Source organism: Ochotona curzoniae, unplaced genomic scaffold (assembly GCF_017591425.1).
Source record: "Ochotona curzoniae isolate NIBS_2020 unplaced genomic scaffold, NIBS_Ocur_1.0 scaffold_2587, whole genome shotgun sequence".
Taxonomy (NCBI): domain Eukaryota; kingdom Metazoa; phylum Chordata; class Mammalia; order Lagomorpha; family Ochotonidae; genus Ochotona; species Ochotona curzoniae.
This window is the reverse complement of record NW_024467096.1, coordinates 17,714,165-17,858,343: the sequence shown is the minus strand read 5'-3', so window position 1 is coordinate 17,858,343 and position 144,179 is coordinate 17,714,165. Positions and strand designations below refer to the sequence as shown.

Sequence of the window (144,179 nt, the reverse complement as noted above, 5' to 3'; positions counted from 1 at the left end):
TACCTGGAGACTGACAGACACAGGGAAGCAGCAGAGACAACAGTCTGGTGTTACAGTGGCCGATACTCCAGTGGCATTCAGCGAGTAGCAATCAGAATTGCAGCAGCAGCCAGAGCTCCACCAGCAACAAGGTGGGAAGGGATGTTCACCAGAAGCTCAGGAGGTGAACCCAGACAGAAAACTGCCCATCCTGCTGGTATGTGTGATTTGACCAGGAACAGACAGAGCAGCAGGTCCCAGATGAGCAGTGCAGAAACAGGGTGGATTTCACAGCCCAGTCAGCCCCCTAGAGCTGAATCCAGGGCCTATGGAACTGTCCCATAAACTGATGATGATGATAATAATACTAAATCATGATATAAAGAAAAAATCACTAGAGGCCAGAATGGTGGCCTGTCAGGAGCCGTGTACTATAGCCACACTGAAGCCATTTTGAATATAGAACTATGGGCCAGTTGAAAACCCCCTGTTGGCTTGATGCTTGGGAAAGAGGTTATGAAACTGACCACATGCCTAGTTTCAATTGTTTCTAGCAACTGTTTCAGAATGTGATTTATGCTGTACCTGCCGACTCTTGTTACTGATTATCTATACTATTGTTGATATATTGGTTGCTATTGTTGATATGGTGGCTGCTCAAGAACAATTGGTCTTGAGACCATGGCTTGCATCCCAGTTTCTCCTTCCCTCCCTGAGCCTTAGTTACTGAAGAATATAAAAACCTTCAGTTGAAATCAATAAACTGACAGCTTGATCAGACATACTGTCTTGCTGTCCATTCTTCGTGTCTCTTGTCCCTTTATTCTCTCCTAGGTTGGTTGCAACCCCCGTTGACTGTCCCGCTGGATGAGACAATTGGCACCCAAGGTGGGGCATGCAGACCACCAACAGAGAGAACGCTGTGCATCATTTTGGAGAGGCCTCTCGTGGTGTTGAACTGAACACCAGGTGAGAAGTTTCACAGCTGACCCGCTGGAATTCGTGCTCATGGAAACTATTCATGGCGAAAATCTTATGGAGTCAAGGTAAGATGGGACAAGAATTATCACAGCAAGAACTAACTATTCTTGCAAGGTATTATAGACTCATTCAAGACACGAGGAATTCAGGTGAAAAAGAAAGACCTCAAAAACCTTTTTGGATTTTGTTGGTCAGATTTGTCCCTGGTATCCCCAGGAAGATTCTTTTGAAGGTTTTTTATTAAAAAAAAAAAAAAAGGAAATGTGTTCTGAACTTGATTTAACAAAAGTAATCTGATAGAGAGTGGTCCAAATCCACTATTAAATTAACCTAAAGCATGAAATGAACCTATGTGTGCTTGTTTTACAAAATATCTTCAGGTTAAAGTATGTTGAAGAAGAAGTTGGAAGTTGCAAAAGGTTTGAGAGTTATATGTCTCTGTTCCGACATGTTTGGTGTTTGTGCTTATGTTTGTTTTGTCAATATTGTTGGTGTTTTATTATTTTTGTTTGGACAAAAACTAGATTTTGTTTTAATACTCTTTCTCCAGTTGTGTCTTTGTCTTGAATTGCTAACTTGTTCTTGTTCTGAATTGGGTGTGTGTGTGACTGACAGACAGATGAGATGGGATGGACCATGACTAACCCCCTTTCTCTCTCCTGGTAAATAATTTTAGAGAGATCTAACAAATTTAACAGGACCTGGCCAGAACAGACTCCCCACCTCCACTGGGGAAAGGTTCATGTGTCATTTTCTTGCTGTTTGATCTTCAGCTTACAGTGTTGTCCTGGCATTGATTAAGTTTAACATACAGTATTCAACATGTTCAATTAAATGCTAAAGGTATGTTTTGTTTAACTCATTTAGACCTCTAAATTCTTCAGAGTTCTAAACCAATTCTTATGACTTTGAGGATTCTAGTAGGATCCCTGGAATTCTCAAAGATTGAGACAAAATTTGAATAATGTAATTGTCATTTAAAATAATTTGGATTATAATCTCACAATATTATAAAATTATGCTAAATTTATTGCATCATATATGCTATTAAAGAGTATTTATGATCATTGGCCAAAATGTTTCCTATTCATGAAATTGATCCAGATTATAAATTACTTGTGTTCTTATTTATAAGGAAGTATGTGAGATTTTGCCTTGCAGGAGAACAACGAATTCTTTAAAGATGCGTAGTAAAATTGGTGATAATGTGTATATTTTCTGGATGTTTGCCTTTAAAACAATGGAATTGAAGTCTGATTCCTTGTGAAAAACAACAGTGTTAACATCTTTTAAGTTATTTTCATTTTATTGATAACTAAACCTGTTAACTAACTTCAGTAAATTCCAAGGTAGTCTTTCAAGACAACAGCAAATTTGAGGTTTTTTTGGCTCTCTTGACTTCAGTAAAACAGAAGCTAAGGAGAAGCTCCAGGCCCATCAGCCATAAAACAAGGAGGGGCATGCTTGGAGTCTGCCCTTGGAAGAATTTGGGACTTTGACTTTGTCCCTGTTGTGGTGATTCTTATCTGCCTTCATTTTAAAAGAGGGAAATTCCCAAATCAGCTAGAAGAAAGTTGTTTCATTTAAAGTGTGCATACATAAAAATGCTAGTAAATGTCTAAAAATAAAAATATCTCCAATTTTGAAAGCTGTTAAAAAATTGAAGCATTGAACTTTAGATAGTCTCTGTTTAATTGGTGACTTTGTCAATTGTCTATCCAGCTTCAGTAAGCTCTATTCTTATTCCAACCTTTGAATTTGTTAAAGTTCTTAAAAGGTTATGAGATGATTTTATGCATTAATTCCTGTGTTTAAGATTATATTTTCCTTTTGGTGACTGACTAAGGAAATATACATTTTGACTTTCGGTTAGGTAATCCCTTGTGTTCTGTATATTGTCTTTGTTAAATTCTCATGATCTAAAAGAACTGTGTTTGCAAGGGTATTTTCTGATATGTATTTACTTTGAACTGTTTGGGTGATCATTTATAAGTGATAAAAAATTTTTTTTGATCTGTTGCTGTTTGGATCAGTCTGACTAAATGGATGGATATTATAGTGAGGAATCTTTGATCAGATACTTTAAGGCCTCTTGGCATATTTAAGAGGCTTAACTCTTTTGGTTCTGGGATTTCTAGATAGGCACCTGGCAGTCTCAGAGTCAGAAGAATGTGTTTCAAAGGTTGTATCTTTCTGCTAGTGAAGTTCATTGTAGGACAGATGATTGATTAGATCTGTAGAAGAAAGAAAAAAATTGAGGCGGGAGTGGGGGTGGGGACGGGGGTTGCAGAAAAGACATTGGGAAACCTTGCCAGTGGGCAACCTTGCCAGTGGGGAAGCAGGACTAGATACAATCCTGCCGGGAAGGCTCCAGGAATAGTTGATATGAAAATTTACAGGGAAATAACAACCTAGTCCTCAGGTTTGAATAACAGATCAACAAGAGGTGCTTTCTCCCCAAGGCACGGGAACAAGAACTAACAGACCTAGAAAAGGCATCTGCTAGAAGAACAAACTGTTTATTGGTATACTCCCTCTTATTGTTTAATCCCTAAGTGACCATCTGTGGTGTCATCAGTCATAATGGCTAGGCCCCTAGGTCTAAAAAGTACAAGAGTGTGTAAAATCCTACAGGTGGTATCACAGCGCTAAACATAGATACTTTATTTTCTAGGGTTCCAGCAGACCTATTGTATCCATTAAAGCTAAAGTTTAATTGTAAACTATAGGTATGGTTTATTTAGATTACTAAGAGCAAAATGTAATTCTAAACAATTGGTAATTTTAACATACTTAAGAAAATTCTCAAGTAGCTCTTAAAAAAAGCTGTTGTTTTATGTGTGTTATCTGATATGCATGTGCATATTTATGAATGAGAATTGCTAAGCTAAATCCTTTTTGAAAATAATGTATAGATGCATAATAAGGCTCTTAGAGAGTCATATCTATTACTGTTTTCTCAGGACCTACAAGATCTGTTCAGCTCAATAGTTCTACATGATCTCAAATGGACTTACTGCTAGGGTACAGTTTCAAGACTGGCCATGGGAGCCCAAATCCCCATAAGCTAAATGGAAAATATATGGGCATATGTATGTAAGTGTTCAATGATAACTCAGATCTCAGAGAATGTTAAAATGCTCCAATGTGGGAAGTAGCTCTTACAGCAGACTCATAGACTGACAATCTTGAGTAGCACTCAGTGGCCTCAGAATCAGCCCAAAAGGCATTCTGGTCTGACAGGAGAGCCAGCAAGAGAGCAAACATATCAGGTGTAGAATGCCAGGACACTGCTGCTAAGAGTATCCCTCCGTGAAGGACCCTCAGTTAGATCAACCATAGTGAAAACTCACAGGATCATGGAGTGCATGTGTCAAAACTGGGTCTCCATGGTTGCTGAGGCCAGTGCAATGAACAGCATGTCCAGATGTTCAGGGGAGACATGATAACCTGTTCACTGGGGTGTGCAGAAAACATCTAGTATCATCGAGGGCACAAATTGGACAGCTCTCCCGATCAAATTTGACAGTGTGTATCTGGGCAAATCACAACGCTAAGGTACACTATGCCAGCCAATGGAACTTGGAAGAATTTCCTCAACCTTGGAACAATGAAATCCAACAGCATCTCAGAATTATTGAAACCACTGAAGCAGTGTGCTCAGAACATGCTCCATGTCAGGGATTTTTCTGGACTGATGAAGTTGGGTTGCTGGGAGCAGCCCTCTCACCTTTCTCCATTTTCCCCAGAAACTAGAAGGAAAAAGGAGATTGGAAGTATTGTTTCATCCACTTTCCCCATTCCTCAACCCTTCCCACAATAATTGGTGGTCCACATGGGCATGCATCACTCTCAACTATGTAAACATCATCAAAAAAAACAAATGAATCATTATTATTTTAAAGGGCATATAACTCTTCAATTGGCTAGCTTATGACATTAAGCCTTGTCCAATCAGTGGGGCATGGAAATACATATTTTTTATTGGTTCATGCAGTTAGGGGTCAATAGCCACTCAAGGAGACACTTGGGAAACACTCAGGGATAAAGACTGGCACCAATGAGCAGGTAGGGATAACAATCAGGGAATCAGGGAGTCATGGACTTACTGTCCAGGGGCCTGGCGCAGTGGCCTAGTGACTAAAGTCCTTGCCTTAAATGTGCTGGGATCCCATATGGGCGCTGGTTCTAATCCTGCCAGCCCTGCTTCCCATCCAGCACCCTGTTTATGGCCTGGAAAAACAGTCGAGGACTGCCCAAAGCCTTGGGACTCTGCACCCAGGTGGGAGACCCAGAAGAAGTTCCTGGCTCCTGGCTTTGGATAGGTACAGCACCGGCCATTGCAGTCACTTAGGGAGTAAATCATCAGACACAAGATCTTTCTCTCTGTCTCTCCTCTTCTCTATGTATGTGACTTTGTGATAAAAATAAAATAAATCTTTTTTAAAAAAGGAACTTACTGTCCAGTCAACTAGCAGTGAGTCTCATTGCTAATTGCTGGAGTCAGGGAGGCACACTGGGCTATTCTTCGCAAATTCTTGGGTTTTAAGATGAAGCTATGTGTAACTAGAGGCCACGCCCAGCAGGGAGCATTTTCTTTTCACTTCTAAAGGGACCTCATCCCTTTTTTCCATTCTAACAGGAATCTTACCTATCTGCTTAACCCATCTAATGCCTCATCAAATATTGTGACACAGCCAATAACTAGAGGGTTGTATGCTTGGGAAGATAGCTTAACTTGATGTCAAACTGACGTTGCTAGGAAGGAGACAAAGAAAAATAGAAAGTGAGGAATTATAGGACCGACACAGTCACATGCCAAGTAGAAACAGCTCCCAGCACCAAGTGACATTAGATGTAACACGCAGGATCAAAGCCCACGGCTCCTCCCAATAGTCCTTCTCCTGTATTTCTTTCCTTTTTTTTTATTGATTACATTGCATATGTGACACAGTTTTATAGGCACTGGGATTGCCCTCCCTCCCCGAACTGCCCCCGCATGGTGGATTCCTCCACCTTGTTGCATTACCACAGTTCAAATTCAGTTGAGATTCTTTCATTGCAAACATCTACCAAGCATAAAGTCCAGCATCTTATTGTCCAGATAAGTTCAACGGTTTCTTGGGGAGACCATCTCTGCTCTGAAGGTAGAGCTGGCAGAGTATCATCCCGATCAATTAAAAGCCCCGACATAACATCAGTAACAATTTATAACGTTATGGAATTAGTTGACATGGTACCAATATTTTAAAAGAGAAAAAAATGTAAATGTAAGTTCTGAACCACATCCTGTGACTTCTACATTGACATTTCAATTATTAGTTTATATACAACCAGGTTCTAAACATCTTAAAAAGGGTAAAGATTACTATTCAACTGTCTCATGTCTATTTTAGTTTTAGTATTTAGCAGTTTATAGTGGTGAAGCATGATTTTGCTGAACCTGGCTGTTTTTCGGATAATCTAACTCTATAACTCTAACAAGCCATATGTCAGCAGTTTTAGGTGAACAGTTTTAGGAGGGGTGTGCAGAGAAATCTTCAATACCCCAGTGAGGAGTAACTAATCTTTGTGGCCGACCCAGTGAGTTAGAAGTGCATCCCTGCTGACCGTTTCCTGGTTGTTTCTAAGCTTTCCTTGTTGTTCTCCGTCTATCTATGAATCAACAATCAATGGGAGTCAGACTGCTTATGATCTACATCAAAGAACTGTAAAACCTAATATACTTTTAATATCCTATGTTATTCCGTAATGGGGAGGGAGAACAGAGAAATCTTACACCACCGTAGAAGGAGTGAGGAAGATGGGAAGTATAACCTATGAGGTAACTCATAGACAACAGACTCAAATCAGCATTAGACAATAGTAAAACTACAAAGGCATATGGGGGGAATCAGGAGTGATCCTAACAACCTCTTAACAGGAGGTCAGATGCACAGAGCAGGGAGGGACCCCAGAGTGGAGCAGGCAGACAGGAGGAGGCTTGTATCCCAACCCTGAAGACTTCCAGATCCTCACCTAGGACTATCAGTATGAACACCAAGGGCTATATCCCAACTGCCAAGGAGATCACAGGGAATTGGAGTGCCCTCATAGGCCAAGAACTCTGAGGTCACCCACCCCCATTTGGATCTACCACATGGAATGGAAGAAGCCCAAATCCTGCCTTGCAGGATCCAAGGTCATCGGAACAACAGCCAGAAGCCCAGAGCGGTCCTCAGAAACAGAAGGACAGTAAACTTCCTTCAGGACTAGAGAGAGGGGCTTTCTCTGGTCCTTGCCTGGTTCCGACTTTGGATCCCCACCCTCTCTTGTAATGACCATCAGGATCGCTCCAGAAACCCCTCAAAATAAACTCCTGTATTTCTTAAATCAGCCTGGGAACTCTTCTTCACAGAGCACCTCCTTTCCAAAGGAACTGGCCTCAAAGTCTAAGCTATTGTTCCTTGGAGTAAGAGTGATGTCAAGATAAGACAGCAATCTCCTAAGTGACCAAATGACATTCTCCCAACAATTATTGCTGCGTTTCAGGCTGGAGTGGCAGCTGCCACCAGCAGCTCTGTTCTTGAACAACCAAGGCACTGATTCTTTCCCATCCCCTTTAACTGAAGCAAGAGAAGGTACAGGTTTTTAAGATGAATTTTAACCTGTGAAACTTAAAGTGAAACTGGGTTTTTAGTGGCTTTCCATGTGAGTTGAAACTCAGCATTTTGAATGCCTTTCTCCAGGATAGCTCTTCATGTGTGTAAGACATGGACCCCAAAGAACTCTGCAGAGAAAGCCTGGCCCAGAATGACCTGAAGCTTTCCAAAAATGGCAGATTTCCATCCTCGATACTTGATTACTCATTTGAATGGCTTTACAGACTAATGATGTATGGTTAATAAGAAACTGGGACAAACAGTCCATCAGGAGCCAAAAGTTTCCTAAGATATATCCAACTTTGGTGAAATGCAAAAGAGAAAAAGGATAAATGTAGAACACCATAATTCAAAAATCTCCAAATTTTTATACCTAATACATTAACATTTACTGATGGTAACATTTATTGAATGTCTGATTCTATTATAAATCCTTTACTTGTGCTCATATCCCAGGAGAGTTGACTTTAAAGGTTGTGTAAGTATTAGCTATCTTTGCCCCCACCTGCTGAGGCTGTAAGGATTAGATGAGATGTGCAAATAATGCTTAGCAGTCTAACACATAATAGGTCCTCAACAAATGGTGGTTACTCCTACTTATAAAGAGTGCTCGAAAGAACTTATCACCCTCAGTATACAGTGGCAAAGGTCAGAATTGCTCCAGTTAGTTGTAGGAGAGAATGAATTTGTTTTGTATGGTCCTGAAGGAAGAATTTAAAGAAATTAGTAGATGTTATAAGAATCTGGTAAACAAAGAGAAAGGCAAGATAGAGGGGAGAAAATAGAAGAAGGAAGTCAGGGGACGCCCTAAGGAGAAGCAACAAGTCCCATTTGTCTGTGGGGCTCTTATCAACTTCTGGTAAGGATGATTCTAAGTCAAAGAATGGGAAATATTTGACCCCTGGCCTACTACTCCGTTCCATGTCAGACTGAGCTGGTGGCTTGTGAGATGAAAGTGAATAACACGGAGACTTTTCATTGGTATCCAGCTTTGCAAGACAGTTTCATAAAAGTGGAATTCTGATCATGAAGCCATGGCTAAGTGTTATGCCTGTGTAAACCAATACATTAAGTCCACACCATGCACTTTTAAAAGCTCTTTGCAATTTACAGGAGAGCAAACTTTCCCCTATCAATCCAACATTCCTAAGGCCACTAACTTGCTAATGTTTTTCTCCCTACTGCTGCCAGAAGACAATGGATAATTCCTGGAAAGTTTTAGAGAGTTTATTAGTTAAATGACTGTGATTAAGAACTTCTAAGAAAAAGATCTGTTTTGCAAAGAATCACCTCTCCTGTAACAGAGGATTCTCTATGTATAAAATTTTGGAAATAAAACTATAATTATGATAATCTTATTATTTTCATTTTCATTCAACATATTGTTGCTAAAGTGAACTTCATTATAGATTGTTTCTTTACATAAAAATAAATCTTTTTAAAAATAGTTTGGGCTAATTCTTTGCAACTGTTTGCTTAGTAACCTGCCCCAGTTCCCAGGCATGTTGATGGTGCTTGATTAAGCACCAGTTATAGCTGATACAGGATTTTCGAGGAGACTGATTAGTATAGGCTCAGTGGAACTTCTGGGGAAGGACACAGGGAGAAGTTTCTGGCCTAGATACCTGCTTACTCTGGAGGTGGAGAGAAGACAAGAGGTCTTCATTAACATCATGCATCTGAATGATCTAAGCCTGATGGAAGGGGACATTGGTTGGACTCCAAAGACTGTGGAGGAATGGAAGCTGCTTCTCCACCTTACAGAACAGGGGCACAAGAACAACCTCCAAGGAGTCACTCAACCAGAGCCTCAGCGACAGGCCTTCCCCCATCACTGTGGAGAATGTGGCACTCCTATTAGCCAAGGCTGTGGGCCCAGATCGCACCTGAACACTGCTGCAGGAATGTGGGCTGGCCCTTGAGTTGTCAGAAAAGTTTACCAGAACTTGTAATATCCTGAGGATTGCCGAGAAATGACAGAAAGCCTTGATACAAAACATGCTTGAGAAATGTGAATGGTACTCTGGTCTCAGCAGGCCTAGAGGAAGAGGATCTTACAGGATTTCCTGACATTTCAAGTAAAATGGAACTGTGCTCCTACACCTTCTGGATGTACTTGCTTCTCAAGGAAACCCCTACCATCTTGTTAGGGTTCCCTTTGTCAGTGTCTATAACCTTGCCCTTTGTCACTGTGACCTCAGCATGAATCAGCCAAAGTTGGATTGTGCAAGGAGTCAATCCTTATTTGCTGGAACCAGAGTGTGACTGTTCACAGCTTATAATTTATCCTGAACTGCAGTATTACTTTCTGTAACTCATGCTATGGGGCATTCTTGTCCCACCATACTCCTGTATTAGTCAATATGAAGGCAGGTGATGCTGTTGACTCGAGTTTAATTCTTTTTATATCTTGTTTGGGACCACAAAGAAATTACGAAAATAGGACATGGTATAATGAAATTAACATGTCAAATAAGTGAAGCACTGAAGTTTCATGTTATATTTAAACAATATGGCCATATTTAAATTGAACTAATTGACTCTTTTCTCACAGTACTTACTAGACCTTTTCTCATCTGAAATAATTCAGAATTAGCAGGAATGTTATCTCTAATAATTCTCAAAAAAAAAATCATGCATCTACTCCATGGAATACTACTCAGCTATTTAAAAAAATGAAGTGCAGTTCTTCGTGGCCAAATGGGCCCAACTGGAAACCATTATGCTAAGGGAAATGAGCCAATCCCAAAAGGCTAGATAACACATGTTTGCCTTAATTTAAGATGAAATGATGTCAATATGAAAAATAGTACCTGTAAATTATATTATTTCAACCTCAAACAGCCTGTATCGCATGGAATAAGATATTGTGATATAATCAATGAATCAACAGACTGCTTATAATCTACATCAAAGAACTGTAAAACCTAATATATTTCTCTGAAAGATTTATTTATTTTTATTGGAAAATCAGATACACAGAGAGGAGAGACAGTGAGGAAGATCTTCCACCCAATGATTCACTCCCCAAGTGAGCACAATGGCCGGTGCTGTGCCGATCCAAAGTCAGGAGCCAGGAACCTCCTCCAGGTCTCCCACATGGGTGCAGAGTCCCAAGGCTTTGGGCAGTCCTCCACTGTTTTTCCAGGCCATAAGCAGGGAACTGGATGGGAAGCAGGGCTGGCAGGATTAGAACCAGCACCCATATGGGATCCCAGCACATCCAAGGTGAGGACTTTAGCCGCCGAGCCACCACGCTGGCCCCTAATATGCTTTTTTATAATTATTATTGATTATGTGACACTGTTTTATAGGCACTGGGATTCCCCCCACCCCTCCCTAAACTCTCCCCCATGGTGGATTCCTCCACCTTGTTGTATTGCCACAGTTCAAATTCAGTTGAGATTCTTTCATTGCATATGCTTTATCCTATGTTATTCCATATGGGTCAGGAGAACAGAGAAATCTTCCACCATCTTAAAATGCATGAGGAAGATGATAAGTATAACCTATCAAGAATATAACAGGTAACTCATAGACAACAGACTTGAATCAGAATTAGACATTAGCAAAACTATAAAGACAGTGGGATTCAAGAGTGATCCTCACAGCCTCTTAACAGGAAGTCAGATGCACAGAGCAGGGAGGGACCCCAGAGTGGAGCAGGCAGACAGGAGGAGGCTTGTATCCCAACCCTGGAGACTCCCAGATCCTCACCTAGGACTATCAGTATGAACACCAAGGGCTATATCCCAACTGCCAAGAGACCACAGGGAATTGGAGTGCCCTCATAGGCCAAGAACTCTGAGGTCACCAACCCCATCTGGATCTACCACATGGGATGGAAGAAGCCCAAATCCTGCCTTGCAGGATCCAAGGTCATCGGAACAACAGCCAGAAGCCCTGAGTGATCCTCAGAAACAGAAGAACAGTAAACTTCCTTCAGGACTAGGGAGAGGGGCTTTCTCTGGTCCTTGCCTGGTTCCGACTTTGGATCCCCACCCTCTCTTGCAATGACCAGCAGGGTTGCTCTGAAACAACCAAAAAAATTGGATTAGATAGATAGAGACCAATAAGGAAAGCTTAGGACAGGAAACAGCTTGGACTCACATTTACCTTATTAGGCAGGACACAAAGATCAGTTACTCCTCACTAAGGTATTGAAGATTTCTCTGCACACCCCTCCTAAAACTATTCTGTGCCTCAATTGTTAACATATGATTTGTTAGAATTATAAGCTTGTTTGGACTATCCTAAAATTTGCCAACCTCAGTAAAAAACATGCTTCAATACCATAAGCTGCTAAATATAAAAATGAAAATAGACAAAAGACAGCTGAGTAGTGCCCTATAACCATTTTAACATGTATAGCAGCCGGTTGTGTATAACCTAAAATTGAAATGTCAATGAGGTAGTCACAGGATGTGGTTAAGAACCTGCATTTTCTAACATATTGGTCACTCAACACCATGTCAATTAACTCCATAATGTTGTAAATTGTTGTTGATGTTATGTTGCGGCTTTTCATTGGAGGGGATGACATTCTGCCAGCTCTACTTTCAGGCCAGGGATGGTCTCCCAAGGAAAGCACTGAATTTATCTGGACAATCAGAGGCTGGACTCTATAGATGGTGCATGCCTGCAATGAAGGAATCATGACTGGATATGAACTGTACTACTACAGCAATGTGAAGGAATCCACCATGGGGGAGAGCATGGGGAGGGGTTGGGGGAATCCCAGAGCCTATGAAACTGTCATAAAACAAAACAAAACAAAACAAAAAAAAAGCAATAATAAAGCTGAGTTCTAATAAAGAAAAAAAATACTTTGGAGGACCCAATACAGTAGCCTAGCGGCTGAAGTCCTCACCTTGCACACTCCAGGATACCATATGGCCTCTGTTTCTAGTCCAAGTGGCCCCACTTCCCATCCAGCTCCCTGCTTGTGACCTGGGAAAGCAGTTGAGGATGGCTCATGATCCTGGGACCCTGGACCTATGCAGGAGACTGGAAGAAGCTCCTGGCTCCTGGCTTCGGATCAGCACAGCTCCGGCTGTTATGGCCACCTAAGGAGTGAATCAATGGATGAAAGATCTTCCTCTCTGTCTGTCCTCTTCTCTGTATGTCTGACTTTCCAATAAAAATTAAAAAAAAATCTTAAAAAATTTAAAATAGTTTGGAACTTAAAATAGATTTTACTTTAACTGGTTAAAGTATATTTTTATATAAAATATCTTACAGACATGTTATCAATGTTCACTGTAATATAGCCATGTGTATGATTTTCACTTGATTTCAACCCAACCCTATGAAAATACAAAATTAAGGCATTTGGTAGAACAGAATATGAGTTTATTCCACTCACCCACAGGGATTGTAGTATACAAGGACTTCAAAAGGTTATGGAAAAGGTGTTTTATTGCCAAATCTTTTAAAATCTGTGGTAGATTTTTTCATAATACACATTTTACACATAATGCACATTTTCCATGAAACTTTTGAAGACCTCTCACACTGTATGGTATAGAGGTAGAGCGAGTTGGTGCTAGAACCAGACTTTCTGGTTCACGTTCTGGTTCCACCAGGCACCAGCTATTAGCCTTAGGGAAATTACTCAAAGTTTTATGCCTCGGCCTGGCGCGGTGGCGCAAGTGGTTAAAGGTCCTCGCTTTGCACGCCCGGGATCCCATATGGGCGCCAGTTCTAATCCCAGCAGCCCCACTTCCCTTCCAGCTCCCTGCTTGTGGCCTGGGAAAGCAGCCGAGGACGGCCCAAAACTTTGGGACCCTGCACCCACGTGGGAGACCCGGAAGAGGCTCCTGGCTTCAGATCGGCATAGTATCGGCCCGTTGCGCTCACTTGGGGAGTGAATCATTGGACGGAAGATCTTCCTCTCTGTCTCTCCTCTCTGTATATCCGCCTTTCCAATGAAAAAATAATAAAAATAAATCTTTAAAAAAAAAAAAAGTTTTATGCCTCACTTCCAAAATGGAAATAATGGATATTCACTTCATAGAGCCGCCGTGAGTTACTACAATAAAAGGACAGGTATAAAGTAACTGGTCAACAACTTTTAGGAACCACTGTTATTGGGCTTAATATAAGAGACGGCAAGAGACCCATCACATTTCAGAAATACTGATTGATGCTAACATCAAGTACAGTATCACAAACCTGCAATATACTAAATGATATTCTCCAAATAAAAGTATCTATGTTCTTATGAAAAGTTAACATAGGTATTTTCTTGTTTGCTGCTTAGCTTGCAGTGAAGCAAGCAGTACCTTTTGCTACAAACATAGGAACCTGTGAGTGTTGTTTAAGGGGTGGTGAGTCTCATTGGGATGTCCACATGATTTCATGGAAAGGTTCTTCCAGTCTGATGAGTAAGATCATCATCAACAATTCTTAAAGACAATCTGATCTGATGGCACTTGCTGAGCTTCCTGACACTTTCATGTTAAAAGAAGCAAATATGTCAAATATATCCATAAAGAAAAACAATTGGTGAGATCAATTATATAGCATGAGCAATTTTAGCAATTCTGCAAAAAAAAAACCTGCTAATAAGCCAACATTTATTAAATATTTGTCAATCATAGCTAATTGCTTCATGTGCATATTTCCATATTATGAAATATTTAAAACCCCGTGAAAGTGATATATCTCTTAGTTTGAATAAAGAATCTATGATGATTAGTTTCATTTTAGATCAAGAGAAGTTTTTCACATGAATAGTTTGTCTTTCACACTAATTTCTACACCTTAAGTTTTTTTCTTAACTAAAATAAACTCCCCAATTCTGACTTTTGAAATTAGAAAAGCATGGAAATATTTGGGGAAGCCAAATGTTTTAATTTGAAGTACAAGGTATTTTCAAAGTTAATGGGAAAAAATAAGAATTAAAGGAAAACTTTTTTTGAAATCTACACTATTTTTTTTTCATAACCATGAACTTTTCCATCAACTTTTTAAAACAGTTATTTCCAATGTGAATTTCAACAAATTCACCAGTGATTCTATGTGGGTCAAAATAAGTAAAATATACTAATTGGCCCTGTGGAATATACCTTACTCTCCTAGAACATAGTCAATCAGCAAGGTGGATGCTAGAATCATGAACTGATGCTTAAGCCTTTGGAGAAATCTTAGACATTTATGCACTTCAAAAAGTTCTTGGGAAAGTAGAATTAAAAGAATTATTGTGGTGCAAAAAACTTTGATATGTGTACATGGTTTCTTTCATAATATGCATTCCCATGACCTTTTGAAGATCTCTTACATTTTACCTTGATAACATTCTTAAAATATGATTTTCATTCCAAATGGATTAAAGGTATTAATAATTTGAAGTGAAATTTCATTACCCACTCTGAAATATAAATATTGGTGAGTCTTTTCCACTTGTCACTATAAAATCAGATAGAACAAAGGAAGGAAAGAGAAAGCAGAAAAGGCCTTTCTTCCCTTAACAATCTTAGTATCTAATTGAGAGAAACACCATACCAGGAAAACTCACAAAATCACATGCTGGATTAGATGCCACTATCAACTAACACATCATTTCACTACAGAGCTCAAAATTCAGCAACTGCTTTGTGCATAGGAAATATCTTATTATCCATTATTAAGTGCCAAAATGTATATCAATATCCAACGCAGGGCAAAAAATAGAATGAGGGAGCGATGGAATGAGACTTTAAAAACATGGTTCTCTTCCTCTCTGAATATCTGACTTTCTAATAATAAATAAATAAAATTTTTAAAATATTGTATGCATTCATCTTTTGGGAGGATTTTTGGTTTTAATTTTCTATTTTCCCCTCACTTCTATCTTCTCCACTGAGGAAAACAAAGCCTGCATGCTCAGGTGGTTTGAGAGAAGATAGTAGAATGTTCCTTGGGCAATGAGACATGGCGTTTGATTCTAATCTGTATCATTCCTTCTTAATCTTGGGCTAAGAAGTTAACTCTCCTAGTTTCCATTTCTCTGTAGGTTAAGAAAAGAAAACAGGACCAAGCTCTTGGCATGAAGAAGAGGGGAATGGCAATCTAGAAACTAGCCTCTGGCACAAGTAGGTCTTAATCAATGGTGGCCATCCCTTCTCACTGGTCAAAAAAGAGGTAAAAAGCACAGGACATGTTTATTTCAGAGCAGTGCTTTTCACATAAATAAAATTCTGGAATGTTAAGATGCAGGTTCTTACTCAAGAGGTCTAGGGACAGGGCCTGAGATGCAGCATTTCTGCTGTTGCTGGTCCAGGCACTACATTTTGAGGAGTAGAATTTTAGAGGTTAAAAAATGAACAACAGAAAATGGAAGTGGTCAGAGGAGTAAGATTAACACAGAATAATAATCAACAATAGAATGCCTAGTGTATAACTAGAAAGGTAATAATAAACACTTTATTTTATCCTCAAAAGAACTCTGTGAGTAGGTTTTATTTCCATTACACACAACAGGAAATTGGGAATCAAATGCCCCAGCTCATAGGAGATTTAATTCCAAAGCCTGCAGTCTTTTCGGCCCCAGGGATAAGACTTGGAGACAGCCAGGTCAACAGACGTAGAAAAGGAAAAGCAAGTCTAAGCAGGAAATGCTGTAAGGATGGGTGTCAGGGACTTGCATGGGGAAACCGCAAGAGAAGGGGGATTTGACAGTGCAGAAATAACAGCTGAGAAGCTGTTGATCTTTTTCCCGATCTCCCTTTAAAGGACAGATGAATTGTTGTTCAAGGTTCAACTGTTCATTTTTGTGTCAAATCCAGGTTGCTTTCCATGCAGGGAAGAAGTGGATCTGATCCAGCCTCACCTCTCCAAGTTGTTTCTATGGTTACAAAGATAAGACAGCAAATGCAAAGGGAAGGTCAACAGCAAAACAATCAAGTACTGCCATTCTAAGGAAACATTTTCAACCACTGATCATGGAAGTAGGCTTAGATCTAATCTAAGTTTAGCATTAAGGTAGCAAACAAGAGCCAGAGCCAAAGGTATGAGCCCATGACCGTGAAGTCTAACAGGTGACCACTGCATTGACAAGAGGAAAGCACTACCAGAAATGTCTTCTCTAAGGCACCAAATATTTCAGTGTGTCAGTTCCCTCACCTATGAATTTCACTTAAGGCGCGCGCACACACACACACACACACACACACACACACACACATATTTTTTTAGAATAAATTACAGCCCCACTTATTTCCAACATAAAGTACTTGGCTGTTTTTAAGGCACTGTTTAGGACTATACCAGTTTGGCTCCGAATTAGTAAATGTTTTCAAAAGTTGCCATGAAACCTATAATTGTTTTTTTTAAGATTTATTTTTTTATTATTTTGTTTATTTGAAAGGCGGATATACAGAGAGGAGAGACAGACAGGAAGATCTTCCATCCAATGATTCACTCCCCAAGTGAGCGCAACGGCCGATACTATGCCAATCCAAAGCCAGGAGCCTCTTCCGGGTCTCCCACGCGGGTGCAGGGTCCCAAAGCTTTGGGCCGTCCTCGACTGCCTTCCTGGGTCACAAGCAGGGAGCTGGATGGGAAGTGGAGCTGCCGGGATTAGAACCAGCGCCCATATGGGATCCCGGGCGTGCTAAGCGAGGACCTTAACCACTTGCGCCACCGCGCTGGGCCCAGAAACCTATAATTGTTAAATGCCAAGAACTCCTGTAATGCTTTGCCGTACTACCAGCTGCTTTGAAGAGGTTGCACTAAAGACACATTGAATTGAATGAGTTTTCCTACTAGTTTGCTTGGGTAAGATCTAGATAGGATGCTCTCCCTGGTAATCTTCATCAAGGAATCAAAATAATAACCGGAAAACGATAAATGAAAATGGCTAAAGGAGTGGCACCTTGGCAACAAGTGAAGCCAACATCTGCAACAAGACATCCCATATCGGAGTAGATGGTCAAGTCCTGGCTGCTCTGCTTCCAATTTAGCTCACTGCTAATGGAAGATGGCCCAAGTGCTTGGTCCCTGCCACCTATGGGAGACCCAGATGAAGCTTCTTGCTTTGGGCTGGTTCAGCCCTGGCTATTATAGTCATCTGGGGAGTGAAGCAGTAGATGGAAGATTAATCTCTGTCTCTGCCTCTCTCACTGTAACTCTGCCTTTCAAATGAATAAATACATAAATAAATACTCTTTTTAAAAAATTTTAAAATAATAAATAAAGGTGCCTGGAATAATGCTTCTTACTTTATTCAAAAAGAAGCCCTTTGTTTAGGGGCAGCATTGTGGTACAGAGCTAGGCTGCCACCTACCTAATAGCAGGATCCTATATAGCACCAGTTGGAGCTGTGACTACTCCATTTTCAATCCCGCTCCCTACTAATGCACCTGGGAAAGCAACAGAATACAGTCCAAATGCTTGGATCCCTGTCACCCTGTTACCCACATGGGAGATTCAGATGGAGTTTGGGCCCCTCGCTTCAGCCTGGACCAGCTCAACTACTGTGGCCATCTGGGCGATGAACCAGTTGATAGAAGAATTTTTTTCCTTCTGTTTCAGCTTCCCACATCCTGCCAACTTTGCCTTTCAAATAAATGAATTTAAAAGCAAAAGAAGGGAAAAAGAAAGAAGAAAGGAAGGAAAGAAAGAGGAGAGGAGAGCAGAGCAGAGGAAAGAAGAAGAGAAGAGGAGAGGAGAGGAGAGGAGGGGAGGAGAGGGGAGGGAAGGGAAGGGAAGGGAAGGGAAGGGAAAGGAAGGGAAGAGAAGAGAAAAATAAAAAGGGGGAAGGAAGATAGAAAGAGGAAAGAAGAGGAAAGGGAAGGGAATGGAGAGGCGAGACAAGGCAAGACAAGAAGAGGCAAGGGAAGAAGGAAAAGGAGGAAGGAGGAAGAGAAAGAAATGAAAGGAAAAGAGAGGAGAGGAGAGGAGAGGAGAGGAGAGAAAAGAAGAGGAAAGAAGAGGAGAGGAGAGTGGAGGAGCCAAAAGAAAGCAGAGCCAGCTTTTTGACAAGGGAAATCAACATGTATTTAGTATTCCTGCATACACTAATGCTACATAATGTTTACAGACCTGTGAGCTAGCTAGTGATATGCCCCTTTGATAAATGCTAGGACTAAGACTCAGACAAATGAATTTACCTACACCTAATCATACTCGTGGAAAGCAGCAGTGAGGATTTGGTAAGAACCACCACTGTTCTTACAGAGGACAAGGGCGACTCTGGAACAAAATGTTGCCTCTCTTTACCAGTTCTCCTGCTTGTCCTTCAGAGAATCTCAATTTTATCTGCACAAGCTGTCATTTGACATAAAAGACTAATATCCCAGCCCTTCCCTGCTGCTAGTTTTGGCCATGTGCCTATATTCTGGGCAATGTGACATTAAGTGAAGACATTTTATGGGATTCTGGTGAGAGTGGGTAGCAACCTCTACTGTTTGTGATCAGCCTGCACCACCCATCTTCTGGTTCTTAATTCTCAGGCCATTCCCAACTTGGACTGGCCTCCAACCATGAACGTTGACATAATCGGCCGGAGCCTTTACCCTGCCCCAGGCTCAGCTTAATTCCTACCTGCTTCTCCAAAGGAAAAGATGCCCATCTGCTCACCTGAGCACTCCATGATAAAGAGTAAGCCCTGGATACTCAGGAGAGAACCAAGGAGCCACTATCGCCATCTTGTCTCAGTAAAGCTGACAAGCAGGTTCATAGCTGGTCCACAGCACCAGGCTGCTCTCTGTGAGATGGGAGCCAGGTCTAAGCTGAAGCAAGCTGGCTGCGTTCCTCACTGTTCCTTAGCTATTGTTGGGCTCAATTCCAGGTTAGTCCATGGTTTGCTTCATCTCCTCACAGACACACTTCTGTGATTCACAATGCAGTCCTCAAAAGGCTCAGAAATGGTGTTTACTGCTCTGTCCTCTCAAGTCATTTAAATTATATATGTGTTATAGGTATCTATAAAAGTTTCCAGTTTCAAATCATTGAACTCTGCCTAAAACCTGACCATTATCATCTCTTTTTGCCAACAGATGTGAAAATGTTTTCTAATAAAAAATCTGACTTAGGAGTAGCATTTGGCCTACTGGTTAAGACACTGTGTTACTTATCAGAGTGCCTGGATCTGATTATCTGCTCTGGCTCCTGATTCTCACCTCCTGCTAATGCAGTCTCTGGGAGGCAGCAGGTGACAATCCAGGAAATCTGGTCCCTACCATGCATGTGGGAGACCTAGATAAAGCTCAGGGTCACTGTACACATTTGGGAAATGAACCAATGAATGGGAGCCTCCTATCCTCTGCCCTCTCTCTCATCTAATTAGATCAAGAAAGTTGCTAGGAGAGACAACTTGGCAAGGAGTTCAATTTAAGCACACTAGATTTCAGCATTCATTGCAGTGATTAAATGTGGCTTTCATTGAGCCAGTTGGTATAAAGGGACTGCTTAACACCTTTAAACCTCATCAATGTCAGTGAAGATGAAGCTCTTACATATTACCTCCTAGGAATAGCACACACGGAAATCTAATCCAAGGAGGAGAGAGTTAATTATTTTAACTCTCGTTGTTAATTATTTTAAACAATTTTGAAATCTTTAATTGCATTTGAGTATGGAAAAAAAAACAGAGAAATCAATCATTTTTTAGGTGTAGGATTGCTACAGGAGCCAGAGGCAGGTCTAGAATTGATAAGAGATAAAGGGAGCTAATGCTTTCATGATGCATGATTTCATTTAGTAAAATATTCTGAAACACCCTTTCGAGATTCTGTAATAGATGTAAAAAAGGGAAAAAAACAAATCATTTAGAAAAAAAATGATATTAATATGTGGGCATTAAGGTAGAATCCTTATTAAATCTAGAAGCAGATAAAGGCCACACAACTAGAAAAACACATTATCAGGACTTTTTGTGTTGATGCAACATGAAATTTGCCTTAAGTGAAAGTCTAAAAAGAAAACCAGCCCTTGATGACCCACTGAAACACATCTTTGTACTAAAATTTGTTTTTAAGATGTGTTTCTGGGGCCCGGCGCGGTGGCGCAAGTGGTTAAAGGTCCTCGCCTTGCACGCCCCGGGATCCCATATGGGCGCCGGTTCTAATCCCAGCAGCCCCGCTTCCCTTCCAGCTCCCTGCCTGTGGCCTGGGAAAGCAGTCGAGGATGGTCCAAAGCTTTGGGACCCTGCACCCGCGTGGGAGACCCGGAAGAGGCTCCTGGCTTCGGATCGGCATAGTATCGGCCGTTGCGCTCACTTGGGGAGTGAATCATTGGATGGAAGATCTTCCTCTCTGTCTCTCCTCTCTGTATATCCGCCTTTCCAATAAAAAAAATAATAAAAATAAATCTTTAAAAAAAAAAAAAGATGTGTTTCTGGTGCTCCTGTATATTTGGATACCTTTTTTTTTTTTTTTTCACTCACTGCACTTGGGATGTTCCCCCAACACAGTAGCTATTGTATCACAAAGGTTTAAGCGTGTCTGACTCTCAGTTCAGATAGGTGGGGTCAGAGACAGTTTGCAATGTCTAACATTGGGCTTGCCAATATGTACTGAGTTAATAAATAATTCTGATCATGAAGTAGTAGCATTAGACCAACAGAAGATTTGCATTTCTACCAATGGAACCATACGAGGAAAAAAAAAATAACTGGTGATGACAAAATCTGTTTCTTTTAGTCATTTCTCCAAGACAAAATCAAATATAGCAGGTAAGACCATCTGTTCATGATTTTTTAGAAGCACATTATTTCAGGAATATGATTCAGGGGAAGGAAAAGCCGCTTTCATAAAAAATGACTGTGTCAGTATTCCAAAATTTAGGAGTAATTTTAATTTTAAAAAATAGGGGTAATTTAAACACAACTTGTTTCCATTTTGGCTTTTCAAAATACATTTGTATTAGGATTGTCTAGAGAAATAGACCAATAGAACCTATATTTCTATCTGTCTAGAGAGATTTATTACATGGGGTTGGCTCATGCATTTATGGTGAGTGGCAAGTCCAACACTGCAGTGAGCCAGCAGGCAGAGAGCCAAGGGAAGCCAAGGGGGCAAATGAAGACCCAATCTGGTCTGCTTGAGAGTACCCATTTACCTGGGAGAAGAGGGTCAGGCTGTTGTTCTATTCTGGCCTTGAACTGACTGAACAAGGCCCATCCACACTTGCTTTATTATACCAATTAAAATGTCAATCACAGTGGGCATTTGGCACAGCAATGAAGATACCAGTTGAGACACCCATATCCACATGACACTGCCTGGGTTGTAGTCCTGCTTCTGCTCCCAATTCCAGCTTCCAGTGATGTGAACTCTGATCGGCAGCAGGTGACGGCCCAAGTAGATGGGTCCCTGCCGCCTGCCTGGGATACCTGGGTTGATTCTCTAGCGCTTGGCTTCAACCTGATCAACTCAGCACCAGCTGATGCAGGCATCTAAATTTTTTCCTAATCTCACACAAAAACATCCCTTTCAAGAAACATCCAGAATAAGGTTAGATTAGTTGATGCATTCAGGATTCTCAGGGACAAGCAACTGAGTTGGCTGTAGCTGCTTGAAGACTGACAGGCATTTTTGCTCATCCATTCAGAAGAGATTGCTGACTTTAGCAATCTTCTTGACCCACAGAGACACAATTACAGAGAGAAAGCCCAGGTGACAGTGATTTTATAGAACATTCTTTATCTCCCAAGGATTTTACTTCCAGGAAATTTAATCAATTGGTTTCCCTAGTATGTAAAGCTTTTCTTCTTTTAATTGGCACCTTAGTGCCCAATTAAATAATCAGTATGCTAATTAGAATAACAATAACAATAGGGAATCAACTTCTGAAAACCAGTGGACTTATTAAAGGGTTAGACAATAGACAACCCTAATTCTGAACCTTGTCTTCAACTGATTCACCACTCTATACCTGTACTTCCTATTTCTTCCACTTTTGAAACTAATATTGAGAATTACATCCAAATAATCCATAGCTAAACTGCAATAATCATTCTGTGAACACTACTTGGAAGATATTTGAAGAAGGAGAAATTAGATTGGCTAAAGTCAACACTGAGATGCACAAAGTGACCTTAAAAAAAAAAAAAAGCTGCCTACCATATGGAAGTGAATAATGGTAAGATCTGCTCACCCACAGGCCTCTTCATCACACTGCTGGCTGGCAGAGCCCAATGAATTTGTCTCTTGTGGAAAATGAACCCAGCCAGCTTTTGCCAAGCATCTGTGCGTCCTTAGAACAGAAACATACCATGTATTTGGTTCTCTCAACATAATCCTATTTTTTTAAAAGATTCATTATTTATTTTTATTGCAAAGTCAGATACACAGAGAGGAGGAGAGACAGAGAGGAAAATCTTCCATCTGATGATTCACTCGTCAAGTGACCACAACAACCAGAGTTGAGCCGATCTAAAGCCAGGAACTTCTTCTGGGTCTCCCACGTAGGTGTAGGGTCCCAAGGCATTAGGCCATCCTTGACTGCTTTCCCAGGCCACAAGCAGGGAGCTGGATGGGAAGTGGAGCTGCCAGGATTAAAACTGGCACCCATTTGGGATCCCGGCGTGTTCAAGAAGAGGACTTCAGCCACTTAGGCCACTGCGCTGGGCCCAAAATGCTATTTTTTTAAATAGATTTTTATTTTGAATTTTGAATTATGTGGTACAATTTCATATAGGTTGGGATTCTCCCCCAAACTCCCACTCCCAAACAAATTTTCCCCATTTTACTACAATGATGTAGTCCTTCATCAGGAACCATAATTCTATCAGTCTCTTATTTAAGTGTGCCTCAACATTGTTGGTACAATGTCAGACAGTCCAGAATCCCATTGTCTACACATGTCCAAAAGCTTCATTGGGAATCCATCTTTAATCTGAAAGCAGGGATGCATGTTCCATTGTACCCCCACATCTGTATATGATAGACTCCAGTACTCTATCACTATACGTTTCCATAATTGAGAAGCCATGAAACAAGGTAACAACTGGTATGAGTTAGAACAGCCACAACAACAACAACAACATCAACAACAAATTACAGCACCATGAAAAAACGTTTCATTGAATAACCAGCACATGAGTGACAAAAAGGAAACACAAAATTCCCTTGGGAAAAATGATGTCACTGTGTAATCCATGAGCCAGTGATGAATTCGACAAGACAAAATAAGTTATTTGGAATAAACAAAACTGAAATAAGAAACATTAAAACACATGGGATACAGCCAAAAATCAAAAAACAGTATGGATTGGATTACTGAAATTATGTTTTCTATGCTGATTTTCTTATATAAGAGAGAACATATGGTATTTGTTCTTTTGTGATTGACTCATTCCACTGAGCATAATGGTCTCTAGTCGGGACCACCTAGTTGCAAATGGTATAATTTAATTCTTCTTAATAGCTGAATGATATTCCATAGAGTAGATGTCTCACGGTTTCTTTAACCACTCTTCTTCGGATGCATATCTGGATTGTTCCCATGTCTTCACTATTATGGATTGTGCTGCTACAAATATAGAATTACAGATCCCCTTCTCATATGCAGATTTCACTTCCATTGGGGATATTCCTAGGAGAGGGATAGCTGGGTCATATGGCAGGGTTTTTTTGCAGTTCTCTAAGCACTCTCCATACTGATTTCCACAGTGGTTGCACTAGCCTAGACTCCCACCAGCAGTGAAGGAGGTTGCCTTTCTCCCCACATCCACGCCAGCAGGTGTTGTTAGTTGAGTGGTGAATATAGGCCAGTCTCACTGGAGTTAGGTGGTACCTCTACGTGGTTTTCATTTGTATCTCTCTTATGGCTAGGGAGCCTGAGCATCTTTTCATTTGTCTGTTAGCCATTTGAATCTGTTCTTTTGAAAAATGTCTGTTCATTTCCTTTGCCCATTTTGTTACAGGGGTTGTGTGTTTGTTTGTTTGTTTGTTGCTGTCCCTGAGTTTCTGGAGCTCTTTGTAAATCCTGGATATTAGTCCCCTATCACTTGTGTAGTGTGCAAAATTTTTCTCCCATTCTGTTGGTTGCTTCTTCGCTTTGTTAATTGTTTGCTTTGCTGTACAAAAGCTTTTCAGTTTGATGTAATCCTATTTGTTCATTTTGAATTTGAGTGACTTTGCTTTTGGCATCTTTTCTAAGAAGTCTTTCCCTGTTCTTATATCTTGGAGTGTGTTTCCTATGTTTGATGGTTTCTGGGTGTAGATTTAGGTCCTTGATCCATTTAGAGCTAATTTTCATATACTGTGACAGGTGTGGGTCTTGCTTCTTAAATCTGCAAGTTGCTATCCAATTGTCCCAACAGCATTAGTTGAATAGACCAGCACTTTTGCCTGGATTGTTTTCAATTTTCTTGACTATATAGGTATGGGCTCCCTTCTGGTGTTTCTATTCTGTTCCATTGATCTTCTCTCTTTCTGTACCAGTACCAGACTATTTTAATAACCGCTGCTCTGTAGTATATCTTGAGGTCTGGAATTGTGATTCCTCCAGCTTGATTTCTATTTTTCATGACAGCTTTAGCTATTCATGGTCTTCTGTGATTCTAGATGAACTTTTGTATCATCTTTTCTATTTCTGAGAAGAATGTTGTTGGGATGTAGATTGGGATTGCATTGAATCTGTATATTGCTTTTTGTAATGTGGTCATTTTGATAATGTTGATCCTGCCAATCCAGGAACACCAACATGCTATTAAATATAAGACTCTGGGGGCAATCACTGTAGATTACACTTCTGCTTGCAACACCAAGATCCAAGATGGGTGCTGATTCAAGTCCCTGCTGCTCCAACTCCAATCCATCTCTGTGTTGATGGATTGGGAAAGCAGTGAAAAATGGCCCAACTCCTTGAGATCCTGCACCCACGCTGGAGACCAGGAAGAGGCTCCTATCTGTTAGACTTAGGCCCAGCTCCAGACGTGGTGGTCATTTAGGGAATGAACCAGCAGATGAAAGATTCTCTTTCCCTCTCTCTCTCTCTCTCTCTCTCTCTCTCTCTCTCCTTGCTCCTTCCCTGTATCTCTGCCTTTCAAATATAAATAAATCTTCAATAATTAAATAAATCAGGGCTGATGCCATGACTCAACAGGCTAATCCACCTTTAAGTGTCAACATCCCATATGGGCACTGGCTCATGTTCCACTGATTCACTTCCCATCCAGCTTCCTATTTGTGGCCTGGGAAAGCAGAGAAGGACAGCCCAAAGCCTTGGGACCCTGAACCTGTGTGGGAGACATGGGAGATTCTCTTGGGTTCTAGCTTCAGATTGCCTTAGCTCCTGCTATTGTGGCCATTTGGGAAATGAACCAATAGATGGAAGATCTTTCCAATAAAGCTAAATTTTAAAATATATATATTCAAAATTTTTTTACAAATACCTCTCCTTCGAAAGGTTGTGCACCTCAACGTAGCCTCTGAAAGTTTGGGTGCTTAGCAGGTTTTTATTTAAAGAAAATGAGAGGAAGAGTACTTAAACAATGAACTCCCCCTCATCAGTGGATTTTCTGATTTCATACGTTAGTGTTTTGAGAGGTTACTGAACTGAACCTGCTAAATCTGATCAACTTCAAATATTGGTAGGACAGATTTTCTAATCTTGTGATGTTGAGACCAAATTCTATGAAAGAATGATTTTTCCCAGTTTTCCCTGTGAAATCCCCTTTGCATAAAGGAATGTCAAGCAAAGCTGTTCTATTCCAAATTAGAGAGGCATGCTCTGGGTCACACTGCAGCTACAGAAAGGGACCCTAACACAGCCACACTGGGATGACACGTAGAAGTACAGTCTTCTCCAGAGGGTGCTGTACCCACCTTTTCCATGCCCCTAGAATTACGTGGCAGCAAATGGAGCTCCTGGTACACAGAGGGTACTCAATAAATACAGATGAAACGATGGCTCACTTGCACAATCATGGTGGCCTCTTGAGAAAAGGAGGCAGCTGGCCACCCTGGAACTACTTCCCTACTACTACAAAATGACCAGGCTAGGAGCTCTCAGAATGTGGTTGTCAACGGAACAGGACCCACCACACTCGGGGTTGAGTTTTGTTGTTTTTCTGGTTTTTTTTTCCCTAAAAATGTGCGCTCTCCAAGTTTCCAAGAGGTTATATGCAAAGAAATGAAGACAACACAATCCTTCCAGGTCCCACAGTCCCCAAGCATATATGCTAGAGATCCAGTCCTCCCCTTCCAGGTCCCTTCTGCCATCCATGAGGCCCCAGAGCACTCCATACCTGGCTTGCTCCAGTCCTGAGTGACCACAACAGCTTTTATCTTCCCCTACCTCCCTGTACTCCCAGTGATTCTGATGCTCTTAGAAGGAATAAAAAAGGAAAAACCACAGCATTACTTGTGTTCCTTTAACTTTGTGAGCTCAGATCCCTTCTGCAGCCACTTTGAAGCTGTGGAAAGGTGATACAGGGGTAGGCTGAATCCCTTCCTAAATGCTACTGAAAGTTCCAGGAGTAAATGTCACCAGTGTGGTGGCAACCCTGGAGCCGCAGGTGTTGCCCAGGGCCCAGGGGAACTAGCAGGTGAGAAGCTCATTCTGGCTGCCGCCTTTGGTGAGGTTGCTTGGCACAGCCACTAGCTGAATCGTCTGTTGATCTCAGGAGCCTCCGTGAGAGCCCAAACTTGATGGGAAAAATGAGTCTAAGGATAGAGAAGTTTCTCTTACAATATTATCCCAACTAAATCCGCTTCCGTGTGTCTCCTACACACAGAAAACAATTCTGCAGTAGATTCTCAAGTGAACACCAATGGGCTGTCTTCTAATTCAGTTCAGTGTTATCTACCTGGATATGGTATCAAATTCCATAGGATAGGGGCTCAGTCCCAACAGACTACTCCCTACTACCACCACTTCCTGTGCAAGAACAGGTTATGGCCTGTGATAGAGTGGTTATAAATAAAGGCTCCTATGACCTCTGCTTGTGATTCATTAATTCGTCAGTGAAGCCACTGCAGGTGTGATTAAATCACTGAATCAGACTACTCAAATTTTAGATTATCTTCCGTCCCACTCAACCTTCAGCTCCTCTTCACTTTCCTAGGTATAGAAGTGGTGAACCTGAAAGCTCCACTTCTGTAAGCCAGGTTGGTTCCCATGACAGCCAGCCCCTACCCTGAGGTTATCTAGTGGCCTGCAATCCTATTGGCATACAAAAGACACTTTCATCACCCCAGACATTCCAAGGATTCCATTAAATACCTATTTTGCAAGAGATAGGCAATGCTGTCCCAGAGGAAAAAAAAATCAGGCTCCTTTTAAATTTTTATTTATTTATTTTATTTTTATTTATTTATTTTCATTTTATTTGAACAGGCACTTCTACCACACACTCCCATATGGGATGCTACTGCCCAAGTAGCATCTTACCCACTATGCCAAACATCTGCCCTGTCCCACTGCCTGGCCTTGTCCCTGCTGCCACACATAGCTTCCAGGGGTCTTACCAGCACTTCTCTTTCCAAACACCACCTAGAGATAACATGTTCTGTTTTTTCCTACCTTGTCCTTCTCCCCCTCATCAATATTTTCCCGCTCTGTCACAAGCATGTGGTACACAGTTCCAGGAATCCTGCTGCATTGTGCATGTTTGTGGGCAGTAAACTTGTTGATTCCTATGTAGGTCTACGTAAGTGCCTTTAAAAGACACACAGTACTGTAATAATATCATAATTTCATCAACTATAGAGGATGCTGTTATATGAGTGTAAATGTCTTGGACATTATATACATTAAATTGGAGGTTAACAGCTTATCAGAAATGCAAAGAGAGACTCGGTAGACAAGGCAGTAGAAAAAATATAATGCCAAGTGAGTTTAGTCTTCAGGGTTTGGATTTTGTATATTAATATTACATGTAGGTACATATAACAAAAAGGCATATAAAATACCATTTTTGTATTCTTAGCACATTTAATGGTTAGAGTGAATACCAAGGGTATTGATCTGGGGGATAGTTACAAAATAAATATGTTAATTACTACACAAAGATCATTGTAAAATATTTCAGGGGTTAAATTAGTGAATCTAGAACACTGGGAAAATAATATAAAGTGTTGGGCCCGGCAGGATAGTATAGCAGCTAAAGTCTTCTCCTTGGACATGCTGGGATTCCATATGTGCACCAGTTCTAATCCAGATCCCAGCTTGTGGCCTGGGAAAGCAGTCAAGGATGGCCCAAAGCCTTGGGACCCTGCACCCATGTGGGAGACCCAGATGAAGCTTCAGGCTCCTGGCTTCGGAATGGAGCAGCTCCAGCCATTACAGTCACTTGGTGAGCGAACAAGCGAATGGAAGATCTTTCTCTCTGTCTCTCCTCCTCTCTGTATATCTGACTTTGCAATAAAAATAGATCTTTAAAAAAAACCTGCCAAAATAAATAAATCTTTTAAAAAAATCTGCCTTCCCAATAAAAAATAAATCTTAAACAAATATGTGTTCCCCACAATCAGGTTCTGAGCAAAATCCAAAACTCTTTAAAAAAAAATGTGAGACAAAATTCATACACACAATGATGTAAACAGACCATAAACATAATATTCATATGAATTTTGGTAAATAACTTCATAACCATCACCCAGTCAAGGTATTTTCAACATTTCAGTAAAGCCTTGGGACCCTGCACCCACTTGGGACACCTGGAAGAAGCTCCTGGCTTCTGCTTCAGATTAGCTCAGCTACAACTGTTGCAGCCTCTTGGGCAATGAATCATCTTACGCAAGACTTTCCTCTTTGTCTCTCCTCCTCTCTGCATGTATCTACCTTTCCAATAAAAATAAATAAATCTTAAAAAATAACATAAAGTGTTATCCATCATCAACCTGCATGCAATTATTAAGGCTAGGGATCGATTAGGAGAAGAATGGCCTTACAGCTATGAGATTACCGTAAGTACAGGTGTGAAATTGGAGAGTCTATGTAAGTAGTCAGTATAGCATACACGGTTTCAACACTGTGCTCATTGGGTCTGGGAAGGCTACATCAAAGGCTGGTTTTTTCTACTTTCTGGTACCTTAGACTGGTTAAGCACAAGGAGAGACACAGGTTTGAGTCCTCACTCTCACACATACTAGGTGGGTGAGAGTGGTCAAGCTGCTTATGGGCTTTCTCCCTCTGTAAAAGGGAAACCATCAGTCAACACCTGCATCCTCTAGTGAAAATATTTAACAATGGGTACTGTCAGAGCAGCAGCCAATCAGAAACGACTCAGGACAAGCCCACAGAGTTAACCTTGTAGATTCTGGATTTGAAGAAGACAAGACTGAGGGGTCACCAGCAGAACAGGTGAACAACTGGAGAAACAGGGAGTACAGAAGGCAGTTGGGGAATTCAGGGCAGCAGCTCTTCATTGGCCACTACAGAAGAATTTCAAATGTTAGCAGCCATTTTGGTTATAAAGCTAACCTAACCTTGCCTAAAATAAAGAGCAGCTGTGAGGATTAAATGATGTAATATTTATAAGTCCACAGTTCCTGCAAAGCTCGACATATGGTAGCTCTAGCAATAATAGTAATAGTGTCATGACAGGAAAAAACAGATACAATTCTGAGAAAAAGCAGAGAATTAAATAAGCTACTGTGTTAGATATTTAGTTCAGGGCTCGACTCCTAGTAAGTGCTGCATAAGTAGTAGGCATCATTACTGATTCTGCCCCTGTTGTTATTTAATGCCTAGAAAGTGGGTCAGAATGGATGTAGCGGAATATCAAACCCACCAAGGCTAAGCAAAATGTGTTGAATTTACGTTTTCTAGCTACTAAGATATGACAACACCCGTGCATATAAGAACAAATGAGATCATGGGAAATAATGTGAAAAAAATCAGTGAATAATTTTAAGGAAAATAAAGAATAACTACTACATACCACTGTATAACCTCGGAAAATACCTCGTTTGTCATTCAGTACAAAAGCAAATTAAATTTATAAACACAATTACATCTGACACACTACACTCAGAAAAGGCACAATACAAAGGAATTGATAAAATAAGATTCATTCTAGCATCCCTGAAACAACTTGAATTTTGACTGGTACTGATCATTGAGATTTTTTTTAACTTTGGAGTCTATACTAGAGATAAATAATACTGTCAGCTCAAATAGCAAACAGGTAATGATTTTTCTTTAATGAAATATATCAGCTCAATTTTTTAAATTTTAAATTTGAGAGGCAGTGAGACACAGAGAAAGAGAGCTCCCACAGGTTGGTTCATTGCCCAAATTGCCCACAAGCCAGAGGCTGGAGCATAATCCAGGTCCCCCTGGAAGTTAACAGGAGCCCCAATCTCTTGAGCTTCTCACTGTTGTGCTTCTCAGTCCACACAAACAGGATGCTGGGGTCAGGAGCCACAGCCGGGCCTTGAACCCAGGTCCTCCAATGTAGGAGACAGACATCTCAACTCACCATGCCAAATGCCCCCTTCTTTTTTGCTCACAGTTTTGGAGGTTCAAGTTCCGCATCAGGTTTGTCCTCTGGTGACTGCAGCATCAGATGGCAGCAGCAAGGCCCTGCCGGGGAACAGTCACAGGGTGAGCCAGGGAGCAGACAGCCCTCTGCCCAAATCTGGAGTCTCCTAAAGGCTTTCTTCTCCTACACAATTCAGTTCCTCAGACTAGGAGAATGTAACCCAAAACGAAAGGGCTATTTTTAAAACCACCTACTTATTTTTGAAGCATTCAAAACATGGCAACTTAATGGATTTGGGGTTTGAGCTTCAATTGTTTCTTGTCACTCATGTTAAATCAATTCATTACAAAACTGCTAATTCAATTTATCATGGTCTTAGAATCTTACGTGGACATTTAGTGGTCTAGCGGTTTGGAAAATGTGGTTGAGATGAAGTGAAGCTCCATTGAATTCAGCTACCACTAAAAACTAACAGCATTTGCCTTTTTGGGACTTTATTCCAAAATGATAGGAAAGGTCAAAGATTATGTTTTGATTCCATAAGCTCCATCTTCACCTCCATGGTAAGGGAGTTTCTCTGAGGGGAACAGTCACCCAAGGAAACAGAAGCCAGAATTGATTCAAATATATCTTCCTGCATTTTGGTAGTAAGCTCAAAGTTGATTTGTGTTAGTAATGAATCAATATTGTACCCAAAGTGCTGATATAGGCTCAAAGGACTTTTTTTTCCCCCCACTCAAGTAAGCCAGAGAGGACAGGAGTTGCTATTCACATAAATTCTACTTGAGGAGAATTTTTTTTTAAATTATATTCCCATTAACCAGATGGCACATGATTATTACACCTACACTGCGCATCTATCAGTTCTGGCTTCTGCCAATTCATCGGTTCTCAAAAGGCTCAGTCTTAATGAGTGATGAAAAGACGCTTGCAGCAGGACAGGCTCCTTGCTTGCATCCAATATGACACTGGGCTAGAGTGCTGCAGCTGACGGCCCTGTGCTGCAGGGCCAGGCGCTTGGGGTTCTATCTGCAGAGTCACTTCTCCAGCCTCTCCAGGCACACGCAGTAACAGTGCTTAGCGTTCCAATTCTTAAAAATAGTAATAGTCTAAGAAACAACAATCTAGTGCCAACGTTAATGGTAAATACAGGAGATTAGAGCAGCTTTGAAAAATGCCGGTGGTTTCTGTCACTTTCCCAGGTTAGAAAGTGGAGTGCAGGGGCACTGGAGTGACAGAGGTTAGCAGCTGGGATTCGGGAACAAGGCAGGAAGGGGAGAAAGGAAATTCAGGAAGAAGAGACTTCCAAGTTTCAACTAGAGACAAAAGCCATTGATATACTCTGGGGAAAGCCTTAACAAAAACTAATAGAACCTAGGTGACAATGAGCTAGTCTCAAGCCTGACTGATTCTGGTATTTGATAACACCTCTACCCTAGATGCTGAATCACTGTAGGGGATCTAGTAGGGCAGAGTATCAGAGTACCTAGTATCAGAATTTAAATAGTAATTTGATAAAACACAACTACCCAGAGTTAAAAACAAAAATGATGGGTGCAACCTACACATGGGCATCTCTCCCTATCTAGTCTTAAATCATTAACGTAAGAGAAAGACTGGGCCCAGCGCAGTAGCCTAGTGGCTAAAGTCCTCTCCTTGAACACAGCAGGATCCCATATGGGCATCAGTTCATGTCCTGGCTGCTCCACTTCCCATCCAGCTCCGTACCTGTGGCCTGGGAAAGAAGTAGAGGACGGCCCAAAGCCTTGGGACCCTGTGGAAAACACAAAAGAAGCTCCTGGCTCCTGGCTTTGAATCAGTTCACTCTGGCCGTTGCGGTGACTTGGTGGGTAAATCAGCAAATGGAAGATCTTTCTCTCTCTCTCTGTAAAATCTGACATTCCAGTAAAATAAATACATCTTTAAAAAAAAAAAAAAAGACTGCATATTCTTGTCTGATGCATCAAAACAATTTAAAAACAACTTTTTAAAAGTATTTTTTATTTTTGAAATGATCTTATTTATATTTCCTTAAAGATTTATTTTTATTAGAAAGGTAGATTTAGAGAGAGAAGGTATTCCTTCTACTGATTTACACCCCAAATGTCCACAACGGCCAGAGCTGGGCTGATTGAAGCCAGGAACCAGGAGCCTCTTCCAGGTTTTCCACATGAGGGCAGGGGCACAAGGACTTGGACCATCTTCCACTGCTTTCTCAGGCCATTAGCAGAGAGCTGGCTCGGATGTGAAGCAGCCAGGACATAAACCGAACCTGCACCCACATGGGATGCCAGCACTTACAGGTAGAGGATTAGCCAACTACGCCTCTGTGCCGGTCCCCAATTTAACACACTATTCAGAATTCTAATTTAAGCTTATATAAGTCACATAATGAATTTATCATTTCTTACTCAGTGAAACTAAAGCCTGTTCATTAGAAGTCACATGTAGTATTAATTATCTAAGGTTAAATAACACAACTTTCTGTACAAACATTTAAATTAAAAAGAATGTATGCCGAAGAATGCAGAAGAAAACATGATATATTTGCATACATTTTAAAAGTTGCTTATTTTTCCTATTGAAATTTTCTTTTCTTTTCTCAAGTGATCCATCTGAATTATAACAATATTTATAATGACTGTATTTATCTTTTACTAATATCGAAATATTCTCTTCCTTATTGATGATAATATTTATCCACTACCAGATGACTGACAGGAAGCACAAACAATGGTCATGAGAGAGAGATTTTGTTCTATGTGTAAAGCTAACAACCTCCCCTGGGGCTTGAGGCTACCATTTTACAGGGATAAAAATCAAGTGAACTAAGTAACAAAACAAGCACACACTTCTCCCCATCTTCCCTTCCCAGCATAAGCATGTACGTGCTTGTGCATCAGTGTGTGCCTTCACACACACACACACACACACACACACACACACACACACTCTGACATCATCACTGTCCTTTCTACAGACAGAATGTTTCACTAGGTGTGTATGTGATCAGCAAGCACCGTTGCTTCATCCAAAATGTTACCACATCCTAGCAGAATAAAAGAAGAACTGCTCAGTAAACAAACAGGTCTCAATTTCCAAATCAGGGCAATAGATCTAAGCATTTCTAAATCTTTCTGTAGATTTTCTCTATAAACCTGTGGTTTCCTACATAGGTGTAGCTAGTACTTTTCTGATTATTTTTATCTGTAATATTTGCTGTTGATCATAGGCTGGCAGACATAAAGTTACATTATGATCAATTTTTCCCCATGTCTTAGAATTTGAACTTTTTCAAGGCAAGGTCTGCTGGACTATCCACTTAGATCCCTAGCACAAGGCTAGTATTTGCTAAACACTTGACACATATTTGTTGAATAACTGAATGGTGGCAAAACTGGTGACAGTGGGAGGCAGGGAGCCAGAGTTTAGTATCTGGGCACCTGAAACGTAAAGTGCTTAGTACAATTTTATGACTAGATTTTGTAAAACTGTCAATAATAGACTCACTATAATGACAAACTTTATTTGCACAGGAATTACCTAGAGAAAACACCCTTACCAGAATAGCAAAATTAAACAGTCTGTGAAATCTTAAACAAGAATATTTCCTGATTTTCCCATTGGTCCCTTAGAAGTTGCTTACCTTTTATAGGATAGTCAAGCAAATACATATTTTAGTTCTTTTTTTTTTTAAGAAAACATTTATTTATTTTATTTGAAAGTCAGAGAGAGTGACAGATTGTTCATGCACTGATTCACTCCCCAGATGGCCACAATGGCCAGCCATGGGTCAGGCCAAAGCCAGCAGACAGGAGCTACATCTGAGTCTCCCACGTGAGTGGCAGAGGTCACGGGACAGGAACAAGGACCACAGTGGATGAGGGTGTCACAGGTGGCAGTTTTACCTGCCGACCTACATTTGAGCTCTTGATGAATTCAACAAGCTGAGTCTCTGCCCTCTGGAAGAATAGTTTTATGAAGAAGACATACGGATATTAATAAGATTACAGCAAGCACATGACTGCCAGTGTGCAAAGCACTTGGAGAAGTAGGATGCACTCCTGGATAGGCTACTGGGGAGACAGTGCAGAGTGATCTGGCTGGGAGGCTCAGCACAGGTCTGGGATGCCAGTAAAAGCTCAAAAATCAGAAGACAGAAAGAACATAGAACAACACATATAAAAAAAGAGAGAAAGAAGAGCTATACAAAATACACATTTTACTGCATGCTATTTTTAAAAAATAATGTTTTATGTTTCTATTTTACTTTTTATTGAGGGGGAGCAGTCACCAAAATCTTTTATGTACTTAAGATTTATAAATTTCTTAGTCTAACTCTGCAAGGGGACATAACCTTCTCTGAAAGAGCAAACGTTTTTGCTTTTTAAATTTGTTTGACAGGCCGAGGGACATGTATATATATATATATGTATATGTATATATATATATATATATAGAGAGAGAGAGAGAGAATGAATCAGACAGAGAGAGCAACTGTTCTTTAGTGCATCCTCCCACTGTCTGCAAGAGCTGGGGCGGGATTAGTGAGCCAAAACTGGGAGCACAATCCAAGTCTCCCACCTGAGTAGCAGAAGTCCAACCATGTGTGCCATCACTGCTGCCTCCCGTGGTCTACACTGTTTCGGGGTCTAGCTTCTAGGCTTTGAATCCAGTTTCCTGAGACACCTTGGGGGGCAGTAGGTGATAGCTCAGGTACTTCTAGATTCCCGGCTTTGGCCTGGCCAAGTGCTGCACGTCGTGGGCCTTTGGGGAGTGAACAGGCAGATGGATGACCATTCTCTGTCATGTGTCTGTTTTCCTAACATTCAAATAAGTAAAAATACATTAACATTTCATACATGAACATAAGAGGGACTTGCAGAACATATCTATATTTAACATCCTTCTCACCTTTCAAGAAAGAGATTACTTTTACAGACTCTAATTCTCAGTCGTTTTGAGTTTCACTTCTGTGTAAGCATAAATAGCCAAATGAAAAAACACAGTTCATGTAACTTAGCCCACACTGACATCTGTTCGAGGAATTTCTAAGAAAAGATGCAAATATGTAATGTGATACTGTTGCTAATGAAATTCTTCACAAGATGATATAATACATAGTCTTGTTCAGTACTAGAAAAAGCTCAAAGTTTGGTCTAGAAATCCTGGGATTATCATTTTTCTTAGTTTGCATTTCTGTAAGACTTACGTATTTATTTACTTGAAATACAGAGTGACAAATACATACAGAAAGTATACGTGACGTGTGTGTATGTGTGAGAGAGATCTTCCTTCTGCTGTTTACTTCCCAATCAAAAGGCTGCAGTGGCTAGGGCTGACCCAGGCCAAAGCCAGGACCCCAAAACTCCATCTTAGCTTTCTACATGGGTGGCAAGGGTTCACGCAGTTGGGACATCTGCTGCTACCCCAGGTCCATCATCAGGGGAGCTGGATTGAGTGCAGAAGCTGGGACTCAACCCAGTGCTCTGATCAATGGAATGCTGGCACCACAAGCAGCAGCTTAACTCACTGATCCCTGGAATTACAGTGGAACAGTTTGCAACCTACTAGATTTATGACTTTTGAGGAAGTAAAAGTTGCCCTTTAAAGACTGAGATCAGGCAGTGTCTGGGGCCATTCTGAGAGCTCTGTTGCTGTAGAAACGTGTTGCAAAGCAAGAGATTGCCAAGTTTCTGTGTCCTCCAAGCGGAGAGGCCCTTGCAAGACCTGAGGGTCACTCAGCAGGAGTCCCAGGATCTCAGAATGGTGACCACCAGGCTCTTAACTGCCTGGTCTACCAGTCATCCGGTATGCTTTGCTCTGCATTACTCTTATGTTCCTAACTAGACAATTTTTCTTCTAACTGCTCATTTTTTGGTCCCGACTTCCTCACTCACTTTACACTTACTAAGTACTCTTTAGACACTGAATGAACTAGGAATCCAGATCTTAACAAGTTACCATCTGCACTTTTTATTGTTGGACTAAGATGTTCTGATCAAGAAAAGTAACACCCTCTCTTTTGCTGTTATATCTGAGAATCACTATTACACTAAACCAAGAGATATTCTCCACCCCCCGTGGGAATGAATATGCCTCACAAGTTTAACTAGCACAAACTTGTATCAACAGGTTCACTCATGAAAACAATCGCTCTTACCACAAAGTGGCTGTTATACAATTCCAGTAAACCTACTGTCTTCACCTTTAGAATAGCTTAAGTTTCGGTTCCATTGTCACCACTTTCTATTCCTAGAACATACAGTCACTTCTGGATCTTTGCCACTCTGGTACTTTTTTTTTAAGAATCTTTTTTTTTTTTTTATTGGAAAGGCATATCTAAAGAGGAGATACAGAGAGATCTTCCAACTGCTGGTTCACTCCCCAAGTGGCTGCAACAGCTGGACTGAGTTGGTTCGAAGCCAAGAGCCAGGAGCTTCTTCTGGGTCTCCCACACAGGGTCCAAAGGCATTGGGCTGTCCTTGATTGCTTTCCCAGGCCACAAGCAGGGAGCTGGATGGGAAGCAGAGCAACCAGGAGACAAACTGGTGTCTACATGGGATCTCGGTGGATGCAAGGCAAGGATTTAGGCACTAACTCATTTCTCCAGGCATGCCACTTCTTAACTCATATGTCACTGTAGCAACATTCCCTCCAGGACCTTCTTTCTCCCCAACCCTATCACAATGTCTGTGTATTATGAACCTGGTTTCATCCTGCCATTTCCTCGTTGAGAAAATTCCAGAAATTCCTAATTCCTGTAAATCCCCTATTTAGAAATGTTGCCCTTACTATATCTTCTCTTCCATCTCCAATTCCATCTGTCATTACTCTAAATCTGTTGGGCCTCAAACACCTATTTGCTCTTCCCATCAGAAAGTCTTTCCTTCCTCCCTTCCTCCTCCCCCATGAAGCTCAGCCTTCTAAAGCCTTTCCCAATTGCTATTGCCACAGAAGTTTTCTATAATGAGTGACTACTGGTGGTAGTTCAGGACTTAATCTTATACTCTACTGGATTGTACTGGGTGCGGTTTAAATTCTTTTTGTAGGCAGTTGTACAACTTTTTTTATGCTGAAAACATCGAAGACATAACAGGGAACGAACAAACTGATTTCACTTGACTGCTTTTCCCCTTCCTTTTTCCACCGGCTGCTCTATCTAACGTGTCTGTTGGTAAAGGGAGCTTTAATTCAGTGAAAGCACTGCACACAGTACTCATACATAACAGGAAGTATTTATGGAGCTGGTTTTGAACAAAGCCAGAAGACCTTCAAAGCTTTGTTCCAGTTCCTTTGATATTCTTTCTTATCTCATACATACACTTAGCCAGGTCAAGCTACTTCTTAAGGTGTTTTTGATTTCAGGGGTTCGGCAGTTAGTGACAAAGTATCTTCTAACCTGCCCAAGTTACCTGGCAAGGTGGAAAAACCCCTGTCGTTTCTCTGACAAACACCGGCCGGTCCAGACGGAACCAGGCTCAAAGGATTTGCAAGCCTTCTCGTCGCTCGTTAAAGAAATGAGCTGAGTTCAGCGCTGACACCACCTACGGCTTAGATAATGTAATTGGACCCAAACGGGGATTTCTGGGGCTTAACCTTCAGTCGCATACACTCTAGACGGTGCATCTGCGTGTTGGGGGACGCGTGGACCGAAAAGAGGGCGCGGAGCCAGCACCAGACCTGCAACAGGAGCTGCGGACTCCGTAGACAGGAGGACCCACAGACGCCACCAGAGTTCCCCTCACACGGCCGCAACGGAGGACCCACTCCTCTGCACTGTCCCGGCCCGCACGGCCGGCCCGGCATCAGGACCGCGGCGGACGGTCCCGGCCCAGCTCGGCCCGCGCCGCCCTCCCCCGGCTCCCGTTCGTCACGTCCGGGGACGGGCCGGGGCGCCGGGGGCGGGCCCGGGTGGGGCCGGGGCGCCGGGCAGGGCGGGGGTGCTCCTGGTGACAACGGTCAATAATGAAGGTGGCTGCGGCGGGGCGGCAGACTCAGCTGCTCCGGGTGGGGGCGGCGCCGGGACCGCGCCTGTAGGACCTCGGGGCCGGCGCAGCGGGATGGGGACCCGGCGCGGGGAGTGAGGCGGCGGCGGCGAGCGGCACGTCAGCAGGAGGGGCTCGCCGGCTTCCCCACCTCTGGCTCGTCCGTCTCCACCTGCAGCCCCGTGGCCCCCCGCGTCCCGAGGGACCCGGTCGGCGACGGCGGGGGCATGTGGCGCTGGGTCCGGCAGCAGCTGGTAAGTGCCTCCGCGCCCCTCCACCTCCGGCCGGGCGACCCTGCGCGGCTTCTCGGCTGCGGGTGGCTGGGAAAGGCCGGGGCGCGAGCGCTGGGTTAGGCCGCGGCCGAGGCGGGCGTGGGGCCCGGAGCCGGAGGAGCCCCCGCACAGCCTCCGAGCCCGGGCGGCGGCCACCAGCCTTGGGTAACCGCTTCCTGCCGCCGCTTCTCGGTTACTTCCTCCTTCTTCACCTCTTCACAGCAACTGGGCGGCTGCAGCCAGAAGCAGGGATTCCCGAGGGGTCGGGGAGCCCCTCGAGGAGGCTGGCTGAGGGGGAGTCGGCGAGAGAGGCTTATGTTTCTTACCTCAAGGCTTGGGACGCGCCTGGGTGAAGGGGACAGGAGGAGGGGGAGGAGGCTGGCTTCAGCCCCTCTTCACTGCCTTTTAAGTGTCACGATTCAGAGGGGTGGCCGTGATCGCCGAGCGGCGTGCCCTGTCTAGGCTGATAGCTCTCGGAGGAAGGGATTTTTTTTTTTTTTAAACCCAAGATCTGCATTGGGATGGGGGTAGGGATCTTGGAACTTCCCGTGGAATTTGGGAAGAGGTGTGAGCGATCGTGGGACTGCGGTTTGTTGGCCGCCCCGTCCGTCCTCAGCCCACTCCACCGCCGGGAAACTTTGGGAATGTGGAACTGCACATTGCAGCCGTTCCACTCGGGTTAGTTTGAGCGAGACAGGTTTGGAACCAGGGGTGAACTCTTCATTATTGCTGGAATACATGGAGGCAGAAAGAGGAATCTGAGGAAGGGATTAAGGTGACCACAAGTACTACTTTAACTCGGAGGGAAGAGGGAAGATCTCTCCCTGCCTCCCGGCAACTCCTGCCCAAGAAAACAGCGCTGAGGCAATGATGACAGTGAGCACAGAAATTGCTTCTGGCGCAAGAAGCCTAACTTGATCGGTGTGGTGAGGTCTAGCTGCTGTTTTAATTTCCGAATCGCATTAATTAAATGCTCCTGCTGCATCCAGTGTTTCGGCTTACTGCTTCTGGAGGCAGCCGGTCTTAATGAAGCAGAAATGTTTTGGTAATTGAAGCACCGCTTGTCCCTTGTTCTAGAAGTGCGTTGTTGTGTTGCAGAACTAGCTTTCTGTTACTTCATTTTGCAGTGGATATCATTCTTTTAAAAAAAAAAAAAACCTTGTAAAAAAAATTAGAGTAGTTGCCACTTCCTCATACACAAATGTTGGCTATTTTTAGCCAGTTGTAAATTCGGATATTCCTGAAAACAAAACTAATGATGTCATTATAATAGCATACTGTAATACTTTGGCTGTATTGCAGCAAGCAGTAGAAGTGTAATTTGACTCTACAAGTTAATTATTACACATCTAAACTCATGGTTTTGATTTGTTGGGCCTTCACATGTGGGAAGGCAGCTCACCTGCTGCTGTTTGTGTTGGTAGGAAGACCATTCTAAATTGGTTCTCTTAAAGCTTTTCCTAGTAGATTAAGACATTGCTTTTCAGTGTTAGGTAATTTTGGTAGCCTGAATAAAGTCCTGGTTGTATAACCACTCTCATTGCCAAGGCACAAAGTCTGGCAATGTTTTCAAAAATGGCTTCAAATAGAAGAAAGCTGAAAGGAAGAACCGGAAGTTGTGTGGCTAAGTAACAAGGCAGTTGTCTTACAGGGATGGTTAACAAGTTGAACAAGTGGTTGTGCATAAAAAATGCTATCTGACATTTACTTGCTCACCTCACTGGGTTCGCTTTTAAGTTATCAGATCTTCTAAGTATGTAATCAGAGTGGTAGGACTTTGTATCTCAGGTTAAGTTGTGTAGTCATTTAAATTATGTATTAAGGATAGTGGATACACAGAGTAATGACAATATATTTTACTATCTCAGTTATAAGCAGCCATTCTAGTTATTAAACCAATAGTTATTCAACTCAAAATCTAGTTTAAACAGTTACATTTGCTCAGTGGTTGTAATCACCATGTCTTTTGGTTTTGGGCTTATCTGAAAATTCCATTAAATGGGACAAATTTGGAAAATTAATCAACAAGTTATAAGGACAACTTGTTTGGAATTTTAAGCATCTATCCCTCATTATATGAATCTCGATTTTTCAACTACTTATATTGTCTCACCAAAAAAAAAAAGTTATGACAGAAATAACTCCTTTGCTCTGGTAATCTCTTTAAGAAGAAATGTTTGCTTTCTTATTGTGACAGAATATTTCCTCTGCTTTGCCAGATGACAAAAATCAGTTTGGTGTTATATTTATTTTGGTAAAGTGAGATGAAAAAGAAATGAAAGAGATCTTCCATCTGCCGGTTCACTCCCTCAGATAACTGCAACAGGTGGAACTAGGCTTGTCTGAATGCAGGAGCCAGGAGCTCCTTCCAGGTCTCCCACGTGGGTGAAAGTACCCAAAGATGTAGGCTAGCCTCTTCTGCTTTCCCGGGTGTGTTAGCAGGGAGCTGGTTAGGAAGGAGCAGCTGGGATGGGAACCAGGGCCGGTGGAGGTGGAGTACTGGTGTCAAAGAGGGAAGCTGCCTACTGGCCCGGGGCGTTAGCCCCTTCACCTGTGAACACGTTCAGTGCCCCCTACCCTGCATTACATTGCCGTCTTTTAGCACTTGAAATTGAGCTAAGATATTCTGAGGTGTAAACTAAAATTTGATTTAAAAATATTTAAAGTGTAATTTTTATGTTTATTTACATGCTGAAATTATATTTTGGTCATATTAGGTAAGCTTCGTTACACTTTTATGTGTTTATTTGAAGGTGGTTAGTAGAAAATTTTAATTTCCTTTATGATTTGCACCTATGGCTTATGTTATATTTCTGTTAGTGCTGATATAACATTACAAGTGAGCCTGTGTTTTGGTAATGCACATCATTCATCTGAGCCTCCATGTCTCATAAGATTACCTGGCAAATTTCTTAGTGCAAGAACTCTACCTTGTCTTGATAGCCTGTGCTCAAGACAACAGGTGACCCATTGCAGGTTCCCATCCACCAAATGTTGGTCGCATAAATGAATGTCAGAATTAATTCAGCATCAGTTGTAAATTGTCTATGTTCATTGCCTCTCTCTCTCTAAAGATTTATTTATTTTTATTGCAAAGTCATATATGCAGAGAGGAGGAGAGACAGAGAGGAAGATCTTCCGTCCATTGATTCACTCCCCAAGCGGCTGCAACAGCTGGAGCTGCGCCAATGTGAAGCCAGGAGCATGGAGCTTCATTCGTGTCTCCCACGCAGGTGCAGAGTCCCAAGGCTTTGGGCTGTCCTCTACTGCTTTCCCCGGGCCACAGCAGGGAGCTGGATGGGAAGTGGGGCTGCTGGGGCATGAACCAGCACCCATGTCGGATCCCAGCACATGTAAGGCGAGGACTTTAGTTGCTAGGCTATCATCGCTCCAGGCCCCATCGCCTTGCTCTTTAGCTCTTTAGGAAGAAATGGAAGAATTGCAAAAAGGGAGCAATGACGTATGACCTTTTTATTTTTGTGTGGCTAAGTTTAAACCTCAAAAGCTAATGTTTACCCCAGCTGTAGACAGCTTGCTAGGTTGCCTTGTACCTAGACAGGTGCTGCATTATTGGGAAAAAAGCAATCAATAGCTGGCAGGCATTCTGGAGTTGGTTAATGACAAATTTGTTTTCACTATACCAGTGTGCCAACTATGTAATGCATAGTTGCCTTATCTTTTTTTTTTTTTAAGATATATGGGGAAAATGAGGAATGCCAAGCTGGAACATGGCATCCCAGCCTCAGGCAATGGAGCTGCAGATTGCCTGCAGAGGGAGGTCTGAGGATATAGTGAAATGGGAGTAGCTGAGGGCATATTTAACAGGGCAGGAATGACTTCTGAGGTCTTCCACGGACTGGGCCTCTGCACTCCCAGGTATGCAAGGCAGCTGAGATCAGGTGGTTGGGGTTGGGGGTGGGGGTGGGGGGGTCGGGAGGGCGGTTGGAAACAGGGCATGTCTGGGTCAGGCCAAATTATTCACGTGGGAGACCTGAGCTGGAGTAAAGAGCATAGTCTGTGGCCCACTGGTGCACAAAAGCTGTGGCTGGGGCATGCCTGGCCTGTGGGTATTGGAGCAAGGAGTGTGCCAAGTCAGGCTGGGCTGCAGCACCCACCAGAACTTGAGAGAACTGGACCTGGAGCAGATTCTGGAAGGGACTTGTGGGCTCACCTCTGTGGGACTGCAGCACTGGCTGGTTTATGGGGAGAGCTGAGGGTGGTGAAAGGCTGAGACAGGTTGAACTATGGAATTCACCTGATAGTCATAGGGGCTGGGGACGGGAGGGAATTGAGCTGGGCTAAGCTGCAGCACCTGCTGGCACGTGCAAAGGCTAAGACTAAGAGCAGACCATGGTAAACACTTGTCAGCACATGTGAGGCCAGGGCTGCAAATGGGCCTGGTAGGGAAACTTGGGAGAATTCCCTTTGCAAACTAGCTCCCCTGGGGAGCACAATAGCCAGGGCTGGGGGCAGTTCAGATCAGGCAAGATTGCAGCACTCAGTATTGGTGTGGGCTGAGTGTGGGTGTGAGCTGGGCTGGGCTTGCCACAGCACTTGCTGGCAAGTGCAGGACTAGATACAAATCATGTCAAACTGCACTCTGCAGTATTCCCTGGCTGGCACTGGATCCAAATCTGATAGCAGGCCTGGTAGAGGAACTGTGACCACTCGCCTGCAGGGCTGCAGCTCCCACTGGTAAATATGAGAGCCAGGGCTGAGGGTGGGCCAGGTTGGTCAGGGAGCATCATTGTCGGCATATGTGGGCTGGGTCTGGGGTTGGGGTGGGTTGAACTGAGCTGCAACACCCATGGGTATGCATGAGAACCAGATGGGATGCAGGATGGACTGGCTAGGCCATCGCACATGCTGGCACACACAAAAACCAGGACTGGGAGCGGGCTTAGTAAAGATGACTGGGGATCAGCCCAACTGTGGCTCCCACTGGTGTGTGTGAGGACTGGGCCTGTGGCAGGCTGGGCTGCACTAGGCTATAGCACCCATCACTTTGTGTGAGAGGTGGGGCTGGGGGTGGATCTGACCAGGCATCCACCCAAATGTGCATTAGCTGGTTCAGGTGACAGTCTGCACCTGGCGCTTGATTGGCTGGTCCTACAAGAATCAAGTCTGAGATTACTCCAGGTGAGGTTTCTTGGGGTCTCCCCAGCTAGATCACTGAACTCAAACCCCAGTCATAGGGAAAATCACAATATAAGTGGTCTGACCTTGGAGTACATGTATCAGGACTGGGTCTACTCAGTTGCTAATACCTGTGCAGTAGACAGCATGCTCAGATGCACACAGGGGATATGACAGCTAGCTCATCTAAGCCAGTAGGGATACCAAGTGCTTCATCAGAGGATGGAAAGCAGTACAGGTTGGACCAGTCTCCTGGCCAAGCTTTGTAGCAAGTGTCTGGATCTGTCCATTAAGTTATTCCCCTTGCCAGAGTTAAGAAGTAAAACAAAAAACAGATGTTGTACATAGATAACTAACTCTCGTGAAGCTGGTATCCTTTCTTATGACAAATTTCAAGCATATGAAAGTAGAGGGCAGACTTTTAACCAAGTGGTTTGGATGCCTGTTCCCTGTATCAGTAGGTGGGTGCAGCTTCTGACTCCAGCTGCCAGCCATTGCAGACCAAGGGAAAGAGTGAATCATGGGTCAAGTGGTTAGGTTCCTGCCACCCACCTGGACTGAGCCCTGTGCATTGCAGGCTTTTGGGATGTGAACTAGCTAATGGGAGCTCTGTGTTTCTTCCACACAGAAAAAATAAAAAGTAGACAATAAAGAGCCCGCATTTTCCCCTTTACTCAGTTTCAACAGTTGGCAGTATGTGTCCTATAGTGTTTTCCCACTGCTTAGTTTTTTCAGATTATTTTGAAGCATACCCCAGCCATTCTATAATTTCATCCATAATTTTTGGAGATACTTGTCTCTAAAAGATAACTTTTTTAAAAAGTGTATAATAACTGTATATACTTATTAACTCACCTTGTGTATCTGGCTTCTGCATTGTCTTTGTGTCCCATTTCCTCCCATTCTTACGTTATAACCATAAAATTCTTTAAAAGCTGTCTGGATACATATGTGAGGGAAAGAAATCAGAGGGGACACACAAATCAACGAAACAAACACAAAAAACTTTTGCTTTGAAATATCATGTTATATATAATAAACATGTAATTTTCATTTGTCAGTTAAAATGTCTAAAATGGGAGAATGAGTCAAGTTTTAAATATTTGGGGAGCAAAGGATGCCTGTTGCTAAAAAATGATTTATTCAGATCATTGATGTCCCTTCTTCTCCCACAGCCTCAGACTGACCGCCCGTGTTTCTTACCTAGGTCATCACAAAAGCTTCCTTGTCCATCTCACTGTTTCTCCTCTTTTACCCTTGCAGTCTGTTTTCAGTAGAGCACCCAAAGTGATCTTAACACAATGCATGATGTAATTGTACTTTGTGAAATCTCCCAAGACCTTGCCCTCTTGTTCAAAGTAAAAACCCATGTATGCACTTGATCTAGATTCTGACCTCCCATTCCTCCCCTGATCCACCCGTCCCCAAACCACTTAACATTGTTCACCATTCTTTAGTTATCCTACTTGATCCACACTGACCACCTTGGTGTATGTGCTGTCGAAGCGAGCACACACTGACCTCCTTGGGATACTGAAGTCCTCATTTTGTTTTTCATTTCAATTTGTGTTAAGTCAGAGGGACACACAGAGTGTGTGTTCGGGATGGCCAGCGCTGGGCCAGACCGAAGAGCGGTACAGTGGTCTCTACACTAAACACCTGCTCCGACCTGTCCTTGCTGTTACTTCTGGCTGGGATAGATAACTGCTTTTTCCTTCATTCTTCTACAAGCTTTAATTTAAATATTGCTTTATCATTGAAGGAGGCATTTTTGTGGCCATTCAGTATAAGATGCTAACACTCGTGAGTACTGCGCTAACTTCCCTGGCCTGCCTTATTTCTTGTACTGCTTACCACTGTTGAACACACTCCTGATTACTCACTTTTGTTTGTCTCATAAAGTGGGGATTTTTGTCTGTTTTAGTTTGCCAGCCAACCAAATCAGTATTCCTCTACTCTGCACCCGTTTTTGGTTATGGCCGTTTCTCCCCATTACCCATTTACTCATAATATGAGCTGTGCCGTGGTCTCATTTTTGCTAGGCTGTGGAACTACCAAGGTGAAGAAATGGCTGCTCCTGTCAAGTCTTCCAGGAGGTTCTTCCCTAATGGATATTTGAATTATTGCTAGTTTTCTTTCTGTTACAAAAAATTTTTGCTGTGACCATTCTTGATTATTTATTTATCTATTTACTTTTTAAGTAGACTACCTAGAAGTGGAATTGCTAGATCATGAGTCACACACTGTGACTCTAGATATTACTAAGTTATTTTCCAAATTATAAGAGGACCTCTTTTCCTACATCTTGAGCAATACTTTTACTGTCAGAGCTGAAAAAAGAGCTTTATCCATTTACTGATGGATATGAAATAGGATCTTCTTCTAATTTGCATTTTCCTGATTGCTATTCAGATTCAGGTGTCCTTTATTCCATTCAGATGAATAAATTGTCCATGTTTCTATGGATTAGTTTGTATTTTTTTATTTTCTCAATATTACAGATTGATTCTTTGTTATGCATATGAAGAACCTCCTAAAATTTGGCCCTTTTACTTGCTTTTTCATACAGAATTTTAGAATTTGTATGTCAGTAATGTGTTAGGAAAATGATTTCTGGTTTCTATTATTTGTTTAGAAACTCCTTTTCTGTACTGAAACCGTTTTGGGCCCAACACAGTAGCCTAGCGGCTAAAGTCCTCCTCTTGAACATGCCGGGATCCCACATGGATCTAACCCCCGTGGCCCCACTTCCCATCCAGCTCCCTGCTTGTGGCCTAGGAAAGCAGTTGAGGGCAGCCCAAAGCCTTGGGACCCTGCACTCGTGTGGGAGACCCAGAGAGGCTCCAGGCTCCTGGCTCCTGGCTTGGGATCGGCGCAGCACTGGCCCTTGTGGTCACTTGGGGAGTGAATCATCAGATGAAAGATATTCTTCCCTGTCTCTCCTCCTCTCTGTATATCTGCCTTTCCAATAAAAATAAAAAATAAACCTTTAAAAAAAAGTCTTTTTCTAATGTTTTCTTCAAATTATTTTAAAATTTATATTAGGGTTTTTTTTTAAGATTTATCTTATTTTTGTAATGCAAAGTCAGAAATACAGAGAGGAGGAGAGAGAGAGGAAGATATTCCATCCGATGATTCACTCCACAAGTGAGCACAATAACCAAAGCTGAGCCGATCCGATGCCAGGAGCCAGGAGCCTCTTCCAGGTCTCCCATGCTGGTGCAGGGTCCCAAGGCTTTGGGCCGTCCTTGACTGCTTTCCCAGGCCACAAGCATGGAGCTGGATGGGAAGTAGAGCTGCCAGGATTAGAACCAGCCCCCATATATGGAATCCTGGCGCGTTCAAGGCGAGGACTTTAGCCGCTACGTTATTACACCGGGCCCTATATTAGGTTTTTAATGTATGTATCTGTAGTTGACTTACATATATGGAATATATATGAAGAGTTTTGTTTTCCCTTCCTGGGAAATTGTGTCAGTGCTGTTTGTCAGAAGGGGCTGTCTTTTTCCTCACTAATCTGTGTCGTTTGCCTTTTCCATCCTAATGACAGTGCTCTGTCACCACCCGCATCCTCTTTCATGTGTCTTAGTTTTTTTCTAGATTCGGTGCCCCGATTCATTCTGATGTACCATTGTCATAATAATAGTGTTTTTTGGTAAGTATTGGCATCTAGCAAGACAGAATCGTTTCCTCTTTTTTTCTTTTCCCGCCCTTCCCACACCAGAATATCTCTGGACCTTTACTTTCCTCAGTGGGGCATATCAGGTTGTCTAATTTCAGATTTTGTAAATCTAGCTCTATTAACTTAAAAGAAATGGAGGCTGTGCCTCTCTGCCAATGTTCAGCTGGGCTTTTTCTTTTTCCTTTTTTTTTTGTGGCATAAATTTGCAGAATTAAATTGAAAATGATGGGAAAACTGAAGCAGTCTTGGGAATTATTATGGGACAGTTGAAGTCAGAATAGCCAAATATGCCTTAAATTTTTGCTTATTTATTTTCATTGTATTTGAAAGAAGTCTTCCATTGATTGGTTCATACCCAGATGCTATCAGTCGCCAGGGCCAGGAGCCCAGAACTCAATTTGGATGTGTGTGGCAAGGATCCAAGCACTTAAGTCCAAGCACTACAGTTCTTCAACGGTACACCTTAGCAGGAAGCTGGGATCAAGTGGAACCAGGAGTTAACCAGTCATTTCAATATGTGATGGTGTCATTAGCAGCATTAAAAAAAAAGATTTATTTGTTTTGGAAGACGTAGTTACAGAGATCTGCCATCTGCTGGTTCATTTCCCAGATGCTCACGGTAGAAGCCAGGAGTGAGGAGCTTCATCTGGATCTCCCACGTGGATGGCAAGGGCCTAGACTCCAGCTGTCTGCCAGTGTTACAAGAGGATTGTCTTCTTCCACTAGGCCACAGTAGCATTCCCCATCTTCCCCCTCCCAAGCCAAATCTGTGTCCTGATCAGATATACTGTATTTTTATTGGGCCCAGCGTGATAAAGTCCTCACCTTGCATTCGTCGGGGATCCTATATGGGTGCTGGTTCATATTTCTGCAGCCCCGTTTCCTATCCAGCTCCCTGCTTGTGGCCTGGGAAAGCGGTTGAGGCTGGCCCAAAGCCTTAGGACCCTGCACCCCTGTGGGAGACACGGAGGAAGCTCCTGGCTTCAGATTGGCTCAACTCTGGCCGTTCTGGCCACTTGGGGAGTGAACCAACGGATGGAAGATCTTTCTTCTCGCCTTCTGTCTGTAAATCTGCCTTTCCAAGTAAAATAAATTTTTTAAAAGATGTATTTATTTATTGGAAAGTCAGATATACAGAGAGGAGGAGAGACAGAGAGGAAGATCTTCCGTCCAATGATTCACTCCCCAAGTAAGCGCAATGGCCGATGCTATGCCAATCCAAAGCCAGGACCCAGGAACTTCTTCCGGGTATCCCACATGGGTGCAGGGTCCCAAAGCTTTGGGCTGTCCTCAACTGCCTTCCCAGGCCACAAGCAGGGAGCTGGATGGGAAGTGGAGCTGCCAGGATTAGAACTGGCGCCCATATGGGATCCGGGGTGTTCAAGGTGAGGACTTTAGCCACTAGGCCACGCTGCCCACATCTTTTTTTTTTTTAAAGAAAGATCTTCCACCAGCTGGTTCAGTCCCCAAATTGCCACTACAACGGGGGCTGAGCCATTTCAGAGCCAGGACCCAGGAGCTTCTTTGGATCTTCCATGCAGGTGCAGGGTCCCAAGGCCTTGGGCTGTCCTCTAATTGCTTTCCCAGGCCACAAGTAGGGAGCTGGATGAGGTGGAGCAGGTGGAACGTGAACCAGCACCCACCTGGGTTGCCAGTGTTGCAGTAGGGGTATCTTTATCCACCAGGCTGGGGCGCTGGGGTGCAATCAGACACACTTTTTTTTTAAATTGGGGTGTTGCAAATTTATTTGTAAAAATAAGCATAAGCATATTTATTTATTTGTATTGGCAAACATAATTTATCATGTGCTATGTTGTCTTCTATAATATGTATGTTTATAAATAGCTAAATTTAACTAAATAGCATATGCATTGCCTCACATATTTTTGGTAGTATCAGAGCAGATATACTCTTAATGATCTTTTTTAATCTGTAGTCTCCTTGATCACAAATTCTCTAAAGGTGTTTTATATAAATTGAGGTAAACTTTTCAGTGATCTTTAACAAAATGAGAGAAATTTACTCAGTGTAATGTGTATGTTTGCATATATAGATGTTCTTGGTCCTGAGGGATGTCTTATGTAAAATTTTTTAGATACAAATCTTAATTTTACTTTTTGAATTAAGAAAGATAGTACAAGGAAATCTTGTATAATTCTGTCCCATCTGCCTTTTATTGTTAATATTTTACCTATATCCTGTGTTGCATTCAGTGCATCGGTACCAATACAGTGTTATTAATCTTCTGCTTTTTTTGGATTTTATTCGTTTTCCACTTTAGAATCCCCTCTGGAATACCACATTTCAGTTGTTTAGTGTATTAACTTCCTTTTGCCAATGATAGTTTCTCATATCTTTGAGAACAAGGTTTTTTTTGTTTTATTTTGTTTGTTTGTTTGTTTGTTTTGGAAAGGCAGAGTGAAAGATCTTATATCTGCTGATTGACTCCCTAATTGGCCACAATGGCCAGAGCTGAGCCAATCCAAAGCCACGAGCTTCCTCCGGGTATCCCACACAGGTGCAGGGGCCCAAGGCTTTTGGCCATCCTCCACTGCTTTCCCAGGCCACAAGCAGGGAGCTGGATGGGAAGCGGGGAGCAGCCAGGACACGAACTGGTGCCCATATAGGATCCCAGTGGATACAAGGCAAAAATTTAGCCACTAGGTTATCGAGCTGGGCTCCAAGAACAAATTTAAGAATATATAAATTTAGGTTGTATAAATCTTCATTTCTTCCACACCAATATCTTTGATCTTTAAATTTAAACTAAAAGAGCCTCACGTATTTTTATTTTAAATATCTCTTGGTTTTCATACGTGGAAACTACCGGTTTTCCACTTAAGAGCTATTTATTGTCAGAATTTAATTATGCATAAATGGGACATGTCCAATCCAGCAAATCTATGCAAAAGTCTCAAATGAATGAAACTGACTTTTCATATTGTACTAAAATACGCATATTATAAAATTTGGGACTGTAAAAATTTTTAGGTTTATAGTTTGATGTATTCACTTTGTTAAACAGTTACCATCATCTGTCTCTTGAATAGTTTTCATATTCTCAAACTCATATTCTGTATCCAGTAAGCACTGAGTTGGTTTTCTGCCCTTTCTCAGCCACTGGCAACTACCTGCTGGTTTTCTGTCTCATTTAAATACTGTTACTCTTTATATAAGAGGAATTATGCATCATTTATTTCGCTTAATATAATGTCCTCATTTTGATATGTGTGGGGAGCTGCTTTCTCTTATCAGTAACTTGTTGCTCAGTGTTGAAATATGGAAGGAAGCCCAAGAGAGTGCCACGAGGAGAAAACAAGTTTGTGTGCAGTAAGCTGCAGAAGCTGCTCGGCTCTCAGATAGAGGCCCCAGAGCTGAGACTCCCCTGCGCCATGGGGCTGAGCTGTGTTATTTCTGTGTCCCTCCTCCCTTGTCTGTGACAGCCCCTCACCTAGTGCCTGCTGTAGGTCTCACGTTTGGATTGGCTGCCCTTCCTCTGTCTAAGGGCCTGGAATTGTATCTCCTCTACTCTGTCCATGTGCAAAGGTTGGTAGCTGGTTAATATTTCCTGTAGCCTTATCTTAGGGGCCATATCGCCTCCCTTCTTCCCTTTGGTCTATTCTAAATTGTGTTTGTTACATTTTATTCTCCCATGCCCACCCTGGGAATGGAATTTTTCCAGAGTTTTCCCAAAGTCCACTCCTTTCTTTTAGCCCTACCTCAGGTGTCCTCTTTCCCTACCAAATTGCAGCGTGTACCAAAGTTCAGTCATTTTTAAGGTGGATTAATGTGGTTGGGGTGTGTGTATGTGTGTGTGTGTAGTTCACATCCAACCTTGGATGGAAAATATTTTTTTGAAATTGGCAACTTGTGCCTGGCAGCATGGCCTAGCAGCTAAAGTCCTCGCCTTGAACGCTCCGGGGTCCCATATGGGCACCGGTTCTAATCCTGGCAGCTCCATTTCCCATTCAGCTCCCTGCTTGTGGCCTGGGAAGGCAGTTGAGGACAGCCCAAAGCTTTGGGACCCTGCACCCGTGTGGGATACCCGGAAGAAGTTCCTGGGTCCTGACTTTGGATTGGCATAGCATCGGCCATTGCGCTCACTTGGGGAGTGAATCATTGGACGGAAGATCTTCCTCTCTGTCTCTCCTCCTCTCTGTATATCTGACTTTCCAATAAATAAATACATCTTTAAAAAAAAAAAAGGAAATTGGCAACTAGACTAAACACGTATGGACTTTTTTTAATTCTTCAGTAACATGGAGTATCAACTGTTTATATAGCATTCACATTCTACTAAGTATTACAGGTGATCTAAAAGCTATTTAAATTACATAGGAATATATGCTTAGATTATATGCAAATGGAACTTGAGCATCCACGGGTTCAAGTATCCATAGAGGATTCTGTACCATCTCCCTCATATTTCTAAGGGCAACTGTACCATATTTTGTTTATCCATGAACATTTTGGATACTTGAGATAATTGGTTGCTTCCAACTTTTTCTACCAGCAGTGTATAAAGGTTTATGTTTGTCCAAATCCTTGCCTCTACTGATTATTCTATTTATTTAATGAGTTTGAGGAACATACAGACAGAAATACACAGAGATCTCCCATCATCAGGTTCACTTTCCAGGGGCCCATAGAATGCAAGATGTGGGCATGGGAACCGAATCCCAGTATCTACCATGGGTGGCAGGGACCTAGCTCCTTGAGCCCTACTGTGCTAGCTGCTGGAGTCCACACAGGCCAGGAGCTGGGGTTGCGAGCTGAAGCCTGCAGTACAGCCTGGGCACACCACTATGGGCCATGGACCTCCACTCAGACCTCCCACTCCTATTGTTCTTTTGAAGGGATGATACTTGATCTTGTTGTGGCTGTAATTTGCATTTCCATGATAGAAGTTGATTTTTTCATATCCAGAAAGGGTTTCCCTCTGACTGGAGAGCCACAGTAAATGGCTTTAAGGAGAGTGAGACAAACTAGGAACTACAGAATAAAAAATATCCAGCCATGCCTCATTTCACTAGTTTGTGCTGACTTCACCCTACAGAATAACTTAGAATGTTCTCCTTTTAAATACTTTTGAGATTGAATTCAATTTGGTAGAAATTTATTCTTAAAGATGTTTTTAAACCAAACTTAGAACCTGAAAAACTAAAGAATTTATAAATATTCATTAAATAATTCATTTATGTAGATTTGTGTCAGTACATACAATCTGGAGGGGGAGATGTATATACAGACAAACAATTGCAATTTCGTGTAATGGATGTATAATAAATATAAAATAAATATTAATAGGTAATAAATACAAAAGATCTGGTGGGAATAATATAGCAGTTATGTTCTTGTTTCCGGGAAAGGACGGGAATCAGGCAGTTTCCCAGCTGAGTGTTAAGGCTGAATGGACAGCTGGAGAGTATGTTAGAGGAGATGGAAGTTGGGGAGTAGTATCATCACCTGTGAAAGAGGCTTGCTGTACTGTTGGCAGATAATTGAGATCTCTGAGTTAGTTCTTCTAAGAGCACTGTACATTTTATACCCTATAACTTGAAAACATGTCCCAATCCAGGCCTGAACTAACTCTTAGAACTAACTCTTCTTAGAACCCCAGATTTCTGTAATGAGTGGCAGAGAACATTAAATTCCAAAATGAAAAGTATGTAATACATAATAAAAAGCTTAGTGTGGTTATTATACATAATGAGTATTTAAAATAACCCTTCTTCTTTACCTGGACACTGTTAACAATGCCAAATTACTTTGCTCTGATATTACCTTCAGGTAATTATATATATATATTTTTTAAAGATTTATTTATTTATTGGAAAGTCAGATATACAGAGAGGAGGAGAGACAGAGAGGAAGATCTTCCGTCCAATGATTCACTCCCCAAGTAAGCGCAATGGCCGATGCTATGCCAATCCAAAGCCAGGACCCAGGAACTTCTTCCGGGTATCCCACATGGGTGCAGGGTCCCAAAGCTTTGGGCTGTCCTCAACTGCCTTCCCAGGCCACAAGCAGGGCGCTGGATGGGAAGTGGAGCAGCTGGGATTAGAACTGGCGCCCATATGGGATCCGGGGCGTTCAAGGCGAGAACTTTAGCCACCAGGCCATGCCGCCGGGTCCCAGGTAATTATATTTTATTGCAAGTTTGTGTCATTAGTACTCATTCAGATTCACTTCGTGGATTTTGGTAAAATGCACTAAATTGTTCTTCTTGAAGAATTGGTATTTTTGTGGGCCATTGTGCATAGAAACATATAGCCAACCTGACTGCCTGAAGTCTCAGCTGCCACACTCATTAGCAGGAGCAGTGGCCCAGCATGGGAACCCCTGCAGCTCTCCAGCTGGGCACATCCCTTATGCTGGGTCTTGCCTGTGCTAGTGGGAGCTGTGGCCCAAACTGACATGGCTCGCCTCACCTCAATATCCACCAGTGGGTGGTACAGCCTGGTTTGGCCTGGCCTGCTCCCAGTTCCAGCTCATGCTGGCGGGTGCTGCAGCCTTGCCCAGTTCAGTCAGTCCTTAGTCTCAACCCTAATGCAACTGGCTGGTGTTGAGGCCCAGCCTTAGCCCATCCTGCACCCTGTCCTGGTTCTCACCTCTGCCCAGCCTGGCCTACCTCTAGACCTGACCCACGTGTGTGCAGGTGGGTACTGTAACCTGGGTTGGTGTGGTCTTCTAGCCTTGGTTCTTGTGCTCACCTACAGGGACTGTGTCCTAATAGAGGAGTTCCCCAAGCTCCTATATCCTCCCAGTAGCAGAACTCAACGCCCGCCTCTTGTTCTGGCAGGAACAGTGGCCTTGCCTGACCAGTCCACATGTATTCCAGCTCTTACTATTGGGTGCTACAGTCCAGCCTGGCCTTGTCCATCCCCAAACTCAGCTCTTGCATGGTTCAGCAAGTGCAGAGACCTAGCCCAGCCTGTCCTTTACCTACCTTGACTGTTGTGAGCACCAGCAAGTACTGGAGTCTAGCCCAGTCAGGCATATCGTGGACCCAGTCCTCACCCATGCCAATGGATGCCGCAGCAATGTCCAACACAGTTCACTGCCCCCATTCCAGCTCTCGCCCTCTGTAGTGAGAATTGTAGCCCAACAGGGACAGGTCACCTTAGCTTGCTGACCAGACTTGTTCCCAGCCACAGATCCTGCATGTGCCGGTGGCTGTCCTGACCTAGCCTGGCAAAACCCATTCCCTGTCTTGCCCTTTCCCATCAGATGCTACAGCCTGGCCTGGGCTGGCCTGGGCTGGCTTTCCCCCAGTCCCAGCTCTTGTTGGTGGGTGCTGCAGCCTAGTCCTGCCCAGCCTGCCCTGGTTTGTACAAACCAGTAGGTATGATAACCTAGCCTAGCCCAGCATGACACATACCACATCCTGGTTCCCACACGTGCCCGTGTGCTATGGTTTGGCCTGGCTATACCTGGTCCATCCCCTACAAAGCCAACAAATGAAGCACCCCTGCCTGGCCTGACTCACATACTTGCCAGGGGGAGCAATGGTCCACCAAAGGAGTTGCCCCAGTTCCCCCACTAGGCCCACTCCTAAACTCGATCTAATGTGTGCCAGGAGGAAGGAGCAGGCAAGAAAGCACCGTGTTAAGGGTGTGAATGGGTAATCTGGTATGACAATAGAAAATGTAATATGAGCCAAAGGTATCAACTCTGGCACATAACCTTGCCCTTAAAGTAGGGAGTTTTACATTGTATTTCTTCCTGAGTGACATAAAATTGTTGATAATGCTTGCTAGATGTAGTGTGAAACTAGTTGAAGTTCAAATTAAAAATATAGAAACAATTTATTCTGTGAATAAGTGTTTTGATTCTTGCTAAAGAGGGTTGAGCTGTAATTGAAAAGTAAAAATTCTCCTGTGCTAAATTTCAAGCTTCTTGGCATGAGGAAAAGCTGATGAAATCTATATTTTCTTGTCAGAAAAATGCATATATGTGGAAACTTGTCAGGAATATTTAATATATATATATTGTCAGGGATTCACAGACTGCTCTAATTCAGTTTCTTCATTTTTAGGGGTAGTTTTGTTTTTTAATTTAATTCATGGTTTGCCTAGTTTTTGCAGAGTAATTGTTAATGATTAGAAATTATAGGTTTAATTTTCATAAAAAGAGATTAGCTATACTTGTACTGTAGCCATGTATTTATTTTGTGTGAGGAAAATGTGGATATACACCCACACATATATGTGTCATTGATTATGATTGAATATTATATAAATTAACTATAACTGAAAAAGTTCAAAATGTGAAAGTGGATATTATTTCATCTTTGGGAATAAGGAGAAAGATTATTATCCTTTTTTGAAGTATAACTTTTCTGTTGTGGGGAATGGAGTAAAACTATTTGGTTAGTTGACCAAGGTTCTTCTCTTTGCCTTGATTTGAGATAACATACAAATCATGCATGTTATGGGGTACTGTTTGATATTTCCTTACATGTATACATTATGTAATAATTAGGGGAAATTAATTTATCCTTTCATGCGTTTAATATTTTTTTCCCAGTGGAAGCATACAATATCCTATTTTAGTTTTTTTTTAATAGAGAATTATATTATCTATAGTCATTCTGCTATACAATAGAATCCAAGAACCTTTTATTCTTACTTGGCTGTAACCTGTTACCTGTTAGTCAGCCTTTACCCATCCTGCATGCTCTACTTCTCTTCTAAGCCACTGGGTCACCTATTTTTTATATCTCACATATGAGTAAGATCATGTGATATTTGTCTTCCAGTGCTTGACTTATTTCACTTGACACAATGACCTCCAGTTCTGCCAAGTGGGAAGGCTTCCTAATTCTTTATGGCCAAACAGTACTCTGTTGTATACATGTACCTCATTAAAATCAGCTCATCATTGGGTGGCCACTTAGATGATTTATGTTGTTTAGCTGTTGTGAATAGTACTGCAGTAAACATGGGGCAGCGTATATCTTATCAGCAGGTAGATTTTTTTTTCTTCTACATCCATGACAACACTTGTTATCTTTGTCCCTTTGGGAGTAGCCATTCTTACTGGTGTGAGTTGATAACTCATTGTGGTTTTGATTTTCTTTTCCTGGTGATTAATGATGTTGAGGATTTTTTCATGTATCTGTTGGCCAGTTATTTTCCTTGAGAAATGTATACATAGGTCTGCTGTCCATTTTTAAATTGGAGTATTTGGGGAAAGGCTTTTGCTACTTTGTTTGCAATTGAGTTGTTTGAGTTTGTTATGTATTTTGAATGTCAACTTCTTGTTTGAGAGGTATAATTTGTAAATATTTTCTTATTGTCTCTCCACTTTGGTGTTTCCTTTGCTTTGCAAAAGCTCTCTTAGTTTGATGAAATCCTGTTTATCTGTTTTTAATTTTATTTTCTGTGCCTTTGGGATCTGATATGGAAAAATGCTTGCCTGTCCCAAATGTCATGAAATATTCCTCATATGTTTTCTTCTATTTCAAAATTTTGGCTCTCACAGTTGGTCATGAATCCAGTTTGAACTGATCATAATGGAGAGAAAGGTCTGCATGTAGTTAACCAATTTTTCCAGCACCATTTATTAAAAACTTCTTTCTTTACAATGCATGTTCTCAGCACCTTTATCAAAGATTATTTGACAGTAGATGTATGGGTTCACTTCTAGGGTTTCAATTTTGGTCATTGACCCGTTGGTATATTTTTCTAGCAGTACTATGGTGCTTAAATTATTGTTGCCTTGTAATAAATTTTAAGTGCAGTTATTGTGCTTCCTGATTTGCTCTTTATTATTTATTTTGTCTGTTTTTAAGATTTTGTGATTTATTTATTTGAAAGTCAGAAAGAGAGAATGAGACTGTTCCGTTCCCAAACAGCTGCAGTGTTACAGGAACCAGGTACTCCATCTGGGCTTCCCACATGGATGTCAGCAGCGCAAACGCTTGGGCCATTTTCTGTTGCTTTCTCAGATCAGCAGTAGAGCAGCCAGGACTCAAACCAGCACTCCAGTGTGGTGCTCCTGCTTCACAAGCATGAGCTTAAACTGTTGTACCACAGTGCCAACTCCTCCTGCTTTGTTCTTTTTGCCTAAGATAACTGTGGCTGTTCAGGATGTATTGTGGTTCCATGCATATTTTTGTAGCTTTTTTTAAAGTTCTGTGAAAAAATTTGTTTAGGATTTTTAAGGGGATTGCACTGAATCTGTGAATCACTTGAGACTACATTTTAACAATATGATTCTTCCAATCCATGAATGTGGAATGGGATTTCTTTGTGACTTATGTTTCTTTCATTAATGATTTAGTTTCATTGCAGATATATTTTACGTCTAGTTAAATTTATTCCCAGTGTTTGGTTTTGGACTGTTTTTTGTAGCTATTGGAAATAGGATTTTTTTTTAAAGATTTTATTTATTTTTATTACAAAGTCAGATATATAGAGAGGAGGAGAGACAGAGAGGAAAATCTTCCATCCAATGATTCACTCCCCAAGTGGCCACAATGGCCAGAACTGATTTGAAGCCAGGAGCCAGGAGCTTCTTCTGGGTCTCCCATACAGGTACAGGGTTCCAAGGCTTTGGGCCATCCTCAGCTGCTTTCCCAGGCCACAAGCAGAGAGTTGGATGGGAAGCAGAGCTGCCAGGATCAGAACTGGTGCCTAGAAATGGTGCGTGCAAGGTGAGGACTTCAGCTGCTAGGCCACCGTGCTGGGCCCTGGAAAAAAATTTGTTTTAAGATTTATTTATTTTTGTTGGTGGCAGAAGAGAGAGAAGAGAGAAGATACAGAGAGAAAGATCTTCCATCCACTGGTTTACTCCAGCCACAATGGCTGGAGCTGAGCCAATCCAAAACCAGGAGATTCTTCGGGATGTCTCATGCGAATCCTGGATCCCAAGGCTTGGGGCCCCACTCTATTGCTTTCCCAAGCCACAAGCAGAGAGCTAGGAGGTAAGCAAAGTAGCTGGGATATGAACCAGTGCTGGTGCATGCAAGGTGAGAATTTAGCCAACAGGCTACCAGGCCCAGGGGTGCTTTTTTGATGTATTTTTAAAATGATCACTGTTAGTGTATAACAGCATCACTAATTTTTGTACATTGGTCTTGCATCCTACAACTTTCTTGAATGAATTTCTTAGTCGTAACAGTTTTTTGGTGGGGGCTTTGAGCTGCTCTATATAGAAGCGCATGTCATCTGTGGTGAGTCTGCCTACCTCCTTTTCAATTTAGATGCCCTTTATTTCTTTCTCTTGCCTTAATATTGAAAGAAAAAAAAATTCAAGCCTGCATTTTCTCTTTTTCCAGATCTTAGAAAGCCTTCAACTTTTCACTATTTAACAGGATGTTAACTCTTGGCTTGATGTATATGTCCTTTTTTTGGGTGATGTATGTTCCTTCCATGTTATAGTTTGGCCAGTTTTCATCAAGAAGGAATGTTGGATTTTATCAAATGCCTTTTCTGCATCTGTTGAGATGAGCATATGACTTTTTGTTTTTCATTCTGTTCATGTTGTATCTTGGCATTTGTTGATTTGCCAATGTTGAACTGCCTTTGCATCCTTGGGATGAATCTCATTTGATCATGTTGAATGATCTTTTCAATGTGCTATTGGATTCAAGTTGCTAGTGTCTGCTGTGTTCACCAAGGATGTCAGCCTGTAGCTTGGCTTTTTGTTGCTGAGTCTTTTTATGGTTTTGATATCATGGAAATGCTTCATCATAGAAAGAATTGTAACAATTCCCTCCTCTTGAGGTTTTTCTCTGGTCCTTAGTTCCAACTTTGTATCCCCACCCTCTCTTGCAATAACCATCAGGGTTGCTCCAGAGCCCCCCCTCCCCCAAACACACACACAAACACACTCACACTCTCTCTCCCTCCTCCCCCTCACACACACACACACACACACACAAATTAGAATAGATAGAGAACAACAAGGAAAGCTTAGAACCAGACAGGAAATGGTCAGCGTGGACTCACACATACCTTACTAGGTAGGACACAAAGATTAGTTACTTCTCACTAGGGTGTTGAAGATTTCTCTGCACACCCCTCCTAACACTGTTCTGCACCTCAGTTGTTGACATATGCCTTATTAGAGTTATAACCCAGTGTAGACTATCCTAAAATCTGCCAAGTTCAGCAAAATTATGCTTCAACACTATAAACTGCTGAATACTAAAATGAAAATGGACATGAGACAGCTGAATAGTACCCGATAGCCATTTTAAGGTGTATAGGAGCCGGTAGTATATAAATTAAAATTGAAATGTCAATGAAGTAGTCACAGGATGTAGTTAAAAACTTGCATTTTTTTTAACATATTGGTTACTCAACACCATGTCAATTAATTCCATAATGTTTTAAATTGTTGTTGATGTTATGTTGTGGTTTTAAATTGATCGGGATGATATTCTTCCGGCTCTGCCTTCAGAACAGGGATTGTCTCCCCAAGAAACCGTTGAACTTATCTGGACAATAAGATGCTGGACTCTATGCTTGGTATATGCTTGCAATGAAATAATCTTGACTGAATTTGAAATATAATACAGCAACAAGGTGGAGGAATCTACCATGGGGGGAGGGCACGGAGAGGGGTTGGGGGAATCCCAGTGCCTATGAAACTGTGTCACATAATGCAATGTAATTAATAAAAAAAATTATATATATAAAAACACAAACTATTACAGGTCTCTTTATCCCCTCCTCTCTCTATATATGTAAAGATAGATATATATCAATGTGTGTATGTATATATGTGTATATATGTATATATATACATGTATGTATGCATGTATGGAGAGATTATGTATAGATATATATAGAGAGGGGGTTGCTCATTTATATATATATATATATAAAACACATAACTACATAAACTAATCAAAGCCCTAACTTTATAGGGTACTTTTGCAACAGATAACTTTCAGCCTGTCATAGTAGCATGGTGTCAGCAATGATGGGTGGTTGAAATAAGCATTTCGCTTAGAAATTAGTATCCCAGTTAGATATTCACATCCCATATTAGAATGCCAGGCTTCATTGCCTGGCTCTGGTGCCTAACTCCAGCTTCTACTAATGTGGACTCCTTGAGAAGAGGCAGGTGAACTCTCAGGTCACTGAGTTCCAGCTACCCACGTGGGAGTCCTGGATTGAGTTTGTTGGCTCATGGTTTGGGCTAAGTCCAATTCAAACTTATTGCAGGTATTTGGAGATTAAAGCAGTTGCTGTGGGAGCACTCCCTTCACCCTGAAAATTGTTCCTGCATCATAAAAAAACTAATGTGAAGGGCAATGTCTTAGAAAGAATGATATTTATAGGTTGGCACAGTGGCACAGCATGCTAATCCTGTGCCTTATAGCACCGGAATTCCATACGGGTATTTTCCATCCAGCTCGCTGCTTGTGGCCTAGAAAAGCAGTGAAGGATGCCCCAAGTCCTTTGGACCCTGTACGCGTGTGGCAGATCCAGCATATATCTTTGAAACAATTATAAAAATCTCAGGAGTTCCAAGATTTCGAATTGTGATGACTGGCTCACATCCAGTAGAAACGAGTGGGGAGTGATGAGTGTTTGCTGTATGCAAAGTCATGAATTTATGTATAAATTTTTGTCTTAACTAAAAATCGCTATCATTCTCTTTCCAGTATTTTGAGATTTTTGTTTTGTCTTAACTTTAGATGTCCATAATAACAAATTCCAATCTTAGTGAAACTTAGCCCAAAAAGTATAGTTCATATCAATGTTTCTTAATTTTGGTTGTCTTGACATTTTTAAAACCAAGAATAACAGAAGTTAAGTGTTACATGTGACATTGTAAATATTCTGATGCACTAAATGAAATACCCTCTGAGTCAGGGGTGGTGTGTCCAGCCAGTAGATTGTGGCCTTCAAAATCATTTAGTCTGATCCTGCCAAAGCAATTGTGGGTGGGACTTGGAATTCAAAAAAATCTTTACCAAGCAGATCTTTTTTTTTTTTTTTATTCATTTATATGAAAGGCAAGATTAGAGAGAAAGAGAGAGAGAGATCGAGATCTGTCATCTTCTGGTTCAACCTTCAAATGGCCACAACCATGCACGGTCGGGCTAAAGCCAGGAACTTGGAACTCCATTAGGGTCATCCATATGAGTCATGGGGTGCCAAGCACTTGGACCATCTTCTGCTGTTTTCCCAAGCATGTTAACAGGGAACTGAATAAGAAATGGAGCAGCTGGGACTCCACTGGAACATGGGTGCCAGCATTGCAGGCAGTAGCTTAACTCTCTACACTACAACACTGATCCCTGTAGCTGGCTAATTTTTAAATTGATAATTTTGTGTGGCCTACAGATGGTGTTAAAATTACGTAAATGTCCTGTGGCAGAAAGGTTTCCTTACTCTGCCTTTGGTAATATGGAAGTTTGCATTAACTTTGCATATCTGTGCTTATTCAAAATTTTACAGGCAGGCTAAACATTGAATTGGAGTAAGATTATTTATTCAATAGGTTAATAGAGTCTGATTTTTTTTTAAATGAATCATTGTAGTTAATGAATACTGAGTTTAATTGAACTTTTATAACTTACAACTGTTGACCACCATGAAAAATGAAAGTCTAGGAATTTCTAATCATTTACCTGTTAGAACCAAAGAAAATCTTGCATTTGAGCATTGCTTTCAGATTGTCAACTCTAAGGATCTGCCAAAGGAGTCTTAAATTTTCGCTTGCTACTGTGGTAAAGGTGTAGCACTATAAGAATAGAGTACGGGTCTGTCAACAGTGAAAACTTTGGCACTGGAGATTATTATATCTGTGAGACAGTGTTTTGAGTTTGCCTTCAAATGTACCTTTAGAGATGACCTTCTGAATCTGAGCCTAAAATGTTGAGTTTCCTCAATTCCTGGAATTAAAACATATTCATATCTACCTATCCATATAGGTATACACATATATATGGATATGTAAGTTGGGACAAAATAATGATGTGTGGAATAAATGAGAATCTAATTTACCAAGTCCTCTAGGAATGAAGTTACTGGAAGAGAAGTTAGTGTGGTTGTGAAAGTAGAAATATAGACCTTTGCCACCATATGTGCTTACTGGTAGGTGCTTGCTAGGCTATAGCTACACTGGGCTTCCTTAGCATTGGATAGGAATCCATCCTAAGAGAAGGCAAGGAACCCACAGGAATAAAAGGGAAGCAGTGCAATCAGAGAAAAGGCCTTGTTCTGAGGCCTGTAAATCTTCTATACATTGATTTTTAGAGCAGTCTTTCTGACAGAGTAAGAACTGTTTTCATTACCAGAAGTATTATCTAATTAGTTTTGTACCTTATCAAGTTGGTTTGTTTCTGAAGAAAATATGCATATTTACCTGAGAAAGAAAGAAAAAGTAGGTGACTTCACTCTTCTAAACAGACTGTCTATAACCAGTGTAAGACCAACAGTATCACACCTACATGACCAAGTAAGTAAGACAGTGAAGTGTCAGAATAACTAACCTTGCTGATTGATGTTTTCCTCTGCCTTGGTCTTAGGGTTTTGACCCACCACATCAAAGTGACACAAGAACAATTTACATAGCCAACAGATTTCCTCAGAATGGCCTTTATACACCTCAGAAATTTATAGATAACCGGATCATTTCATCTAAGGTAAGGATTAATCCTTCCATTATTAGAACTGTAGATATGCTATCACTTTATTTTGAAAGTGTTTTAGCCTGTGTTTTTTGATTACAGATTTATGTTCATTACAAATTCATGAAACTGGTGATAGATAGGTTTATCTTAACTAAAAATAATGAAATATAAAATAATAGAAGTTGTTAGCTACTGATATCAAGTAGTCAACATTCAAAATTTTTTCTTTACTGTAATTTAACTGAGAACTAATATTTATACTGTGTGTCAGACACTGTATTTCTCATAGCTTCTCACGTTTCCTGCAACCCTTTTAGATTGCTGTCATTAAACTTATTTTACAAGTGCTGTTATACTCATTTTATTGTGTTGCTACGATTAAAGTGCTGGGATACACTAGTGAGAAGCTAAAGTGAAGTTCTGTGTAACTTTAAAGCCTGTTTCTTTCAATTTTACCACTGTTCTCTAAACGTTTTATGATACTAAAGTATTGTCTTTGTTTCATTTTTCTCTATGGCATTTGTAACATGTCTGGTTTATTTTAAAAGTGAAGGTTATTAAGTAATACCATCAATAGACTTTTCACTCTATGGAAATATCTCTGCAGTGTCTAGTAGGAGCCATATACGGCTACCAAGACCTTGAAATGTGGCTGAACTAGTGGCTCTGTGTTTGGACAGTCCAGTAATAAGGGTGCGAATCAAAGATACTAAGAATAATACTCTTGTCATACCATAGCTGTTGTTTGAAGGAACACCATCAGAAATATCATCACCTTTCTTCCTTTCCAGAGCAACTAATGGTTTTGCTCTAATCTGGCCAAACCAGATCAGATCTACTATAGTCTTGATGTCATTTTGCCCCATGATGTCCTATGGATGGTTTCTTTTCCCTGCCCTCTTTTTTCTACCCTTATGTTTACATATGTAAACTCCCATCAGTGATGTCTCTAATTTTGGACAAAGGTTCTGAAACAAGGAGTGTGATGAGTAATATCAGAAAGTTGGATCAGCTTCAACCACAGAATGCTGAGCAATTTATGCAAGAAGTTTAAGACTGTTTAGTAACTTAAAGTATTATTTATTTACTACTATAAATTCAGTTTTAAGTATCTAGTTTGATCAGCTCTGACAGTTGTGTATCAGGTGACCACTACTGATATAGTTGATAAATAGAATATATCCATCACTCACAAAACTGTCTCAGGCTCCTTTGCAACATTTTCTTTGTTGTCACCAATAATACCAATTTTAGCTACTGCTCCTGTGATGATTTCTGCTTTCTGTGACAATAGTTTTGTCTTTTCTAGAAGTTCGTACAGAACAAATCTTGAAGTTTGACTCCTTGTTGCTTAGTAGAATGTTTTTGAGCTTCATCTGTGGCTGCAGATACCAGGATCAGTATTTTTCTCATGTGTAATATCGCTAAGAGTTTGGGCTTGCACAGTTAAGTTCCGAATTTGGAGCCTTTTTTGTGTGACACTTTTCCCTGCCTACGTTTTTCCTTTTTTATTTCCAGCCATGAACTCTACTCTCAGCCACATTTTGTTGATAAGCCTATAATTTTTCCCCTTACTTTTTTCTTACAGTGGCTGTGGGTATTAGAAAGTATCTGCAAGTTAAGAAACCCAAAATTCACAATTTATACTCTTCCCATTTTCTGAGTATTTTTTTTAAATTAAACTCTTCCAGTTTCTGTCTAAATTTTGGACACTTCCCAAATTTTTAGATAGCTTTTTTTTCCTTATCTAATTTATAATTCTCATCTCCTGGGAATTCATACGATCAGTTAATTGCCCTGCCAGTGCTGGAAGCTGAGTGTTCTTCTTGAAGACAGTTCCTATCATTTGTAAGCTAGCTTTCCTAAGAAATTTTTATTTCTTCAGAGATTTCCCTTGTGTTATTAAGATAACCAGAGAAAATACATGGAAACCTGTTACCTACCAGTTTACATGGTTGCTCTCCTCCGGATTCTGTAAGACAAAATAATATATTGTCACTGTTAAGATTTAAATAGATTAATATAAGCTTAAAACCTTGCCAGCACAATTCACATAAAGTTTATGTATTTGATTTGATGACTGGGGAGAGTACATGAGATATTTTGTCCCCCATATGGACAACTGCCTTTTTATCCAAATTGCAGTTGCCTAGAGCTTTCTTGACCCAGTGTTAAATAGTGACATCTTTTGGTTCCAGAAAGTATCATATCAGCCTGTGATGTGGCTAATGCCCTGAGCGTGATTCCCATCCCTTGATTCTAGAGGCGCTGGTGCTGTTACTCCTGAGGGAAAGCACATTTCACATGCAGTGCTAGGTTAAAGCTGAAGATGTAATTCTACCAAAGAAAGAATGTTAGGTGTTATATACCTAGAGAGATTTATGTTGGGTATGTCTTGAAAAACCTAATTTTATTTGCAAAATTTGCCTGAATAGGAAAGCACACTTCAGATCCAAATGGCTGATTAAGAAGTGAATTTGTAACATGAAAATTTACAAGTAACAACTGACTTGCATTAGAGCAGAGAAATGTAGGTTACCTGCTCCTTTAAAAATCTTGAATTGGTTAGTAATCATTAAGGCTTCATCTCCAGATGTTGTGAAGTTCATCTGAAAAAAAAGCATATCTTACTCATGTTTATTTATTCCTCTTTAATTGATCTCCAGTTATGTGCCAGTAGAAGTGTGAATACTGTTGATACAGAGTTCATGAAACAATGTGCCTGGCCTAACCTAAGGGATCTTTCATTCTACTGGGAGAATGTTCTTGGGGTGAAATAAAAGTTCTCTAAACTCTTTCCCTATTTCATATATGAAGTTATGTTTTGAGTAATAAGTCCAATAAAAATTTTAGTGTGTTACACTGTCCTTGTAATATAGCATTATAGATTTAGGAGCTGATTAATAACAGGAACAAACACTTGTATAGTAATTACTGTGCACAACGCTTACCTTCAGTATTTCATAGATGTGTTCAGTTGCCTTTTTAAGGCCTTTATAGTGTATGATTTTATTATGCACCTTTTATAAAGGAATGAGGTGGAACACAAAAAGATTAAGTTCCAGGTCAGCTGATAGGAGCTGCAATTAGGAGATTAGGGCAGTTTAATCCCCAAGCATCTAGGCTCTTGACCACTGTGTTCTGTCATACTTTTTAAAAAAAAAAGATTTATTTGTTTTTATTACAAAGTCAGTTATACAAAGAGGAGAGACAGAAAGGAAGATCTTCCGTCCAATGATTCACTCCCCAAGTAAGCACAATGGCCGGTGCTGAGCAGATCCGAAACCAGGAGCCAGGAACTTCCTGCAGGTCTTCCACACGGGTGCAGGGTCCCAAGGCTTTGGGCCATCCTCAACTGTTTTCCCAGGCCACGGGGCTGCCAGGATTAGAACCGGCACCCATATGGCATCTTGGCGTGTTCAAGGCGAGGACTTTTAGCCACTAGGCTACCACGCCGGGCCCTGTCATACCTTTTAAAACTGACGTGACCAATTTTCATGTATTTTGAAATTTTCTAAGTAGTTATTCCAGTGGTCACTTACCTAAAGCTTTTTTTCTTTAGCATTCTAGATTATTTTTCCATATTCTATAATGAGCAAAGAGTAATTTTGTATTTAGCAAATTCCTGTTTCTGACATTGAACCAGATTAACAAAATAAATGATGAAGTACTATGTTAGATCTACTTTCTCTAGTTCTAAGAGAAAATTAAGATTTTACTAGGAAGATTGAGAGGCTCCAATTTATCTAATTTTTTAAAATTATAGTAAGAATGTTAGTAAATGATAAAGAAAAACAGCAAGAGGAATAAAGGTCCTCAATTCTAGAAACCAGGTAAATAATTTCTAAAACAACAGTTCCATGAATTTGTCTAAGGTTTTGGTAACTCTTTATTTTGTTTTTCTTCTCGTTAAATGTGTAATACTATATACTATTTTGAAATATTAATTTATTGATTTCTCTTTTGCTTTCTTGTTTTTAGTATACTGTGTGGAATTTTGTTCCCAAAAATTTATTTGAACAGTTCAGAAGAGTGGCAAACTTTTATTTTCTTATTATATTTTTGGTTCAGGTAAGCTTAATCATTCAATGATTATTAAGATTTTAAACGAGGTTTCGGAAAATGCATCTTAGAGAAAAATTACACTTTGTTCTTAATTGTCTGACACTATATATTTCTGCAAAGCTTCTCCATTGTATTCAGTGAATATGAGGATCTAAATCACATCTAAATTTCTAAAAAATTGCCTCTGATTGTCAAGATTAATTGTATTTTATTTCATCACCTATGTACGTTAATGCCTGTGCCTCTTAACATAAATATTTGGACTTGTAAGATACAATCCCTATCTTTGTATGGGTTGTAATTTTTTTCAATTGTTAAGCATCTCCATAAGATTAAAATTCTCTTCATTACAGGCTACTTGACAGTTTTGTAATTCTCAGATTGTATAAGTGTTTTGTGTATTACTATTTTATAAATACTTTTTAAAATTGAACAGAATCGGGAGCACACACACACATTCATCTGGGCTAGACAGTAAGACACCCATATCGCGTATTGGACAAATAGTGCTCTAATGTCTGCTCCTGATTGCGCTCTTGCTAACGCAGACCTTGCAAGGCAGTGGTGATGGCTCGGGTTATTGCATCCCTGCCAATCATGGCAGACATGTTTCCTGCATCCCAGCTTCTGCCTGGCCGAGTGCTGGCAGCTGAGGGCCTTGGAGGAACGAGCCGGTAGAGGTCTGTCTCCCTCTCTGTCGCCCTCCTCTCTCTCAATTTAAAAAAACGGAAGTGATGTTATTTTTTCCTTTGAAAAGCTTTTCTCTGTTAAGACTTTAGCATTTCTTTTCACCGTGACATTAAATTTTATATAATCTGAACTTTTCTGTCAGTAGAACCCAGAATTTCAAAAGAAAAATTGAAACTTGTCAAGCAATCACTTTAACACTTTAGAAAACATTTACTTAAAAAAAAAATTCTTCCCTTCTTAAGCAGAGAAGGAACTCCAAGTTTTCTATCAATAGTGTCAGTTTGCTTTCTTGGAAAAAACAAAAACAGTTTATGTAGACGTGTACTTTTGTGGAATTACTGGCTAAAACCAGGCATGTAAAATTATCATGAAATAGAGCAAATGAATGGCCTGTTCAAAGTAAAGTATTAATAAGTCGTTACATGTATGTCCTGACCCCAGGTGATTGCCACCAGTATGGCCAGTATGTGTTTAATTTTTGTTTTTAACTGATACATTAAAATTATGGAAATTTATGGGTTAGCATGTAATGTTTCAATATATTTAGACATTTTGTAATGTTCCAATAAGGATAAACGTTTCTAGCTTTTCAAACATGCATCATTTCTTTTTATTACACATATTTTCTTACTTCTCCCATTGTTTACTGAAACTTCGATTTTGTCGTAAGAATATAATTGCAACATCATTTTTCCTCCTCTATCTCCCTCTGGCTGTAATGTAAAGAAAAAAACTGCTTTCATAGTCTGATCATTGGTTCTTTTTTTTTTTTTTAATATTGAGTTTTTTCTGAGTTCCACAATAAAATTTGCTGACACACTTTTCAGCATTTATCAGGGGGTGTGATTGTCTGTGGGTATATGAGCTGCTCTTGCTCCACTGGTAGACAAATAATAAGGAAGAATTAATACCTGTGTGTTAAAGGAAAGAGAGAATGATTCCACTGTGGCAGTATAGTGAGTGTGCAATAGATTTAGTTTACCAATCCCACGTAATAGCCAACAACATGAAGCTGTTAGATTTTGGTTATACTCACTGTGCAGCATTGCAAGAGTTCAGATGTAATGGTGTGATATGAACAATGTAAAAATATAATAATCTTTTTTTTTTTTTTTTGCTAGCTTATGATTGATACACCTACCAGTCCTATTACCAGTGGACTTCCATTATTCTTTGTGATAACAGTAACTGCTATAAAACAGGTATGGGAACATTTTCTGTTGCTTTCCCCAAAGTCACTCAGAAGATATTAAATACTTGCGTTTCCACTCCAAAATGTTTGTGGTTGTGAAAATCATTTCTGTAAGAAAGCAGCAAGTTTCTTTGCTATATGGCAAAATTAAACTAAACGACTATGCTGTGTTTCAGTACCTTATGGAATGATTACAATTGTTCAAATGTTATTTTCTTTATATACCTAAGGTATTCAGAAACAAGTGTTGTATACGAGAACTTGTGGAAAAAAGATTTATTTTAGCACAAAAAAATTTAATACATTCATAGATTTTTCATAATACATTTTTATGAGCTTTTAAAAATGCCTTCATATGTATAATAAGTTAAAAATAATTTTATTGAAGTAACATGCTCTAGAATTATGCATTTGACTTAAGGAACTCCTTAAAGTATGATCCAGTGGAGAAGGGTTCCTGAACCCTGGGGACGGGGAAACCAGTGGGGTATGGGTCACTTGACCCAGATCCTGGGGCTCACCTTCTAGGTGAGTGTTGGTTTCGTGAACCCTGTGGGTAGGGGATCTGGCAGGACTTGGGTCTCTGACTCAGGTCCTAGGGCCCACCTACTAGATGGATTTCAGATTCATGAGCCCCAGGGTTGGGGAATCCAGCACGGCTCAGGTCACCTGGCCTGGGACCTGGGGCCTACCTGGGAGGTAGGTGCTGGGTTTATGAGCCCCAGGGGTAAGGGATTAGGTGGGGCTCAGGTCTCCTGTCTCGGGCCCTGGGACCCACCTAGTAGGTGAATGTTGGGTTCCTGAACCCCAGGGATGGAGGATCCATGATGCTTGAGACACCTGGCCCAGATGCTTGGACTCACCTGCAAGAACATGCCCTACATAATGAAAAAGGTAGAATAGTGGATACAGGCCCTGTTGTTAAAAAAGAATATGCAGCTCATTTGGTGCTGTAGCAGAAGAGAACTAACTAGAAGACAACTACCCCAAACAAACAATGACAGCAAATCTTGGTGAATGGAGCCAATGGACATTGGAGGGTGACATCATTCTTAGATTGGTGAAATTGTCAGCATTTCAGAATTATCTAAACCACTTGGACAGATCTCTCAGAATATGTACACATTGAGACTCTGGGTTGATATGAGGTGGCAGTTCCTCATCCCTGGATACTGGGACATGTGGAAAGCCATGGGTGATTTCCCCTTTTGTCTCTCCCCTTACCCCAGAAACAACAAGAAGAAATAGCAAATTTGGAAGCAATGAATTCACCCAATTTTCCCTAATCCTCAATCCTTCCTACCCTGATCAAGCGTGTAATCATTATTTAAAAATATATAAATTCATAAAATAATGAAACAGATATAAATGCCAAAATAAATTTGACAAAGATTTTATAATTCTGGGATGGAATTATTCTTTATCACTTATATAAGACAACTAAAAGGAGCCTGTGGATTAGCAGATATATTATGCATCTGGTGTGTCATGATATTATACCACAGCTCTCACTAAATTTGACTTCCCTTTACTCTTCTGTAGGAGATAGGAAATTGTATGTAAGTTAATAAGCATGCAAGTCTCTTTATATCATTACATATTTATTTGATTTTGCAGATGTCATTTCATCATAGTAAGTCTCTGCTAAAACTATTCTCTGAATTTCAAAGACAAGTATTGTATTGTGTTTCCACTTGAACAACTTAGAAGAGTTTGAAACAGAGCTCTTTTAACCCTCAGTTTATTAAATGACACTACCATCCACCACCACAAACTTTGGCACCTTCATCCTTGACCATTTTTATTCCTATCTTAATTAATCCAAGCCATCATTATCTCTTTCCTGGACATTTGCAATTCCTCTGCCTGTACTTCTCTCACTTTGCCTCCTACAGTTTTCACACAACAGGCAGATCTCTTAAAGTCAGATCATACTACCCTCCCACCTTAAAGCTGTTCAGTAGCTTCCCATCACACTCAGCAGAGCCCAAGTCTTTCTAGGGATGCTGAGGATCTGCACAGGCTAGACCCTGGTCCCTTCTTTCGCTTCGTTTCCCAGCAGCCATACTCTTCTTGTCCTTGGAAGTGTGCATGCTCCTGTCTCAAGCCTTTAAGAATTGCTGTTCTTCCTGAGAAGTTCTTCCACCAGATAATTATACAGCTGAATTTTTCATTAATTTCTGGTAATTGAAATTTTGACTTTTCCTGACAAAAGGTGATAAAATGATTTGAAAAGTCAAAAATTTCCACCTTCCTTTCTTCTCTTATACCCTTTTAGGCCACCTCTACCCCTCATATTTTTATCAAGATACTTTAACGAGTGAAGTACTTATAAGTACTTACTTATTTTTAATTTTTCCTAAACATATGCTCATATTAAGTCCTTTCTTCATTTCTGTACTGGAAGATGTAGTGTTTTGGTAAAATAGTCTTTGCTTTCCATAAAGCTTGAAAGTCTGTGAAGTACAAAGGTAAGACAAAATATAAAATTATTTTCTCTTCCTTTTAAAAGAGAATCACCACTCTTTACTTTTTTTTCTTTTTGGTAAAGTGGCTGTCCATGTTTCTCTTTTGACACATGTATTTTAAAGAACCAGAGTTTCAGTATTGTTTAGCCAAAATACCTGGTACAAGAAATGTTTTAGGTTTTTTTTTTTTTCTTTTTTTTTTAAAGATTTATTTTTATTATTTTTTCATTGGAAAGGCGGATATACAGAGAGGAGAGGCAGAGAGGAAGATCTTCCATCCGATGATTCACTCCCCAAGTGAGCGCAACGGCCGATACTATGCCGATCCAAAGCCAGGAACCTCTTCCGGGTCTCCCACGTGGGTGCAGGGTTCCCAAGGCTTTGGGCCGTCCTTGACTGCTTTCCCAGGCCACAGGCAGGGAGCTGGAAGGGAAGCGGGGCTGCCGGGATTAGAACCAGCGCCCATATGGGATCCCGGGCGTGCAAGGCGAGGACCTTTTTAGGTTTTATTTTTTTGATGAGAGAAACTTAGAACATTTGCATATATGTATTAAGATATATTCAGGGTAGGACCCCAAGCCTAAACACAAAATCTATATTTAAAATATACCTTCTAGACATAGACTGAAAGTAATTTTACACAGTATTTCTCATGATTTTGTGCATAACACAAAGGTTCATGTGAGATCAGGTATGAGATTTTCCATTGACATGTCAGTGTTCTAAAAATTCTGGATTTTGAACATTTCCCATTTCAAATTAAGGATACTCACCCTGTTTCAAATTAGGGGTTCTCAGCCTATAATTACAGTTGGTGAGTGTGAGCTGTTTAAGAAAAGTGTAAAAAGAACTGAACCTCAGTTTCAAAATCTATCTTGTTTTCTGCTTATTGTCTGATAATTCTCTGGATTTATGGTTTTTCATTAACGTTTCATTAGCACTTAGAAGCAGTTGAATTTAATGATTGAATAATGTTAAGAAAAGTTAGGCATCGTAAGTTGACTCCGCAGCTTATTAGCGTGAATACAGTGATGAATAATGCTGGCTGTCAATTATCAAATAATAATATTTATCAAAGTGAGAAACATCAGAAATGCAGCAGACTCTGAGAATAACTTCATTCTTTTAAGTGTGTTCAAGACATTTGTAAGACATTTGAAAGGGGATACTAATAATATAGTTAGATATTCAAGCTTGGAATCCAGAAAGAGATAGCTAAAGATAAGAATTACAGAAGTGCCCATATGGTTATGCTACTTGAAGATAGAAATGAAAGAAATCTTCTAGTAGAGGGTAAATTCTGAGAATGTGTCCTAAAAAGGTGTAGGAAGGAACTTCCTGGAAGGAAACGGAGACGTAGCTAGCAATGTTCTGTGAAAACCAGGGGCAACTGAATGATAACAAAAGAAGAATGTTTCTAAGTGGAGATGACCATCACATACTTAGGAGTGTACTTGTCAAACAGCCAAACAATTCTAGTGAATGAAATTCTTTGCAGAAGTTTTAATTTTTTTTTCTCATTTGATAAAATTTTCAAATTATGTTCCTTTTTATTCTTTGGATATTTACAGGGATATGAAGATTGGTTGCGGCATAACTCAGATAATGAAGTAAATGGAGCTCCTGTTTATGTCGTTCGAAGTGGTGGCCTTGTGAAAACTAGATCAAAAAATATTCGGGTATGCATCTGGTAAATTAGAAAAATTTTTTTGGCATTTTGATAACGCATAATTCTAATTTCCATTATTTTTAGTTGCAAACCTTTTCTCTTATGAGCCACTTTAGATTGAGATACAAATATGTTTCTGCCTTTTAAAATGTGTGTATTCAGTGCTGCCCCAATTCCTCATAGGTGGGGGATATCGTTCGAGTAGCCAAAGATGAGATTTTTCCTGCAGACTTGGTGCTTCTGTCCTCAGATAGACTTGATGGTTCATGTCACATTACAACTGCCAGTTTGGATGGAGAAACTAACCTCAAGGTTTGTTCATATGTATTTTTTCTTCTTAATCTTAGTAAACAAAGTATAGTGAAACATATGTTGCTCTAGTGATATTTTCCTTTGCTTTAAATGACCTAATAAAGGAAAAATGTTTTTAATTACTGGAACTTTTAAAAAAAAACTATAAGGTTTTTTTAAAAAAAATTAATGTTACTATTTATTTCAGTAGTAGTCTCACATGGATTAGTCAATTCAAAAAAAAAATTGAAAGTATTTTTAGGAAACATTCAGTCTTCTGATGTTTTTCATCATGATAAAAGATAACCAACAGATGGAAACTTTGTCAGAGTACAATCAAGGGTGAAAATTCACGTGTTTTTCCAACTCAATTGCTTATGACAAACTTTGAACAGTGACTACACCTGCAATTATTTTGTATGCAAATAGCTCCTGGAGTTCAATTCAGTTCTTTTCCTCCCTAGACACATGTGTCCGTTCCAGAAACAGCAGTGTTACAAACAGTTGCCAGTTTGGATACTCTGGTAGCAGTGGTAGAATGCCAGCAACCAGAAGCAGACCTATACAGGTATGGTGCAATTATACAGTATCCTCACTCGAGATGTCCTTTTTACAAACTTCAGTTTAAGAACCAGAATCATAAAATGAAATCTGTACCTAAATGGAGGCATTGTATTTGGGAGATTCAAGGGAAGTGCCATTTAGATGGGAAAAGGCTGTAAGAATTTTCTAGAATTCTTAGTATAAGATATAATTCAAAAGAATGTTGTTGTCCACCAACTCTTTCGCACTACCTTCTACTTTAGTATGCTTACTTCAGAGTTATAACAGTAGGTAGTAAAAGTTTAGAAAAAGAAATAGCAATTGTTTTTAATGAGTTTCATGAAAACAGTGGCCACATTTTGGGTTTTCCTACTATATATCTGTTTTAAAAGATTTTTAAAATCAGAATCTTACTATAACAAATAAAAAAAAAAACTTCCTTTTAATCTCTTTAATACCTGTAAGTTACTGAAGGACAGAAATGATTCCTCCATTATGATAAACACAAGATAGTTTTTCTTTAATTTTTTAAAAACATGAACAGAGTTCTCTCTTCTGCTGGTTCATTTCCCACATGTCCACAATAGCTCTGGCTGGGCTAGACTGAGACTAGGAACCCAAGACACATTCTGGGTCTGCTGTGTGAGTGACAGAGACCCAAATACTGAGCCTTCACCTGCTGTCTTCCCTGATGGGCGTTAGCCAGCAGCTGGGAGCTGGGATCAGAACAGAGCCAGGGCCTGGACTCAGGTATTCCAGTATGCCCCACTACACCCCCACCTTTTTTCTTTTTTTAATGTGTTAGATTTTTATAGAGCTTATTTCTGAAAGGAGGGAAAGGAACAGAGGAACTAACTACTTTGAACATTATGGTTTACTAAATATGAGTTTAGGATAAATCATCTTGGATTAATAAATATAGGAAACTAAACTCATTTTTGCTCAATAATAGTAAACTATAAATTACGTATGTATAAACCCCTTTAATTGGAATATTTGATGCTTTTTAGTCCCTTTTTAAAATCTGTACATACCTAGTTTAGATCCGTAGTTTTCAAGGGGAGATTTTCTTCATGTGATGTTATAAAAATCTTCCATTTCATTAAAGTTAAATGTTTAAGTGTAACAATTAAAAGTTTAAAATAAATGTTTAGAACTATAAAGTTTTTAGTTTAATTTTTTTAATGTTTTAAAAGCTTTTTAAACTACAAGATACACTTAACTGTGAAAAATAAACAGCTTAAAATGTCTTTATTGCTGTTATAATCTAGGTAATTGTGAACTTCTAAAGATTATGAAAGTAAAAATGCATAATTAAACAAGTGTGAGATTCATATAAGCTCAAATATGATTAGTGTTTTGGTCTGTGGTTCTTAAATTATCCTGGAAAATAGGGAGATAATAAATACTTTTTGAATTAGGAAATAATTTCTCTTAATAGAAGTATATATAGCTTTTTAAATATAATCAGAGTCAGCATCATGGCTTAGTATGCTAAGTTTCTAGTACAGCACTTGCATCTCATATGAGTGCTAGTTTGAGTACTGGCAGTCCCACTTCTGATCTAGCTTCCTGCTTATGGCCTCAGAAAGCAGGGGAGGATAGCCCCACTCCTTGGGCCCCTGCACCCATGTAGGAAACCCAGAAGAAGCTCAAGGCTCCTGACTTTGAATCTGCTCAGCTCTGGCTGTTCTGACCATTTAGAGAGTGAACCAGCAGATGGAAGAGTTCTCTCTTTATCGAATAATAAATAAAATAAATCTTAAATATGTATGTAATGTAATAATTAAATTTGGTATTTTTAAAACTCATTTATGTATTTGAAAAGCCAAGAAAATGAAAGATCTTCCATCCAGAGTTATTCCTCAGATGCCCCCCAAAATTGAGGCTGGGCCAAGCTGCAGACAGGAGCTAAAATTTAATCCAAATCTTCTCCCATGGGTGGCAAGAGCCCAAGCATTCCAGCCGTCACCCACTGCTTCCCAGCAGGAAGCTGGAACCGAGAGTGGAGCCAAAACCCAAGCCCAGGCACTTCCATACAGGATGTGGGCGTTTCAGTGACATCTGAAGCATGTGCAAGCATCTCACCCCAAAGCTCCCCTTTATCATAGAAAACTAGCTTATGATTAATTATGCTACAAAAAATTTGCTCTTTTTTATTGACTTATTTATTATACAAATTATTTCAAGCATCCATGTGCTCATTGAGTACATGATAAATAAAATATAGTTTCTGCCTTTGAAGAACTCATAGGAGTTAAAGATAACCTTTATATAAAAGTATTTTTTCACTTTGTATAAATGAAATTCTGAAAGCATAATAAATGTTCAGGTACAAGAACACTTAAGGACTTCTGGAAGTATTAAAAATGCTTTCGGGGGAGGACTTCTGTCCCAGCTATTGTGACACTACATGGGATGCCTGTGTCCCTTCCTGACCGGCTTTCTGCTGGTCTGCACACTGGGAAGCAGCAGGCAGTGACTCAAGTGGTTAGGTTTCTCCTGTGCAGGTGGAAGACCTACATTGAGTTTCTATCTTCTAGCACTGGTCGGGCCCAGCCCTGGCCATGGTAAGCATTTGGGCAATGAACCTGTGAATTGGCACACTCTCTGTGTTTTTTTAGTCTGTCAAATAAATAAGAAGAAAGAAAAAGAAGATGATATCTTTAGAAACTTTCATGACATGGCCACATATTGAAATGTGTTAAATAAGGTACAAAGATGTAGATTTCAGATTATCCTAATTATGTAAAAATAATGTATTTGTCTATGTATCCAGTGGATGGGTAGTTAGATTGCAAGATAAAGAAGAACCTGGAGAAATTATCTATCATAATGTTAATAGTCATTTTCTATATTCCTATTTTAAATTATCTGTTTTCATATTTTCTAATATTTCTTGAAAGGGTATAAATTCATTGGTGCACCCTAAGCAACTAGAAAAGTACCTGGCAGCATAGGAAGCCTTACTGTTTATTTATTGACAAATGAGAAAATAAACATATATGTACTTAATTTTATATGTTTAAGTTTTCCTTTTACTTAATTCTCAGTATTTATCAGTAAGATATGTGTGTGTTTCACTTAACTACTGAAGCACCTAGAACAATACCAGCTACATAGTAAGCATTCAATAAACATGTACTGAATGAAAGCATGCCAAATTATTACTCAGAGCATGTGTAATTTATGTTGTATACTCATGCAGCAGGCATTGAGTGTGTCCCCTAATCAAGACGTAATGCTAGACATTGGAAATGATGAATGCCCTTGCTCCTGTATCTTTATAAATGTAGTCCTAGTCTCCTCCCTAAGAACCTACAGAGTCGTGGGAGTTCCCCGAGAGACAGCAGCTGAAGTGATTCTTTAGATGTAAACCCAAAGTCTAAGCTGGAACCATGCTAAGTGGAGAAGATAAAAACAGTCTTTCTCACTGACATGAAAAGGAAACAGAAGTTTGGGGTTAGCAAGAAATAATGAAGCCAAAGATAAAGGGTCTGTGACCTGGAAACAGAAGGGATACTAGGTCAACTGGGAAAGAAATGCTCAGTATTTGTCCAGAGATTAACATGAAGCTTGCTTTAATTTATAATTTACTTCTCACTATAGTATAGATTAATTAAACACTTGCATTGACTCTGTGTTGTGAAGCTTTTTGGTTGTGGAAGTAGGAACTGAGAGGCCAAGCTCTAAAAATGCATCATGATACCTGGTCACTCTAGATTTCATGCAATCCAAAAATGAAATGTGCGAATCCAGTGTTGTGACACAGTGGGTTAAGCTGCCACCTCATTTACCAGCAGCCTGCATTGGAACTGCTCTTTTTTGATTCATCTCCCTGCTAATGTATCTGGGAAAGCAAAGAAGGATGGTCCAAGTACTTGGACCCTGCCACTCCTGTCCTGTGGGAGACCTGGATGGAGTTCTTGGCTCCTGGTGTTGGCCTGGTCCAGTTCCAGCTGTCACAGCCACTGAAGAGTGAACCAGTAGATGGAGGTTCTCTTTCTCTGTGTCCCTCACTCTCTCTTTATCACTCTGCTTTTCAAATAAATAAAATAAATTTCTTAAAAATGGAAATATAACTGGAAGGGTAACAAAATTTAAAAAATGTGTTTGCTTATTACCTTGTCCCCAGCAATTAGCTCATACATAGCAGTTGCTTAATGAATAATTGTTGAGTGAGTAAGTAAAACTCTGCTCAGGTTGTAGTGATCTCTGAGTTACAGGAGGCTTTCTGCAACAAACTGTAATTAACGAAAAATGTGAACATTCATTGTAGTCATTTTTTGTGTAGCAATAATAAATTCTCACAGTGGCCAAACTAATAATAGTGATAATATATAACACTGTATCAGTTAGCTTTTCATTGTTTTAATTAAAAGAGCTGAATGGTACTTTGGAAGAAGGAAGATTTATTTAAACGTTTACAGTTTTGGAGGCTCACGAGCAGGTGGTGCCAGTAGTGTGGCATCTGGTGAAGGTGAAGTACATTAAGGAGAGAGGACTATGATAAGCCGAGAAGCACTCTCCCCTTACAACGCCAGCTGTCTCAGGAGAACCTCATCTAGAAGTAAGCCTGCCGTAACCTAGGGACTTCCCATGAGGCCCACCTCCTAAACGCCATAATTAGATCAGGTTCCACTGTTAATCTGTTAACCAATAACATAAGACTTTGGGGACAACACCCCAATACATGGGCCTTAGGGGATATCCAAGCAATTACCCAAGTCATAATAAGCACTTTTGTTGTCATTCTGAAAGGCTTTTTTCATCCATTTCCTCTTCCGTAGCTGGAGTAGAAATAAGAATTAATAAAATTTGTTAAGGCTAAAAAACTAAATACTTTTTTAATTTATAGTGTGAATATTAGGCCATTTATATATGCAAAAGGCCAGTTTTGTTTTGTGCATTGAGAATAGTGTCAAAGCAGTGTTTTACTCATTGATGTCATAAGTTTCAAATATTTTTGTAATGTGATGAATTCTTTGATAGATTCATGGGACGAATGATAATAACTCAACAAATGGAAGAAATTGTAAGGTAAGAATTTTGTGTTACATAATTACTTTTAAGTGAGAACTTTTTGGGAGGGATTAGAAGGAAAGGGGAGATTTGGTAAATAAGCAACATACTATGGGAAAGGGTTAATTCAAAAGTCTTGCATTGGTCTGCTAGTTAATTAAAGGATTTGGCTCAGTAAAAACTTGCTAATAGAATATGGAGAGTACATTGTTACCCATGACTATTTAGAATCAATCTTGGAATCAGCCCTTGAGTTTCTATTCACATTTGATATCCCACCTATTTTCTGAGGGCACTTTCAGTTTATACTGGCTGCATGAAATAAACTACTAACAGAAGCAATTGGGTATTTTCTTAATGAAATTCTTCAGATAAAACACCAGAACTACCATTCATCAGCACTGATTCCCTCTTTAATGAGCATTAACACTGGGGCTTGCCCAGTGAACTCTGTGATGAGAATTTTTTATGTGTGGGACTCCTGCTGAGTAACTATGATGTTTTATTTCTACAGCGAAAAATATGTGTGTTTGTAGTCTGAATTGAATAAAGATATTGTGGCTAGTAAACAAAAATAGAAATTATACAACTTCAACTCCTACAATTAAATGAACTGTTCTTTACAGAAGAAATGAATTGATGAATTTTCCTTTAATCAGAAACTCATATGTCCCAATTTCTTATGCCAGTGTAGCTGAGAGTAAGCATGGAATAAAAGTATACTTACTGTGTCCCATACACCTGGACCTCCTTGACTTGTTGCCATGTTTGGGTTTATGCCTGTCTATAAATGGTTCAGATTCTGTCTGATTTTAATAGTTGTGTGTGTGTATTTAGAAACCATAAAGAAGATCAACAAAATACTTTTTAACTTAGGCACTTACCATTTTGTTTTCACTAAGAAGATACAATTTCCTTTCTAGTTATTCCTTGTTATGTTTCTCCCTTATGGGGAGAATCTCAAACAAGAAGACCAATGCTCCAAGAAGTATGCAATGCAAGTAGTTGAGTTGAGCTGTGCAGTCTTGCCCTCCAGTAGCACTAACATACCTTCTACATTACATTTTGTAATCCAGTATAATTTTAATTGCACCAAACTCATGCATTTATACACAAATATACCATAGTGTATATTTACATTGCATCTTAATGCTGTATCTTACTTCCAAAGCTGTTTATTAATTTTGCTCAAAAGCTTTTAAACTTTACCTTCTGCTAAACATTCTTAAAGCGTTGCTTAATCCATTGTTGTATTTTGTTTTAAATATTTTAAACTAGCGGCTTTGGGGTTTTGTTTACATGCATAATCATTTCTGAACCACTAACCTTAAAGTGATTTAAATGCTAAAGCCAGGTGTTTGTTGTTACAGTACCTAACATTGTGGTTGGCGTAGGCCATATTGTAGCTGTAACTTAAATACCTCCTACTGAAGATTACATTTTAGAATTCAGTTGAATTTTAATATATTCAATGTTTTCTGTTTATTTTCTTTTTTTCCGTAGACCTCTGGGGCCAGAGAGTCTCTTGCTTCGTGGAGCTAGATTAAAAAACACAAAAGAAATTTTTGGTTTGTACATAATTAACAAGTTTTAATTATTGGTTTGTGTTAATCCTTTTAATAATGTATTTTTAATGGCACAGTAATTGTGATCTTTGGTTTGGATAATATATTACTTAACTGGTGTTTATGGTACAGTTTTATTACAATGATTGCATTAGTATAGTTTTGAATTTGTTTATATATTTTTTTGTTGCTAATCTTGTTTTTGAGTAATAGATTAGAACCTTGCACTTAGATGGTCTTTGTGGATAGCTATGAGACTAGAAGATAATTCTGGCACTTTAGTAATGGTGTATAAGGACCCATATAATCTATCCTTGTGTAATAAACCAGTTTTGTAATTCTCTTACAATTGTTCTTGAATTGGGTTAATAACTGTCAACTTTTTTCCTATATCCATTCATATATTCATTCATTCAAGAATGCTTGTCTCTGCTATATACCAATTACAATTGGGACATACATTAACTGTCTCAAAGGATGAATAAGTAGTGCCCGTGCCCTAGGACTCTAAATTAATTCAGTGTACTCTGAGTCAACTCGCGAAAAGTGGTGAAGTTAATGATGATGACCTCAGCCATCAGCTCCCCCAGTTGAGGAATGGCCCTTAGTATCTAGTTCTGTTGGTACCCACTAGAAGTCTACAGATTTGAAGTCTTTCTCTTCGTTACCTGTACTGCGGTTACCTGTACTGCAGTTACCTGTACTGTAGTTCGTGTCTCAGATTTAGGCTCTCTGATAAAGGAATCCATATATCAACTTTAAAAGAAAAAAAAAAGAATGAGTGTTGGCAAGTATTTGCAAGGTTAGAATCTTAGTGCTAATGGCAATGTAAAGTGTTGCAGCTGCTGTGAAAAAACAGTTTGACAGTTTTTCACTAAGTTTAGATGATACTAGATAAATAACCCACCCTGGATAAATAACCCCTCAAAACTCAAAATGAGCGTTTAGAAAAACTTGACAAAATTGTTCAGAACAGCCTATTCAACATTGCCAAAGACTGGAAACTGCTCACTTGTTCGTCAGCTAATGAATGGGTAAAATGCAGTGTATCCATATGATAGAATGGTAATTATCCACAGGAAAGTGCTAATGTGTACCCCAATATGGTAAAACCTTGAGAATATTTTGCCAAGTCAAAAAAGCTAGACACCAAAGGCTACCTTCTGTTTCTTTGAAATAACCAGAATGGGCAAGTTCATGGAAACAGAAAGCAGGTAAGTGGTTCTCTGGAGCTGGGAGTAGAAGAAATGATTGCTTGGCTACACAATTTTCTCTGAGGATACTGAAAATGTACTCTAGTAAAATAGTAAGAGTAGTTGCACAAAGTGTAATTGCACCTCAGGCCACTGAATTACATGCTTTAAAATGGTTAAAACAGAGGCCGGTGTGGTAGCCTAGCAACTATAAGTCCTCACTTTGTGCACACCGAAATCCCGTATGGGCACTGGTTCATATCCCAGCATCCCTGCTTCCCATCCAGCTCCCTGATTACGGCCTGGGAAAGCAGTAGAGGATGGTTCAAAGCCTTGGGATCCTGCACCTGCGTGGGAGACCTAGAAGAGGCTCCTGGTACCTGGCTTCAGATTGGTTCAGCTCCAGCCATTACAGCCACTTGGGGAGTGAATCAACGGATAAAAGATCTTCTCTGTCTCTCCTCTGTAAATCTGATTTTCCAATAAAAATGAAAGAAATCTTTAAAAAATGTGTTAAGGTGATAAATTGCATGTTATATGTATTTGCTGTCAGCTTTTTAAAAAAATTCATAAATTCTAGTGGAAGAAGCCATCTAAAAACACTGTTTTAGTACACCTTTCCAGCAGTAATACCCTCATTCCAGTTTAGTTTAAAACAGAGATTAAAATTTTGCATACTGTTGGAAGATTGCATATCTTTAGCTGCATCTTCAGCAAGAGTATGTCAGAAATTTCACAGAAATTTTGTATTATCTTTTTATTTGCTCTTTCCATGAACAGGTTAAGACTACTTTCTATTGTTTGCCTCAACGTGTTTGCTTGCTAGCTGGCTATTTTCACATTTATACAATGTCAGTGTACTTGTTATTTGAGATACAATCCTTATCTTTAAGGGATAATTCTAGCAATGAAAATTACAGGACAAATATTCAGAAAGATATTATGATTGGCCCGACACTGCTTTTCAAGTCATATTAAAGATGGAGTGAATGTTTATTGATCATCTGTCTAGTTCTGGGCACTCTGCTGATTTTTCAGACTTCACAGCAACTCTGTGAGGTATTTTTTTCTTATTCAAAGACAGGAATATTGAGACTCAGGGAATGATATACTAAAAATCTAGAACTTTTAAGCAGCAGAGGTATCATTCAAACCAAGAACTAACTACATAGTTTTTTAAAAGGCTGGCCTTATACATTCATCCCCAATTTTAGTCCCATTATTACTGTTGTTCTCATCATTTTAGACTCACAGTGGCACTTTTTGTTTGTTTTTGAGATTTATCTATTTTAAAAGGGAGAGATAGCTTCCATCCATTGGTTCACTCCCTAGTTGACCACAACAGCTGCAGCTGGGCCAGGACAGGCCAAAGCCAGGAACTTTATTCTGGTCTCCTGCCAGTGACAGGGGCCAACCACTTGGGCTTCCATGCTTTTCTCAGGCCACCAGCAGGGAGCTGGATCAGCAGTGGAGCAACTAGAGCTGGAACCAGCACCATGCTGGCATCAGACCGCAGCTTTACTAGTTACACAATAGCTGACCATGAAGCACACATTGAAACAGCACTCTCCTGTGCTAGAGCTTCTCTGAGTGACTTCTGCATGACTTCGTCATTGCTTATGGAATGATGTCCTAGACTCCAGATTCTGGACTCAGGGCGTACGCACCCTGGCCCCAGTTCATCTGTGTCTCTGTTAATACCCATTGGCTTTATGTCTAATGGCCTTCCTTGGTGTCTTTATGTTTTTCTGAATCCTTTTGCTCCACTAATTCTAACCCATGTGGTATCTTTTTCATTAATTTATCTATTATAACTCTGAAATAAAATCCCTATAACCCTCCCTCATCGATCAAATTGAGTGACTAGGATGCCCCAAATGTGGATTTGGAAAGCTTTAAAAACTCTAAAAAGTGTTAAGGGAAGCTAAATGATAACAATCGTCAGATGACATATTTTTCTAAAAGCTTCTGTGCCAGTGAGTACATTTACATCCTGTGAAACACAGAAGATTACTTTAAAGAACTGTTTATCGTTGCAGGTGTTGCTGTATACACTGGAATGGAAACTAAAATGGCATTAAATTACAAAAGCAAATCACAGAAGCGATCTGCAGTAGAAAAGTAGGAAAACTTTCATCTTCATTTATATGTAATTATAATTATGCATGTATCATTTCTGTATGTGTAAAATACTAAATGTATAAAATATATATATTGAATCAAAATATGCTGTTAGAGTTAGGGACAGCTCACTTTTTACACATGTAGCATTTCGCATGGTGTCTAGCATCTACTAAGTTCTAAAGTATGGCTTTAAAATAAGTACCACTAGGTAAATAGTGGAAACACTTAATCAGAGTAATCCTTCTGTGGTAACAGTTATTCTTTTGAAAGGAAGAAAAAAAATTTTTTAAGTGAACAGTTACTTGAAAGGACTGGAGGGCAGGGGTCAGCACTGAGGCATGGTAGATTAAGCCTCTATCTCGGACACGAGCATCCGTGTGGGCAACAGTTCAAGTTCTAGCTGCTGCACTTCTGATCCTGGTCCCTGCTGATGTGCCTGGTACAGCAGTGAAACATGAACCAACATGGGAGGCCCAGAGAAGGCATCAGGGTCCTGGCTTTGGACCAGCCCATCTCTGACCGTTGTGGCCATTTGAGGAGTGAACCAGTGGATGGGTGCATTCGTGTTCTCTCTCTCTTTCTATTCATATATATATGAATATGAATATGAATATATATACAGCACCTACGTGGGAGACCCGAAAGAAGTTCCTGGCTCCTGCCTTCAGACCTGCCCAGCTCTGGCTGTTGGGGAGTTAACCAGGAGGTGGAAGAGCTCTCTCTTTCTAGCTCTGTCTCTGAAGTAATTAAGTTGAGGGAAAGAAAAAACTTAAACAATAGCTGTCATTCTTGGAGGAACAAGAAAGAACACAGACTCTGCACACCCTGTGATTTGTAAAGGCCCCTGATACAGCTGTTGAAACACTCCTTGAGCCTTCTACATCTCATATGCTATGTACTGGGGTTTGAGACGCCTCTGCTCCTAATTCCGGCTTCCTTGTAGTGAGCATTCTGAGAGGCAGTAGGTGATGATTCAAATATTTTTGGATCCCTGTCACCCATATAAGACATAGGTTGATTCCAGGCTCCTGGCTTCAACCAGCCTAGTCTAGCTCTAGGTATTAGTAGATATCTGGGGAGTGAATCACTAGGTGAAAAATTTGTTTCTCTCCCCCACCTCCCTCATTCCTTCCCTCTCCTCTCCTTTATTTTTCCCTGTGTGTGGCTGTGTGTGTGTGTATCCCTCACCTGTCAAATAAACAAAAGTATATGATAAATAAAATTTAAAATATTTAAAAGAAGAGGACAGTCATCTGCTGGTTCATACTCATATGGCTCAAGCAACCTGATTTAGTCGGGTTAAAACCTAGGAGCGAGGCACTCTATTCAGAATGCAGGGACTCAAGTGCTCCAGCTATTATCAGCTGCTTCCCAGGCCCATTAGCAGGGAGCTAGATCAGAAGTGGAGTTCCTAGCTTTAGTCTTCAGCCTGGTCCAGCCTTAGTTGTTGTTGGTGTTTGGGGAAGTAAACCAGTAGATGGAAGATCTCTTGCTCTCTCTCTACCATTCAAATAAAAACAAATCTTTAAAAAGCAAAGGTAAGAAAACTAAAACTACTTTTAGTAAGGCAAGCTACCCACAACAGGAAATGCTTGCCAACCGCAGATATCACAAAGGCCTTGTGCTTAGAAATGCTAAAAGAAAAAACTCTCAAACCTCAAGAGTAACACAGTAATTGGTTAGAAATGAGCAAAAGCCTTGACTACACAGATAGCAGTGCTTTTATTACTAATAAGTAGATTCTGTTGAATGGTCATTTTTTGATAGCAATGACTATGTTCTTTGAAACTACTACAACAGTATATGTTTAAATATTTTTGTTAATTGGTATTAAATATTTTAATATCTTTATAATATCTTTTTAAATTATACTAAACAAATGACTATAGTGATACATAGTTGATATGTTTTCTCTTTTTTGCACCAGGTCAATGAATACATTTTTGATCATTTATCTAATAATCCTTATTTCTGAAGCCATCATCAGTACTATCTTGAAATATACATGGCAAGCTGAAGAAAAATGGGATGAGCCTTGGTATAACCAAAAAACAGAACATCAGAGAAATAGTAGTAAGGTATTTTATGGTGGTCTTAACTCAGATGTAAATTAAACTTCGTTGTTTGATGCTGTTAATGCTTTTTGATAGTGTCTTGTGATAGAAGGGACCACTGTGGTTTCCATTAGTACACAAGACTGACAAAATGCCATTGCAAATGAAGAATAGCCTTGATGTTTGCCATGGTGTGCTTTTCAGAAGTGTGGGGGAAAAGCAACTGGGTTCCTACAAGAGCCTAGCTCCTGTGAATCCATTCTACTCAGTGCTGCAAATTCTGTTTTCAATTCTATTTGTGATATTGTAAATGCAAGAATATGTTATTTTCTAATCTATATGAATAAAAGCTTTTACTATGATGTATGAAATAATACATAAATTATTTTATGTAAAATTTTAAACAACAATCTATTTTCAGGTAAATAATTATTCTGCAGATTTCACTTTTGATTAAAATATATATAATGGAAGATAAACTTGAATATCAGGAGAGTACCAACAGATCATCACATGTTCAGGGTCATGTTCAGTGTTATTTGCAATTGTAATACTTTCTCTTTCATAGCATGCCTGTGAGAGTGTGCTGCTGCCACCCTGTTGAAGTAGGCTGTTCCTGCATGATCTTAACTGAGAGTTGTAATTTCCACTTATCTAGCCTTCAGTTGTTTTATAATTTTTTAAAGGTAAACACAATTTTGGTGATGTGCTTTTGAAGGGAAGAACTAGCTATAGTATTGTCAAAGGTAGTTTCAGTCATAGTCATATCAGGGGACTTTAACATCTGAAGAACAGCAAATTAAATTATTTGGACTTAGCAGTATCTTGCTTTTCATTGATCAGGATCTTAGTTAATAATAAAAACCAGAGGAAATGTATTAAAAGGCCAGTTCAATCAATAAATTTCCATCCATAATACTGTCCTACCTCAGAATGTAGTGGATGGAATATTTAGACGTGAAAGTTTTTAATGATTTTTTTTGTCTCCAGTGATAATTGAAGAAATTTTTAGGCATGTTCTCTTATCAGACAACCATTTCTTTTTTTCTAGATTCTGAGATTTATTTCAGACTTCCTTGCTTTTTTGGTACTCTACAATTTCATCATTCCAATTTCATTATATGTCACGGTTGAAATGCAGAAATTTCTTGGGTCATTTTTTATTGGTTGGGATCTTGATCTTTATCATGAAGAATCAGATCAGAAAGCTCAAGTCAATACTTCTGATCTCAATGAAGAGCTTGGACAGGTAAGAATAATCCTCATTTTTAGACCTAATTTTTAACTTTTGTCTAAGCAATATATGTAGAAAGACTGATGTAACAGAAATTAATATAAAACTAATAGCAAAACTGACTCTGGTTTACTGCTAGTTCTTATTTCCCATTTGTAAATGTAAAGTTACTTTTCCTATTATTTACTGCTGTATTTCTCCATGGTATTCTTTCTTGATTTTTCAAATTTTACACATAGTTTATGATGGAATAGAAACATGTAACTCTTATACCGCTCCTGTGACACCCAGGTAAATACCCACTTTACCCCTTCATATTAAAATGTGGAATCTATGAATATTTGTTTGAGATTTTAACTCTTTGTGTATACCTTATGAAATACTATAATTACAGTTTTGTTTTTATGTCTCCCAAGACTTAAGTGCTCTTGCTTTTGGTCTGTTTAATTCTCACATTCCACAGTAAGCTCTGACAGGTGCAGGCAGCTTCTCTACGTTGTCAAGCGTGTCAGATAGCGTAGGCTTTCCTCTCACTCTCCCCCTCTTTCTCATTCCTTACCCTCCTCTCACCAGTTCTTACTCTTTCTGCTCCGTCTGGAGTTTGTGTGGGCTTTCCTCTCAGATGCTGCTCTGTACTTCCCTCCACCATCACCCTAGAAATTCCTTTGCCTCTCTCGCTGTCCCTGGAATGTTACCTTCTCTTTCACTGCTGATCTAAAGCATTTTTTTTTATTGACTTTGTTAAGGTAAATGGTATCTTTCTCTGTCCAACTTACATTTCCAGTTGCACATTTGTTACTGATACTGGACAGTCTTTATTATCAAATAGCAAAAATTAAACATTTGAGCTTTTTCTTTCTAATGTCACCATTTGCCAGCTATAACTTCTTTTTTTAGCATCCTGTGCTGTAAAATAAGTATGTAGTTCATGGAGAAGTTGAGAAGATTAGATGAGTTCAGACACATAGCAATGGTTAGAATATAGTGAGAGCTTATTAATTAAGTTATTAACTTAAATAGCAGAATTTTAGATTTCAGTTGTCTTTATTATTACAATTCTCAAATAAATGAAACTTCAAGTTCAGTTTCTCGCTTTGCTTTGCTTCTCACTCAAAACAATATTTTTCCAGCATTACCTCCCAAAAAACCCACTTTTTAAAAAAAGATTTATTTATTTGAAAGTCAAAGTTACAGAGAGAACAGGAGAGAGATATCTTCCATCTGTTGGTTCACTCCCTAGATGACCACAGAGGCCGGTTTTGGACCAGGGCCAAACTGGAACTTGGCGCCTCATCTGGGTCTCCCGCATAGGGGCAGGAGTCCAAACCCTTGGATCATCTTCCACTGCTTTTCCTGGGCCATTGGCAGGGTGCTAAATTGGAAGTGGAGCTGGAGCAGAAGCAGAGCAGCTGGCACACAGATTAGCTCCCATGGGGATGGCAAGGATCACAGGCAGCGGATTTACCCGCTGTGCCACATTGCAAGGTCGCCAACTTTATCTCTTTCCTTTCCTCTTGTGTATTTTTTAATCCTGGAATCTTGCTGAATTAATTTATTCATGAAAGTAGTTTTTAATGGATTCCTTGGGGTTTTCTTTTATCTACATAGTCAAGTGCGTGTGGAGATAGTTTAACTCTTTTTTTTTTTTTTCTGATTTGGTGACATCTATTTCTTTTCCTTTGCTAATTGTCCTGACGGGAACGTTCAGTGCAGTGTTGAGTGAAAGTAGTAAGCACAGACATCTTATTCCTGATCTTCGAAGGAAAACTTTCAGGCTCTCCCCATTAAGTATGATGTTGGGTGTTTTTGTAGGAAAGATCTTACTGAGTTTTTTAAAGTAATGAAGTATATTGGATTTTGTCAACACATTTTTTTAATGTTAAATCAGTCTTGCATTCTTAGAGTGAATCTCCTATCCATGGCATGTAATCCTTTTTATGTTTCTGGATTTGGCTTGCACGTATGTTTGTAAGGAGTATCTATAGGTTTATTTATTTCCTTGTGATGTCTACAACACTTTTTAAGTAAAAAATTTCCTTCTGAAGCCATCATTATTATAGTTGAATTCTCACAGTAGTCCTGGTTCTATCAAGGCTTGAGTTTGTATTCCTCTTCGTGGATTTGCCTTTTAGAATTAATTTTCTAGAATTTAGTTTCCAGGTGTTTAAAATTTGTGTTGTCTACTTTTTTTCCTTTAGACCTCTTTTTTTTTTTTAAACTGAATTTGTTTGCTGCCCTTGGTTTTAATTTCCTGTCTATTTTAAGCAACCTCTCACCTCTAAATTATTGGGTTGCTATCATTTGTGTATGTGTTTCCAGTTATGTCCTGATCCAGACAATCTTTTACATTCTAGGTTATTCTCTTTCACCCTTGCTTCAAAGGTAATTCTTGAGTCCTACTACTTAAAAACACACCTGACCTGAGAGATAGAAATGAAGTTCTGGCACCACATTCTCAGTCAGCTAGAGAGATGAAAGTGTATCTAAAGATGCGAAACTTTCAGAGTCTGGGTACATTTAAAATATTTTGAGTACCTATTTTGTTTCCTTAGTTGTTTATTATTTAATTGTACTTGGATTATAAGAATAATGAGATTAGATAGATTTCAGAACTTTCAGGATTTTAGGAGACTTTAGGAGACAAAGGACAGGTTTTTTGTTGTTTAATTTAGGACCATGAACATAGAAGTTTACTTTCTTTGTTTCTGGTCTCTTTAGGTGGAATACGTGTTTACAGATAAAACGGGTACACTGACAGAAAATGAGATGCAGTTTCGAGAATGTTCAATTAATGGCATGAAATATCAAGAAATCAACGGTAGACTTGTACCCGAAGGACCAACGCCAGATTCTCCAGAAGGAAATTTATCTTATCTTAGCAGTTTGTCTCATGTTAACAGTTTTTCCCATCTTGGAACCAGTTCCTCTTTCCAAAGCAGTCCCGAAAATGATGCTGAACTGGTAAGTAACTTTTAATTAATGAAGAAGGATTTCATATGAAGTCATTTTCCTTTAGTAGTTAATGAGTTGTAGGAAGAGTAAGAAATTATGTATTTGAAATGGGTATCTTTGAGTCATTGCTGTAAAATATAATCCTAGATACATGGTTAGAACCCAGTTTAACATTATCCAAGACTATGTGTCTGCTTCATCTCTCTGGGTGCTTAAGAACCAAGAAAAGCTATACTGCTTTCAGGTGAAAAAGACTTACTGAGAAATAGAGCTTACATTTATCTAATGTACTTTTTTTGAGACCTCACTTTTTCAACAAGAGTGTTCCTTATTTACAATTACGTTATACCTCCAAGAGGATTACATGCATGTTAATAGATCCTTAAAGTTAGAAGCAACTGGCTGTCATTCAGACACTTGAGCTTGTAGTGTCCTTGTTGTAGTTCTTCGACGTTTTTATCATGACTGTGGCTTGTGTTTCCACAGATTAAAGAACATGATCTCTTCTTTAAAGCAGTCAGTCTCTGTCACACGGTGCAGATCAGCAGTGTTCAAACCGACGGCATTGGTGATGGCCCCTGGCAGTCCAGCCTGGCCCCGTCCCAGGTGGAGTACTATGCCTCTTCCCCAGACGAAAAGGCACTGGTGGAAGCTGCTGCACGGTAATGCGTCAAACTTTGAAATAATTTTTGAAGATTTATTTTATTGGGAAGGCAAATTTAAGGAGGAGTTACAGGGAGAAAGATCCCGTCATTTGTCCACTCCCCAAGTGGCTGCAATGGCCAGAGCTGACCAAGTCCGAGGCCAGGAGCTGGATGGGAGTGGAGCGGCTGGAACATGAGCTGGCACTCATTTGAGATCTTGGTGCTTGAGGAAGGAGGATTAGCCAATTGAGCCATGGCACCTGGCCCCACTGATTGCTAAATATTAAAATAAATACTTTTTAATTAAATGTTAGAATGTTGGAAAATTCTCATTTAAAATTTTCAAACAGATAAATGTATTCTCCTAAATTGTAGAGTTAATGATACATAAAGTTTGAAATGAATTTTAGCTTAAATTTTAAATGAGATTGAGGTATGTCATCAATTTTGTTAAGCTGGTATTAAGTATTTTTTTTTTTAAAGAGCTGTTTAACAATCTGGTACGGCAAAATCTGTGCATTAAAGCCTTGAGGATTATTTGCCTGTGTATTTTTATGGATACTTGATCTTTCAGGTTCTTAAAGTAATGATAGGGTTTGCAACAAAAGGCTCTTTGGACTACATTTTGAACATTTAACTAATTTTATCCAGCTGTGTTATAATTACATCCTGTGAAGTATAAGTATAATCCTTGAGATTTTTTTTATTTCTTTTAATCACTAGAATTGGTGTTGTATTTGTTGGCAATTCTGAAGAAACTATGGAAGTTAAAACACTTGGAAAACTGGAAAGGTAAGACCTATTTCATGGTATTAAATAACATAAGATAGAAGTGTGTGACCTGCAGTAAGTATCTGTGTCAGTTCCTTCCATCTCTAATCCAGTTTATTAATAAGTCGCCCTGTACTGTGGTTAAGATTAATTTCTTGTTCTGAAGTAGTCATTTTTATGTTTAATGTGGTTTGTTTCCAAACTTGTACTTAAATAATTGAAAAATGTAATGTTTTTTCCTTCAGGTACAAACTGCTTCATATCCTGGAATTTGATTCAGATCGTAGGAGAATGAGTGTAATTGTTCAGGCACCTTCAGGTAACCAATCTGAACTTTCACAGCGTTTCATTTGTGGAGTATTAAAAGCTTGAAAACTCCTTGTTTTTTTTTCTTTTTAGGTGAAAGGCTTTTATTTGCTAAGGGAGCTGAGTCATCTATTCTCCCCAAATGTATAGGAGGAGAAACAGAAAAAACGAGAATTCATGTAGATGAATTTGCGTTGGTGAGTATAAATCTCTATTTGTAAAAATTCTGATAATATAATTATAAAAGATCTTAGGGCTTGAAATATAATGATTTATTAAAAATTATGAAAATTCTACGTATTATTATACTATATGCTGTCCATGTTTTTTTGTAAGAGAGACTTAACCTGCTAAGATGTGTCTTCTTCAAACCTGTTAGAATAAGGGTACTTTTGGTTACAAGAACCTCTCAAATTACACTTTAAGAGAGAGTTATTAAAAGAATGTAGGTGGATTTCAAGAATATGGAGCGGGCAGAAGCCTCATGTGTTGCTGGTGGGATTGTAAATTGTATAGCCACTTTGGAAAATGGTTGGCAGGTCCTCGGAAAAGTAAACAAAGACTCAGTATATGATCCAGCAACTCCACATATACACATAAGAGAATTGAATGCACAAACATATGACTTTTTATAAACATAATACTGCTGTAGCCAAAATATGGAAAAATGCAAATACCCAACTGGTGAACAGATGGACAAAATGTGGTATTCCACATTGTACAAAATCCTAGGGTGTCTGGAGGAATGAAGTCCTGGTATATTCCACATCAGGGATGAACCTTGAGAAGATTACCCTGAATGAAAGAGGCAAATCACAAGATTTGGCTCAGCTCCAGCCATTGTGGCCAATTGGGGAGTGAACCAACAGATAGAAGATCTTTCTCTCCATCTCTCCTTCTCTCTGTAAATCTGTCTCAAAAAAAAAAAAAAAACTAACTAAATCTTTAAAAATAAATTAAAAAGGGCCTGGCACAATGGCGCAGTGGTTAAAGTCCTCGCCTTGCACGCCCACGATCCCATATGAGCGCCAGTTCTAATCCTGGCAGCCCCACTTCCCATCCAGCTCCCTGCCTGTAGCCTGGGAAAGCAGTCGAGGACGGCCCAAAGCTTTGGGATCCTTCACCCACGCTGGAGACCCGAAAGAGGCTCCTGGCTTTGGATTGGCATAGCATCGGCCATTGCGCTCACTTGGGGAGTGATTCATCGGATGGAAGATCTTCCTCTCTGTCTCTCCTCTCTGTATATCTGCCTTTCCAATAAAAATAAATAAATTAATTAATTAAAATAAATTAAAAAAACAGAGAATATCATCATTATTTAGAAATGTGCTAAATAATGTCGCATTTTAAATCAACTCTTTCCAAGTTCTGTTATTACAACATCTGTTGTGAGTTTTTCTGAGGAAGGTATGTGGCAAGAAAAAGAATTTTAGATTTAGGTACAAAGTTTGAGTTATTAACACTGTGAAAAAAATTTGAAGCCACTAAGACACAGCAATCAAAATGTTCCTAAATTTTTGCAAAGTTCCAAATCTGTGAAGATATGATATTGTAAAGATCATGAATTTGCTAAATCTAGAATTGTATTTTTGTTTTGATAATGGCATATTTATTGATTTCTTTATTTAAATGCCAAATTTTGTAATACAGTTAACTCATAGGTACTTTTGGTTTCCTTCACTTTAAAGAAAAAAATAAAATCCCACAATGTAAAAGTGAATTTTTTTAACATTTACTTATTCTTATTGGAAAGTTATATACAGAGAGAAAGAGACAAAGATCTTCGATCTGTGGTTCATTCCCCAGGCGGCCACAACATCCAGAGCTGAGCTGATCCAAAGCCAGGACCCAGAAGTTTCCTCAAGGTCTCCCACACAGGTGCAGGGTCCCAAGGCTTTGGGCTGTCCTCCACTGCTTTCTCAGGTCACAAGCAGAAAGCTGGATGAAAAGAGGAGCCATTGGGACATGAACCAGCACCCATATGGTATCCCAATGCATGCAAGGCAATGGCTTTAGCCACTAGACTACAGCACTGGGCCCATAAATGAATTTGTAAATTAAATTGCTATCTGTCTCTTGACAACCTTTAAGATTCATTATAGGGCATGCTGGCTTTCCATGTTAACACAATTGAAAAACACAAATAGTGTAGTCTGTATGATCCTTCCTAGACTCAAATGTTTTGCGATTCAGTGACCTTAATTATTTTAAGCAACTTCCTGTTACTAGATGATAAAACTTTTTTAAATGATCCTTTTAAAAAGTGTTTATTTTTATTTGAAAGGCAGAATTAGAAAAAGAGGGACAGAGAAGTCTTTCATCCTCTAGTTCACTCCCCAAATGCCACAATGGCCAGAGCTAGGTCAGTCTGAGTCCAAGAGCCTAGAGCTTCTTCCAGGTCTCCCACATGAGTGCAGGGCCCAAGGATTTGAATCATATTCTGCTGCCTTCCCAGGTGCAAATAGGAGCTAGTTCTTAAGTAGAGCAGCCAGGACTCAGTCAGCACCCAAATGGTAGGCTGGCTCCACAGGCAGAGGCTTGGCCTACTAACACCATCGCACTGGCCCAAAAAATTATTTCTAACTGACCTCTTAATTTTCCATCAGTTATTTGTGTTCAACATTTATTTTTAATATTTTTATGTGTTTTAGAAAGGACTAAGAACTCTATGTATAGCCTATAGAAAATTTACACCAAAAGAATATGAGGTAATAGACAGACGCCTGTTTGAAGCTAGGACTGCCCTGCAGCAGCGGGAAGAGAAGTTGGCAGATGTCTTCCAGTTTATAGAGAAAGACTTGATATTACTTGGAGCCACAGCAGTGGAAGACAGGTAAGTATAGATGAGTAAGCACCGTCATTCTTCTGTCAAGAATTTTTCTAACCAAAAGTTCTAGCATAAACTGGATTAACCTGATTAGTATCTTAATGATCCTTCCTAGACTTTAAATTTAAAAATCAAAACAGAGATTGAAAGCCTTGATTTTTCCTCAGTCATTATGTATAATTTTGTTCTGTCCTCTTATCTGAAATAAAGATACCAGCTATTTATAGTTTTTCCTATTGACTTGAACTTTTAGACTTCTTCCAGGTACTACAAAGAGATCTTAGGTACTTCTGTCACTTTTACCTCTCACCACTGCCAGCTCCTGCTTTTTTTTTTTTTTTTTTGTTAATTTATCATACAGTTCTGTATTGTACAATTTTGAGATTCCCCTCCTCCCAATTTTCACCAAGCCCCAACTGATTTTTCCCATAATGTCACAACTCTGTTTAAGGAGTTACAAATCTGTCAGTCTGCTATTTAAGTGTGCCCTGACATTGCTGGTACAGACAATGTCAGACAGTCCATCATCCCATTGTCTAGATATATCCAACACTTTCACTGGGATGCCTTCTTTTGTTTGGAAGCAGAGATGCACGTTGGATTGTGTCTTCACATCTGGATATAGTTGTCTCCATTACTCCACCACTATACATTCCAATTTGCATGATGAATTTCTTATATTAGAACATATGGTATTTCTCTTTTTGGGATTAACTTATCTCACTAAGCAGTGGGGTCTCTAGTTAGGACCATCTAGTTGCAAATGGTATAATTTAATTATTTTTTAATGGCTGAGTAATATTCCATGGGGTAGATGTTCCACAATTTCTTTAGCCACTCCTCTTTGAATGGGCATCTGGATTATTTCCATGTCTTTGCTATGTAGATTGTGCTACTGTAAATATAGGGAAACAGAGCCGCTTTTCATATGTAGTTTTAATTTATTTTGGGTCTGTTCCTAGGAGCGGAATAACTGCATCATATGGCAGGTTTATTTGCAATTCTCCAAGCACTCTCCATACTGATTTCCACATTGGTTGCACTAGCCTACACTCCCACCAGCAGTGAAGGAGGGTGCCTTTATCTCCACATCCATCAGCAGGTGTTGAGTGGTGAATGTAAGCCAGTCTCATTGGCGTTAGATGGTACCTCAGTGGGGCTTTAATTTCTGTCTCTCTGATAGTGAGAGAGCCTGAGCATCTTTTTGTTTGAACAATGCTACACTGTAGTTTCCTACAACAGTTAAACATCAACTGTACTTACAAATCTTTTGCTTTATATCTTTCTTCCTGAGTAAGGCTGTTCCTCTGCCTGGAGGAGTCCTCTCTTTTCTTCTGTGAATACCATTCATAAAGTTTGGCTTGGATATTAGCCCCGCTATTGAAAAGTCTTTCCTGACACAGAGGTTAAGGTTCCCTTCTTTGTGAAGTTTCCATGTTGTATAGTTATTCCTATTATTTTAGCACTGAATTGGGGCTGTTTGTTTAGAGGCATTTTTCTCTGTTAGCCTATGCATTCCTGGAAGGCCATTTGTTCTTTGTCTTTGTTCCCTAAAACCTCTAGAGATTGTTTCTCAGTGGCTTGAATTAAGCTGAATCCTACAAATTAGGACTATTGTTCTATTTTCCTTTACCCACTAGATCTAAGGATGCTTGCATGTTTTAAATCTATATTCTCACTTTTTTGTTCTCAGGAGATTTCCAAGACTTAACTGAAGTTATGTAGTCCTTTGTTTTTCCACAGTGTGATTTTTGAGCTGAGTGAATTGAAAATTTTTCTTATAAAAAAACAAATCTTATGGTTTGAAACAAACATCCTCATAAACAAGGAGTTTGTGAATATCAGCAGCTTAGAGATTTATTTTATAAAAATCACCATTGGAGATATACTCTTTAAATACAAAGCTGTAGACTTAATTTTGTATTAAACAGATCATTACTACTCTGATTATTATTTCTTCTTTAATGAGTGAAAATTTCAATTATGTCATTATCCTGTCCAATTCTATATTGGAGTCCAAGATTTATCTTAGATATACCATCTTCTTTGTGCTTAACATAGACTTAGAAAAATATTTTCTGCTACCAGTTTTATTCCTGTTATTTTCAGACTACAAGATAAAGTTCGAGAAACTATTGAAGCATTGAGAATGGCTGGCATCAAAGTGTGGGTCCTCACTGGAGATAAACATGAAACAGCTGTTAGTGTGAGTTTATCATGTGGACATTTTCATAGAACCATGAACATCCTTGAGCTTACAAACCAGAAGTCAGACAGTGAATGTGCTGAACAGTTACGGCAGCTTGCCAGAAGGTAAGAATACAGGTCTCTGGATCCTGAAGGCTAGGGACCGGGAAACTGTGGCCCACTGCCGCTGCTTGCTCTTTACAGCCCTGGAGTTTCAAGTAGTTCTTAGTTTTTTTCTTTTTGGGGTGAAAAAAGAATACTTTTTCATAAGATGAAAATATATTGAAGCTGCTTGGAACACGCACACTTAGATTTGTGTACATGCTGTGAGTAACCCCATTAGAATACAGCAGCAGAACTGAGTTCCATTTGGGTCTCCCATGTGGATGGCAGTGACTCAAGCATTTGGGCTAACCTCTGCTGCTTCCTCAGTGCCTTATCAGGCAACTGGATTGGAAGCAGAGCAGCTGAGACACAAACTGGTACTCTGGTACAGGATTCTACTGTCAACAGACAGTGCCTTACCCACTGTGTCACAGCCCCTTTTTCATATTTCTGGAATATCCCATGGACTGTGATGGCATAATACATCTAGAGGAAATCCTGTTATTGTGCGTTAAGGAGGTTCCTCCTGACATCTTTCCGGCATCCAGTAGCTTGCCCAGCTGCCAGTAAGTAGTCAGATCATACTTTGAGTAGCACTTTCATAACATATGCCCAGAAGTGAAGTATTATTCCTGTTGCAACATTTTAAAATCTGCTATTACATTCCATTACAGGAATTAATAGTAAACACATTGATTTCTTCTTTTTTTCCTTCTGCTTACATACATAGTAAATCTAGTTCATTAATCTTCCTAAACATTCTTATTTCATTTAATTTTTTTCAGTTAGTGGAATTTGCAAATAGTGTAGCTAATAATGTTTATTTGTATAAGAATTTTCATTTCCATAGTTTGGGAGACTAGATTATATGTTACAAAAATCACATCTTAAAAATTGTAATTACTAGAGTTGATGTTGTGGTATTCCAGATAAATCCAGTGTCTGGGATATCAGCATCCCATGTGGGAGTTGTTTGTACCTTAGTTGCTCTGGTACTGAGCCAGTTACATGTAAGTGGCCCGGGGAGAGAAGCAGAAGATGGCCCATGTGCTTGGTCTCCTGACATGCGTGTGGGAGACCCAAATGGAGCTCTTGGCTTCTGGCTTTGACCTGGCTCAGTACTAGCTATTGAAGCCATCCAGGAAGTGAACCACCCAGTGGAATGTCTCTCTGCTCTCCCCTCCCTCTGATACTCTGACTTGCAAATAAATAAATATATCTTTTTATAAAAAAGCATACAGTTGCTGTGTCTATAAAGATTCAGCATACAACTGAATACAATTTATTTTACTCATTGTGTCGGTGGCCTTTGGTTGTTCTTCATCTTAACTCTCACATTATACAACTGAATTTGTTCCCCAATATATCATTCTTACAACAGACTGAGTGAACTGTTCAAGATCCATAAAGATTCTTGTTCTGTATAAATGTAAATAGGATGATTTCAAGGCATCTTACAGAGGGCATCACTGTTTTGTCTTTCAGAATTACAGAGGATCATGTAATTCAGCACGGGCTGGTAGTGGATGGAACCAGCCTGTCTCTTGCACTCAGGGAGCATGAAAAGCTATTCATGGAAGTTTGCAGAAATTGTTCAGCTGTGTTATGCTGTCGTATGGCACCACTGCAGAAAGCAAAAGTATGCATATAACAGTTTCTGTGTAGATATTTAGACCTAAAAATATTCTTCAAGGTTAATGTTTCCCGTACTTTCATTTGATGATATGTAGAATGTGAATCTTGGTCACTTCAAATCCTGTAATTTTAGAATCTTTCAAGTTTCAGGCACTTATAGTGACTATAAAATCTGTGCTCAGCAACAATTTTTTAGCTTGATGCAACACAAATTTCAACAATGTTAACTCATATTACACAAATTAGCTACTTTGCTAATAAAGGAACCTAGAAGACTTCGATTCCTCTACGCTTTGGGATGGTTATTTCATTCTCATGAAGTGATAAGTTTTTGCTAAGAATGATCAACAAGTGGCAAACAGAACTTCAGTGGGAAGCTGAGAAGCTGATGTGTGAACCTATATTCAGGATTTCAGCTGCCTGTGGCTGGGATAGAAATGTATACAAACTTTAAATTCCAAATATGAAAATCGAGGTCTGTTGTAATACAGCTTAAGTATTTATTATTTCACATACATCTAACAAATTAAATGTCCAGTTTTCTTGGCTTTGTAGAATTTTATTAGAGTGCCTATATTGTTATAACTCAGATGTCATAATCTATGCAAACTAAAACTGGAACACAAATAGTGTCTAGATTTTTATAAAGGTACATTCTAGAATTCCTAAGATTCCTTTTGATTGCATTGTATTTAATTTTGATTGCTTTATAAAAATTTCTCAATATTTTGAAAAAGAATGATTATCATTTCTATCAAGTGAAAAGAATAATTCATGAGAAACAAATTTCCTGACAATTTAACTAAAATGCAGTTTTTTTACAAAAATTGTTAGGCTTCTTTAAATATGAAATTTATTTAAAATATGAAATACAAATGCAGTGCTGTGTTATGACATCTTAATGACATCTCTAAGATCTTAGAGGAGATATCTCTCAAAAAAGTGAAAATCTGTGTATTTCATGTATACTGTCAATTTTCTTCATTCTTGTTCTTTTAGTATAAACAAATGGCTTTGTTTAAATATGTAGAAACAACTTTTGTCATAGGTAATACACTATCTTTTCAGGTAATAAGACTGATAAAAATCTCCCCTGAGAAACCTATTACCCTGGCTGTTGGGGATGGTGCTAATGATGTCAGTATGATACAAGAGGCACATGTTGGAATAGGTAATGATGGCTTTTTTCAAAACTTTTAAAACTTGTGTAATTATTTAGTGATTTCATATTTTCCTTCTGCAGGCATATGAATCAAAACTAAATACAACATGTTATTATATTGCTGTGTGTCTCTGTCAGTGCGTGTAAAACTTATCATTTAGGATAATATTTTAGTTCCAAATTTTAAGGGAAATGAATGCAGCTATAAGGAATTTATTTTTGCTAGTTCTTCTAAATAAAAGAAACTTTCATTCTGACCTCTCTTCCTTTGTCATTTTCTTTTACACATAAAGATCAAACAGAAAAATATGAACATGAACTTTTTATTGAAGGGTGAAATTTTACAGAAGAGAGTTAGATTAGTCCCTGTTCTGGAACAGTGTCAGTAATGGCCTGTGATGGGGAGTGGTAAAGTCTGGTATCTGCAAGAGAAACTTTCAAATCAAAACCCTCCTCTTTGGGATCTTGGCTTGCTTTCTAGTTTGTATACTGTTCTTGCTATAAATATCCACAATTACTTGATGACATTTTCACTGTCAAGTGCTGAAATATGTAACAAAAGATGCATTTCAAATGCTCGAAGCTTGAAAAACAAATTGTAAGAACAAGGAGCACAAGTGTAGTTATTTGCAAAGTAAATGATAAAATCTAATATTCCTAATATGTGAAGTTTTAACTAATGAAGTAAAATAGGAAAAATATTTCAAAGAAACTGTAAAAAAGGTATAAAAAAGTATTCAGACTTTAACAAAGTAGTGCAAGTTAAAATTACCTATCAGATTGGCAACAGTTACATCAACTGATAAACCTGGGGTTGGCAAATGTATCGAGTAACAGGTATTCTCATGCAGCGTTATCGAAAATATGAACTTGTACACTCTGCACTCTCATGCATGATCAAATTGTAAGTGCACCTTATTCATGGGAAGTGCACATTGTATTTTGTTTTTCCATCAACTTTTTGAAGTTCCCCTATATGTCTGTTAACATTGCAGTTGTTCATACAGGAATTTCTTCTAATGAAATTATTGAATATGTTGCTAAAATATGAGAGGTCCTCAGAAAACTGTGCATGGATTTCAAGGATTCTTTGACCCCAAATAAACTTTACATTGGAAATCTGCTTTGCCACAACTTTTTGAAGTGCCCATATATATAGTTTAAGTAATATGCATACTCAATTAGGTAATAAAAGGAAGTTTACAAATAATATCCATTTTTATTATGTAATAAGAGCAGATTACAAAACAATTTAATTTGTATATTTTCTTATATATAAAATGTACAAATACATATGAGGAAATTCTAAAAGGATACAGATAGAAAACACTGATTTTTCTGAGCTTAGTATGAATATAGGGTAATTTTATTTGCCTTTAGACTTTAGAGTATTTTGATCTTTAATAACAGAATGTTTAGTGCCCGGCGCAGTGGCGCAAGTGGTTAAGGTCCTCGCCTTGCACGCCCGGGATCCCATATGGCCACCCGTTCTAATCCCAGCAGCCCCGCTTCCCATCCAGCTCCCTGCCTGTGGCCCGGGAAAGCAGTTGAGGACAGCCCAAAGCTTTGGGACCCTGCACCCGCATGGGAGACCCGGAAGAGGCTCCTGGCTTCGGATCGGCATAGTATCGGCCATTGCGCTCACTTGGGGAGTGAATCATCGGATGGAAGATCTTCCTTTCTGTCTCTCCTCTCTGTATATCCACCTTTCCAATAAAAAAATAATAAAAATAAATCTTTAAAAAAATAATAATAAAAATAAAAAAATAACAATGTTTAAATTCTAATCTTTTTTTAGATTCAATTTTTAGATTCAAAGAACAAATTTGGCTTTTTTTAACTTTTTTCTCTTTTGAAGCTTAAAGCATTATTGTAACCTAAAAATTGTACTCACATATATCAGATAAGAGAATATATTTAAATGCTTTTGTAAATATTAAAATATATTTGTATTTTGAATGTATATCTTCCTTGATAACACACTTTTACATGAAAGTTTTAAAACAAATCTGCTCATTTTTTACTAGGTCCACATAATTCAATATGAATAATTCAAATGAATATGTTCAGTGGCAGTAGTGAGATTAAAGTTAGTTTATAGTATGGTGTCCATCAGAAGTTTGTTGCCCAGTATTTTATTCTTATCAGTGTAATAACTAAGGCTCCTAACAGATCCTGGAGGTTCAGTATTATTTCTACAATATTGTCTGTACTTTATTTTAATTCTTTGTTACATTATAGCTGTATTTAAATATTTAAGTAGAACAACTTTTTGCATAGCTGCTAACTACTGTATAGGAGGATTTAGAGTACTTAAGTTCAGGTTCAGCCACTTTAAATAATTCAGGTATTTGCAGACATATAATGAAAATTACACCATGTGTCAACAGTAAACATGGCTTTTTGTTTTCTTCCATACAGGAATCATGGGTAAAGAAGGACGACAAGCTGCAAGGAATAGTGACTATGCAATAGCTAGATTTAAATTTCTCTCCAAATTACTTTTTGTTCATGGTCATTTTTATTATATTAGAATAGCAACCCTTGTACAGTATTTTTTTTATAAGGTGAGTTTCATGTGTAAAATTTAAATAAGTTGTTGATATCATGATTTAAAATCTCAATTTAAGAAATGTTATAATGATAAAAATTACTCCTGATAGTTTCAGTTAGTAAAATGGCAAGATCTTTTAAAATAAATTTTATCTATCTATATATAGAATGCAAATCAGTGGTAGCTACAGACAGAAGATACAGTTGATAGATTTGACTAGAAAGCAACATAAGAACTTCTGATAGAAAATAATTTTATGGTGGCATTTAAATTTGTCAAAACTCATCAAAATTTACACTTAAAATTGACATGTTTTATTGTATGATATAATAAATTTGATTTCTTAAAAGTTATTTTGTCATGAGCCAGTAAATTTAAATTTCATTCCTGTGTGGTGGTTTCAAACAGAGGTTCTTAACCTTTTTGTGTCCTACATGACCTTTTTATAGTCTAATAAATATGTAAATAAATAGATATATAAGTATATAATCAATCGATCAATATATTGGTTTGTATGTATAAATAAAACATTGGATTACCAGGAAACTAGTTATGTTGAAATACTGTCTTATCTCTGAACTATTTGGGATGTAGTAGTCTGTGGAACCCACATTAAGGGTCCATGCTACCAACTCGTTTGACAAACCCCTGTGTCCTTTATTGTGTAAACCTGTAATTGCTGACTGCTAGCTAGTGAAACACCATTACTACACTGCATAGTATTAGCAGATGATTGTGGTGGTTGTCTTCTTGCTTATTCCTGTAGCTTTTACTTATGAGTATATTGAGGTAGGTATTTTGAAAGCTCTATTTATTGTGTGATTTAAATGTTTTTGTATTATGTAAAACTATCATACCTCTTATGTTTAGGTACATTTTTTTACATGTATAAAAGAATAAGAATTAGGAGATTATAAATCTGAAATTATGATATTGCTAGTAAGTTAACAAAGCTAAAGCTTTCTTCATTCTGATATCTGCACTTCTGCTTAGAAAAATTGGAGCCATTTTTAATCAAATGGGAAATCTAATTTTTCATTTCATGCAGGCAAGTTCTTAAGGAGAAACCTTCTGCTTCATTTCAGTTGAACTTGTGTGTCCAGGCATTTTGGTAACTAGCTATTTTCCAAATTTTTTGTCTTTTAGACATATTTTAATTATTTCTCATTTCATCTTGTTTTTCAGAATGTGTGTTTTATCACACCCCAGTTTTTATATCAGTTCTACTGTTTGTTTTCTCAACAAGTAAGTAAATAGAAGTTATATTCTTTCCTTTTAGAGTATGATATGTATGTTTAGATTTTGATAGTTATCTGTACAGTTGTTTTCATTTTTTGTTAGTCCTGTAAGTAACTAAACAAAATCCTGATGATTCATATATTTAATCAACATAACATTCAAAGTATGTATTCTGATTTTCTGTTTGAAGTGAATATTGATACCAACATGTATCTTAATTGCAGGTGCTTTAAAAAAATAACCTTTTAACTCTTATTAGAGAATTTTGATAACTTTTCAGCTTATTTGTATCAAACCAGATCAGAAAAGCATTGGAAGTTCACTTCACTTTTATTTTTGACAGAATTGTCTTAGGTCCAAAAGCACACTTATTGATTTAGCCAAGGGTTACAAACAAGTTTCATCTGAGAAGCTAGTTTTCAATAATTGGTAGGGCTATCTCCAGTTACTATACTGAAAAAGTTTCAGAGGCCATAAATTCAGATAGGAAACACTGTAATTTGTTAGCAGTGACTGTTAAATGGACACAAGTTACATCTTCAGTTACAATGTGTCTGATATTTGTCATTCCTGATCTGTTTTATTTCACTGGAAAGGAGAGCTGAATTCACAGAAATAAGTATCTTGCCCAGATTCACATAACTAAATTGGTGTCTTGACCGTGACTTGAACTGACTGCTTCTGATTTATTGAGCCATCCTTTTCACGTAATACACTATAAGAATCAAATTGATCAAAGCACTGATTTTGACTTATTGAAAAGCTATATTTTTAAAATAATCTTTTAAAGATTTATTTTATTTTTATTGGAAAGTCAGATATACAGAGAGGAGAGACAGATAATCTTCCATCAGGTGGCCCCAACAGCCAGAGCTGAGCTGATCCAAAGCCAGGAGCTGCTTCTGGGTCTCCCACACAGGTGCAGGGTCCCTATTCTTTGGGTGGTCCTTGACTGCTTTCCCAGGCCACAAGCAGGGAGCTGGATGGGAAGTGGGCTGCCGGGATTAGACCTTGTGCCCACATGGGTTCCCAGCACATGCTAGGGGAGAACCTTAACCACAGGGGCCTGGAAGGCAATATATTTATCTCTAGTTTTTCATGGGACCTGATCTGGATGGATTTAAAGTTTTCAGAAATTTTACAATGTGATTTGGGAGACAGTGTTAATAACAATAAAAATCAGTATTTGAAGCCTGAGCAAAGTGCTAAACAGCTAGTACCAACCAGCAGTATCACCTGTGACTGTTCAGAGAAGGACGCTATCCTCAGGGGGTTGGACCACTATGAAAAATCTCCATGAAAGGCTTGTTCTTTGCCTTAAAGGAAATATAGAACATACATGACATAACAAAGCCATGAAAGCAAGATCTATGTGTTATGGATGTAAGGCAAGATAGGACGTGTGTGGGAAAATTTTTAAATATTATTGTGGCCAAGTTATGGAGATTCTTGAAATTTACATCCATTTCACTGCAATTCCAAAAACATGTGCCATACCAAAACATTCCAATTTCCACACAATACAAGTCTAGGAATATGATTTACTTATATAAAAATAAATTCAAATTGTTCAAATGGGTTTAAGTGTCAGTTGTGAAAACTAATTTTATGCTTTGTCATTATATACAAAAGGATAATCTTAGCAATACATAATTTTAATTTTCAAAATTTCTCCATTTTTTTTTCTAGACACTGTATGACAGCGTGTATTTAACTTTATACAATATTTGTTTTACTTCCCTACCTATTCTGATTTATAGTCTTTTGGAACAGCATATAGACCCTCATATATTACAGAACAAACCTACCCTCTATAGGTAAGCATTTTCCAATATTAAATGTCCATAACATTTGTGATTGCAAATAATATTCTGTTTTTTAATTCTAATAAGTATATAAAATAATCCAAATATATGAGATGGTATCTTGGCAATTAACTCTAAATTAGGGAATGTACTTGTCTTATGGTTTGAAGTTACTGAACATCAAATAAATTTTGAGTAAATGTTCCTACATTTTACACAATGAATACTTTTATTTTGGAAATGTGTTAGATAATTGTGCAATTTGCAGCTACTATTGTAAAGCAATAATGCTGCCTTTCCCATAGAAGCTATTCATTAATTAGCGATGTCTAGAATTCTCAGCAAGTGGCATGGATTTTGATATTGTCAGCTTTTGAGTAATAATCACTGCAGATTACAGGACGTTAATTGTCCTCCCAGATTCTGCTTCCCTCCTGCTTTGCCAGAACCGAGAATGAAAGGATGGGAAACCTGCTGCTCTGGACCGGTGTGGGGGTCCTGCTGTGAAGTAATTGCAGAAGGCTCTAGACATGTCCCCCTACAGAGTAGCCAGTTATCCAGATATGGAATAGCTCCCTTTGATTTCCCTGCTACCTTCCATAGGGTATGCATAACCTATGATTGGTGCAAATTGTTTCTTGTCTTGATAGCTACTGTTGTAAGAGACATTCATAAAGAGCTTGGGGCCAGTGCGGTAGCACCGTGGGTTAAGCCAGTACCTGTCACCGCCTGCAACACTAGCATCCCATAAGAGCAACGCCTTGGAGTCCTGGCTGTTTCACTTTCTCTCCGGTTCCCTGCTAATGTGACTGGGAAAGCAGCATACAGTGGCGCACATGCTTGAACCCCTACCATCCACATGGATATATAGATGAAATTCCACATTCCTGGCTTTGGCCTGACCTGAGCCCTGGGTGTTACAGCAATTTAGGGAGAGACCAGCAAATGGAAAATTCTCTCTCCTTTTTCTCTCTGTTTCTCTCCTCCTCCTTCTCCCTTCTTCCCTCCCTCCCTCTCTCTTTGTACCTCTGCCTATCAAATAAATAAGACAAACCTTTAAAAACAAAAATAGGAATGTAAATGCTGAACCTCACTCAGCTGACCTCACCAAAGAGAACATTGTGGCAGAGTGACTGGATGTTAGAAGAAGAAGGTAATACAGATATCTTACCAAAATTAAACTGAGGAGTTACACATTTGTCATTTCTATATCAAATGAGAAATATATTTGAATTTATGTGAACTGCGAGCTGGTAACAGGTGTGATGTGTGATCTTACTAGAAGCAGTGGTTTGTCAATTTATATTTTCTGCTAATATTTTCAAACAATTTTAGATTAAAATCTTTTTAATGACCAAATGTAATAATTATTTAACAGATAAATAATAAATCCTAATGTGTCACTTTTTCTCTTTTTTTTAATTCAGAGACATTAGTAAAAATCGTCTCTTAAGCATTCAAACATTTCTTTATTGGACCATCCTGGGTTTCAGTCATGCCTTTATTTTCTTTTATGGATCCTATTTTCTAATGGGAGAAGACACATCTCTGCTTGGAAATGGCCAGGTAAAATACATAGTTTTGGAAGGAAGATACTTAAATAGCTCAGTTTGTTTATTGCTGGTTTTCTATCATACAGAATAAAACTAAAAGCTAATTTATAATATTTGAGATGTTAAACTAAAATGTAAATCTAGGTGTTAAATTAAGTTTCATACATATAAAAATTGAAACAGAAAAGCAATATAGCATAATGTGTAAATGAAACTCAAATACCTACATAATTTTGTGATTCAAAAATGAGCTGACATGATGGGTTATGGTGTGCCCCTTCCTGTTAACTGCAGAATTCTGTTTTGCTAATAGCTACTGTGTATTTGATGCTTACATTTGTGTCTTGCCGCCCCATGTCTATTCATCCTGACAATAATGCTGTTATGACATCCTATTTTTCAGATGAGAAATGAGGTCTTTCTTTGTTTGCTTTAATTGCATAAATTTATTTTTGTTTGCCTAAGCAACACTACGATACTTTTCAATGCACAGTGGTAATTCTAAGGATGTCATAAATTACCATTTGATATCATCAAAACTGTGAGGTTGAGATAGAATGCTAGTCATTAAATTGTTAACCAGGATATTGTGTCCTGATTGGAATGCTCACACTGTGAGACTGTTGGTCCCAAGTGGGGCCTCTCTTTACAGGCTTAGTTGGATAGATTTTAGGAAGAAAAGAAATGAAGTCACTGGTACTGGGATTTGCTGGAAATGCTTCTCATCTTTGGGTTCCTTTTTCCATTGGCAACACCTTGCAAAAAATATTTGGAGACACAGATATACAAGAATTGCTGTTAGAAGAATATGAATTTTATCTGTCTGACCAACATTTATTAAGGACCAGTCATTCACAAGTACTGTACCAAGCTTTGCAGAATGCTGGATGGAGAACTTTAGTCGCCCTTCCAGACTGTCCTGCTTCACTCCTGCTCTGCCAGAACCAAGAATGCAGATGCACATATATGTATACACATATATATATGTATGTATAGCTGTACGAGTTATACGTATGTACCAATATATGTATAACTAACCAACTTGATCTTCAAACGTATAAGGCATACAGAAATAAGCAAATGAAGCTGTAATGAAATAGACCCATGTAATAAATGAAAGAGATTTCTAATACCAAGGAACATTAACCATTTAAATTCCTTTAGTTTTAGAATTATAACATAAATATCATTGCACTTTCCTTTTGAGGATAAGTTTTAAACATAACCAATGTGGATTAAATTTCTTAATTTTGAAATTTTTGAATGACAAAAAACTCAATCATCATGTGATGTTTCAATGCATATTCTCACTGTAATAACAGAGTAAACATGTCTTTTAAACAGTTAACATTATAATACCAAAATTCAAAATCATTTCTTCTAGTTAGACACATATACAATACCTTCTCGTTATCCGTAATTCTCCCGCTGTGCAGCAGAACCCTGGAACTTCTTACTACTGTGTAACAGTAGCCTAGTACTCATTAAAAAATAGCCTTTCCCCATCTCCCCTTTCCTCTGCGTTTCCCAGCCGTTGATAAACTATCATTATGATCTTAACTTCTATGAGATGAACTTTTTAAAAATTCTTTATACAAATAAAATCCTGCAGTACCCGTCATCGTGCTTGGCTTATCTCACTTAACATAATAGCCTCAGTTTCCATCCATGTCTCTGCAGTTATGAAGATTTCATCCTTTCATGGCTGAGTAATATTCCATGTGTGCAGCCACTGCATTTTTAGTCCATTCATCGCTTTGTGGACACTTAGGTTGTTTCCATTTCTTGACTGTCATGGATAGTACTGCAACAAACAAAGTGGAGAAAATTATTTTCTTTCCCTTGAATATAAACTCAATATAGGGATTATTAGGTCATATGCTAGTTCTGTTTTTAATTTTTTGAGGAATGTCCATACTGTTTTCTACCCTGGCTGTTTTATTTACATTCTCACCGGCAGTATGTAAGGATTCTCCTTTCTCTACATTATCACCAGCCACGTGTCTTTTGTGTTTGTGATAATAGTTAATCTAACGGGAGCAAAGTGATACTTCCTTGTGTTTTTGATATGCATTTCCCTGATGAGTACAGATGTTGAGCAGCTTTATGAGCACTTGCTGGCTTTTGTATGTCTTCCTTTGAGAAACATCTGACTTTGTGATTATGCCTTTAGTTATAATGCCTGCCTCCCTTACTGGAGTGCTGGCTCCAGTTCTAGCTTCCTGCTTCTGTGCACTCTGGGAGGCAGCAGGTTGATGGTGAAAGTGATTGGCTCATTTCCACCCACATGGGGAAACCTGAATTGAGGTCCCAGGTCCCAGTGTTAGCCTGGCCAGGTCCAGAGGAATGTTCTCTGCCCCCACACCCCAACACCACCACTTCCTTTCTCTCTTTCCCTCTCTCAAATTAAATTTTCCCATTTTTAATTGAATTTTTTACTGTTGAAATTATTTGAATTACCTGTAAGGTTACACTTCACAGATGAATAACTTGCAAATATTTTCTTGCTGTCTGTGGATGCTTTAGAAAAATATACTTACCATCAAACAACTGGTCATATGTTGCAGTTAGTCTGTAATGAGAAAGTTTGGTGAACTGAAAAACCAATTACTTTATAAAAGGTAACTTTTCAGTAAGTTATTATTTTTGTTACATTTTTTAATATCATTTTATGATACAGTTCCATATGCTCCTGGCATTTGCCTTAACCCCTCCCCAATTCCATCCCCACCACCTAGTTCCTCTATATCATTACTAAAATATAGTTCTTCATACACAGTCATATGTGCATCATTACAGGCATGGACAGTGGCAGAGAATCCAGCATCCTTTTGTCAAGTTATAATGAACAGTTTCATTGGGAGTCCATCTTTGTCTGGAAGCAGAAATGTATACTGCACTGCATTCTCACATCTGGATGTTAGTCTCCATTTCACAGTTACTGTACATCCCCCAAGTGAAAAGTGATAATACAATATCAACAATAGAAAGAAAATAGAAGCTTACAGTGCCATGAAGTTAAATGACATGTTACTAGATATGACAGTCTCCATTACACAACTACTACACATCCCCTTAAATGAAGAGCCACAAAACAAAATCAACATCAGGAGAAAAAAGAAATTAACAACACCATGAAGTTAAATAACATGCTATTAATGACTAATGTGTAGCTGAAGAAATGAAAATCAAGAACCTTCTTGAAGAAAATGATGCTACTGTATAATCTACGAGTCATTGAATGCTTTAATCAGAAGAAAGTGTTTTGAAGACATGAAACCAACAGAAAACAGCAAAATCCATGTGATATAGTTTCTGCTGATTTTTGTTGGTGAAGTATGTCTCTTCTAGTCAATAAATAGATGTTTCGTGTTTTAATCCAGTCTACTAATCTATGACATTTGAATGAACTTAAGCAATTTACATTCAGAGTTTAATATGCATGCGTGGTACCTTGGTCCTGTCATTTTAGGAATGGGCTGTTCATTGGTTTAGTCTTCTGTTGTCATTTTATTGGGATGTTCTTCCTGTTTGCCTTTGGTTTTGGCAGGTGCTATTCCTCTTCTCTGTCAAAAGAACATCTTGAAGTATCATTTGTAGGGCAGGTTTAGAAGAGGCAAATTCTCTTAACTTTTCTTTACTGTGAAAGAATTGTATTTCATTTTCTAAGACAAAAGAAAACTTTGCTGGATATGTTGTCCTAGGCTGATGATTTTATTCTTTTTGAATCTGGAATATGTCACTCCATTCTCTTCTGGCCTGTAGAGTTTCCTGGGAGAGATCTCCTGTGAGTTTAATTGGCAATCCTTTATATGTCAGTTGATTTTTTTCACGTGCACATTTCAGGATCTTTTCCTTATGTTCAATTGAAGAGAGCTTGATGATCATGTGTCTTGGTGAAGATCCCTTTTGAGCAAGCCTGTTGGGAGTTCTGTGTCCCTCCTGGATCTTGTTTCCCAATTCTTTCTCCAGATTAGGGAAATTTTCCTTGATCATTTCATTAAATACATTTGCAAACTCAGCTTCTCTTTCTGCACCTTATGGGTCTCCTATAACTCTTAGATTTGGCCCCTTAATAGTGTCTTTCAATTCTTGAATACTTTTTTTGATCTGATCCAGCTCTGCTTCCAGCTTTTTGTTTGCTTTCCCATGATGACAGGAGATACCTTCCAATTCTGAGATTCTTTCTTCTGCTTGCTTCATTTGCTTCATTCTATTTTGGAAACTTTCCACTGTACTTTTAATTTGCTCTGCTGTGTTCTTAATTTCTGATATGTCAGCCTTGATTTGATACATTGCCTCCTTAAATTCTTTGAACTCTTTTATGTGCTTCTCATTGTTGATCAGAAGCTTTGAAATGAGTTTTGTGAATTCTGTGTCCCACATTTTCTCAATGTCTTCCTTAGTGAACTCTGAGGTTGGCATAGGGTTTTGCTCCTTTGCAGGGGAGTTTTCAGTAATATTCATTGTGCCTTTGTCTCTTCTTTTGCTCTTGGTCATTGTACTTCTGGTTAGCAGAGTCTTCTCCTTGGGGCAGGTTTCTAAGCTATGTCACCCACAGGGCTACAATGTTATTTTACTTATTGCAGTTGGTACACAACTCTTTGCTTGCAGCCACTTGTGCCACAACCTCCAGCGAGTTCCAGGTCTGGGTTCTTATGTCAGATTTCCACTGTGGTCTCCACAGCCCCAACTCCTGGCTCACCACTCTCCACCTCCTGTGATACCGTGCTGAGGCTGCACTATTGTCTCTGCAACCTTTCTCCCACTTTCAGTTGGAGCAGGTTCCAGGATTAGAGAGACAGCAGGTATCTGGTATAGCTAGGTTTTTGGTGGCACTGATCTTGCCGGAACTTGTTGGATGTTAGGTCTTGGTGCCACACGGACCTATTTTGACCCATACGATGCCACACTCAATATTATTTCCCTGTGGGACCAGTGCAATCCACGGAACTCAGTGAGTTCTTGTGAGCTCAGCACATGCGCAGTTCACTGTTTTCCCCTGCAGTCCTAAAGCTATTGTTATAGTGTACAAAATGGCACCTGACACACCACTACTACAGTTCTTGATCTGCTGGCCATCAGGTCTGAGGGCTACCCAGACCTGTCTTGGGTGGAACCCGTGGAATGCCACATTGATGCAGTTTGCTGAGTCAGAAATGAGTTCACTCCCAGTTCAGCATATGCTCAGTCCTTTCCCTTGCTTTTTCCTCCTTACGCAAAATGGCACCAATTCAGCTCTAATGGGCTGACTGGGTTGTGAAATCCACCCTGTTCTTGCACTGCCTGTCTGGGATCTGCTGCTCTGTCTCTGCTCCTGGTCAAATCAAACGGACCAGCAGGATGGACAGTTCTTTGCGTTTATTTCCCAAGCTCCCAGTGAAAGTCCTTTCCCACCTTGTTGCTGGTGGAGTTCTGGCTGCTGGTGGAGTTCAGATCGCCGTTAGCTGAATGCTGCAGGAATATCAGTCAATGCAACACCACACCATTGTGTCTGCTGCTTTCCTGTGTCTGTCAGTCTCCAGGTACCCCTCTGTTGTTGTTCTGTCCTCTCCTATTTCCTGGAATGTGTCCTCTCTGCTTCATCCTGATAAAAAGTTTCTCCATCCGTTCAAACGTGTCCTTACCCTCTTTCACCATCTTGATTCTCCAACTTTTAAGTAAGTTCTTACATAAGTAGGTGAGTAGTCAAGCCTAGTTTGTTGTTAAGCCAGTTCTTCCTTAACCCAGTCCTTTGTCCCTATAGTTAGCCTTCTCTGTCCCCTGTTGGATCAGGCCCAGTACCTTATACTTCCTCTCCTATCTTTAATTTCAAAACAAAACAAAACTTCCTTGACTCACAATTGTTTGCTATAATTACATTTTTTCTCTGTATTTAGAGTAAAACTTGAAGAAGCTAATTTTTACCACCATTTCTATCTCCAGGCATTCGACATTTCTAAATCCAAGAACATGTCTCAGACTTTAGGAACTTGACCATGAGATACTGTGTTCCTTTGACGTCTGCTCTTAGGGCCTGTAGCTTACTCTGGTTTCCTAGTAGTTTTTAATCTCTTTTCAATCTTTTGTTTCTCAGAATCAGTTTCTCTTCTTGTGCACAATTGACATTTTCAGCTGGATAGTTTTTTGTGACAGGGTTGTCAAGTGAGCTACAGCTTCTGGTTAGGTGAACATGATTTGTAACAGGAATGAAACAGCTATTAACTGCCATATCAGTCGGTGCCACACAATTCTACACGTATCTTTGGATTTCCTGTTGTTATCTAAGGGAGCACTACACTTGGGAATAAACTTAGAATTGCTTTATGATAAACATGGAATTTCTGTTAAGCTGTGCATCTATCTGATCTAACATCGTAACACAAAATGTGATGGATTATTCTTTCTATTTAGATGTTTGGAAACTGGACATTTGGCACTTTGGTCTTCACAGTCATGGTTATTACAGTGACAGTAAAGGTTAGTACTGAAACTACAAACTTAGACACATTTGTGTTTGTGTAATTAGTACTTACATGATTTTATTTCTTTTGTTGCAGATATTTTGCTTTTTAAGCATTTAGTAATTCTCACTGATGACACTTTTAACTAATTCATTTAAATTTTGTCAAAAAATGGGCCAGTACTGTGGTGTAGTGGGTGAAAGCTTCCACCTGTGGTCTTGGCATCCCATGTGGATGTTGGTTGAGTCCTGGCTGCTTCGCTTCCCATCAAGCTCCCTGTTAATGTGCCTGGGAAGGCAGCAGAAGATGGCCTGGTTCCTGAGTTTTATCTAAAACTTTAAAGCTTTACTGTTTTAACCTTCTAAGGATTTTTTATTATTTATCTTCTAGATGGCTTTGGAAACTCATTTTTGGACATGGATCAATCATCTTGTTACCTGGGGATCTATTATATTTTATTTTGTATTTTCTTTGTTTTATGGAGGGATTTTCTGGTGAGTAACTATACTATATTTTGATTATATTGATTCAACTATAACAAATGCTTATTGTGATGATTTTAGTATGCTTATTGTGATGAAGTTTTACTCAGGAGATTTTTGATAACCATGCTAATTATGAAGTCATTATTTCATTTGAGCTTACCAACATGAAAGTGTGGGGGGAGGACTAACATTTATTGAGTAAATTATAGAAGTTTGACATAAGGTATTATATGACAGTGGTCTTACCCCATTTTTCCTATATGGAAACTGAGCTCCATGGACACAAAGGGAAAAAAGTAGCAAACTTGGAATTTAAAGCTCAGTTGTTTTACTTACAATGAGTATTTCTTTTTATTAACCATATTTCCTCCAAATCTAATTATGTGTAATAAAATATGTCAAACAGAACCATTTCACTTTTGTTGTTAGGTTACTGTCTCTGACAGATAGATAATATACATCACCTTCATTGGTAGAATCAGAATCTTAGCTAGCTGTTCTGATCTATGAAAAATGAACACTTGGCCTGAGAGTCTGTGTTGAGTGAGGGACACCTGATATCTCTCTGTTAGACAGTTTGTATTACGTTTGTTTGCTGTGCCTTTGTTTCATTTATCAGGCAAAAACCACCAAAAATAGGCAAAAAGAAACCTTGAATTAACTGAACACTAACCTCCATTTTGGATTATAAAAGAATATGCTTATGAATATTTTTTATAACCCTCTTAGTTTCCTCATTTCTTGGTGTCCCCATATTCTTTTGATATGATATACATTAAAAAAGCAAGACAAATAGAATCCAAAAAAGGTGATCTTTATAATACCTACTATTGATAAATAGTTTATTTTTGTGTGAATGAGTTTATTTTAAAATGTTTTTAAAGAAGAGCCTGTGAATAAAGCAGTATAAGAAATAAATTGAAAATATGTTGTCAGTTTTCTTCGTCTCTGAATCTGAATAACTACATTTCTCTTCTCCTGTCCTACCACTAAGCCAGGGTTATCTGATCAACTGCTTGCACTTTCCCATTAAGGAAAAAACAGTTATCTCTAAAAACAAATGAAATTGATTTTGTTTTTTTTTTTAATATTTTGTGCTTTAATTATTCAATTAATTATAATGATGTACAATTGGAACATTTTCCTAGACTGCTCTTAAAACTGTTACTTTCAACTATCCTGTGTTTGTGTGATTCTTGTCTTTGAGTTTTCACTTTCACGAAGCTCACTGTCTCTCTTTGCAGGCCATTTTTGGGCTCCCAGAATATGTACTTTGTATTTATTCAGCTCCTGTCAAGTGGCTCTGCTTGGTTTGCCATAATTCTTATGGTTGTCACATGTCTCTTTCTTGATGTCGTAAAGAAGGTATTTGACCGACAGCTCCATCCTACAAGTACTGAAAAGGCACAGGTAATCACCTTTTATATTCACTCTTTGAAAGAACTGACAGAAATGAGATGCCAGAGCCACAGGTGTAAGATTAGCATGCTAAACCATCGTGCCAGCCCCCATGTTACTCTGTTGTTAACAAAGGTATGAACCAAGTTTTTTTGACCTAAATAATCTTTGTAGATTGGACTTTCACAAAGTATATTCTCTCACTAAGAATTACTAATCAGTGTTGAACTGCAGCAAATATTGACACTATGCTTCAGAATATGAGACTAGCAGGATCTCATTTCAAATCCAAGCTCTGCCACTTAGTGATTTTATGACTTTGCATCTCAGCTTCCTCACTGGGAACATTATTAGAGAAGTCTCTTTCCCATTTTCTTTGTGATAAGAATTAAAAGACACATAGTAGATGGTCAAGAAATGGTAACTGCTAATTGAATATATAGTTTGTATATTTGACTAGTACAAGGGCTAGAAATCTATCCCAATTTGTCCTTCTTACTATATCATAGTTTTGAGTAATGTATCCTGAAGATTACATTCTAATTAATGCTTATACCTGGCAAATATTAGATTGAGATTTTTTTCCATGTCTGTTTCATAACAAGCAGATTTTGCTTAAATTTGGGAGATTTAGGTATAGATTCATCCTACAAATAGAAAATGTATTTCCTAAATAGTGCATTGGTTTTAATTGTTGATCATATTAACAATATTTCATCAACATTTATTTGCTTTGATAACTTAATCCTAGACATGTTCAATTTAAACACCATTGAGGCAGCAAAGCATTGAGCAGTCAAGTGTAATTCAGATGCCGTTTCAATCATTCATAAGACATGTATCTATGATCAAGTTACCTCACTCAACATCAGTCTCCTCCTCTGTAACATTTGAATACTCCTTACGTGACTGTGAGAGACAGGAACACCTGACCCCACACTGCCTCTGTAAGCTGGCATCAGTGAAGAAGTTGTCATTGTACGTATGAGGAGGATGCTGATGTCGCTCTGTGGTAACTGATCTCCATGGGGGGCTGAGAATGTTCACAAATCCTGATTCCTCTGTCTGCCTAAGGTATGTAAATGCTGCCGTCAGTGGGGACAAACTTCTTCTCTACAGTGTGTTGCCTAAATGTATTCAGAAAGATAAATCATACTCTTTTTGATACTTTTTTAATACACTTTTTAAAAAGTGTATAATACTTTTCTTACACCTTTATAGTCAGCCATTTGTCTTCCCTTTGTGGCTGCTATAAAGTTTTATTTCACTAAAGTCTATCACTGATACCACTCTTAAAGCTTTTTTTTAAGGTTTATTTATTTATTTATTTTTTACTTGAAAGAGTTACAGAGAGAAGTGAGGATCTTCCTTCTGATTCACTCCCCAAATGGCTGCAAATGTCTGAGCATAGCGAATCAAATCAGGAGCCAGGGGCTTCTTCTGAGTCTCTCACGCAGGTGCAGGGGCCAGTGCTTTGGGTCAACCTCCACTGTATTCCCAGGCCACCAACAGGGAGTTGGATTGGAGGAGAAATAGTTGAGAATTGAACTAGTGTTAGTATGGGATACCACGGCCACATGCTATTACACTGCCTTGGCCTCAAAGTTAAATTTCTTCTTCTATTTTAAGATTTATTTTATTTTCATTGGAAAGTCAGATTTACAGGAGACACAAAGTTCCTCCATCTGCTGGTTTATTCCCCAAGTAGCTACAACGGCTGGAGCTGAGCCAATCCAGAGCCAGGAGCTTCTGCTAAGTCTCTGCAGAGTCTAAAAGCTTTGGGCCGTCCTCCACAGCCTTCCCTGATCACAAGCAAGGAGCTGGATGGAAAGTGGAGCAGCCGAGACATGAACTTGTGCCCACATGGGATCCTGATGCATGCAAGGCTAGGACTTTAACCCCTGGGCCACCATGCTGGGCCCCCAAAGTTTAATTCTGTATAAAAGTAAATACTTGGATTTATTCTCATTTGTCCTTAGAAATTCTTTGCTAGAATTTTTGCAAACTTATGAGATATATTCATTGAAATTTTTTAATGATAAAAAAGGAATTATGTTAGTTTTAAATCTTTGGTATAACCTCTTTTTTAAAGGATTTCGTAGAAAAATGTTTAGTACTTTAAGGTGGGCCCTTACACATGATAAACCAAAATTGATTAGAAATTGAATGGTAATAAATCATTTAATCTGTTTATAAAATCCAGTAGAATCTCCCTTTTTGGTTCACTAAATTCACTTCCAAATGACTTAGCCAGACATTCTAGGTTATCTAATCCAAGAAGGAAATATTTATACTCAGGAGCCATTTACCCTGCTGTGAAGTTTTGGGTTATTTGTTTTCTTATTTTACTTAAATAGTGCATGATCCTTTAAGTCCTATACATTATTTCTTTGCTACAGGAAGTAATGAATGTATAGCCTTATACCATCACTCCTGATTTTAAGTAATGGAGAAATAAATGGTTAACAACTCAGCTATCTTACTGTTTACCAAAAGTAGCAAGAAAAATGGTATCAAGAGAAAAGCTGTCAGCATTTATACTGGGCTTTTTTTTCTCCAGAATAATGATGTGGTGTTAAGAATGAAAAGTAAATTCTTTTGGTGACAAACTAACAGCCATACAAATGTCGGTTATGTATGATATTACCTACTTGTAGGAACAGTTGTACGGTATTTGCAAAGCTTGTCCTTGTCTGTCTCATAGGTGATGAATGCAGCTCACTGACCTGTTGTGTGTCCCATCCCTTTTCTGTCCACTTATAGATGTACTCCAACACAGTTGCTTTAAGTGACGAGTTCATCGCACTGCAGCCTTTGTCGAGGGCAAGGAATCAGCTGAGCAAACTTAGGTAGAGTAGGCGTAGAAGCTCGTTAACTCTTCTGCATGCTAAAGGTCAATTAAACAGTCTCCAAAGATGGGCAGAGGCATGACAAAGAGTGGGGCAGCTTTGTTAGCACAGCTCTGTCTCTGGTTAATTTGACCTTTACTAATAATGTATGTAAAACCTAAAAAAAAAATTTTCTCCTTTGAGAAGAAATTCATATGAAAATTCAACATGATAACAAGACAGAGATCTGTTATCTGGGTTTATTTTTCTTTTCTAATTTGTTTTTACTTTAACTACCTTTTCTAGCACAGTTCTAATGCTTCTGCTTGTCATGTTATTCACATTTATGAATGCTTCTGCATGTTGGGTAATTTAAGCTTTACAAATTATCATAAAGTTTACACTTTTAAGATGTAGTTACATAAAGGTGAGAGTCGTTAATTTTTTATCTTGCCTTAATCTGTGTTGTAAATACATGTGCATATTTGTGTTTGTACAGTAGAATGGCTGCCAAAGTATTTCATATCCTTGCTACTATTTAGTGCATCTATAAATTGAACAGTATGTTTTGTATGTCTTCTATATACCTGTATCTCCACAGACTTCTTGTTTTTAAACTGACTGAGCAGTATTCCATGGAGAGTTCAACTGTTTACTCTCATGACAGGAAAATTGTATAAATGTTAGATATCTTTAAGAGATTTCAAATTTTAATCACGTTAAAAAGACATTAGCATAAAACTGTTAACAATTTTTTAAATTAAATATTGAGTATTTCCCCTCCCCCTGTGTTTTAAACAAAACTTTTAAGCTGTCATCACACAAACTTACTATACTCTTGAAACTAAGGAACTTTACTACTGTATTTTCATTTATATAAAAAATTAACCACAACGTTTTTATAATAATAGTTACTAAATCAGTCCTAATTCTGGGAAAACACAAATAAGGCATTGTTTTTTGCTTTTTCATTGTGGACAGTGTCTCATAACTTAATAAGGATTAAAATAAAGATGGCTACAGGTACGTTTGTAATAAACTTCCTTAGAAGGTCTCTAAAGTAAATATAAATTTGAAAACCAACAAACAAATTCATATAAATTAATTGACCTTCACCAAACATATTTCAAATGAAGAATTAAATTTATTACGTGAGCAAAATATAGCCCCTTACCCACATATCTATAACATTGTCAGACCATGTGACCCATTGACTCTGTCAAAGTGCCATTGGAGTACTTTGCTGATCAAGGAGCTCTATCTTTACACTAAGAACCTTTGCTGTAAGGGAGCTCTTACTATCTTTTTAGTAAGAACCCTTAATCTTGATGGCAATCAGTCTGATAGAAGAAACTCAATTTTATAGAAGGAAACCTACTTGGTTTTAACTTGGCTTTGGGCACTGAGAAATTGTGGATTTGTGTGCCTTGTGGGATTGCCCTGAAGAAGCTCTGTTTGCTCTTTTGTGGTAGTAAATGTGCTTCTGTGTGAACGTGATTTGTGCCTCAGTTTGTGGACTTAAAGCTTATGGCTTTGATTGTGAACGTGTATGGTGAGAGTGTCATTCTGTACTATGAGACTTACTGCTTTTCTGTCCTTCCAGATGGAAGAAGATAAGGGTTCAGTCAGCTCAGCATATGAATTTGCTGAAAGCCAGCACAGAGGGGAGGACAGTAGGCACCTGCTAGCTGAGGCATGCAGCCAGCAGGCCAGTTGTTGCGTGCACTAGGTAGTACTGCACTGGACCTTCCTGGGGATCATCTGCTAAGTCTTTGTGCTTGGGGCATGCCATGGGAGAAGTGACCCAACATTGCCACCTTTACTTTACTAATGTTTCATTGTTTCTCATATGTAGTTTTGGTTTAATTGTTTTCTTGTTTTGTTGTGCTTATATTTTTTAAATGTCCATCCATGAGTCCGTCAGTCTTTCTTTGGAGCTACAATGATAAATCATACTTTACCTCACAGTCTAACGCAGAACACTTTGAACCTTTTATCTTACATTCAAGGAATCATTCCTTTTCACTTCTCCCTTTGAAAATATATCATGCTATTTCTATTATTTCTGGCCTCTTTTTTCTCCTTTGAAATGTAGTTATGAATGATCATTTTATACAGCTTAATGTAGTCTCACAAAATTACTTACCCATCTCTTGAGCTGAATGATCAAATGGATAAGTACAGGGAGTTAGTATGGAGTGACTTCTCGTCTTGTTGATCAGTGAAACTCCCAGTTCTGATTTCCACACGTTTTCGCAGTTATGTCTTTGTAGTGAAAAACTGAATTGATGAGGGCTTGATTTACTCCTACTTTAAGAAATAAATTCTAACAAGACTTAGTTGGCATCTGTAGAATTTTTTGATTGGTATTAGTTACGAAGATTAAAAATTCCCACCACTGATAATTATATTTTTTACTTAGAGTAGTTCTTACTGAGCTTTATTGCAATTACTGGCTAAGAAGATATTATCCTCTCATTTGAGATAAGTAAATGACAAAAGTGTAGAACAAAGCCAAGTTAGGTTTGGAACTCATTCAACTGGTCTGTCAGCAATGGAACAAATATAATTTGAAGAATCTGAATTATTCTTTTAAATGTCTTTTTTAAAATTAGATTATTTTAGTGAGTTTCCCTAAAGAAAAATTCATCAAGTATGTTTATTGTAGATGGAGAAGAAAGTCTGAAGAATTGTGAATGTGTATTTTGCTTTGGTATGTTTGACATGATGATAGTTAAAATAAGTTTATTTTGTGTTCTGGTATACAAAGATTTTTTTTTTTAATGTAGCCTGATTTGAGCAGCAAGGAAAACTCATGTGAATAGCTTATTAAGAGTAAGAGGTGGTGGAGATTTAGAGTCTAGAAAGCAGATAATCCACTTGAGACCAACTATACTGAAACTATGAAACTACACCCTAGGTGATGAAAATTCCCCAAAGGTTTTAAATTCAAGTGTTTATTTCATAAGACATGAATCTGGCACCTCTTTGCTTTAATATGTCTATTAAAATGTACAGTGGTGCTGAGAATTTCTGGGGGTTTTGTTGGATTGTTTTTGTTTTTTGGAATTTAACAGGTACCTTATTGTGGTTGCTTTTGGAAAAAATAAGTGAATTTTCTCCTTTATGCCTTGTGGCATTATTAATTTACCCTCGCCATTAGATTTGGAATTGTTTTTCAAAGGTATTGGCCAACTTCTTTAGATCAGCTACAAAGTCCTGATCATATGTTGTTATTTCTATAACTAGTTGAATAAGTACACCATTAAAATAAAAGGGCTGATCTTACACCATTCTGAAACAAAGAGTAAACCAAACTATCAAAATAAGTTTTCCTCATAAATGTAATTTGCACCCATCTGGAATCTCTGAAAGACAGTGTTGACATGACCATGTCTGTGATCATATTCCATACTTTCAACTGCCCGTATTCCAGAGTTGTTTGTTCTACTTAGACGGGCAGAGGAAAGGGAGTTGAGAGGAGTGATGGTGAGCTTAAGGCATGCTTTGGGAAAAGAGGCTGGAGTCGGAGAAGCAGCTGCCTACAGCTGCCCATCACTGCTCTCCTTGCTGCAGTTCTTGTTTTAGATGTTTATGATTCTTACCCAGATCTTAGCCAAATTTGGAAATCAGCGGTATTTGATGACTTTTTATTTTCATTGAAAAGGACATCACTCCCATAAGCACATTTTTTTTTTCAGAATTACAGTTGAAACTTCTTTCCAAGTACCACTGTTAAGGCTATGCAAGATGTTCACATTGATTACACAGTATAGAAAAAAAAAAACAATCTAAATGCAAAGGACCTAATTTGGTTAACAGTTTGGCAATATTTAAACTCTTTTTAAAAAGCTATCTGACTTACTTGAATAAGGTGTCATAGAAATAACTAAAAAACAGAAATGTAAGACAGTTTTCTAATATTTATAACATTGAAGGAAGGTTGTAAGATTTAAGGCAGGTATTTTATCTAAGAGAAACTTCTGACGTTTACTATCATTGATATGAAAAGAGTGGAGAGCCCGAATTTATTTCAAAAAGAAGTTCTAGAGGGATGAACATTTCTTGGCCATACATAGTCATGTTGAGAATCCATGGTTGTTTTGCTTGGCAGCCATTCTTGCTCTAAATTATGTGGCCATTCCTGTGAAGCAAGTATGATAGAGAATGATACATATTAATTAATCAAAATTCTGATCATTTAAGTTACCTCTTTGTGTCACTTGCCTTTTTTTATTTTCTCTGCTTCTTTTCCCCCAAAATGTGATAGTTCCTTGTCTTTGGATGATCCATCCCATATCCACCCCCAGTTTTTACTGGCAACTATGGCTACACATACTCTGCCAGACTGCCAGTTGCTCACTATTGGGGTCAGAGATGTGTCCATGGGAAGTAATGGAATTTGAAAGTTAGAATAGCATTTTCTATAGATAGCTTTACACAGTTAACCTGCATTTAGCATTTTGTAATCAGCTAGGGGTTCTTTTTTAAGAATAAAGAAACAGTATTTTGTTTAATGCCAAAAGTGATCTGAAGAAGTAATTTATTCATAATATTTCTGAAACTTCAAACTGTTTATTCTGTCTATTGGGTTGTCCATATTTTAATTTCTAATACCTGCCCTTAGGTTTTGCAGTGAAGAGTAGTGCATGCAAAGCAAAATAGATTCCTGAGGTTGGGTCCACACCTGAGCTGCCCTCTAAGCTGTGTGAGCACTCAGGCTGGTTACTGTCCTGTGTCACCTTGCACAGATCTCTTCAGACCTGATCCAGCACCTCCTCTGAGCAAAGTACACGTTAATGGAAGATCTACCAGACACAATTCTTGCTCTGGAGTTTCTGGTCTCAGTATTTCCATGAAGTGAACAACCAATTTATTGTTCGCTTGTTTTCAATTCCCAGTCCATTGTGAACCAGTCGTTTTGTAAATAAAGTATTAGGAAAATTAATTTTAGAAGATGTAAATTCAGATTTTTTTTTCATTTTTTGTTTCAACGATTAAGAGTAGTCTATCAAATTGCTATAAAACTCAGAAAGCTCTCACTCTCAGCAGAAACACTTCTCTCTTCACGAGCCCATGGTAGAGGGTTAATGGGCCAACATCCATCTGGGGGTCATAGTTTGAGTCGCTCTGGTTATTCTGCAAGAGGGCAATCCTCCTTTAAACCTACGCTGAGATTCTGCTGAGGACATAGCATCCGCACTTTTGTCCACACATAATTACTCGTTCTCTTCCATCAGTTTGGAATGTCCTTTCTGTCACTCTTCCAGCTACTGAAATCCTACCCATTCTTCAAGATGTATTCCAATTGCTGTCTTTTTTCATCCTGGTTTTCTTGCGCTCTTACTAACAACAACAGCAGAGCGTGAGTTTTTCCTTCTCTTTTCTGAGTCATTTGCCTCATGCCACAGTTAGAAGAAAATGTAATACATGGTAATGTGGTTTGGGGTCTGGAATCAAAGAAAGCGTTGGTCCCCAGCTGGAATAGTCTGGTATCCCTTTGTCTCATCTGTAAAATGGGGGTGACCTAGGTGCTTCCTACCGAAGGTTGTTACAAGCTGTGAGACTTAACCATGTGAAGGTTCTTCCATGGTTCATGGGCACAGAGCATAGCAAATTCCTCTGTTCTCTCCCGCCATTTTCTTTACCTTTAGCTCTCCAAATTGAGGGGGAAATTGCTGTCTCCTGTGGGAACTGGCACAGTACTTTGCTCAATAAATACAAGCCGAATGTAAGTAATTGTGCCATTTAAATGATAGACAAGCGTGGAATACAGTTGAAATAGGAAGTGATTTGTCATAGTTGGCAAGAGGACAGAAGTTGCAAGGGGATGATGAGATTTAAAATTAACTTTGGCATAGTGGTTAGAGTTCTGACCGTAACATCATGGTAGCAGCCCTGACACATGCCCGTAGGCAACAAGGTACCTCCTGGTTGGTGTGGACCCTACACAGGAGCATGAGAAGTAGAGCAGGAAGAGCAGCCTGGAGCCAGGTTAAAAAGGGCATTCAGGGTCCCCTGAAATGTAGTTTCTCCATTGAGCATGTGGAAGCCCTAGAATTCTGGGGTGAACTTAAGTGAAACTAAATCACAAAGACCCAAGGAAGAAATTGGGTATCAGATAAAATCCTGTTACTTAAACCAGTATTTCCAAGACCAATCCTCTGAGTGTGTTTTTCAAGTTGTTTTATTCGAGGGAGATCTTTCAGTCACTGACTGACTCCCCAGATGACCCCTAGGCCAAGACACAGCCAGGAGCCAGCAACTCCCTCATGGGTAGCAGGAACCAGGTGGCTGGGTCAGCTTCTGCTGCCTCTCAGGTGCATCCACAGGCAGCTGGATGCGAAGCACAGAGCAGCCAGGACTGGAATCAGGCACTCTAGTGTAAGGTACAGGTGTCTCTAGTAGCAGTTGTACCATAGCACCTGCCCCGCTCTGAGCATTGATGTACCTTGTGTTGCTTAATGTTTTCCTGATGAGAAAGAGTAGAATTTACTACAAAAGCAAGTTGCAAAAGTATGATGTCTCAAGTTTCCCTCTAAAGATTGACCCTGAATCCTAACTTGCTTAGAAAATTCTTTACTTTAAGAGCCCCCTGTAGAGCTTCTGTTGAATCGGTGTTTCCAAACTTAAGAGCCAACAGAATCACTTGTTGTGAAATGCCTACATGCAGCGGCAGTACCCTACCGGATCCTAAACCCAGGGCTGCAGTGGAAGAATGACTGTGTCAGTGCATTCAGATAGCTCGGAGCTTGCACTGCTCCATGTCAGGCCGAGTGAGCGTGCACCTGACTCTTGCAGAGCCTCCCCAGTAGCTTCCGTCCAGGGTGCCAGGTTGTTCCTGCTCCACGTCTGTCTCCATGTCCATTGTGAGCATTTCTGCCATTGTGTGTCCCCAACACATCATGATTCCCAACCTCTAGGGAATTTGTTGTTATTCTCCATTCTCCTTCCTCGGAATCTTCAAAAGATTTGCTGTGCATGATGTTCTCTGTTAAAGAAAACTGCAATAAAATAAACTTTTTTTGAACAATGACAACCCGTGATAAATTAGGAACACTATTGATGAACAAAACCTGGGTTGGGACTCATTGAGTAACAAAGTCATGCCATATTCCCCTCATGTTAAAGCCATTAAAACTGTTTAACAGTATGGAATTAAGTTATCTCACTGCACTGTCTATGCCTGAATCAATATAAATCTTGAATTTTAAGTCTTAATTGTATGAGTTACTTGTTTAATATGTTTTAACAACCTGCCATCAGCTGATGTTACATAGAATGAGCATAATTGGCATTTAATTGCTTTATAGTAACTTAAGGTAAATCAGACCTTTTCCACAGATAGCTATGAAGCCAATATTATGTAGAGTGCTTAGAGTTTGGCACACACTAATCTGGGTGAGGTGCTTGATGCTGTTGTTACTATTTTTGGAGACTGTAGTTAGGGCCTGCCTGATTTGTCCTTCCCAGTCTTCAAGAGAGTTGACACTCCACTTTTCTCCATTGCAAGACACTGTCACTGAGATTTTAGGAGTGTCTCAGGAAGAATTAGAATTCATTGTGTCCCTCAGTGGTTGATATAGATACCCTTTTAACCACAATAAATTAAAGAGATGAAGTCCCGTGCCTTTGCAGGTTTAAATAATATCCAGCTGCTTACTTTATTTATTCTAGTAGACCTCTAATTTAGAACACAAAGCTTTTAAATATTTTTGTATGAATATACTCTATTAAGGCTTTTTGTAGGTTTCCATATTATAGAAAAGCATGAATATTTATATGCATTACTTTGGGCTTCAAAGTGCTTGTTATGATTTTTTTTTTTTTTTTTGCTTTTTGGAAGTTCAGATCTATAAATAACTGATATTTTTCTGCTTCAACTCCTCCAGCTTACTGAAACAAATTCAAGTATCAAGTGCGTGGACTCCCTGTGCTGTTTCCCAGAAGGAGAGGCAACGTGCACATCTGTTAGAAGAATGCTGGAACGAGTTATAGGAAGATGTAGTCCCGCCCACCTCAGCAGGTGTGAGATTTCTCTAAGTAGCCTATGCTGCAGATGAGTAGCCCCTAAGCCGGAGCAGGCTGACCGTGCAGCTGCAGATCCCTAGTAAATCCAGCTGGTGTCACCAACTGCAGCAGGACGGCCACCGTGTAGTAGCAGGCTTGAATGGTAGATTGCACTTGGATTTGGTGGCTGTGGGGCCAGGGGTTCTGTCCTTCACAAAGAGAAAAAGCATCTTTCTTTGAAGAGACTTCATCTAATGAGCAAAAAAAAAAAAAAAGTGTTTTATATTTTAATTTTTTTTCCAAATGTGGCTAGGAATGTGTGTACTCTACTTGTTCATGGTTTGTATAAGTTTCTTTTTAAAACTACACCTATATACTGTTTCATTACCTGCACTTCTGAAATTTTGCTTTCTGTCTTTACAAAAATCATCACAAATCAAAAGGCTTTGCTTTTCTTCATGTATGTTTTCCAGTCATTGGAGGCTTTAAGATATGGATGAACAAAAAAGGCTGCATTTCTGCTCCCTACTCCTTCTTTGGTCTGTAAAATGTTATAAAATAAGTTGTGATTTTTCAGGTCCATTTGGTTGGTTTTACTATCTAATTAAAAAGTACGGACGTTGAAACAGATTCTTTAAATTATAAATTAGAAGAATCTCAGCATTTTTGTCCCCCCCACTTCTGTTTCCTGAATTTGTTACCATCATGCTTCCTTTTTGTATCATAGCCAAAACCCAGATTTTGTTCATTGAAATTTAAAATTCACTTAAAAGTGAAATGGATTCATTTCTTCATACTTTCCCCCAAGAGGTATGGAGTAGAAATGGCTTGTTCTGTGCTTGGTGTTTCCAGGTGAATGATATCACACTGACCGGTCAGCTAGAGCGTTGAGTGGGCCGGAAGCCTTTCAGGTGCACAACTACGGATGTCCATTGCATTGCCCTCCGCGTGCCACATGAGCATTATCCTTCCTAAATGTGCCACAGCTTAGAAAACATGGGAATGGAAGGATGAGAATGCCCAGTTTTAGCTACTGATAAGATAATTTTAATATTTTGCTAGCTTTATGTTTTAAAAAATGATGAGTATGATATCATTCATGTATCATGAATTTAAGATACTGTTAAACTTGTACTCACTTTTAGCTATTTTTTTTTCTTGGGTTCTTTTTTGGTTTTTTTTGTTCCACCATGCCTTTATAGTATAATTCAATTTGTAAATGGCATATTTATATTTATATGACTGTTTCCAATTCCCATTTATTCTGAGTTGACTACCAATAATCTGTGATCCAAAATATTTCCATAATACTGTGATATCATTTTGTGATAGTATTGTTTCACATAAAAGGATTCTATTAACTAGAAAATATGACTTACATAGTTGTAAGATAGAAAATAGCTCTGTCATGTGCCTAGGCTGATGAATTTCCCAAAGTTTGTTCTAGAAGGATCTAGTTTTTGTTGTTTTACTAGTAACAGCTTTACTGCATAGAACCAAGGTGGGAATTAAGCGAAGATACCACAATGGAGTAACCATAATGTTTTTTAAATTTTAGCACAAATTCCCCATTTATGACAAAGTACATCTCTGCAAATAATTTTTTTTAGCTAGAATTACTATTAAATGAGCTAAACTGTATTTTCTGCTTTAAACATATGCCTGTTTTGCTGTCAGCTCTGTAGATGCTGTGTGTTAGTTTTTATTACATGGCTGTGTTGATGCTGTGTTGCCTCTTTGGCACCTGTTCTAGGGGTTATCATACTTACCTTGATACTTTAATTTAAAGCCAGCTGTTATCATCTGTACTTCTTTTCAGTTAAAATTGTGCTGTATTCTCTTCTGAGATTTTGGTGATTTTTTTGTTTCATTTTCCTAATGAAATGTCTAATTTGGTAGTTAACATCGTATTGGACAGACTGTAAAAGCCCTTCCAATTTTATCTAACACCTCAGGTTACATTATTAGATATTATTGTTATTTTCTCCCTCTTTTCCTCAGATGAATAATCTAAAAAATCTTTTTGGATTTCTTAATTTTTTTCTAGAGGATAAAATCATAACACACAGAGCTATTCGGTGCTTTTCAAAGGGCTATGTGAAAATCTCTATTGATCCATTAATATACTATTTGAACTTTAAACGTTTGGCCCAGGATTAAGCCACCAATCAGGTCACCCACGTCCTGTGCCAGGATGCTTCGGTTCATTTCTTGGCTCCAGCTGCTAACTCCAGTTTCCTACTAATGCAGACCCCAAGGGGGCAGCAGTGAGAGCTCAAGTAACTGAGCTGCAAGCCACACTGGAGAGCTGGATTGTGAGCCAGACTCCCAGTTTCTTTGCTGGTGTCTGGGAAATGAGCTAGCAGATGGGCCCTCTCTCCTGGGCTCTCTAACTGCACCTCTCAAGTAAATAAAATCAGCCTAAGGGCACTGAGCATCGCTGGAGAAATACAGCTAGTGCTTTCATCGGGCAGAGTTGTCTCCTGATTGAGTGGCCACCACCCACCCGGGCACAGAAATCTACTTAGATGTTATCAATTATTGTCGAGGAAGAATGCCATTTGCGAGCTCAGTTTCAGACAGAGCTCTGGATATGCCATGACATATCCTAAAAAGCTGTACTTTTGTGTGTATTTTGCCAACAATAACTTTCTCTTAATAAAAACTGTCTTTTTTCATGGAAAGGAATTAATATACAGTTGAGGTGTTTAATGTCCTGTGTAAATGATATTTAGCCTATGAATGCACACATATGCCTCAAAAAGAGAAAAATGGAAAACTAACAAATTCTGTGTAAGCAATGGTTGGAAAGAAGAAAAACTAATATAAATCAACAATTCAAGATTGGATGTCTGACTCCAGATAATTCCAGCATTGATAATTATAGTTGAAAGTTATAATTTTTCCTCTACAAAAATTTAACTGTTTAAGAAATTTTTTAAAAAAGAAGTCTTATATTCTCATACCATTCACTTACTCTGTAAATCCTCAGTGCCTGATATGTGCCAGTCACGGTTCCAGGTGCCAGAGAAACGCAGTGGGAAAGCTCTTTCTTGCCCTGAGCGGTGCAACTTTCAGCTTTTCTGAAAATTAGTAAAGCTGGAGAACTGATGCAGTTGCTGCTTGTCTTTCTGTCTGCCAAATCTGCAAAATGTCGAGATTTTGAACGTGATTATGGCTGAGCTCTCCTGATAATTGATTTAAGCATGAACTATGCATAAACTTAGAGTCTAGGAAATGAGGTATTTGGTAAAGATGAATTAAATGTTGATTTCTTCTTCCAACATCTCTATAGAGAGAGTGGCAACTCTGGCGTTAATTTAATTTCACAGTAAAAGCCACCTTGCACTTGGTAATACTAATATTGCCCTTGAACTAGGTCAGTCTATTTGAAGCACGGTAGGTTACTTTTGATCTTCAGTTACATTAGTGTAAGTTAACTCAAGCTAATTTAGGTTTCCAGCTGCAAATAAACCATTATATAACGAGTTTGTTTAAGGACCCTGTCATTCAGGCAGCAGTTAGCTTTTCCAGACCAGTAGAGGATCATCTGGTCAGAGTCAAGCGAAAACACTTGTGTCTTTGATGCCTTTTGAATTAATCATTACCATACTCAAACTGATCATGCTAAAATATTTAGGATACTATTTATAGCAGAAATGAAATGACCAGCAGTATGAACATAGTACTAATTGTTTCCATAGCTTTTGGTAAGTGGGATTTTGTTTGTTTTTGCAACATTAGAATATAGCCTAGTTTCTTTTCAATAAAACTGAATATGAATATCTCTCAATAAAATACTTATTTCTTAATAATTGTTAAGGTTTTTAAAAGCATTTCATGCTTTACTACCTGTAGAAATTGTTTTAATGGTAAAGAATGTCTGCATTTTGGCTATTTTCATATGATCAATAGAGCATTATTTTTGTCAAGGTTTTGTATCATATAGATAGAGTGAGTGTTCAGTGTAGCATGAAAAAATTTTCATTATCATTAAAAGAAAAAAGTCCATCGGTGATTATTCTAAAACTCATTACATTTTGGTCCTGTTGAGAGTCTTTTTTTCTTGATGAAAACATAGGTCCTAGTGAGCCAAACTTTTCTCTTATTGTTGCTTTAGATCATGGAGTGCCTCGGATCCTTTCTATACCAACGACAGGAGCATCTTGACTCTCTCCACTATGGACTCGTCTACCTGTTAAAGGGGCAGTAGCACTCTGTGGGAGCCATTTCACCTGCTAGGCTAAAATTCAGTATTGGCCATCCTGTGAATGGCCACACTTGCTCTGAAATCTCTTGCTGAAACTTCAAGTAGTTCATCCCCACACAGAGTTAAAGTGGCAAACAAACAAAGCATTAACGTGAATCCCTCGTATTCCACCTTGACCTTCAACGTGTCACAGTGTGTGAATAAAGAGACAGTTCCTGTCTCTTTGTCTGGATTTGTCCCTTGCACTTAAGGGACTCCTAATGGCATTTCAGCCTGTTGCTGAGGCCACTTTATTTTAATATCAAGAAAGTGGGAAAAAAAGATAACTTATGTGTATTTTTTAGTGTTAGCTTGGTTATTGACTATTTAAATCTGCTTCTGTAAATTATTCTGAAAGTTTGTCTCAAGAACTCTATTTTTTTATTAGAGTTATATTTGAAGCTTTTCATGAGAAAAATGAACATGAATGGTAAGGAGTTTTGGTCCCTCCCTGGCCTGTATTGTTCATTCAGTAGCCTTTGTAAGTTCGCAGATGAAAATAGAAGAACGCTTTTCCAACCATTATTTACTACAGTCTGGGCAGTCTCCCCAGGTACTGTAACACAGCCCGGAAAGCTAACACCATATAAATGCAAGGGATATAGACTCTCTTATATAGAAATCAGGAATCAGGTCCAGTCACCAGATTTCAAATTGATGTTTACTATTTTTGTGACAGAATATGAAGAACCCATAGTAGGTAAATTGGAAACCCTTAGCATATTATTAATTTAATGTGTTATCATTGAATCTTTTGCATGCTCTAAGTATCTAAATTTGTTTTATTTTCTTTATCTGAAGTTTCTGTTCTTTCATGATAATGTAAAGTTCAACCCTATCAATAAAAATAGTTTGGACAGTATTTGAATATCTCAAATATTTTTGATTATACAAACTAAAATATGGACAATCAAATCAATAAAAAGAGAAAAAGTCTATTGTGGCCAGTCTAGAATTGCTCTTGCCTTTTTGTAAGCTGAATTTTAGAATAAAGGATTTCAGATAATAATCTTCCTTATTTGGGGTTAGAGTATATGTTTTATAAGTTACAGCAGAAAATTACTAGAATTCTGCATAGTATCCCATTATAAGTTTCATTGTCAGAAAATTTTGTCAGATAATGAAAGCAATAAGTTGTTAAGAATGATTAACCAGGTACATATTGCTTTACTTAATTATACTTCAAAACTCAAATTTCTCCCCAAAGTTATAAATATTGTCATTTATTTTGTTAAGAAGAAATATTTTAGGATTTAGAAATGATTATTATTTAAGAACTACTACCCATATCTGAGCATAGAATGATTATATAAACATTATTTGAAATTGTTGAAAAATAAAACTGTAATAATTGCTTTTGGAAGACTCCTGGTGCGTCTCCCTGCCCTCCCTCTGCATGGGCGGGGACTTGTACCAATAGAATGATAGGAAGAGGAGGGCAGACGGCACAGAAACTGCTGGTAAGCTGCCTTCTTAGCCATACACAATTTGCCTGTCTCAGTAATGCAAGGATATTAAGTTATTAATTTGTGGCTAAATAGTAATTTTCATAATAGTCCTTTAACTTTGCTACTCCAGATCTATAGCTGGGGAAAATGAGTTACCCTGGAGATACGTCCAGGGATACTCTATCTTTACAAGACAAGGGAGACAGTCACCAATTCGTGTTCCAAAGAGGAAACCTGCAACAGAGTAGTTTTGTGAAAGGGAACCTGGAATTTTCTTTCTCTTAGTCTTATAAAACATACATATAACAAAGTGACATTTGGCGGCCTGCATCATGTCTACCTTACACCGTTTGTTTGCCACCAGATGAACTGACCTCCCCCCCCAGAGAAGGGTTACAAATCATCGAGTAACCTGTGGCCAGTAGTGGCAAGGCGGAAGTTGGGGCACCTGTGCGGTGCTTGAGGCGTGATTAATGTCATTTTTTTAATTCACATTTAAAATTAGTTAAGGAAACTATTTTTTAAAATATGGTAAATGGTGTCCTGATGTGCTTATCTTTGTTCAAAGCCTACACCATATTTAAAGAATATCTTGTAATTTTAAGGATCTTCTGTGTAAAAAAGTAATACAATCCACAAGTTTTCGGTTTTCTAGGGTTAATATTTGTGTTGTAAAACTATTGTCAGTAATCTCAGAAAAGTTTCCTCTCTGCATATTTCTTTCACATTCCTTCGAAAGTATAATGTCGATTACTCTTATCTCCCAGAACCAGGGTAGCACTGCGAAGTGTGTTAACTGCAAGTTAGTTAATGCTGTCAAATCTGTTGCCTCTCTTGCTTGCCCTTGCCTCGGCTGTAGGCCTGAAGATAGTGGCATGCGCCTGGTCAGGTTTCCAAATTGCTCAGGAGCCACCTGCAGTGACTCAGCTTTGGCAGGCGTGGCTCACCCTGGGTGGAGCAACCACAGCTACCAGGGCTTGTGCCGTGTCAAGAGGAGAGGGAGACGCGGGGCTTGGCTATCTAGCTAACCACCAGGCTCCTTGGGTCTGAAACTGCGAGATGCCCAAAGGCTCCCAGGTCTGACCCGGTGCCCACGCTGTCCTGAGCAGGAGATGAAGTGTGGGGCAAATCATCCTGCTAGGAACTACTTGCACTTAACCCTATTATTAATATCAAAACTGGCTTCTTTTCTGCTGCAGAGGATTATGAAATTAAACTTGTCTGATGAGCTTGAAATTGCTGATAGAGAGTCAAGGCCACTAAAAAAAAAATTTCCAGTAAGAACCAAACATGTTTAAAATGTGGTACTCTGAGAATCTCCTGGGAGCTGAGGGGGTAAGGAGAGGAGCAAAAATCTTCTATGTTTGTGTTTTTCCTATAAAGATCAATTTAGAGCATCATATAAGCAGGTATTGATAAAATTAACACACCAAAGAATTCCGTGGAAAGTGTGTTTTGTTCGTTCTGGACCCCCATAAAGACATTTTTATTTCTATCTTAAAGTGAGTTGCCTATTTTCATAAAATTAAAAACACTGTTAAAGTGCTGTTTTATGTAAAATAACTTGAGCGGTATTTCTACAAAAAAAATAGGTTATAATGAATGATACATTTGTGATAATGGTAATTATTAGATTTTTTATGAGGAACAAATAACTGGAAATACTGTAGCAATATTTGGTTTGAAATGTTAGACCTGAGACACTGTGGCCATCTGGTGTAATCCTCCAGAACTTCTCGGCATTGTCAGTAAATGCAGTATACTTATTGTACAGCTCTTGGTAATTTTTTAAGGTTTATGAAATTATATTTATCAAATAAAACTTTTCCTATAAAATAAAAAGTGTTTCTCCATTATTGAAGCATTTTTAAGTCTCTCACTGTTCATCACAACCAGAACTGCAAAACTTGCTTCAAGTTCAGTTTCACCCTACTTACCTTCTGTTATTATACAGGAATATCATCCCTACCTCTCACCAACTAAGTGTCTTTTTTAGTATATGCAGCCCTGAATCACGCAGGTTTTATGCATCGCCAGCACAACATTGCAGAAGGCTGTGCCGGAAATGCTGCAGCTAGAACAGCAACACAGAACACTTCACCCAGGAACTGTACCGTACGTGCAAGTAAGCCAAAGACGTGAACCTGCAAATGCTCTGGTCTAAATAAAATAGGTATAAGTTAAATATATATCCATATGCTTATATACATAAGCTGTTCTAATTTTCTAATGTCTCCATACTTGTGCAGTACACATAATTGTTTAATCCACAGTGTTATTAACTTTTACAAAAGATGACAATGTATGACTTGTGTGTTTTGAAATGTAATAGGATATTGACAAATCAGTTTATCCAGGTGTGGTTTTACATTTCAAAGAGAGTTGAACATCTGGGCTATTTTTGAGGTGACTTTAACATTGGGTGTACAACAAAGAAAGCATGATGAAATGTATTCTTAATAAAAGATTTTTAGGAAACATTTCATCAGAAAATTTAGTGAATTCAAAAATAATTCAGTGTTTATACTGAAGAACTGATAAAGGACACGATGTGGAACCGCACAGGGTGTTCACTGTCACGTCTGCTGCCCTACATGTCTGTGACATTCGTCCGGGTTCTTCCATGTGTCCACAGTTTGTTTCTTTTGTCACTCAGGAATATTCTGTTGCATGAGCATATTACCAAACTCGTTATGAATATTTGTGTTATTTACAGTTTAGGGCTTTTGTAAATAATCTTACTATACAAATTCCTTGTGGATCTGTCTTTATTACCATTGTGAAACAACTAATAGCAAAATGTTGGCAGAAGTAACTGCCAGAAATTTTTCCAAAATCACTACAAATGTGCAGTTATAGAAGTTCTTCTGGTTCTATGTCCTTGTCAACATCTGGTGTTGGCATTTTAGGCTTAGCTATCCTAATGTGATATGTATCACTGTAATTTTAGTTTTCATGAAGGCTAATGACTTTTACTTTTCATATACTTAAGACATTTTTCTGAGATATCCAAATCTCTGGCCATGTTTTCTTACTACTGAAAAGCAGAAATCCTTTATATGACAACAAAATAAATGCTTTATTAGATGCATATATTTCTAGCACCATCACCAGACCCAAGGTTGTGAAGATATTTTCCCTTTGTTCAGGATGCATTATAATCTTAGTTTTGATGTTTAGGTCTGTGGTTGTCTCATGTTCATTTGTGTGTATGCTGTGAGGCAAAGATCAAAGGTTTACTTTTTCCCCAACCCCCATAAGATTATCTGTTTGGCAAAGCTCTGTTGGCTGAAAATATTCTCTGCATTCAGTTGGTTTGGTGCATTCATTTGAAGTTGACTGCGTAAGTCAACTTTATTTCTCAATTCTTACTCTTGCGTTCTATTCATTGGTCATTGCACTAAGGGTACCCCATCTGGGTCACAGTAGCTTTGTGCTTTGCTTCGAAGTCAGGTCGAGGGGATCCTCTAGCTGTCATCAAGATTGTTTTGGCTTTCCTAGATTCTTAGCGTGTCTGTGAACTTTGGAATCAGCCGATTCCTCTCAGTTTGGAAAGAACGGGCATCTTAATGCTGAATCTCCAAGCCTTAAACATGACTTCTCTCTCCATTTACCTAGCTCTTTAATTCTTCACTCAAGAAGTCAGTTCAGACATCTAGCAGTAAAACCCCTAAGTTGCATGGCTAATGTTATGCTAGTGAATTTATTTTCCAGTTGCATACTACTGAAACACAGAAATACAATTTGTGTAATTTCTTGTTTACTTTGTAATCTACAATCTTGCTGAATTCATTTGATTCTCTTTTTAGCCCAAATAGTTCTTTGGCTTTTTCACATACGCCATTGTAGGATCCAACAAGAGTTTTCATCTTTCTTTCCAACCGTTTTGCCTTTTATCACTTGTCACCTTGTCACCCTCTAGAACTTTTGATTGAGTGTAAAGTCATCCTGTTAAGAACCATGAATACATTTTGAGGGGAAAAGATATTTTCTCTATTTATTGATACTTTCAGATGTGTTTTAATTTTTTAGTCTGGCAATATGTTAATTACTGGGCCTGGCACACGATGGCTCAATGACTAAATCCTCCCCTTGCAAGTACCGGGATCCCTTATGGTACCAGTTTAATGTCCCGGCAGCTCCACTTCTGTCCAACTCCCTGCTTGTTGCCTGGGAAAGCAGCGGAGAATGGTCCAAAGCCTTGAGACCCTGCACCCACATGTGGGAGACCTGGAAGAAGCTCCTGGCTCCTGGCTTCAGATTAGCTCAGCTGTGGCTGTGGCAGCCATTGGGGAGTGAACCAGCGGATGGAGGATCTTTTCTGTCTCTCCTTCTCTCCATAAATCTGAACTGCCTTTTTAATAAAAATAGATGAATCTTTTTTTTAATATGGTGAATTATCATCATTGATTTTCCTTTTTTTTAAAGATTTATTTTTATTATTTTTTTATTGGAAAGGCGGATATACAGAGAGGAGAGACAGAGAGGAAGATCTTCCGTCCGATGATTCACTCCCCAAGTGACCGCAACGGCTGATGCTATGCCGATCCGAAGCCAGGAGCCTCTTGGGGGTCTCCCACATGGGTGCAGGGTCCCAAAGCTTTGGGCCGTCCTCAACTGCTTTCCCGGGCCACAGGCAGGGAGCTGGAAGGGAAGTGGGGCTGCCGGGATAGAACCGGCGCCCATATGGGATCCCGGGCATGCAAGGCGAGGACCTTAACCACTTGCGCCATCGCGCCGGGCCCCGTCATTGATTTTCAAATGTTAATGCTACCTTGCATTGCTTTCATAAATCACACACGGTGGTTGTAACTTTTCTGTATTGCCATTATATTTCTTTTTGTCTCTTGTCTACTGCTATAACAGAGTACCCCAGAATGGTTACTTTATACACAACAGTGTACTTTATACTCACAGTCCTGTGGAAACTTGGAAATCTTTTTTTTTAATTATTTTTTTATTATATTTTTGACAATCTTTACATAATTAATTAGGGTAAAAAGGTGCAAGGGGCTATAGGAAAGTGGGTAAGACTATTATTTCCTATATTGTTTCCTTCATGTAGCTGAGGTAAAGCAGAAACTTGGGAGTCTTAGGAGCATGGCCCCAGCACTGGCAAGGGTCACTGTGTGGCGGGTTGAAGGACAGGTGAGCACACGAGACACAAAGAGGAAAGCTGAACTGAGCTCGCCCCTTTCTCTGCTGCGCCGGCGCTGCCGCGGTAACCCAGTCAGGAGGAAGAGGCCTGAAGCAGCGCTGTCTCCGCATCGCGTTTGCTTTCCACTGCGGACGTGTGAGTCTCTGCTGGTGGGCAGTGCGGGCCCCTAGTTTGGTTTCAGGGTTGTCATGGCTTCCCTGGTTTCTGGAGGAGTTTACTGTAGGCTTGGTATGATTATTAACACTTGACTATACCTTTGAAACTGTCTGTGCCTAGAGTTTGTTTAGGGAAAATTTTTTATTGCAAATGTATTTTTTTGTAATTCAGATTTTCTCTTGTGTCAAACTTGACCAGTTTTGTCTCTGAAGGAGTTTTTTACATTTCATGTAATCACCAATATTTTGAAATAAAGCTGTTCTAAATATCCCGTTACCCTTACAGTGAATGAGCTCTGCAGTCAGTCTTGTTTTGTTTTTTGATATTTGTAGCTTCTTACCCTTTTGACTGCCTTGGGATTTAATGCATTTTAAAGCCTTTTAAGTCCAATTTTTGGCTTTATTGGTTTTGCTACACTGATTTCTATTTTGATGCATTAGGCTGCCATTTTTATTAATCCCTATTTCTATTTCGGGTCTGATTTGCTTTTTTTTTTTTTTTTTTTTTGAAGCTGTTTGTATCTGTTTATTTGAAAGACTGTAAAGTGGAAGGGACAAAAGAGAGAAAAATCTTGCATGCATGGGTTCACTCCCCCATGGCTGTAATGGCCAGAGCTGGTTGGGCCAACAGCAGAAGCCAGAAGCTCCATCCTCGTCTCCCACATGTACACTTCTGTACTCTAACACTGCCTTCCCAGGCACATGAGTAGGGAGCTGGGTTGGAAGCAGAGCAGCCAGAGCTCGGTGGCACTCCAACAAGAGTTTCACCATGCATTTTGGAGCAACTGTTCTCGTGGCTAAGAAACTGGTTTGGAGGGCCCGGCGCAATAGCATAGTGGTTAAAGTCCTGCCTTGTATGTGCCAGGATCCCATATGGTCGCAGTTCTAATCCCAACGGCCCTGCTTCCCATCCAGCTCCCTGCTTGTGGCCTGGGAAAGCAGTCAAGGACGGCCCAAGGCCTTGGGACCCTGCACCCACATGGGAGACCCAGAAGAGCTCCTGGCTCCTGCCTTCAGATTGGCTCAGCTCCAGCCGTTGCAGTCACTTGGGGAGTAAACCATTAGACTGAAGATCTTCCTCTCTGTCTCCCTCTCTGTATATCCGCCTTTCCAATAAAAATTGAATCTTTAAAAAGAAAAAAAGCAAGCTGGTTTGGAGACACACATTGCCATACCAGAATCCCTAGGTCTAACACCCGGCACCTCTCCTCACTCCAGCTGCCTGCATGCGTCCCAGTTGCTCAGCTTCTGACCCAGCTGCCTGCTAATGGTGTAAAAGCAGGCTGCCCAGCCAAGTACTTGGCCATTCCACTCCTGCAGGACTCGGATGGGGTTCCAGCTCCCAGCGCTGGCCTGGCCCAGCGTGGGCACTGGGGCCACTTGGGGAAGAAACTGTCAAACACAAGATTGCTCTGTCTCTCCTTTTCACTCTGACTTCTAAACAAATATTAAGAAAACATTTTAATACACCTTTTTCATTATTATTCAAGCCAGAATATTTTATGTGTGGTTTCTTCTTTGAATTCTGGCTGATTAAAGACAGTTTTGTTTGATTTCTAAATATGAGTATTTGGAGAATGTACTCTTTTTTTCGGATTTATTTTTACTGGAAAGTTATATTTACATAGAAGAAGAGACAGGAAGTCCTTCCGTCAATGGTTCACTCTGCAGGTCGCTGCAACAGACAGAGCTGAGCTAATCCTAAGCCAGGAGCCAGTAGCTTCTTCCGTGTCTCCCACGTGGGTGCAAGGTTCCAAGGCTTTGGGCCATCCTTCACTGCCCTCCCAGGGCACAATCAGGGGGCTGGATGCAAGGCAGGGTGCAGAGATTAGAAGCAGCGCCCATATGGTATCCCAGCGCATGCAGGGTGAGGACTTTAGCTGCTAGGCTACTGTGCTGGGCCCAGGAGAATATACTCTTTCTGGCTGATTTGTAATTGTTATACACAGCATACTCAGTGTGACTTCAGTCCTTGGAAATATCTAAAAACTGAGCTTTTGATCTATCTTGACAAATGTTCCAAATTGCACTGCACACTGTGCATTCAGGAACTTTGGAAAGTTTATGGATTGACCAGTGTGGCAGCACAGCAGGCTGGTCCTCCACCTGCAGTATGGACATCTCGTATGAGCACTGATTCTAGTCCCAGCTGCACTGCTTTCAATCCAGCTCCCTGCTCATGGCCTGGGAAAACAGTGGAAAATGGCTCAAGTCCTTGGGACTCTGCATCCACATGGGAGACGCAGAAGAAGCTCCTGGCTCCTGGCTTCAGATTGATTCAACTCTGACCATTGTAGCCATTTGAAGAATGAACCAGCAGATGGAAAATTCTCATTTCTCTCTCTCTCTGTCTCTGTCTCTCATTCAAATAAGAATAAATCAATATTTACACAGTTCGGGAAGGGACAAGCCTAGTGACAAAGACCTGCAGGTCTTAGTGCCCGGAGTTGCTGCCTGCCTCCAGCTCCCGAGTCCAGCTTCCTGCTGAGGTCCTGCAGACCGTGGGTGGCAGGGACGGCTCAGATAACTGGGTTTCCGCCACGCACCTGAGACCCAAAACTAGAATCCACATGCCTCTTTGCAGGCGCTTATGGGCATTCGGGGAGTACATTGGTCAGTGGACTGCCTCAGAAAAAAAGAAACACTAAATATGTAGGAAATGCAATTAAATATATGAGCTTATTTTTGTGCAAAAAAATGTATTCATATTCCATGGAAATGTATTTTAAAACTATGAGTAGATTTTTCATGTGTTACACCAAAATAGATTTAATTCCATCTTTCCATGAACATTCTGAGGTCCTCCAGAACCATGCGCTGGTTCAATCTCCAGTTGCTGACTGTAACATTATGTACTATAAATGTCTGTTCCCATTTAGCTCACTGATAATGATGTCCAGTTCTTTGGTCGAGTCCTCTGTGCTCAGCATCCCCTCTCCCTCTTCTCCAGTTTGCTCTTTAACCTGCTCCTTGCAGGCTTTCCCCTCCACCTCACTCATCCGTCCTGTATTCAGCTGACAGTTACTTCCAAATGTGTATCTTAGGGCTGGTCATGTGGCACAGCGAGTGAGGCCATTGGCTGAGACTCCAACATAATGTCTGAGTCCTGGTTGCTCCATTTCCAGTCTGTATTCTTCCAATGCACCTGGGAAAGCAGCAGACGACAGCCCCAGGGCTTGGGCCGCTGCACCTACAGGGGAGACCTGGATGGAGCTCCTGGCTCCCGGCTTTGCCCTGCCTGAGCCCTGCTTATTGGAGCCTTTTAGGGAGTGAACCAATAGGTGGAATATCTCGAGTCTCTCTTTCTCCCTCTATTTGTATTAATCTGCCTGCCTTTCAAACAAGTAAATAAAACTTTAAAAAATATTTTTCGTTTTATTTTCTTAATTTTAAATTAAAGCTTATAGGGCCCGACGCCGTGGCCTAGCGGCTAAAGTCCTCGCCTTGAACGAACCGGGAGCCCATACGGGCGCCGATTCTAATCCCAGCTGCTCCACTTCCCATCCAGCTCCCTCCTTGGGGCCTGGGAAAGCAGTCGAAGAAGGCCCAAAGCTTTGGGTCCCTGCACCCGTGTGGGAGACCTGGAAGAAGTTCCTGGATCCTGGCTTGGGATCGGCGCAGCACTGGCCGTTGCGCTCGCTTGGGGAGTGAATCATCAGACAGAAGATCTTCCTCTCTGTCTCTCCTCCTCTCTGTATATCTGACTTTGTAATAAAAATAAATAAATCTTTAAAAAAAAAGTATAGATTTTATGGCTGCAATTCTAAGGATGCAGTGATATTCCCTTGCTCCACCCCTTCCATCCCTGTGTTGCTCCCACCCCCTCCTTTTCATCTTTTTTTTTTTGGTCCAGTTTTTGAGATATCTTAAAATTACTTGAAAGTGGCCTGGCACAGTAGCCTGGTGGCTAAAGTCCTCACCTTGCACATGCCGGGATCACTTATTTGTCCCGGTTCTAATCCCGGCAGCCCTGCTTCCCACCCAGCTCCCTGCTTGTGGTCTGGGAAGGCAGTCGAGGACAGCCCAAAGCCTTGGGACCCTGCACCCACATGAGAGACCCAAAAGAGGCCCTAGACTCCTGGCTTCAGATCAGCACAGCTCTGGTGTAGCAGCCACTTGGGGAGTGAATCAACAGATGGAAGTTTTTCCTCTCTGTATATCTGACTAGCCAGTAAAAATAAAATCTTTTTGGAAATTACTTGGAAGTAAAAAGTTAATGCTTCAGCAAATAAGTTTAACAACTAAAAAGCAAAAATACTCTAGTTTGATGAAATTAAAGACCAAAGTTACAAACAATTACTGGAAAAATGGTTATTTCACCTATAGCGTATGTTCCATATACAGTAAATTTTAAATTTAATCAAATCATTGAAACTATGGTCATGTATCATTCTTAACCCTTGATTTGACAAAAGTTTAAATTAAAGTTGTATAAGACTGATATGCATAAATCTTTCATTTTTCTATTTTGTTTTAATTTTAGTTCCTACATATATAGAAACACGTGGTACTTGTGTCTGGCTTACATCATGATTCCCTTCAGTTTTGTCCATCGTGATGCAAATATAAATGAATGTAAAAATAATTTCATTCCTTTTATAGCTGGAATGATATTCCTGTGTGTGTGAGATTTCTGAATCATACAGTACATCTATTTCTAGGTGTATTTTTAAGATTTATTTCCATTTGAAAGGCAGATTAGATTTATGGAAAGAGAAGCACACAAAGCTCCTCCATCTGTTGGTTCACTCTCCAGTGGCCGCAACGGCCAGAGCTGAGCTGGCACAAAGCCAGGAGTCTGGAACCTCTTCCAGGTCTCCAGTGCAGGTGCAGGGTCCCAAGGCTTTGGGCCGTCCTCGACTGCTGTCCCAGGCCACAAGCAGGGAGCTGGATGGGAAGTGGGGCATCTGCGACAGGAACCAGCCCCCATATAAGATCGTAGCACTTGCAGGGTGAGGATTTAGCCACTGAGCCATCACGCAGGCTCTGTTCCTAGTTTTTCAAGAAGGCTCACACTATTTTGCACAGTGTTTGTACTAACATTCCCACCAACACTGAATGCTCCCCTGTGTGGTCACACTTGCCAGCACCTGTTACTGTGTTGGGGATTTTAGCTAAAATGCGGGTTTCCTCTTACATTTGTTCATCATCTGCAATTTTTTTTAATTGGAAAGGCAGAATTACAGAGAGAGAAGGACAGAGAGACAGATCTTCCACCTGCTGGTTCACTCCCCAAGTGGCCACAACAGCTAGAGCTGAGCCGGTCAAAACCAAGAACCAGGAGCTTCTTTTGGCTCTTCCATGTGGCTACAGAGTCCCAAGACTTTCCCAGGCCACAAGCAGGGAGCTGGAATAGCAGCCAGAATACAAACCAGCACCCATGTGGGATCCCGGAGCATTCAAGATGAGGATTTAGTCGCTAAGCTGTGACGCTGGGCCCTCACATTTCTCCTCCTATTGAAGTCCTTTGCTCATTTTAACTTAGATCTGCTATCTCTTTGTTGCTGAGTTTAAGTTGCTGATATATTAATCCTTCATCAAATAGGTAGTTTGCAGATACTCTTTGCACATTCTGTTGGATGTCTCTTCACTTTATTGATCATTTCTTTTGCTGTACAGAAGCTTCTGAGCTTAACATAGTGCCATTTATTTAGTTTCGCTATTTTTAAAAAATGATTTTTATTTTATTTGAAAGAGTTAGAGAGAGAGAAGGAGAGACAGAGAAAGAGAGATCTTCCATCTACTGGTTCATTCCCCAAATGGCCACAATGGCCAGAGCTGAGCCGATCCAAAGCCCAGGAGCCAGGGGTTTTGTCTGGGTCTTCCAAGCAGGTGCAGTATCCCAAGGCTTCAGGCCATCCTCTACTGCTTCCATGCCACAAGCAGAGAGCAGGATTGAAGTGGAGCAGCCAGGACACAAACCCGTACCCATATGGGATGTAAGTGCTGCAGGTAGAATGTTAGCACACTCCTCCACCGTGCCAAGCTCGAGTTTTGCTTTTGTTGACTTAGATTTGTGGGTCTTGTCCAAAAAGTGATCCCATTTACCAATGTCTTGGAGTGTCTCTCTAGTGTCTTCTTAAAGCAGCTTCATAGTCTCAGACCTTAGATATAAGTTTAAGTTGAGCATATGGTTTTTGCTCTCTATTCTCTCAATGTGCTTTTTGCATATGGTGAGAGGTATGGATCTACTTTAATTTTTGCATATGTATACATCTAGTTTTTCCAGCACCATTTAATGAATAAAGAGATTATCCTTGCTCCAGTTTTGTAAACACACACACACAGCTGGCTATAGGAACATAATTTTTGTGAGCTCTCTGTTGTGTTCCATTGTTCTGTGTGTCAGCTTTTATGCCAGCCATGCTGTTTTAATTACTGTAGTTTTGAAGTCAGGAATTGTGATACCTACAGCTACATTTTTTTTCCCTCCTCAGGATCCTGCTGGCTATCTTGGGTCTTTTTGGATTCCATATAAATTTTAGGATTGTTTTTTCCAATTCTGTAGAGAAT

General features: G+C 39.3%; 1 protein-coding gene across 2 annotated transcripts; it reads left to right on the top strand.

Annotated features, from left to right (window-relative positions):
• The first annotated feature begins 38,927 nt into the window (after positions 1–38,927).
• Positions 38,928–134,195, top strand: ATP11B (ATPase phospholipid transporting 11B (putative)). 2 transcript variants are annotated; one of them, XM_041002579.1, is made up of 30 exons: positions 38,928–39,205; positions 63,538–63,654; positions 67,624–67,713; positions 69,519–69,599; positions 73,629–73,736; positions 73,910–74,038; positions 74,482–74,585; positions 79,553–79,600; positions 81,086–81,150; positions 84,380–84,461; positions 86,392–86,542; positions 87,570–87,767; positions 90,471–90,713; positions 91,191–91,366; positions 92,072–92,140; positions 92,365–92,438; positions 92,519–92,622; positions 95,077–95,258; positions 97,362–97,565; positions 99,030–99,183; positions 100,248–100,350; positions 102,763–102,908; positions 104,081–104,140; positions 105,824–105,951; positions 107,367–107,505; positions 113,886–113,951; positions 114,326–114,429; positions 115,665–115,830; positions 126,539–126,672; positions 130,777–134,195. In XM_041002579.1, the coding sequence occupies exons 1-30, from the start codon at positions 39,179–39,181 to the stop codon at positions 130,856–130,858; spliced, it is 3,534 nt and encodes a 1,177-aa protein (XP_040858513.1). In that variant the 5' UTR covers positions 38,928–39,178; the 3' UTR covers positions 130,859–134,195. The 2 variants fall into 2 exon arrangements, with proteins under 2 accessions (XP_040858513.1, XP_040858515.1); XM_041002581.1 differs by lacking the exon at positions 38,928–39,205 and adding an exon at positions 58,832–58,971.
• Positions 134,196–144,179: the final 9,984 nt, after the last annotated feature.

Excerpts from the sequence above, each read along its gene's own strand:
- ATP11B (XM_041002579.1), top strand. The coding sequence starts at position 39,179 with ATGTGGCGCTGGGTCCGGCAGCAGCTG. Across the intron at positions 69,600-73,628 it reads CAGTAACTGCTATAAAACAG|GGATATGAAGATTGGTTGCG; the intron begins GTATGGGAACAT and ends GGATATTTACAG. Across the intron at positions 107,506-113,885 it reads CTCTGCTTGGAAATGGCCAG|ATGTTTGGAAACTGGACATT; the intron begins GTAAAATACATA and ends CTTTCTATTTAG.